We start from the raw sequence: 144,179 nt of genomic DNA, 5'->3' as shown, positions 1-144,179 counted from the left end.
ATCCTGAAAGCTTAGATTATCATAGTATTTTCTATTTTTTTTTTTTTTTAATTTTTGACAGGGAGGGTGGACAGTGAGAGAGAGAGATAGAGAGAAAGGTCTTCCTTTTCCATTGGTTCACCCCCCCAATGGCCGCTGTGGCCAGCGCACCGCGCTGATCCAAAGCCAGGAGCCAGGTGCTTCTCCTGGTCTCCCATGCGGGTGCAGGGCCCAAGGACGTGGGCCATCCTCCACTGCACTCCCGGGCCACAGCAGAGAGCTGGCCTGGAAGAGGAGCAACTGGGACAGAATCTGGCACCCTGACCGGGACTAGAACCCAGTGTGCCGTTACCGCAGGTGGAGGATTCGCCTATTGAGCCGAGGCGCCGGCTCCACAGTATTTTCTAAATCTCAACTGATTGCCATGTTGGATTGGGACTTCTGCTTGAGAGTCATCAACTTGGAATCAGTGCCATTACATTAATTTCTCTTCCTTCCTCACTCTCCATTTTAACCAAAACATTCATCCCTCTCTCTCTTTTCCTAATTCAAACAGCGTGATATCTTCCCACTGTTCCCTCTGAACTATTCTGAATCTGAGATGCTTCCTCTTCTTTGCCATTGGTCACATTGCCCTCTCTGCCTAGGTATTGTTAGCAAGATTAAAAATTCCAGTTTAGGAAATAGCTCGACAGTCATGTCAAAATGACTTCTAGATTGTTCAGATTCCACACTAATTTGGTACTGCAGGCAGACTGGGCAGTTCTTCTCTCAGTTGCTGTGTGAACCTAAACTAGTTTGTGTCTGGGTTTGTGAAATGTAATATCATAATAATGCTTCTGGAACTATACCCCAATCAACTCAGATATCACTGATACAAGAAAACTCATGCAATTATTTCTCCAGAACTTCATGCTTAATATATCATGGACATTCAATAAGTGCTTATAATGTGATTATCTATCTATCTACTTATTTATCTTCCTACCTATTTTTCTTGGTCAAATAAGAACTCCTGGTTTTGTCTTATATTTGACACAATAATAAATATGTGGCAAGGATTAGCAAGTGTTTATTTGATGACCACAGGAATATATTAATATATTGCAAATTTCCTCTCTCAAAGTCTTTTGTGAGAAGGGGTCATATTATATATCGTTTCCCAATGATTTGGTTGTATTTTGTGATAAAATTTATTAAATCTAATAAGATTTTACTTCATAGTAGTAACGAAGATTTTTGTATAATTTTAGTGTGGATACTGTGAGAATTTCTATACGTTTCCAAAGTCTAGACAAGGAGAGCTCATTTTAGATGAAATAGGATTATCACCGAATACTGCAGCACATCCAATGTCTTCCCAAATGCTGATAATATACAATATGCAGTATGATGAATATACTTTAATGTTATCAATATAGTACAATGTTATTATTATTAGAATGCCATGTGAAGGACTTGGTATAAGGTGGAAAGAATTGATAGACTACTTCTGTACCTCATACCACCTTTTGCTATTCTGGGAATTCAGGGCTAAAAATATTTGAGGAGGTCGGCAGATGGGATTATTTCAGTTCAATTTAACATTTGACTCATATTCTCTCCTTGTGGCTATAATTGCACTTTTGTATGGTTTGGTTTTGTAATGCTCCATGTGGCAGCCACCTCACTAGAACTGTGAATTCCTCATCTGCAATTCTGTGTTTTGTTCCCAGTTCTATGTGAAGCACATGGCACAATTTCTAATTCAGAGTAAGGCTTATGAGGGACTGAGTTTTTTAAGTGGTTGATTGAATATATTTTTTTGATCAATGCATAAATCACTGTTAAAATAAGAACTTCCAAACATGCAAGTGTGAGTATGACACATTTCCTTTGCTCAGTCCAACATGGGAGAGGATGAGAAGGGGATGAGTAGATCTGTACTATACAAAGAAAAATCTAATGAACGTTAAAGGGAATACATCAGTAGTACAAGAGGGATTATGACCATATTTGAAGCTCTCTTTAATTATCTTATTGATACTGATAGGCAAAGTCCTAAAATTAATGCAGAATGGGCTTCTGTTAAGTGATTCTGGCATCCTGGACCTAAATTTTTGATTTATTGTCGATTCCAAAACTATTTTGACATGTTAACTCTGTAAGGTGAATATAATACAGCAAAATGTAATGGTGTTCTGGGGGCTGGCACTATGACACAGTAGGTTAATCTTCTGCCAGTGGTCCCAGCATCCCATATGGGCATCAGTTCGAGTCCCAGCTGCCCCACTTCCAATCCAGCTCTCTGCTAAGGCCTGGGAAAACAGCAGAAGATGGCCCAAGTGCTTGGGCCCCTGTACCCACATGGGAGACCCGGAAGAAGCTCCTGGATCCTGGCTTTGGATTGGCACACCTCTTGCTGTTATGGCGATTTGGGGACTGAACCAGCAGAAGGAAGACCTTTCTCTCTGTCTCTCCCTCTCACTGTCTGTAACTCTACCTCTCAAATAAATAAATAAAATCTTTTTTAAAAAAGTAATAATGTTAAATGGAAAACGAAACTCTGAAAATCAAATGGTTATATTAATCTTAAGTACAATGCAAATATGCAGTGAGTTGGTTACTACTCATATAGTTGGTGCTATATTGATGGTTTCTACATTTAGAAAATGATTTTCTCTCTATTCTGTGAACATTGGGATTTACCAAATGTATTATTATTTTAATAATAAATTATTTGCTTAATTTATGTCCTGCATAAAGTTAAGGCAGTTAATTTGGCTATTTTTGTTCTATAAAGACTCTAAAAAAAGTAAGAGTACAGAAAAACCTGGAGAATATTCACAGGAATGAGCAGACTAAAATCTCTGTTAACATTAATACCAATTAAAGAACTAACAATGCATTAATTTATTTACTAACAAAATTTATGCAGTCAATATTTGTTATCTACTATGTATCAGGGACTGAATTAGACTCCAGGGATCCAATGGAGCAGGGTAAAAAGAAACAAAACCTCCTTGCATGATTGTAAAGCTTATGCAGACATGAAGAGACAATCAAATGATTTCAACAGTAAGTGTGTAATTATAACCACAGTAAGTTCTGGGAAGCAGAAGCCTGACATGCTCTGATGATGTAAGTAATGAGAATTATCTCACTTGGTTAAGGTGGTCAAGTAAGCTTCCCTATGGATGGGAAATTTGAGGTGAGAGTCTATTCATATATAAAATACTAGTACATATACATTCTTTGTAGCTTGATGATGGATCTGAAAGTCAGTATAATATTTAAGAAGGTTGGTATTATTTAAATTGGTATTATTAAGTTGGTATTTAAGAAGGTTGGTATTATTTAATATTTAAGTTGGTAGTAACAATCAAAATGTAAATTTTGAATACTTTTTGGTCTAGTGATATAAACTTTATCTTTATGTTTCCTCAAAACTCCTAATACTGAAACCCTGAGCTACAATGTGATGATATTTGGAGATGAATGGAACCTTTGTTTGGAAACACTGTGATATAATTAGTGCCCTTATTAAGGGCACAAAAGTGAGGCTGTTCCCAGTTTTCCTATAGCAGTCATGTGAAGGCAGCTAGAGATCACACAGCTAGCACAGGGACAACAGAGAGTCTTGGCATAGTTCCAAGTTATGGAGATGACATTGCCACCCTTGTGGGAATGGAGCATGCAACCTGGAGCCATATAGCATCATTCCCGATCTTTAAGCTTTCTTGGAATTTGCTTTGTTAGGTTTTGGACTTGCTTGAGATTCCTCACCAATTTTCTTTCTTCTTAGTCCTTTTAGGAGTGGAAATGTCTATACTATGCTTGGTTCACCACTGTATTTTGAAAATACTTAGCTTACTTGGTTCACCAAATTCACAGAAGGAAGTAATTTTTCTTGGGTTAAGTTACATCCAAAGTCTCCTCTGTATTTGATTTACACGATATTTAGATAGGAAAGACTTGATGCTGGAACAAGTTACAACTTTCTGTAGTTTTGAGATAAAATAGTGTACTTTTTATATGATAAGCATTTGGGGGTCCAGATGTGGAGTGTTAAGGACTTCATGTTTGTGTTCTTCTAAAATTCGTATTCTAATTATAAATCTAATCCCCAAGTGACAGTATTTGTAAATGGGGCTTTTGGGAGGCTATTAAGTCATGAGATTTGAGTTCTCATGATGGTATTAATAGCCTTATATGAGCCTCTCCTTCACCCATGTGAGGTCACAATGAGAAAGCAATGGTTTGCAGAAGAAACAGGGCCCTTGACAGGCACCTTAATGGCTGGTAGCTTGAACTTTGGCTTCTTGGACTCTAGATCTGTTATAAACATTTGGTATGTAAGTCATCTGTTCTCTGATACCTTGTTATAACAGCATCAACTGAGCAAGACACCCAGGAAAGTAATTTCTAGATAGTTGGCTAAAAGAACATTGCACAAAAATAACAGCAAATATGTACAAAGGTATTGTCTTTGCAGCAATACTTAAAATATCACATACTTTTAAACAACATTATCTCATATACAGTAATAAAATTGATAAATTATGGTCTAGCCAAATTGTTAGTCATAAAAATAATGATATTTTCTCCTTTGGTACCATATTTAGTTTAATTTACTCGCTTTTTCTTTAGAATTTTAGGTTTTATGTTAATAAGTGAAATGGGAATACAATATTTCTTCCTAATAATGTCTTTCCTGTTTTTTACATATCATGGTTTTGCTGACTTTATAGTGAATTTGGGGAATTATTCCCTATTTTAAATAGTATAAACAAATTTCATAAGATTGTAAATTATTAAAATGCACATAAAATTCAACAGACCTTGGGTTTTATTTGTAGCAATACTTTTATCTAGTACTCCCATATTATTTTTTAATGTAGCTTCATAAATTATGTCTTTCTAAGAAATTATTCACTCTTAATTTTTCCCCACTTGAATGAACACAAGATTAAACATGAGATTAGGCTGAAAAAGGAAATTCAAATAAATTCATAAATAAGAATTTATAGTGAATGATTTTGGCGTGCTGTGATATATATCAGCTGTATTCATGGCTCCTAGACTCCTCTGTGTCATGACCATGTTGCCCCAAATTTGGCTATTTAACATTTCTGCTTTTATGTCTCAGGACTGTCTCTGACGCTGCAGAAAGTAGATCTTGAATATGAATATGGTGTCCTAGAATTCAAAGACTATAGTTGTTCCTGGAATCAACTCTAAAAAAAGGGAGAATAAAGGCCTTTGATGGAACAATAACTCTGAGTTGCCTGAGACTCAGGTCCTCTGAAGGTTCCAGTCACCCAAGGCAAGGACCAGCGCTTTTATACATGCGTTCTACCATTTCTTCATTTCCTGTCTCCCTCTCCCTGTTCTTTCTTCTTAAATGCTGATGTTACTTGTCCAGTGTCTGTATGCGAGGTAATTTTTGCTATTTTGTGTTGGGCTCTGCATTCAGAAGATATTAAAAGAAAAGGAAGACCAAAGTAAATTACAGATAATTTTTAGAGTGTCTTCTGAATTGCAGATTGGAATGAATCCAATTTATAGCCCCTGAGATTTAGAAGTAGCCAGCCAAGAAACAATTAGTGTAAGGAAAACATATTTTTGATTTATCATTTAATAGACAAAACAATGTATATGATATGCTACTTATTGAAAAAGAACAAATCAAAACTGTATGTAAAGTGTGTATCACATCTTAGAAATAAAACTGCAGATAATGGTAACAATGGTGGCCCATGGAGAAATCTTTGGAAATTTGAATTTGTGAATAGTGGGAAGTGATATTAATTTTGTAATTTTAATACTGCTTATGTTTGTATTTACATCTTATAACTCTTATTTTTTTTAAATGCACACCTACAGAGTGGATATGAAGAAGTTGAGGAAAAAGATATTGAGAAAGCATTTATTGGGTCAATATTTCTATGTGGGGTTTGGAAATACAGCTAGATATTCTTTGGATTTTATTTTAACTTTGGTTTTTAATGTACAGTAGCTTCTTTAATTCAGAATACAACAGATCGTATCATGCACGTGTAAGAGCTGACAATAGGGAAACCCCTCTAGCCAGCAAACTCTAGTGCCATCTGTTATTGACTGGCACAGTGACTGACTTTTCTTTCGTGTCATAGTTTTAACTGACATTTTGTAAAAGGTCTTAGATAAAGAAATTTCTGTGTTTAGCTGGTTACCTAAAATATTCATGTGGTCTATGTTTAGCACTCAGTGAATTAGTCTACCAAATAAAAACATCTGTCAAATGTGCTATTTGTTTTCAAATGATGGGATCATTTGACTGCTTGACTGAGTTTGTCACACTTTATTGGTCCTTTTATTGATTTCACACATTTACTCTCTTCATTTTAAGGTCTGTGATTACATATAGAGTTAAGGTATATGCTACCAGTGAAGTCTGACCACCTAATTTAGGCCCACTCATTTTTGTTCTGCCATTATGTAATTGTGTCTTATAGAGTCTATTTGAAATAATGGGTAATTTGAGCTGAACAGGCCTAGTTTGTAGTTCTGCTTCTACCATTAAAGAGTTACAATATCTTGTCACTCATTTTACTGATTTCTAGAAATTTCAACATTAGGTAGATATTCTTTGCATTTTTAATGTCTCCAGACTGTACCTTCCTCCCTTTAAATCCTTCTGTAAATGGCATAAGGGAAAAAAATTCTTTCTTTTCTATGTTTCACTTAATAGATGTAAGTTTTAGTCTTTGAGTAAAAGTAATTTAAAAAGTAGAATATTTGGAAATTACTGAATAGTAGAATTATAATAAATAAGGTAGTAGAATACCAAGACAACGCCAAACCCATTCAGTCTGCATGAGTTTTAAACTAAAAAAAAAATGTTAGCAATATGATAGTACTTGTTTTTTCTATTATGTACACCATGAATAAATGGATAAAATTATGAAAGTCTCCATAATGAATACTGTCAAAATTCATGAACAGGATCAGGTGTTTGGCATGGAAGTTAAGACACTGCTTGCCATGCCTGCATCCCATATTAGAGTGTTTGAGGTTGATTCTCAGCTCTGCTGCCCATTCCATCTTCCTGCTAATGTGTACCTTGAAAGGCAGCAGGTGATGACTCAAGTACATGAGACTCTACCATTCACATGTAAGACAGGATGGAATTTTTAACCCCTGTCTTGGACTGACCCAGTTCACAGTGTTTTGGACATTTGGTAAATGAACTAAGGGGTGGGACATATTTATTTGTCTGTCTATCTGTGTTTCTGCCTTTCAAATATATATACTCAATATGTGTAAAAATCACAAATGATTAGTAATATCAAATGGACAAAAGCCACAATGACTCACATACTGATTTAACAACTATAATCAGTTACTGAAATCTGCAAATTGAATCATATTGATTAATTTTGCAGCATGATCTCAAGGAAATAAAATATAGCTCATAATAATCAAGTCTACATATTAGAAAAGTAAGTTTAAAAATTTCCAAGTTATTGTATATTTTTAAAAACTGTGTATTTTTCTTCACAAATATTCTAAAATGAAATCCAAGCAATTGTAAATGGTTGCATTCTTTGCTGTTATTTTTGCTTACCACTGAAATGCAGTCATTCCTAAAATGAAACCAAACTCTATTATCAAGAGGCACAAATGCAATTTATAAACTAATTATGTATCCAAATGCAGATCTCTGTTTTACAAGGTGTGCAATAATTGAATGAACTCAGTTATAGTCATTCAGGGTTAGCCAGTAATCCAGTAAACATACTAAATCACTAACAAACTGGATATCATTGATAAGATAGATTACTAACCATTAACTCAAGTCATAAAAAAGAAACAAAGCTTCTTAATAAATGCCAACATTTTAAGTTCAAAGGCATACTTTTACTTTATATAGAAGCTTGTCCTGGGTAAAAGATAATAATCAATCTTTTGATTGAATTGCTTGCCATTAAATGTGCTAAACATGCTGCAAACTTCCCTTGTTTAGAGTGAGAAAGTCCATCTCTTTTTTATTTTATTTAAGATATACAGATTTAATGTATTTCATATACACAGATTAAGGAAGAGAATGATACTTTCCACCTTCCCTCTCTTCCATGCTCCCAGTCTTCTATTTCTACTCTTTTTACAAAGAACTATTTTCAGTTAACTTTATACAGATAAGATTAACCCTAAACCAAGTAAAGAGTTCAATACACAGCATGAAGGAAAAAGCACTGTTCCTCAACAGCTGAGACAAGGACTGTAAACAATCATTAGATCTCAATATGTCTATTTCACTCCTCTACATTACCTTTTGGACACTCTACTAGTTATCACAAATCAGGTAAATACCACCTCTTGATAGCCATATCTTCTGTAGCAATTTTTCAAATTAATTCTTCCTGCTATTACTCCTCCAGTCCATGGAACATCTACCTAACACTCTTTCAGGGGAAAAACACCACAAAAACCCACTTAAATTTGCTCACAACCTATGTTCACTGCAGAATAATCCAGGATTTATGAGTTCCCACAAGTTACTTGAAGAATTCGAACTGACTACTATGCCTACAGCATTCCTTAAAGAGAAAAGGAAGATTTTATGGATGGAAACAACTCTTGACTTCACTAAAAATGATTTTGGGTCACCTGCTCAGACAAACATTTGCTACAATGGTGACTGACTTTAGTGAATAAAGTCAAGATAGGCCTGACCTTTTAAGAGGTTGGTTCCATTTGTGGGCAGCCACATAGCTTTGGATGAAACCTATTATCAAATGTATATTTCAGGGACTGGTGCCGCGGCTCACTAGGCTAATCCTCCACCTGCGGCGCCAGCACCCCGGGTTCTAGTCCTGGTTGGGGCGCCAGATTCTGTCCCAGTTGCTCCTCTTCCAGGCCAGCTCTCTGCTGTGGCCCGGGAGTGCAGTGGAGGATGGCCCAGTTGCTTGGGCCCTGTGCCCGCATGGGAGACCAGGAGAAGCACCTGGCTCCTGGCTTTGGATCAGCGCGGTGCGCTGGCCACAAAGTGCTGGCCGTAGCGGCCACTTAGGGGGTGAACCAACGAAAAAAGGAAGACCTTTCTCTCTGTCTCTCTCTCTCACTGTCCACTCTGCCTGTAAAAAAAAAAAAAGTATATTTCATCCTCACTTCTGATGTCCATGCCTAGTCAAGAATGAGAACTGCTGCATATTGGTGTCCCCCAGAGAGCCACAACAAACTGAACTATTAGAACAGTTGAGTGGAAAGAATCCATATTATCCCAACTCTTTGTTTGGTTTGGTTTTAAATTTCCTGTATTTGAAAGGCAGAGATGGAGGGAAGCAGATAGAGATCTTCCAAATCTCTGCTATAGTCAGGCCCAAGCTAGGTCAAAGCCTGGGGACTGGAAATTAATCTAGGTCTGGTACGTAGATGGGAGGGACCTAAATGAGCCACCATGTGCTGCCTAGTGGGGTGTGCATTAGCAGGAAGCTGGATAGGAAGCAGGAGATGGAATTCAAACCTGGCACTCTGATGTGAAATGTGGATGTTCCAAACAATGTCTTAACTGCTGTGCTGAATACGCATCCTTTCTAACTCTTTTAATATTGATTATTTCAGTGTGCATTGCTCTAAGATAAGAGAACAATCAATTCAGATGAGGTTTTCAATCTGTATTTCTCTATGCCAAAATTAATTCCATTGCCAAAAACCCTATAGTTCCCAGGAATTATCCTGTGCTCACATATGGTTCTATCTTAAGTTTTGAAAAGGGCAGAATGAAAAATAGGCATTTCATAACTTAAGATGTTTGTCAATGAACACTTCTTAAACAGATGAATAAGTAAATGATATTTCAATAAAATAGGTTATTATTATTATTTTTATTAGGTAAAATAGCCACAATAAAACCATGTGATTGGGCCAGCAATGTAGTACAGCAGATTTGATGATCACAAATCTTTTATTCCATATTGGAGTGCTAATTAGAATCCCTGCTCCTCTTCTTCTGATGTATCTCTATGATAATGCCCCAGGGAAGGTAACAAAGAATGGTGAAAGTACCTGGGCTCCTGCCAGATAAAGTTCTGGGCTCCTGGTTTTATCTTGGCCTATATCCATGTATTGTGGACATTTGGGGAGTGAACCAGCATACGGAATATCTCTCCCTCTCTCTCCACCTGTCATTGCCTCTCCCTCTTTCTTTCAAACAAATAAATATATCTTTAAGAAGTGATTAAACTTGCTGGAGAAATCAAGGCAACAGATTTATTGATATAATTATTCTATTTAAAGTATTTTATTCATTTATTTGAGAGGTTGAGTTACAGAGTGAGAGAGAGAGAGAGTGTTGGAGAGAGAGGTCTTCCATATGCTGGTTCACATCCCAAATGGTAGCAAAGGCTGGAGCTGAGCTAGGAGCATCTTCTGGTTCTCCCACATAGGTACAGAGACCCAAGCACTTGGGCCATTTTCCACCACTTTCCCAGGCCAAAAACATAGAGCTGGATTGGAAGAAGAGCCACCAGGACACAAACCCATGCCCATATGGGATGCTGGTGCCTCAGGCAAAGGCTTAGCTTACTATGTCACAGCACTGGCCCATATTCATGGATATTGAAATCTTTTCACACTATCATGTTTATGTAACTCAGAGTAAATAAAAACATATAAGCTTTTAGCAAAGTCATGGCTTATTTTCTGGGTCTTTATTTACCTATGCCCTAATATGTACATAGAGAATAAGTGGTAAACTTGATTCTAAGCTATAACTAATTTTGGTAAATAAATGATGTAACAATCCCAGTAACTATAAGAGTAAATGTTTTGCAGATCAATTATATAAATGTGTGTATGCACACACACACTCAAACGCACACACACCCTACTTTTCATTACTTGGTTCCTCAGTGCACTGATTTTCTAATTTATTTAAAATTGGAGAAGGTGTCCTGGGGCACAAAGTTACAGAAATAAGCATTCACAAAAAGGAGGAATTTTAAAATAGCATGTAATCTCAGAAATTTGACCTTTCACTTTTGCATTTAATGGTATATAGTTTAAGTAATTTTGAACAATATTTTCTTTTTTTTTTAAATGTTGTTGTTGTTGTTTTTTGTTTTTTGTTTTTTATTTTTTTTTATTTTTGACAGGCAGAGTGGACAGTAGAGGGAGACAGAGAGAAAGGTCTTCCTTTTGCCGTTGGTTCACCCTCCAATGGCCGCTGCAGTAGGCGCACTGCGGCCGGCGCACCACGCTGTTCCGATGGCAGGAGCCAGGTGCTACTCCTGGTCTCCCGTGGGGTGCAGGGCCCAAGGACTTGGGCCATCCTCCACTGCACTCCCTGGCCACAGCATAGAGCTGGCCTGGAAGAGGGGCAACCGGGACAGGATCGGTGCCCCTACCGGGACTAGAACCCGGTATGCTGGTGCCGCAAGGCGGAGGATTAGCCTGTTAAGCCACGGCTCCGGCTTTTGAACAATATTTTCATTCTATATTTCGCTGTGAAAACAAATCCCTTGTAATACAAATTTTGGTTAAGAAAATAGTGTGTGCTATTGTCAAGTTTTTCAAAAATCAAAATTAAGTTTGAGAAAAAAAGGAGTATTAAGAGGCTCAAGAGCCCAGAATTAAAATACCTGAAGGAACCAATCAGGTGAACCAAGTTGCTAAGCTGGGACGAGTATTGGACCAGAGGTAGCAATGGGGATTTTGTTGAATGGGGAAATACAGGTTTATGCTAGAGACTTGCTGGTATTCAAGGATCAGTGGGGCTCATTCTCTTTGAGTTTTCTTGAAATTAACTGGGAATCAGACTTTTATATGAAGTTTCTCAGTTTTAAAAATTGCTTTGTTTATTGAATCAAAGAACATGCAGATTGATCTTCAGGTTAATTTAGTCCCCAAGGACACCACTTAGAAACTTTTGAGCAACTGAGGAGGGGAAGGACCCAGATTACAGTCTCTGAGTTGATAAAAGAAAGAAATCAGGCTACTGGGAACTCCAGTGAGCTTCAGAGGGAACGGAAACCACCATGCTAATTGGCTTCAAAGACCACAGAAAGGGTTTTTTCACAAGCACTAGCAATGTCTGACTCATTTTTTTTTCTTTTTTTGTTTGTTTTTTGTTTTTTGCTATAGTGTAGTGAGTTACATTGCTTGATTCCTCCCAGAAAGAGGACAGGTTATTAAAATAAAGGGCTATCCCCAGTCCTTGAAAACTGAAATACCTTTGTATGTAAGCCCTTTCACACACACACACACACACATACACAGAGTCATGTATGTAGATAGAGATATTTAATGATTTTACTGTTAACAACATGTTCTCTCAGTTTATTTCTCATTAGATTCTCATTATCAGACTTTTATTTGACTCTCATTTTTCCAGGTGTACAGATCATAAGTTATCACTGAAATGTTAATCTTTGCTTCAGTTTCTGTGTAGAAACAAATATGAAAAGAGTATAAATAACAGCAAAGCTACTATGTTCTTAAATAAATTTTCTGGGTACTTCTGTCTTTGAGTGTTGTATATAATTGACCAATTGAAGTTCTTTATTGTTTTATGGTTTGTTATTGTCTAATTAACTCTCAGCATTTCTGAAAATAATGGTACGTGGGGCAGATATTATGGTAGAATTATCTGAATGGAAATTTACTTAATGGCAAACATTTAGTTAGTAATTAATATGGAAGCTAAATTTTCCCAAAGCACCATGAAATACATCTGTGCATGTATTTGACCATACTCTCTCCTCCTGGCAGAGTCATTAGGTAGATTTTTGAGTGATTTTCCCTAGAGACAATTGATTGAGGAGAATCATTTCTGATTGTTTTAGAGCATCCATTAGAAACGCATTATTTGTTTATTTGTTTACTTTCTTATTTTCCTCTTGGGGAGTTGGATTGATAGGCTCATAGTTGATATCCTACAAGATTGTATACTGTTGAATGGGAGCAAAGCCACATAGAAGAAAAGAATTCAGGGGCCAGTATTGTGGTATAGCAGGTTAAACTGCTGTTTTTAACTTTGGTTTCCTATATTGTGGTGATGGTTCAAGTCTCATCTGATCTGTTTTCTATCCAGCTCCCTGCTAATGCTCTTGGGAAGGCAGAAGGGGATGGCTCAATTCTTTGGACCCCTGCCTCCCATGTGGAAGACCAAGATAGAACTCCCAGTTCCTGGCTTTGGTATGGCCCTGTCTTGGCTCTCGAGGGCATTTGGGGAGTGAGCCAGCAGATAAAAGATCTTCCCTTCTCTCTGCCTCTCCCTCTCTCTCTGCAGCTCTGACTTTCAAATAAATAGATGAACCACTATATACATTTTTAAAAAGAAATTAAAAGAAAAATAATTCAGATATGAAGCAGGGAAAAAAGTGCCCTAAGGGGGAAGGAGGTGGGCAAAAGTAATTATCCGTGTAAAAAGTAAGCACCTTTGATAAAGGAATAGAGGGTGGTGCACCGACAAGAGTGAAGATGACATCTATTGATAACATGTGACTGACAGCCATGCGATAGTTCTTAGGGAGATCAACGTGCCCCAATTCAGTGAAATTCCATTTATTTGCATTCTTTCTTATCTTCACAGGAGAAATAGCAGAGAATTCTTACATGAGCTTCCTCAGAAAGAACTTCACTTCAGAGAACTGAGTGTAATTTTAATAGAAGCCGTCAACAATTCTGCTATCTTCAGAAGGTCCTCAGAGTTGTGCCTCATTGGGTTTCTTTGTGTTCTCTTTTTAGGAGAACTGTAATTCCTTCTTTTGATGCCCCTCTGCCACCTGGAAAAATGTAGAGTTCAAAAGGGGAAAGATAAAGATGGCCTTTGTTGAGACATTGTTTTCTTGCTCCACAAATGCCTTTTCCTTTCCATTAGTAAAATCACTTTGATTATCTTTTAGGACTCTATTCCATTTATTTCCTCTTGTCTTCCAGGTATATCCCTATGTCTGCTTCTGTTTTTAAAAGCTATGTTCTCTAGCTCTACTGTTGTAAGGATAAAATTCAGTTGTATTGAAAATAAATATACTTTTACTATAGTCTAGCTTTCTAACCTAAAAATGCTGCATGCATAAATGCATATGCAAACACCCACATAGATTCATTCAATACCTTATTATCTCCCATATGTTCTTTATTACCCTAGATCATGTAATAAACTTTGCTCTCTCCTTTAAGGTTTCCCTAAGAAATGACCTGATTTTGGAAGTTTAAGCGATGTAAATATCAGCCCCTACTTTTTTCTAATTGAATAGTCCATTAGTCAGCATTATGACACTATAATGAAATACCTAAACAAACTAATTTTACAAAGAGCAGAAGTTTATTTTGGTGCTCACAGTCAATGATTGGAAAGGCCTCATTGGTTTGGGCTTTGGGGATGGTCTTCTTGTTGGTAGATTCCCAAGGTGGCACAGAGTATCACACAGCAAGAGAGAGGGAGCATGGGATTCTGTAGGTCCTTTATGTCTCTTTTTTTATTTGACAGATAAAGTTAGACAGTGAGAGAGAGAGACAGAGAGAAAGGTTTTCCTTCCATTGGTTCACCCCCCAAATGGCCTCTATTGCCAGTGCTGCGCCGATCCGAAGCCAGGAGCCAGGTGCTTCTTCCTGGTCTCCCAGGCAGGTGCAGGGGCCCAAGCACCTGGGCCATCCTCCATTGCTCTCCTGGGCCACAGCAGAGAGCTGAACTGGAAGAGAACTAGAACCCGGTGCTCATATGGGATGCTGGTGCCTCAGGCGGATGATTAACCAAGTGAGCCATGGCCCTGGCCCTATGTCTCTTCTTATAATGCCACCAGGAGTCAGTCATGAAGATGTCATCCTAATGACCATATCTAAACCTAGTCATTTTCCAAAGCACCACCCCTAAAACCCATAGTTAGACTAAGTGTTCACTTCTAAAAACATTAACATTTTAATTGTGGAATAAACTTTTGCAAGAATTTGGGAGGACATTCCAAAGCTAACAGTATCAGCTATAGGCATCTATGTTGTGTATTGTTAAGAGACAATAAGTTTACTTTATTGAGGTATATCAGACATATCAATGCAGGTACAATTCAGGTTACACCAGTTGTTTTAACTTCTGTAGTTTTTGCTTGTGACACACAATACTTCTGTAATTAGAATATCTTTAATAATTGCTGGTGCCATGGCTCAACAGGCTAATCCTCCACCTAGCAGCGCCGGCACACCGGGTTCTAGTCCCGGTCGGGGTGCTGGATTCTGTCCCGGTTGCCCTTCTTCCAGGCCAGCTCTCTGCTGTGGCCCAGGAGTGCAGTGGAGGATGGCCCAAGTGCTTGGGCCCTGCATCCGCATGGGAGACCAGGAGAAGCACCTGGCTCCTGCCTTCGGATTAGCATGGTGCGCCGGCCGCGGCAGCCATTGGAGGGTGAATCAATGGCAAAGGAAGACCTTTCTCTCTCTCTCTCTCTCTCTCTCTCTCTCTCTCTCACTATCCACTCTGCCTGTCAAAAAAAAAAAAAAAAGAATATCTTTAATAAGAGTTCTATTGCCCATTTTACTTACATTGTTTTAAAATCTACCTCAGAATGGATTACAGCAATTCGCAAAATAGGAAAGTAGGAACATTCACTAATATGCTCTAATCGCAGTGGAATTTACCTAATTTCCCCTGAGAAGCAGGCCTTTTTAACCTAACTTACTTGAGACACTGTTCCATAGTAATAGACTTGGTGAATGACCCCATGAACAAAGGGCCCCTCTCGTTAATACCCTCATTGCAGTGACTGAGTAATAAACTATTGTCAGAACAAAAACTGTCTTTAATGATTGATCTCAAGCATATGTTTTTGTGTTTCCCGTAACTTTGGCAGAAATTCTTTGTTGTCAGTTGTAGATTAGGAGCAAAGCAACACAGACCTCCGAAGAGGATACACTATGTGAAATCTGCAATTAGGAACAAGCGCAGCTGACAAAACCAAGAGTCATGAACACATGCAGAGAGCATGTCATGGAGAAGCTGCCACTGGAAGAGTTAGGAAGCAAACACTTAGCTGACATTGCAGTACCAGTGAATGTACATGGATTTTTTCCCTTAGCTATCCATCCTTTATTGTAACTATCAAATTAGCAAGTGTGTTAGAGAGAGTGGTATGCTCCTGGGAAGGGGCAATGATTTCTTCTCCTCTCACTCATATTCCTGGTTGACAGTTCCCTAGGGGGACAGCAGAAGTAAATTTAGACCTGCCCTGATGGAGGCGAGTCAGCTCATTAGCAGCTGCCATCACAGCACTTTACCTTCGGCTCACAGATGGAGACAAGAGCTCTTTGAAGGCGATTCTGAGGCAGCTTCGCATGGAGCAGCATAAGCAGGGATTCTGTAAAGTGTCGTTTCCCTGGAAACCAAGTGCAACAAATATCCTGTTGTCATCAGTTCAGGATGCGTATAGTTCACACATAAATGCTGGGTTTGTGGAGAAATGTGCGCAGTGGATGCCTGTGTTATAGATACATGTAAGCGCAAGGTTGTAAGGACTGCCAATCAGCCCCTTTATGGAGTCATGAACTCTTTATAAAGAGCAGTGTGTTAAAAGGTCTGACATAAATTATTCCTATATGATGTATGTATAACACAGAGATCCTATGTGAAGCACAGTATTCCCTTATGCAATTTAGAAGGAAGTATCAATTTTAATTGAATTAGATCATGTTTTCACATAGAGGCCTATCTTGTTAATTTAAATCTTCAGATTCTTACTTGTGGGAATGCCAGTACTGGAATTTTATCTCATTAATATTTCAAGAAAAAACCATTCTGCTTTCATCATAATCATTAGATTCAAGGTACAAGTGAAAATGGAGGCATTATTTTTCACATAACCTTTTATTTAGGTGCAATGGATCTTCCATATCTGTGGGCCTGCATCAGATGATTCAACCAACTGTATACTGACAATACGTGGGGAAAATTGCATCTGTACTGAACTAACACAGATTATTTTTTCTAGCTACCATCCCCTATACAGCATAAAAATTATTTACATACTGTTTACGCTGCATAAAGCATTATGCTAAGGATTTTGACATCCAAGAATTTTGGTGCCTGAGACAATCCTGAAATCAATTCCCGATAGATACTGAAGGATGACTGCATTTGTGGGATAAATCCTGTGTACCAAATCTTAAGAGATTCTGGGCTTTAAATTATATATGAGTTTAACATCCTGTCTATCTAAAAGTAGACTTGAATGAGCAGAAAATAGACTTAACACACTAAATAGTCTACAACTCTGAGTTCAAATTCTATTAGATAAAATTCTAGGGTAATTTCTCAGAAAGAAATTCTAACAAATATTATTCAAATAGAAAATGTTATAAAAGAATAAGTTATCTCTCCCTTTTTGATTCTATCAGTTAGTATTAGAAGACACTTGTCTTGTTTGTGTGATCCCTTTGACTCTTAGACCTATCAGAGCCATCAATTGTGAGCTGAAATTGATCACTTGGACTAGTGAGATGGCATTGGTACATGCCACCTTGATGGGATTGTACTGGAATCACCTGGCACATTTCTAACTCCATCATTTGGGGCAAGTCTGATTGAGCATGTCCCAAATTATACATATCCTCCCTCTCTTTTTCCACTCTTAAATTTAACAGGGATCACTTTTCAGTTAAAATTTAAACACCTAAGGATAATTGTGTGTTAATTACAGAGTTCAACCACTAGTACTAGAACAACAAAAACAACAACGACAAATACTAAAAAGGATAAAGTATTACATTGTACATCTAGAGTCAGGACAAGAGCTGATCAGGTCACTGTTTCTTATAGTGTCCATTTCACTTCAACAGGTTTCCCCTTTGGTGCTCAGTTGTCGCCCATCAGGGAAAACAAATGATATTTGTCTCTTTGGGACTGGCTTATTTCACTCAGCATGATGTTTTCCAGATTCCTCCATCTTGTTGCAAATGACTGGGTTTCATTGTTTCTTACTGCTGTATAGTATTCTATGGAGTACATGTCCCATAATTTCTTTATCCAGTCTACTGTTGATGGGCATTTGGGTTGGTTCCAGGTCTTAGCTATTGTGAATTGAGCTGCAATAAACATTGAGGTGCAGACGGCTTTTTTCTTTGCCAAATTAATTTCCTTTGGGTAAATTCCAAGGAGAGGGATGGCTGGGTTGTATGGTAGGGTTATGTTCAGGTTTCTGAGGAATCTCCAGACTGACTTCCATAGTGGCTTAACCAGTTTGCATTCCCACCAACAGTGGGTTAGTGTCCCTTTTTCCCCACACCCTCTCCAGCATCTATTGTTGGTAGATTTCTGGATGTGAGCCATTCTAACTGGGGTGAGGTGAAACCTCATTGTGGTTTTGATTTGCATTTCTCTGATTGCTAGTGATCTTGAACATTTTCTCATGTGTCTGTTGGCCATTTGGATTTCCTCTTTCGAAAAATGTCTATTGATGTCCTTGGCCCATCTCTTAAGTGGGTTGTTTGTTTTGTTGTTGTGGAGTTTCTTGATTTCTTTGTAGATTCTGGTTATCAACCATTTATCTGTAGTATAGTTTGCAAATATTTTTTCCCATTCTGTTGGTTGCCTCTTCACTTTCCTGACTGTTTCTTTTGAAGTACAGAAACTTCTCAATTTGATGCAATCCCAAATGTTAATTTTGGTTTTGACTGCCTGTGCTCCTGGGGTCTTTTGCAAGAAGTCTTTGCCTGTACCTATATCTTGCAGGGTTTCTCCAATGCTCTCTAATAAAAGATCCAACATGGGAAGTGAGATACACAGCAGTCTCATAGAATGGCAGATGTCCTAAACAACACTCTGGCCTCAGAATCAGCCCTTAAGGCATTCGGAACTGGCTGAAGAGCCCATGAGAGTATTGTAGGCATGGAAAGCCAAGATACCATGGAAAAGAAAAAAAAAAGAAGAAGACCTAAATGAGTGATCTCTGTGAGTGAGATCCCAGTGGAAAGAACGGGGCCATCAAAGAAGGAGGTACCTTTCTCCGAAGGGAGGAGAGAACTTCCACTTTGACTATGACCCTATTGGAATAAGATCAAAGTCAGCGAACTCTAAAGGCTTCCATAGCCCTGGCAACTCATGACTAGAGCCTAGGGAGATTACTGACGCCATGAACAGGAGTGTCAAATTGTTAAGTCAGCAACAGAAGTCACTGTGTACGTACATCCCATGTGAGATCTGTCCTTAATGTGTTGTCTAATGTGCAGTGATGCTATAACTAGTACTGAAACAGTATTTTTACACTTTGTGTATATCAAGATAATTGGAAATGAAAAAAAAAAAAACTGGTGTTAAATTGGAAATGTAACCCATAAGCTGTACTTTGGAAATTTATGTTCATTAAATAAAAGTTTAATAAAATAAAATAAAAAAGCAAAAAAAAAAAAAGAATAAGTTATCTTTCCATGATATAGATTAATGACTTTTTTTAAACAATAGCACCTTAAATGGATCTTTTTAAATTTTTTTCATTTTTATTTTCATTTTACATATTTTAGCAGATTCAATATGATTTGTAGATACAAGTATAAGAACATAGTCATATTCCCCTCATACCTCCCTTCTACCTTTCTTTCCTTTTTTTTAACTTTTATTTAATGAATATAAATTTCCAAAGTACAGCTTATGGATTACAGTGTCTTCCCCCCCCCATAACTTCCCTCCCACCCACAACCCTCCCCTTTCACGCTCCCTCTCCCCTTCCATTCACATCAAGATTCATTTTCAATTCTCTTTATATACAGAAGATCAGTTTAGTATATATATTAAGTACAGATTTCAACAGTTTGCACCCACATAGCAACACAAAGTGAAAAATACTGTTGGAGTACTAGTTATAGCATTAAATCACAATGTACAGCACATTGAGGACAGAGATCCTATATGATATTTTTTAAAAATTAATTAATTTTCTATCCTCATTGTGAAATCTCATCCTGGTTTTGATTTGCTTTACTCTGATGACTAGTGATCCTGAGGATTTTTTCATGTGTCTGTTGGTCATTTAAATTTCCTCTTTTGAAAAATGCCTGTTCAGGTCTTTTGCCCACTTTTCCAAGGGATGTTTGTTTTGTTGTTTAGGTTCTTGAACTCTGAATAGATTCTGGATATTAGTCCTTTATCAGTTGCCTGGTTTGAAAATATTTTTTCCCATTCTGTTGGTTGCCTCTTGACTTTGTAAAGAGTTTCCTTTGCAGTGAAGAAGTGTCTTAACTTGATGTAAACCCATTTGTCAATTTTTGCTTTTATTGCCTTTGTTTCTGGGGCCTTTTCCAAGAAGTCTTTACCTATTTCAATGTCTTGAGACTTTCCCCAATAGTAATTCCAATAATTTGATGGTATCATGTCTCAGATTTAGATCTTTGATCCACTTTGTGTTGATTTTCTGTATAAAATGTAAGGGAAATTCAGTTTTCTCTGCACCATTTGTTGAGAGATTTTCCTTTCTCCATGGATTGGTTTAAGCTGCTTTGTCAAAATTTAGCTTTTTGTAGATGCATGGATTGATTTCTTGAAATTCTATTCTGCTCCATTGGTCTACATGTCTGTTTTTGTGCCAGGACAAGGCTGTTTTTGTTATAACTGCCCTGTAGTATGTCTTGAAATCTGGTATTGTAATGCCATGGGCTTTATATTTGTTATTTTAGATTGCTGTAGCTATTTGAGGTCTATTCTCATTCTAAATATATTTTAGCATCATTTTTTTCCTAAATACAAGAAGAATGTCATTGGTATTTTGATTGGATTCATGCTGAATCTTTAATTTTTTTTTCACTAGTATGGATATTTTGATGATTTAATTCTATCAGTCCATGAACATGGAAGATATTTTCAATTTTATTGTGTCTTTATCTATTTCTTTTTTAATGTTCTGTAATTTTCATCACAGAGAATTTTCACTTCCCAGGTTAAGTTTATTCTAAAGTTTTTTAAAAGATTTATTTTATTTATTTGTAAGACAGAGTTACAGAGAGAGGTAGAGACACAGAGAGAGGTCTTCCATCTGCTGGTTCACTCCCCAGATGACTGCAACAGCCAGAGCTGCGCCGATCCAAAGCCAGGAGCCAGGCTCTTCTTCCCAGTCTCCCACATGGGTGCAGGGGCCCAAGGACTTGGACCATCTTCCACTGCTATCCCAGGTCATAGCAGAGAGATGAAGAGGAGCAGCCAGGACTCGAACTGGTGCCCATATGGGATGCTGGCACTTCAGGCCAGGGCCTCAACTGGCTGCACCACAGCACTGGCCCCTATCCTAAGGTATTTTTTTGTAGCTATTGTGAATGGGACTGATCTTATAAATTCTTTCTCAGCCATGGCAACTTAAATGGATCTTGTAGGGTTTCACAGTATAAATATTGAGCTAGAAACTGGCTTAGTAGGGCAGGTTGGCTTTCAAATGCTTATATGTTTTTAACCACGAATTCAATGTTGCTAATATTTTAGTATTTATGGAAAATATCAATGACATCATAGGTAAGCATTTTGCTCTTTTCCATATTTTCTACATGAGCCTTCCCTCATTTTGAGAGGCATAGTCATTATTAAAATAGTCCTATAATTATCAGGTCCTGGTAGGTATTATCCTGAAGTTTCACCTACAGAAACGGATGTATAGTGAACCTCCATCATTTGTCTTATACACATGGTGAATTATTAATAGAGCTAGGTCTTCAAAGTTTCCTTCTTATCATTTAATCACCACTTTATGATAGGGTACAATTCAGGTCTACCTAATTAATCTGTACTCATAAAGTTTGATTCATTAATAGACACATGTTATTTAGCTGCAGTTTGATCTACTTGGGCTTGAAATATGCTTTTGCACAGTCTGGACTGTAAGAGGAGTGAAACCCCTTTTCAATTTCCTCCTTATTAAATTTCTCCTTGACTCTGGCCTTAGTGATCACGGCAGTCTGTCCATGGATTGTGTAAACCAGCTCAAATCTTCATTTTTCAGGCATCAGTTATAGAGTTCTAAACGTATTACAAAACATGTTGAAATTGAATGCTTTTTACTCCACTCTGTGTTACCATGGGATTTTATCAAAGAGTATGACCTCTAATCATATTAATATTTAACTAAGCAATAAACATGCTTTGCTATGAAGCTCAAAGCCAATAGAATTCTCTGTGGTGATGGCTCTTCTATTAAATTGACAGGATTTCTTTGGCTTTATCTCATTATTGTAAAATTGGGGTAAACATCTCAGTGTTAAAATTCCTGAAAATGCCCTAAAGGGATTCTTTTTAATTCACATACCTAAATAAACATAAAATCTTAAATTGAACTTTAATTTATTTGCCCAAAGCTTTGTTTCAGAAAAATTATCCTAAAAATCCTCAAACCTATTAGACTAGGGTTTTAAAGCAAGAGAGAAGGAAAAATAGTCCATTGATAAATTTAAATAATTGTATTATAAAAATTGAGAAAAAATTTTGAAAATGTGAGAAGAAATCAATGATGATTTTCATATAAAAGTAGGAGAAAGAATCTCAATGTAAAGGGAATTAGAATTGCTGAGATTATACTTAGATATGAATCTTACACGGGAATGTGGAGCATGGACAAGGTTATATAATAATCATGTTGCACAAGCCTCCTGGATACACAAAATGAAATGTACCAGATAACCACCCACCCCTTAAAATCATGATGAGGTACCACTGGCTGAATTTAGATCAATAGTTTGTGGGTATTGATATTGAAAACCATCTCTGATTTTTATTTTTAAAAATCATTCATTAATATTCTCTAGGTTCCTCTACCCATATGCAGTAACCTTGAAATTCACCTGTTCCAGATGGTGTAACTGCAAGACAGAAGAATCCTGGGCCCCTATTGCTTAGAAATGTGTTGTAGTCTAATATAAATACCTTTGGAATAGAGCTAATATCCCTAAGTTTCTTAAAATTAATTTATAGATAGACTCCAGCAGTTACTGTAAAATCAGCTAAAACATAGATTTTAGTTTTTATGTTTTTGAAGATGATCTAAAAGATATATTAATCATAATAGTTCAGCTTCTACCATTGATCAGCCTTCTTATTTTCTTCTTTGAATTTGTACTTCCATGTTAGAAAATGTTAATTTATGACTAAAGAAAGATGGTTCAAAATCAAGTTAGTTTTGTTTATGGGTGTGTGTGTGTGTGTGTATTTTACCAAAGAAGGTAAAAGGAAATGAGGGCTCCTGTCACTCCAGGACTCCATGTGGCAATTGTGGCTTAGTTTGGAAAGGAGGGGCCTTGAGCAGGTATTCAGGAAGTAACTCTGGTCCTCAGAATTGACCTTTGCATTGCTAATCCTCCACTTGATCACTCTGGGTAAAGAACAGTGGAGCCTCACTGGGCTGCCTCCTGTTGAACATGATAAGTATTTCTAGCACTTGTATTGCTTACAAGCCTTTCTTTTCTTTGATATCTAGAGAAATACGACTTGTAATATTTTTCAGTATCTGTCCTTAGAATGATAACATACTCTCAATGTTCTTTTGAGAGAGTCATTTTGATGAAAACATTGCTCTGGATTATCAGATTCCTCTCTGAACTCGTTTTTTTCCTGGAACTGTCTGTCTGGAACTGACAATACAGTGACTACTCATTTTAAAGAAATTCCCCAATAATATGGAAATTGTTTATAATGGTGATTTATTTTAGCAATGATTTTTCCATCTCAAATTATTAATTCACAAAATGGGTGAATATGAGTATAATTAGGTCTTTGTTATCCCTTGATGAAATTATACCCGTAACACCCCCTTGACAGAGTCACGAGAAGGTTTCTCAAGTTCATAAGGAATTTAAGCAAGGGGCTCAGAATGTATGGTCTAGAAAATATAAATGTTGTTGTAGACTTATTAAGTACTAGTTCCAAACAAATGCTATAAAATACAAGAGTAATTGCCAACATTTGTGTCCCTAACTCAATTTCCTACAGAAAGAATAGCTAAAAAAACTATTAAATATCCATTGCCTGTTGTTTAAGAACAAAAATAGCACCTTTTTTTTTTTTTTTTTCCCAGACACTTCTTATCAAGCAATTGAATGCAACAGGCTGATGTACAGTGGGAGTGAGGGTTAGGCTGGTATTGACATTTTGCTTCCTAACTTAAATGATTAAACCTTCACTAAATTAGATCAAGGAATTTAATTTCTTTTCAAGCCTTTATGAATTTTCTCTAATACAGAAATGATCTGAGACAGAACACTCAAGAAAATTAAACAGAGACAACACCATCTGAAAAGTCTACACTGCTCCCTGTGGGGGGCACTCATGGACCATCAGACACACACAGCTGAATGTTTTAGGGCAGGTCTCTCCACATAATTTTCAACACAAATTCTGATTTGTTTGCTATATGTTCACAGTGCATTCATGAAGCAAGGTTTGAATAGTAGAGCAAAGACTAAAATGGAGGTGGCACTCTTTCTGAAGGTCTTGAAAGCACATTTATATACTTAAAAATAAAGCACAGTTTATTTACTAGGTAAATTCAATATACATAATTTTAAAAATCTCTATCTGACATGGGCGGAATTAAATCCATGAGAGGGAAATCAGTTGTAAAACTGTCACATTTGAGTATGGATCATTTTGCATGTGACAGAGAAGACAAAAGGGCTGAGGACAATGTAGTACCTTTCAGAGCAGCCAAAGACAGGCTGTCCCTGGAGCCAGCAAGGTCAGCAAGCTGCCAGGTCTCTCCATGTAAGGCCAGGGCAGAAAGATCATCCCTTGTCCATGTGAGGGGAATGAGTGGGACTCACAGGTCAGCGTGATAACTGCCAGCTCACTGTCTGGACTTTCTTAGGATCTAAAGAGTGGAGGTGACAAGGGATGGCTTCTGGGGAGATTTAAGGTCTTTCCTCAAAAGAAAAATAAGTCTCCATTAACCTTAAAGTTAAATACTGTTTGATGTGTGAATGATGTTTTAAGCTGTTTAAATAATGTGCAATCTAAATAAAAATTCAAGTGCATGCCAGTAGTAACAATTTTAATATATTCAACAAGTTGAGAGCCTCCAAATACCATCCTTTTCCAAGAAAACCTGCCCACATGTCAATCCCACATTAAAGCACTCACCATGCTTAGGCATAATGCGATCATCAAAGGGAAGAAATGTGTTTTCTTTAGGGAAGAAAAGGAACAGAAATAGGACAGACTATGCATCTTGCCCTTCTAATCCGTGACTGTAATGATAAAGGAAGGAGGATTCCAAGATAGTTGATTAGGGAATGACATACTACACTAGGCTAGATATAAATACCCCCCCCCCAAAAAAAAAAAAGTGTAGGAAGTGCACGCTCAGGGGAGAATTGGAGAGAAAACCACACTGGAAATCCTACAGGAGGAGGAGGAATCCTGGGGACCTGTGTGGTGGTTGTAGATTCCCAGCATGAACACAGACACAATGAATGACTGTAGCAGCCTCAGAGCTGGAGCGGGCGGCAGCTTGGAGATGGAGGTCAGAACCCATCAAGAAGCAAATGGTCCTTCAGATAGAACTCTGCATGGTGACTGCATTCTATCACAACAACCTGGATGGCTGTCACTGCCACTCTCATCCTTCCACACCCAAAGGGCCCCGAAGATGATGACTCCCTATCAGCAGGGAGTAGCCAGAACAGTATCGACACTGTTGCTTGCCAATCAAATAAAAATTTCTGCCTCTATGAAAAAGAGATAAAGGAAAACACATCACTGGGATGTAGCAAATAAGCATACAGACAAATGATAAGTGTACAAATTTATGGAGGATTTCATCTGTGAGAGTCAAGAGAGGATTTATGTATCTGGTGGAGAGAGAGTCATGAAAGAAGAAACAGTTCATTTAGGAAAGTATACTTTATTTTATATGAGAAATTAGTGAAACTTACATGATCACTGAAATGCTATAAACCTGATAAAAAAAGGAAAGCGAAAACTGAAAATCATCAAATGCCTTGAATATTCCCTACAAATGCTTGAAAAACCTGAGAAGTCAGTAAGGTTCTCTTTGATTAGACTTATGGATGTCATTGTAAATTGCTGGGTACTATAATGGGAAAATATCAATAAGATGATTTTTAAACATTTATTTATTTATTTGAAAATAAGAATTACGGAGAGAGAGAGAGAGAGAGAGAGAGAGAGAGAGAGAGAGAGAGAGAAATTTTCCACCTGCTGTTTCACTCAATTGGCTGCAACAGCCAGCACTGGGCCAGAATGAAGCCAGGAGCCAGGAACTTCTTCCAGGTTTCCCACATGGGTGGCAGGGGCCCAAGACTTGGACCATCTTCTGTTGCTTTCCCAGGCACATAGGCAGCGAACTGGATAGAAAGTTGAGGAGCTGGAGCTTGAACTGGTGCCCATATGGGATACTAGTATGGCAGGTGGTGGCTTTACCCACTATGCCACAACAAGAAAATGATTTTTAAAATATCTGTTTACAAAGTCAGTGTCAAATGGAACTGATTAAAGTAAAGTACATGGACCCTTGCAGGTATTTGATATACTTTCATATCCCAAACATACATAATATATAATCTACATATAAATGCATATAAATAAAATAACTTAAATTGTTACTTATTTCATAAAATATTGTTATGAAATATAATGGGAATTGTGGAGTAATGAATGGGAAAGACAACATCACTCTCAGGAGTGAAACTGAAGACTAATAAATAAGATTTTAAGGTCAAGTGGTAAGTAATGGATTATCACTTTTATAATAGTTTTGGTGAGAGAAGTGCATTACAATTTTTGGCTGCTTGCACTGAATTAGTGGAAAAATACCCCAAAATATGTTTTGTTATACATTTTATTAACGATATGAGAATGTAAAATGGGATAATGTGTTAAGCTTTAATTTTTAAACATTATTTTAAAAGTAAAGGTAGATTTGAACAGCCCTTGTCTTGACTGTTGAGGAACATTTTTTTTCATAAAATTTGTTGAACTTTTTACTTAGTATTGAGTTAATCTTCTGTATATAAAGTTAATTGAAAATAGATTTCAGTGAAAAATAAGACTGGGAATAGGAGAGGGAGGAGGAAGAGGGGTGTGAGTGTGGGTGAGAGGGCAGGTACGGTGGAAAGAATCACTATGGTCTTCTGTATTTATGAAATGCATGAAATTTGTATTCCTTAAATAAAAGGTTTGTTTGACAAAAAAGAAAGCAGAAAGCCTCATAAGAAAGTCATAAAAATAAGAAGTGAGAATTTTCTATGAAAACATTTAAATTATTTTAAAATAAAGTTACTGTGTTACAATTTTAAAAAAAAAAAGTAAAGGTAAAAAAAGCCTTAGCAAGTCAATGTTATGCTTAAAGGATATGATGTGGCACCTTAGTCTTTGATATAAAATGTGAGAAATGCTTGCCAGATTCTACTTAGAGGAATGTCGTACGGAAGTAGGAAGTGGAATAAAAAACGAATGGTTGTATTACTTTGCTTCCTTACAGTTCCAAACATGAGATCAAATATAAAGAGACAGATTTCTTCAGAGCATGAGAACCCTGTAAATCATGACATAGATCTCTGTACTAGCTATTGGTAAACTATGCCCAGTTCTCCTGATGAAAGTAATGGCTATGTCTCCCTAAAGCACTGTGAGAAAAATGAGAGAGACATTTCTAATATCAAACTTTGTCAGAGAGAGGAAGGTGCTTGCACCACTGTTGCCATTTGCTGCTTTCTCCAAAGTGTGGTCAAGACACACATTTTCAAAATATGCCAGGAACTCTTATTTTTTTTTTTTTTTTACTTACTTGACAGGTAGAGTTAGAGAGAGAGAGAGAAAGGTCTTCCTTCTGTTGGTTCACCCTCCAAATAGCCGCTACAGCTAGCGCACTGCACCGATCCGAAGCCAGGAGCCAGGTGCTTCCTCCTGGTCTCCCACGTGGATGCAGGCACACAATCACTTGGGCCATCCTCCAGTGCCCTCCCAGGCCACAGCAGAGAGCTGGACTGGAAGAGGAGCAACCGGGACTAGAACCTGGCGCCCATATGGGATTCCAGTACTGCAGGCGGAGGATTAACCAAGTGAGCCACGGCGCCAGCCCCTAGGAACTCTTAATTATTTTAATACTGAAAATTTTCAGAGAAAATAATTTTCAGTTTTCTCCATAAACTTGAATGTTTATTTCAGTCAGAAACTTCTAAATTTTATTTTATTTAGTGACACTTGCATTTTAGTTGATGGACTTTTTTACTTGAATGTTAATTAAATTTATTGTCATCAGTGACTGATTTATATCAGTACTCTTTGTACCCAAGGTCCCTGAGTCATATTAGGCCACCTTGAAACATTCAGATAATGATAACAGCCAAGAATTTTACTTTTCTTGTGATATAAAAATTCAGATTATTCTATAATATCATCTTGGGCACATAACCAAATCTGCAATGAAGTGGCCCTTGCTGTTTTTCAAAAAATATGCCTTTCCATAGTTTCTGGATTAGAAGCTTGTCAGAAAATCTTCCATTTAAAAAATATGGTTTAAGTATTTTAGAGATGAATTTAGTCTTTGATTTGAGCAGTTTCATATATAGTCTGTCATTGATTTAAAAATATTATTACAACATTTAAACACTTTTGCATTTTCACAAGATAATATACAATTATAATTGAATGGTTTACAGGCCAACGCAAAGGTTTGAAACCTTGTGCTTAAAAATTGAAAGAATAAAAGAAGAAGAAGCATTGCATATTTATTTGAAGCAATGAAGATAAAATTTCCAGTACAAGCTTATTTTCATATCTTAGCATAATTGCAGTGTTATGTGTTTTACATGGATTAATCAAATGTTATATAACTTGTTATTCTTTAAGCATGTTGTATTCTCAAGTTATTGCATATATATTTTAAGAGTCGACAAATATTCTAAATAGCACTCTAACCTCAGAATCAGCCCTTAAGGCGTTAGGATCTGGCTGAAAAGCCCTTAACAGCATTTCAAGAATGAAAATCCAAAACACTGTGGCAAACATGTTCTACATGAAGGATCTCTGTGAGTGAGACACCAATGGAAAGAGGGGCCATCAAAGAAGGTTGTATTTTTCTCTGAAGAGAGGAGAGAACTTCCACTTTGTTTATGGCCCTGTCTATATACTGATGGAGTTCGTGGACTCAAAAGGCTTCCATAGCCTTCACAGCTCACGTCAAAAGCCTCAGGTGATCACTGATGACATATATGAGTGTCAGTTGTTAAATCAACAGTAGAAATCACTGTGCATTTGTTCCCCATGTAGGACCTCTGTCCTTAATGAGTTATACTATGAGAATTAACTGTAAAACTTGTTCTCAAACAATACTTTATAATTTGTATATGTGTGTGGGTGCAAATTGTTGAAATCTTTACTTAGTATAGAGTTGGCCTTCTGTAAATAAAGTTAAAAAATCGAATGTGAAGAATGTGATGGGAGAGGAAATAGGAGGTGGGATGGGATTGGAGGTGGGAGGGTGGGTATGAGGCAAGACCCACTATATTCCTAAAGTTGTACCTATGAAATTTGTATTCATTAAATAAAAGCTTTCTTTAAAAAAAGAGTACTTAATTTGATGCATGTATAATGCAGAAAATATTTTTCAACAATTGTAGTGTTTCTAGTGGCAAGTAACAAATTGTCAACTTAAGTATATTTCAAAAGTTAGGTAGACTTATTAGCCTAGGTACATGCAAAGTCTTGTCTTTTCTTTCTTTGGTTTTGTCTGTTCTCTACAAAGACTGGACTCCATCTTGGTGGGAAATGTGCATCCATGATTCCAGATCACAAGTTTGTGTACCAGAACATTTAATAGAATTTTCCCCATAATTTTTAAAAATTTATTTATTATTTATTTATTTATGTTTTATGTTTTTATTTATTTGAAAGACAGACACAGAAAGAAAAGGAGAGAGAGAGAAAGAGAGAGAGAGAAAAAGAGAGAGAGACAGAGAGATCCTCCTTTTGTTGGCTTATTGAATCCTATACTTGTCAATATCTATGTCTCTGATCATGAATACAGCTCATTACCTTAGGTCTCATTCCTATTCTTTATATGAAAAAGAACCAGTTGCTTTAAAAAAAATAATGGTTTCAGAAGGGAAAATTTCAACATGCATGAAAAAACTCAATATAATTGAAGTGAAGGCGGGATGGATTTGAAAGAAGCAGCCAAAAACCGCTAAGCCAATGGGACCTACACCGTTTTTAATGTGTGTATCCAGAAACTCTTTTCAAAGAAAATAAAAGACTGTTGATGATGACATGGTGTCTGCTTTTCCCAGTTTCTCAATTGGTTGACTATTCCCATTCTTCTTGCTTTTTTATAATGAGATATTTTGAGAATTGTTTAGATTTATCAAGAAGTTGCAATGATATTACAGGCTGTCCATATTCCACACACTTGGTTTCCTCCTATTGTTTATATGTTGCATTATTATAGGTAACTTTGTCATAACTATTTGACCATTATTGATACATTATTGTTAATTGGCTCCAGGCTACCACATTTACACGTAGCCCTCATGTCACTTTAAGTTCCTTTGGTTCTGACAATTTCTGAAGCTTTCCTTTTTAATTTGTTTGTTTTATATGGGGGGGGGCAGTTGTTGGGTGATTTGAGGAGTAGGATATTTTAGAATACCCAATTGTAACTTGCAGGTTTTTATATTAGACTGTTTTGGAAGATCACAGAGACAAAGTGTCATTTTCATCACATTATATCAAGGGTACACACTGTAAACATAACATCACTTGCAATGATAAATTTATGCCTGTCAGCTTTCTCCATGTGAAGTTACTTTTTCTACCCCTCCTTTTTCACACAGTACTCTGGAAGGAAGTCACTTGGTGTGACACACCCTGAAGGAGTAGACAATTAATCTCCCATCTTCTAGAAGGTGTATCTGCATGAATGATTTGGAATTCTTCAGAGAACATTTGTGTGTTTTCCTCCAGTTACTTTTTTATTTAACCACTTATCGGAATTCATAAACATGCATTATATATGTTGGGTTATAATCCAGTACTACTGAATTTATTATTTTTAAGACTTATTAAGGCTGTTACTACAATGTAAATATAAAATGTCATCTCATAAACTTTAAAAAAGGCAGAAGAGAGAAGTATAGGAGGGAGAGATAAGGTAATACATTATGTTATTATACTTGTACCTACAAATCATATTGAATCTGTTAAAATTAATTAAAATTAAAATAAGTTTAAGAATAATAAAATAAAATATAAAATATTTTATTTATTATCTGTTTGAAGGGCAGAGAAACGGAGAGAGAGAAAGAGAGACAGAGGTAGAGAGATCGTCCATCAACTGGTTCACTTTCCTAATGGCTGCAACAGCCAAGGCTGGGTCAGGTCAAAGCTGGGAGTCAGGAATTCCATCTGGGTATCCCATGTGGGTGTATAGGCCCAAGGACTTGGGCAATCCTCTGCTGCTTTTCCAGGCACATTATCAGGGAGCTGGGTTAGAAGTGTAGCAGCCAGAACCTGTCCAGACATCCATATTTATGGCCAGAATTTCAGATGGTGGCTGAACTGATTGAATCAGAATATTGGCCCTTACTGAATTTATTGTGATGTGGCCACTCGTTTAGTTGGCTTCTCTTTCACATTGACATACTTTCTGCTCCACTTTTTAAAAAAAATTTGTTCATTTATAAAGGAGATATTTCATGTATATCATATATACAGTTTTAAAATCATAATAATACTTCCCACTCTACTCTCCCTTCCTCCCTCCTCCCACTGTTTTCTGTAATTTCTATCCTCACAGAAGTATTGGTCATTACTCTAGCAGGGATGCGGATCTTTTCTCTGCTAAGGGTCATTTGGATATTTGTAATATTATTTGCAGGGTTTATAAATTAGCCTGCTATATATTTATTGAAATTTGAGTCCCACCTGCAGCTGCCTTAGAGTGAGACCAAATGTTTCTATGGACTTTATATAGCACACAGGACAGACTTTCTTCACTTCTTTTTTATTTTTTTTATTTTTATTTTTGACAGGCAGAGTGGACAGTGAGAGAGAGACAGAGAGAAAGGTCTTCCTTTTTGCCATTGGTTCACCCTCCAATGGCCGCCGCGGTAGGCGCGCTGCGGCCGGCGCACCGCGCTGTTCCTATGGCAGGAGCCAGGTGCTTATCCTGGTCTCCCATGGGGTGCAGGGCTCAAGAACTTGGGCCATCCTCCACTGCACTTCCTGGCCACAGCAGAGAGCTGGCCTGGAAGAGGGGCAACCGGGACAGGATCGGTGCCCCCACCGGGACTAGAACCCGGTGTGCAGGCGCCGCTAGGTGGAGGATTAGCCTACTGAGCCGCGGCGCCAGCGACTTTCTTCACTTCTGATGTTGTCTTCCAAATGTGGTACCAGACAAAGAATGTCACTGATATCTATGAACTTTTTAGAATTATAGGCCCTATGCTTGACCTATCTACTGAATCAGAATTTCTGGGTTCTCTATGCACAAATCTGTATTTCAATAAGCTATGATGGCTGTTCTTATGCATGGAAAAGAGAACAAGAGCTCAGAAGCTTCATGAGAAGAGGAGAATATATTTACTGCATTCTATTGCAGAGAATTGAAGAACAAAACAAGTAAACAATTCAATAAAAGACATTTGGCAAAAACACTACATTTTGGTTGAAATGTATGATTTCTAGTCTGAATCCACTTATGTGATCTGGATACTTCTTTTAGAAAAACTGTCTCAGCTTTAAATTAATTACCTGTTAATGTTTTTATAATAAAATCATTTTAAAAGTTTCATGTGTATACTAAATTCATACAAGTTTAAATATAATTCCAAATCTTCTGAGTATCCTCCTTGGATATCATTTTTTTAAAATCATGAGTCTAATTTCTCTTTTATGTAATTCTTTGTGAAGACAAATGACAATGAATCTTAAACCTCATTGAATAAATCAAATGCACAGACAGCTACTCTGAAATACTAAGCTTTATTAAACCAGAGCTTTATTAAACCAGAGCTTCTTACTGCCTTTGTGTGTGTGTGTGTGTGTCTTGGTCTCTCATCAAAGACAAAGCAAATTAATATCACAAGAAAAATGGTGAGCTGCTACTGAGTATTGGGATAAGTATTGAAGAAGAAGCTTTTAGTAAAAGATTTCTGTTCTGAGTCAGATAAAATTCATATTATTAAATTATTTTGTAATATATATTTGAATCGATTTGGTACTTTGGAATTAGTAAGTATTTTCTATACATAAAAATTTTGCTGGTGTCTGTATAAGCTCCTTTCAGATTTTAATAATTAATATATAGAAATGTCAGAGATAATTTATAGTGACATTTACTTTATTATTTTTTCTTGTCTTAAGACAGACTCAAGTCTGTTATCTGACCTACCTGCAAAGGTCACAGTTAATTTACCACATAACCAAAATAAAATTTTAAAATGTATGATAAATTGTGATTTTTAAAAACCATTGAATTTATACTTGTACCTTCTATTATTATATTTTTTTCTCATATTTAGCATGTTAAGTAATGAAGTGAAATGTAACAACTTCAAGAGATTCATATTTTTCTGAAGAAAAAAACTAGGGTCATTAGGTTAAAGGTTTTATGTTTCCAATATATGTTTTGACTATCTTTCATGTACACATGTTTAAACGAATAGAATGATAAATATGTTTAAAAAATGTATCTTTGCTTTGAGCTTTATCTACAAGATCTGTAAATCTATGTCATCAACCAAAGATCCTAACACTGATCAAATCAGTCTCCTTCCTCCTGAATCATGCCTCCCAACCTCAAAGTTTTCTATATAGAGACAGAGCTGTCACTGCCAAGGACTTTACTGCTTCTACTTATATACTGGATGATATTTGACTGCCAAAGTAATACATCAGTCATTACAAGATGACTCACACCATCCGCTTCTTGGCAAGGATATACATATTGCTAACAATAACATTTCTCTGGAAAGCTTTAAGCATTAATGCACTCATATTTTTATTGAACCAAAACTTCTTATGAAATGAATATTGTCAAGTTTTCCCACAGGTTTATAATAGATGCTGTACAACTTTTTTAAACTAAAGCTAAACAGTACGTTTAATCCTTTAATACTGTCCTTATGATTTATTTTTAAACATTTTGAATTATTGAAGAATTATATCCTCAAGATAGTCAGATTTTATTTAGATATTTTTTCATGTCTATTTGTTATTCAAAAAATGTTAATTTTATTAATTTAAGAATTCAGATTAGCTTTCTCTTACCATAACCAAATATGCAAAGCTATGTTATTTGCAAAAAAAAAAAAAAAGTACGTTATATAGGCCATAGATCTGAAAACAGAAAGTCCTAACAATATGGCACTGGCTTCACAAAGTTCCCCCTGGTTTTGTCAGTTCATAGAAAATGGCATCATGCTGGGAGTATATGGGACAGGGAAAGATCACATGGGGAGACAGAAATACAAAGAGTGTGGAGGGATTCAGCTTGTATTTTCATGAGAACTCACTGTAAAAGAACTAACTAGGATCCCATGAGAGCCACTTAATCCCTTAATACCTTTCATGGGCTTCCATGGGTGATGTCACTAGTGATCCAATCATCTTGCACTATGTCCTACCTCATAACAGTCCAACAGGATTTGGTACTGCGATGCATGCGTTAAGCCACTGCTCATCCTGGCATCACTTACCTGAGTGTCAGTTCCAGTCTCAGCTACTCTGCTTCTGATGCAAATTTTTGCTAACAGAACGAGGAGTGTACATTTGTGTCCCTAATACCCACTTGAGAGACCTGGATGGATTCCTGGCTCCTGGCCTTGGCTTGACCTAGCCAAGCCATTCCTGCCATTTGGCCAGTGATCTAAGTGACTCAAAGAGCTCTCTCTCTCTCTCTCTCTCTCTCTCTCTCTATCTCTCTGAGTGTGTGTGTGTGTGTGTATGCTTCTCCTCTCTCTTAGTCTCTCTACCTTTCAAATAAATAAGTAGTTATTTCAAATGATAAATATCCCACAACCTCTTAACATTGTCACACTGGAGAATAAGCTTCCAACATAAAATTTCTGGGAACAAATGCAAACCATATCAGTCCACCTGGGGCTCCCAAGATTCATACCTCATGAATCAGAAAGCATTCATTCCATCCTCAATAATTGCAAAGTCATAAATTGTTCAGAATCACTTAAAAGTCCAGGTCCAGAGGTTAGTGTTTGGGCATAACATGTTAAGCTACTGATTGAGAATGCTGCATCACATATCAGACCATCTGGTTTGAACCCTGACTATTCTGCTTCCAATCTAGTTTCCTGCAAATGTGTGCCATGGGAAACCACAGTTATGACCCAAATACTCGGGTTCCTGTCACACACACATGGGAGAACCACATTGAGTTTTGAGTTTCAGGCTTCTGGCTTCAGCCTGGTCCAGCTCTGTCTGCTGTGGGCATTTGGGGAATGAACCAACTGACAGAAGATCTTTATTTCTGTCATTTTGCCTTTCAAATAAATAAATTTTTAGAAATCATCAGAAAATGTCCCAAGTTTAAACTCTTATGTTTCAACAGTAAGCCTTTAAAAAATAATAATAAAAAAAAAACAAGGATGTATTTCCAAGATGCAATAGCAGGCAGAAATAGGGTAAAAATCCCAATTTCAAAACAGAGAAATAGAGAAGTAGAAAGGGAGAACTTGCCCAAAGCAAGACTGAAGCACAGCAAGGTAGGCATTCAATTTCATTTGTTTGTTTTAAATTTTTAACAGACACATAAATTATGTATATTTATTGAGTACCATTTAATGTTTATAGTATATATATGAATATATATAGAATAGTATATATATGAATATATATATGTGCATATATATATATATATATAAACACCTAATCAGGATAAATATATCTATCTTTTCAAATGTTTAAAATTTCTTATGGTGAAAATATTTAAAATCTCACCTTCTAGCTTTTTGTTGCATTGTTGTTTTCATAGAGAAATATATAGTATATAACATTACAGTCATCCTAACGTACATTAGAACAACAGAATTTCTGCTCCTAACTATAACTTAGTATCCATTAATCAAATTTTCCCCATTTGTCTTTGTCTTCTTTTCTCCCCATTGTTTGGAAATCACCATTATACTTGCAACTTCTATGAGATCACTTCTTTTTGTAAACTCCACATGGAAGTGAAGTTAGACGATACCTCTTTTTCAGTGCTTGGCTTATTTAATTTAATATAATCACCCTCAGCTTCATCCATGTTATACAAATGCCAAGATTTCACCAATTTTTATGACTGAACAATATCCGATTGTGTATATACACTGTGTTTTCTTTACCCACACAAAGATATATTGGCTATTGTGAATAGTGTTAACATAAATATGAGAATACGGATATCTCTTTCAACTCACTTGGATATGTAGTGGGATTGGTGGATCACATAATAATTCTATTGTTAATTTTCTGAGGAACTTCTATAATGTTTTCCACAGTGGCTATAAGAATGTTTATTGAAAGTATAGTGTGCGTTTCTCCACATCCTCACCAATACTTATCATCTTTTGTCCTTTTGATAAAAGCCAATCTAATTTGAGTGAGGTGTTATATTGTTGTGGCTTTGATTTGCATTTCTCTGCTGATTAGTGATATTCAGCATGTTTTAAAGTAAATATTTGTAACTGGTATGTCTTACTTTGAGAAATGTCTATTTTAGATATAGTGCCCACTTGTAATTGTATTATTTAGATTTTTGCTGTTGAATAATTGAGTTCCTTATATAATTCTGGTTCATAACTTTTGTTAGATATATAACCTGCAAATATTTCATTCCATTCAGTACCAGAAAAGAGAGAAGAGATTCAGGGATAAATAAATCACATGGAGACTAGAAATATTTAAAAATTCAATGAAATAAATAGCTTATTCATTGAAGAGACAAACAAAATTAACAAGCTCTAAGACTTGCTCAGAAAGTAAGAGTGAAGTACATAAAATCAGGGAAGAAAATGCAAGCATTGTGACTGACACTCAGAAATAAAAAAAAATGCTAGCAATTACTATGAACAATTATATGGCAACAATGATAACCTAGAAGAAGCAGACAAATATGTTATTGAGATTTCTTTATGAATAAATGTTATATATAAGCAGCCTTATACTGAACAGAGAGATTTGAATCACTAATCAAAATTCTCCCATCAAAGGAAAGCCCAGGGTCGTATGGCTTCATGCTGAATTCTACCAAATATTTAAAGAAAAATTAATTTCATTTCTTCTTAGTTATTTAAAAAATAGAAGAGTAGGAAATTATTCCAAAGTCATTCTTTTAGGCCAGCATTATCGTGTTACAAAAAGTAGAAAAGGACATGACAATCAAAGCCAACAAAACACAGTAAAAATATTACTCAACTTGAACAAAAATAATTCTTCCTAGAGATGCAAAGAAGATTCATTATACACAAATCAATAAATGTGATACATCGCATTAATAGAATGGAGGAGAACAATCACATTATTATCAGTAGATGCACAGAAGACATTTGATAAAATCCAACACAGTTTAATGATAAAACCACGAGCAAATTATGTAGAGAAGAAAAGAGCTTCAACATAATCAAGTCTGTGTATCATACTGAACCATTAACATCCTACACCTCATATTGAATGGGGAAACCCTGAAGGCTTGCTTTCTTATGACTAGAACAAGAGAAGGATGCCCACTTTCCTAACTTTTATTCAACATAGTAGTGGAAGCTGTAACCATAATAGTTAGACAAATAAAAGAAATAAAGGATATCCAGATTGAACAAAAGAAAGTCAAGGGGCCTGTGCTGTGGCACAGTAGGTTAATCCTCCACGTGCAGCACCTGCATCCCATATGGGTACCGGGTCTAGTCATGGCTGTTTCTCTTCCAATCCAGCTCTCTGCCAGGGCCTGGAAAAGCAGTAGATGATGGCCCAAGTGCTTGGGACCCTGCATTCACATGGGAGACCTGGAAGAAGCTCCTGTCTCCTGGCTCCTGGCTTTGGATTGGCACAGTTCCAGCCATTGCAGCCATTTGGGGAGTGAACCAGCAGAAGGAAGACCTTTCCATCTGTCTTTCCCTCTCACTGTCTGTAACTATACCTCTCAAATAAATAAAATCTTTTTAAAAAAGGAAGCCAAATTATCATTGAAGATGATATAGAGGAAATCCCCCAAATTCTTCCAAATGAATGAACATATAGCAAAGTTTCAGGATACAAAAACATCATTGAAATTCAGTAACATGGCTGTGTAAAAATAACAAATATCTGAAAGAGAAATTGAGAAAGCAATCTTATTTAGGCAAAACAATACAGTATCCAGGAATAAAATCAACCAATGAAAGCTGTAACTCACTGATGAAGGAAATTTGAAATCACAATGAAATGAAAGGCAGAAAATCTCCCAGTAAAAGTACAATAGAATTTCAAAGTAAACAATAAGAATATTTACAAAAAAAAATGGCAGGGTCCAGTTGTCACTTTCAATAGAAATCTTGATTATAAATAGCCTAAATTCTCCAATTAAATGATAGAGACTGGATTAATGGATTAAAACACAAACCTACTTCACCAACAATGATACAGACTGAAAGTGAAAGGATGGAAAGTGGTATAACATACTCATGGAAAGCAAAAATGTAGCAGATGTTGCCATCCTAATATCAGACAAAATAGACTTTAACAAAATAGACTCTTTACAAAATAGACTTTAACATAAAAACTTTTAAAAGAGACAAAGAATGGCACTATGTAATGATTGAGGGACCAATTTAACAGGAAGATGATACTATAATATATGTATATGTACCCAATGACAAGAAACCTGGGTATTTAAAACAAATATTAATTGATCTAAAGAGAGACATAGACTCCTATATAATTGTAATAAGGAGACTTTAACACCCCAGTTTAATCCATAGAAAGATCAACTAGATAGAAAATAAACAAAAAACCAACAGGGCCAATTGACACTATGTAGCACAAAGACCTAACTGATATCTACGTAAGTTTTCATCCTGCAGTTGCAGAATACACTTCTTCTTATCAGTGCATGGAACATTTGCTAGGACATAAAACAAACATAGAAAATTTTAAACAGTAAAATCATACCATTAATCTTTTCTGGAAAATATGGGATAAAGCTGGAAATTAGCAACTCAAAAATTAATGAACATATGTAAACATATGGAGGCTCCTAAATGAATAATTCGTTCTAGAAAAAATCAAAAGGAAAATCAAAAAAATTTTGGAAATAAATGAAGATGACAAAATAACATGTCAAAATTTATGTGATATAGCAAATGCAGGCTTAAGACAGAATTTTATAGCAAATGATGTCTACATAAATTTATTAGAAAGTCATCAAATAAAAGAACTATCAGTGCATTTCAATGTCCTAGGAAAACAAGATACCAAACCCAAAATTAGTAGAAAGAAGGAAATAATTTAAATTAGAGAAGAAATAGCCATAATTGAAATAAAAATACAAAATGTCAGTGAATGCAGAGCTGATTTTTTGAAACAAATCAGCAAAATTGATACACTAGTGGCCAAGCAGCCAAAAGAAAAAACAAAAGAGGAAGGTGATCCAAATCACTAAAATCAGAGATAAAAAAGGAACTGTAACAACATATACAACAGATATAAAAAGAATCACCATGAATTACTAAAGAGAGTAATACAACAACAAATTGGTATCTGGAGGTATCTGGACATATACAGTGTGCCAAAGTTGAATCATAAACACACAGAAAACCTAAACAGACCAATAACCAGGAAGGAGATTGAATCAGGAATAGTTATCTAAATAGTTATACCAACAGAAAAACCCAGGATAAGATGGCTTCACTACTGAGTTCTACCAGACATCTAAAGAACTAATTCCAATTCTTCTCAATCTATTCAACACAATTGAAAGAGATAGAATCCACCCAAACTCCTTCAATGAAGCCAACATCACCTTAGTTCCTAAACCAGAAAAAGATAAAATAGATAGAAAGAACCATACACTAATATCCCCAATGAACACAAATGCACAAAAAATGTCTCTCAACAAAATACTATCTAGTGAAATGAATCCAACAATCCAACAACACATCAGAAATATCATTCACCCAGACTAAATGGGATTAATCCCTGTTTTGCAGGGATGGTTCAACATTCACAAATCAATGTGATACATCACATTAACTAACTGAAGAATAAAAACTATATGATTATCTCAATAGAAGAAGAGAAAACATTTTATACAATACAGCATCTTTTAATGAAGAAAACCTTAAGCAAATTGCTTATAGAAGAAACACGCCTCAAGACAATCAAGGCAGTTTATGACAAAGCCATATCAAACATCTTATTGAATGGGGAAAAGTTGGAAGCATTTCCACTAAGATCTGGGACCAGACAAGTATGCCCATTTTCACTATTGCCAGTCAGTATAATTCTAGAAGTTTTAGCCAGAGCCATTAGGCAAGAAAAAAGAAATCAAAGGGATAGAAATTGGAAAGGAGAGAGCCAAAGCCAAATTATTCCAATTTGCAAATGACATGATTCTGTACAAAGGGAAACCAAAAGACTCCACTAAGAGACTACTAGAACTCATCAGAGTTTGGTGAAGTGGCAGGAAATAAAATAAAGACACAAAAATCAATACCTTTTGTATACACAGACAATGCCATGGCTGAAAAAAGAACATCTAAGATCAGTCCCATTCACAATAGCTACAAAAATTAAATACCTTGGAATAAATTTAACAAAAGATGTGAAAGATCTCTATGATGAAAATTAAAAATAATTAAGGAGGGCCAGCGCAGTGGCTCAACAGGCTAATCCTCCGCCTTGCGGTACCGGCACACCGGGTTCTAGTCCCGGTCAGGGCACCGATACTGTCCCGGTTGCCCCTCTTCCAGGCCAGCTCTCTGCTGTGGCCAGGGAGTGCAGTGGAGGATGGCCCAAGTGCTTGGGCTCTGCACCCCATGGGAGACCAGGATAAGCACCTGGCTCCTGCCATCAGAACAGCGCGGTGCACCGGCCGCAGTGCGCTACCGCGGCGGCCATTGGAGGGTGAACCAACGGCAAAAGGAAGACCTTTCTCTCTGTCTCTCTCTCACTGTCCACTCTGCCTGTCAAAAATAAAAAAAAATAATAAAAAAAAATAATTAAGGAAAGACATAGGAGAAGTCACATGAAAAAGGAAAAATCTTCCATGTTTATGGATTGAATGAATTAATACTAAGATGTCTATACTACACAAAGCAATTTACAGATTCAATGTGATCTCAATCAATTTTCCAACAGCATTTTTCTCAGATCTAGGAATAATGATGCCAAAATTCATATGGAAACACAAGAGACCCCAAATAGCTGAGCAATCTTATCTCACAAAAACATAGTTGGAGGTATCACAAAACTAGATTTCAAGATATACTATAGGACAATTATAATCAAAACATCCTGGTACTTGCACAGAAATAGACATATAGACCAATGGAATATAATAGAAACTCTGGAAATCAACCTACACATCTACAACCAGCTAATCTTTGACAAAGGAGCTAAAATCAATTCCTGGAGCAAGAACAGTCTCTTCAACAAATGGTGCTGAGAAAATTGGATCCATATGCAGAAGCATGAAACAAGACCTGTACCTTATACCTTATAAAAAATCAACTCAAAATGGATGAATTATCTAAATATATGACTTGATATCTTCAAATTACTACAGAACTTTGGAGAAATTCTTCAAGACACTGGAATAGGCCAAGAGTTCTTATAAAAGATCCCAGAAGCACAGGTAATCAAAGCCAAAATAGACAAATGGGAATACATCAAGCTTAGAATCTCGCGCACTGCAAAAGAAACAGTCGACAAAGTAGAGAGGCAACTGACAGAATGGGAGAAAATATTTGCTAACTATGAAACTGACAAAGAATTAGAATATAGACTCTATAAAGAGCTCAAAAAACTGAGCATCAACAAACAATCCAGTTAGGATATGGACAAAGTACTTGAACAGGCATTTTTCAAAAGAGAAATTTCAAATGGGCAATAAACAACATTTAAAAACGTTCAAGACTTCTAGTCACCCAGGAAATGCAAATCAAAATCACAATGAGGTTTCACCTCACTCCAGTTAAAATGGCTGTCATACAGAAATCAACAAAAAATAAATGCTGGTGAAGATGTGTGGGAAAAAGTACCTCTAATCAACTTTTGCTAAGAATGTGAACTAGTACAGCCATTGTGGTGGACAGTATGGAGATACTTCAGAAAGGTGAAAATAGATAGATCTACATGACCCAGCCATTCCCAGGTTGGAATTTCCAAATGAAATGAAATCAGTATATGAAAGAGCTATCTGTACCCCCATGTTTATTGCAGCTCAATTCACAATAGCTAAGATAAACATTCAACCCAGATGTCCAACAACTGATGACTAGATAAAGAAATCATGGTATTTATGCATTGTGGAGTACTACTCAGTTGTAGAAAAAATGAAATCCTGCCTTTTGCAACAAAATGGATGTAGCTGGAAACCATTATAGTTAGTGAAACAAGCCAGTCCCCAAAAAACAAATACCATATATGTTCCCTGATTTGTGGTAACTTATAGAGTACCAAAAAATGTAATGTACAAGAATGAAGTTGGCATTTTGAGATTCGATGGTTGTTTATAGCCCTTGTTTCTACTGTTGAGGAGCAGTGTTTTTTTTTTTTTTTCTTGATACTATTTAACTCTTTACTTAGTGCAAGGTTAATCTTTTGAGTATAAAGTAAACTGAAAGTAGATTATTGTAAAAATTAACAGAGTGAGTAAGAGAGGAAGGAGGAAGGAGGATGGGAGACTCAGATGCAGGGACGGTAGAGTGGGAAGTATCACACTGTTCCTCAATCTGTAAATACAAAATACATGAAATTTGTATATCTCAAATAAAATTACATAAAATAAATCTTGTGTCAATTGATTGGAAGAATCGATATTGCTGAAATGTCTATATATCTCAAAGAGATTTATATATTTAATGTAATTCCTATGAAAAGTACAATGCTATTTTTTCAAAGAAATGGGAAAAATAGTACTAAAATTTTTACAGAATTGCAAAAAAACCTCAAATACTCTAGTAAATCTTTAGAATATGAATTTAGCATGACACATTATGCAGACCTTAAAATATATTATAAAGTCACAGTAAATAAAGCAGTGTGGTAGTGGCATTAAAACAGAACAATCAAACAGAATAGAGACACCAGAAATAAACTCAACTGATCTCCAATAATTGTTAATTCATATAAATAACTTTATTTTCAATAAATGGTACTGGATATACACATGCAGAAGAGCAAATTTAGATCCCCATCATCGTATACAAAATCTGCTCAAAATGGATAAAGACCTACATATTAAACATGAAATTTTGAAACTATTAGAAGTAAACACAGGAGGTACGCTTCATGATCCTACTAAATTTTTTGATCAGAATCAGAGAACAAAAGCAATAAACAAGCACAAAGGATTTCACCAAACTAAAGAGTTCTGCACAGCAAATGAAATGATCAATGAAGTGAAGAGGTAAAATCTTCTGAACTCTGCCCATTAATCATTTCCAAAGCCACTTATACATTTTTTTTGACAGGCAGAGTTAGACAGTGAGAGAGAGAGAGACAGAGAGAAAGGTCTTCCTTCCGTTGGTTTACCCCCCAAATGGCTGCTACAGCTGGCGCACTGCGCCGATGTGAAGCCAGGAGCCAGGCGCTTCCTCCTGGTCTCCCATGCAGGTGCAGAGCCCAAGCACTTGGGCCATCCTCCACTGCCTTCCTGGGCTACAGCAGAGAGTTGGACGGGAAGAGGAGCAACCCGGACAGAATCTGGCGCCCCGACAGAGACTAGAACCTGGGGTGCCGGCGTCGCAGGCGGAGGATTAGCCTAGTCAGCTGTGGCACCAGTTGCCACTTATACATTTTTAGGTTTAGTCCTGGCAACTCCACTCTTGGTAGTAGTTTTCCCCCTATTTTATTCCATTTTCAGTTGATACAGTGAAATGCTTGGGACTTGGTACTTTACTTTTTTTTTTTTTTTTGACAGGCAGAGTGGACAGTGAGAGAGAGACAGAGAGAAAGGTCTTCCTTTTGCCGTTGGTTCACCCTCCAATGGCCGCCGCTGCGGCCGGCGCACCGCGCTGTTCTGATGGCAAGAGCCAGGTGCTTATCCTGGTCTCCCATGGGGTGCAGAGCCCAAGCACTTGGGCCATCCTCCACTGCACTCCCTGGCCACAGCAGAGAGCTGGCCTGGAAGAGGGGCAACCGGGACAGGATCGGTGCCCCGACCGGGACTAGAACCCGGTGTGCCAGCGCCGCAAGGCGGAGGATTAGCCTGTTGAGCCACGGTGCCGGCCAAGGACTTGGTACTTTACAATAAAATGTTTATTCAGTTAAGCATTTGGGAGGCTTCCAGTCCATGACTGGGTGACTCCCATATGTTCAGTGTCTTCTGAGAGTCTAATGGTAGGTGACATCATGACATGAGGCTGTAGAAGAAGGAGGGATCACAAAGTGAGATAGGAAGCCAGAGAGTCTGAGGAGTGGCTAGACGTGCTCTTTTATAATTTCTCTTATGTAAGAAATAACTGGGATTCCACAAGGACTATCTAAGTCCCTCCAAAAGGTAGCACTCTCAATGCCCTAATACCTTCCTACTATATCCTATCCCTTAAAAGTCCCACTACTTCTTAACATTGGAATGAAGACCATGCTTCCAACACATGAATGCTTGGGACCTACTTAAACCATATACAAACCAAAGCAATATATAACATGAAATGTGAAAATAAATAAAAAGAAAACTTTATAGTAAAATTGACTGAAATTGAAAGACTTAAACATTGAAATAATTTTCAAAGAAACATCTGTCTTTTCTATTTAGCAAAAGTTTACAGTCAATGTAATGTCAAAAGCAGAGGTTGGTATATAGCATTTTCCCACATTTCACAGGAAGATTTGATCTGTCTACTTTTTGCATCTTTGGAGTATGAGTCATTTTAATCTGCACAATAGTAGTTATTTTTAAATTAATGATTTTACAAATAATCAAAATTTCTAAATATACTGACTATATTATGTGCATAGCAGAGTGCCTGGATCTGGGCTCCACTTGTGTTTCAGCTTCCAGCTAATGCATATCTTGGGAAGCAACAGATAATGCCTCAAGTACCTGGGTCCCTGCCACTTGTGTGAGAGACCTGGTCAGAGTTCCTGGCTCCTGGCTTCTGCCAAGGCCAGTCATGGCTGTTGTGGGCATTTGGGCAGTGAATTAGAGACTCGAAGATCTCTTTCTCTCTGTCTCTCTTTCTTTCTTTCACTCTCTCTCTCTCCCTTGCTGCCTTTCAAATAAATAAAAATAAATATGTTTTACACGTCTTTTTGAAAATATATGGAAGCATTTATTTTGAGAACTTTTAAACAGTTAATTTTAGCACTATTTTTGTGTATGCATGATAATGTCCAATTGTGTTTTTAACTCACAGCTTCTGATCTTTAATTAGACCTCATACCTCTTCTTGTACTTAGAAGACCTTAGAAAATACAAAGATGACCAAGCTGTGTTTGCACACAAGGATGCAACTCCTTCTGCTTGAATAATTAGCTTTACTATTTCCTTTAATTTGAATCTCCTGTTGATCATTTATTTAATCTTCCACTCATCAAATTTAACTCTTTGATTTTTATTTTGAACATTTTTTTACTAGGCACATAACTCTAGGGTTCAATTTTTTTTAATTTAAGCACTTCAAAGATATTTTTAATGACCATCTTTCAGATTTGTTTTGCTTTTAATTTCCATTTTAAAATCTTTTTTCTATCTTCTTTTCTGTAATTATATGTTATTATTTATTATTATTTTATTATTTATTTATGATAGATTTGATTGTAACTTACAATTTAAATTTGCAATTAATATGTATTTTTGTTCTGAAAACATTTGCAATTTGCAGTAGTTATATGTCATTTACTGCTGAAATTTTTTTGAGGGCCAGCGCCGTGGTTCAACAGGCTAATCCTCCGCCTTGCAGTGCCGGCACACCGGGTTCTAGTCCCAGTTGGGGGGGCCGGATTCTATCCTGGTTGCCCCTCTTCTAGGCCAGCTCCCTGCTATGGCCCGGGAAGGCAGTGGAGGATGGCCCAAGTCCTTGGGCCCTGCACCCGCATGGGAGACCAGGAGAAGCACCTGGCTCCTGGCTTTGGATCAGCGTGATGCGCCAGCCACAGTGGCCATTGGAGGGTGAACCAACGGCAAAAAGGAAGACCTTTCTCTCTTTCTCTCTCTCACTATCCACTCTGCCTGTCAAAATAAAAAATTAAAAAAAAAATTTTTTTGAAGTTATTTACTTTGATTGTAATCATTTGTTAAAACTGTGGCTTTGTGTCTTCCATCAGTTTTGAGGGTCTTTGCCATTTTCCCTTCGGTACTGCTTCCATTCCATTCAATCATTTCTCTCTTTTTATGACCTTGATTACTCACATGTTAGAATCCTTCACTGTTTTCCATGTAGCACACATGATATTTTTCCCTCTATTTCTTTTATCTTGAGCTTTTCATTCACTCTATTTTATGCTTATAATTCTTTTTACCTCTATCAAATCTGCTAAAACTATCCATGAATTTTTGAAGTTCATTCATTGATTTTTCAAAGTATAATTTCCATTATATTCTCTTCAAAGTTTATTTTTCTGTCAGAATTCACAATGTTCATAATACTTTCTTGCACATATGCATATATTTATTTTAATACCTACGAAAGTAGCTTCAGTCTATGAATATCCTGTTTGTGTAGCCAGCTTTCTTTTTTAATCGGATTTCAGTTAATTATCTTCTCTTCATTTCATTATTTTAAAATTGGGTGTCTGATATTTTGTATGAAAAAAACCAAATAGTTTTATACATTATATGATAATATTTCTGCCACAAAATACTGTTTTTACATCTGCCATGTAGGTTGACAGTATTTCACCAGATATTTGCAAATATTTTAATTGCTGTGTTTATCATTATCATACTATACCTTGTTCCTAAACTGATGCACAATTCAAAGTAATGTTACTTATCAGTGAACTTCTCCTGTAATACAATCGTTGCTTAAATTTTAAACTGTCTAACATTAGAAGATTTCCAATATGGCGGCTAAGCTTGTTTAGTCATCCAAAGATTTGGCTTTTGTTCTAATATGGAGAACTAAGAACATTATTCTGACATCTCTTGATTTCTCTTCTCTCTGGGAACATTATTCTCTTCTTCCTCAACTTATGTAACTTTCATAATTCTCCAATGCTTTAAAGCAGGTACTAAAAACACATCTTTTTTTTTTTTTTCTTTTTCTGTTATCTTCTATAGTTCCCAGAAAGGGAACTTTTTAAACAGAATTTCTACACAGTCTCTTTGTACAATTACCTATAAACATGAAACATCTCTAAATAATATAGAAAATAGCACTATTCGTACAAATAGAGATAACAAATGGAGAGGGCAGTAGTGTACTGCAATAGGTTGATTGTCATTAGGATGAATTCTATTTATACTATCCATTAGCAATTTAAAATTAGACATTCAAAACAATTACTGGATTTATGTACAGTATTAGGGAGGAATTTACTTAATAAATCTCTTTGCTGGTCACTGATCTAAGCACAATAACATTATTGATTTTATTACTACCCACACAAAATTCATTTCATTAAGGTGTTAAGTATTGATTTTGCATAAACAGTTTTCAAGGCGATACATTCAATAAATTATCTACTAATACAGCATAATATGGTTTTTATATTTTACTTAATGCTATTCATGGACTATTTTCATACACACTATATTTTTAACTTTATATATTATGAGGATTATACTCCCATATAAATTTTTAAATGTTTCCTCTGATTAATATGTCTACTTCATCCTAACAAGTACTATATTATTACACAATTGTCTCATCCATGTCCCTTGCTAATTTTGTATGTATTCCCAAAGACATGTTCCTTGTCACCTCAATAAATACTTGACACGAATTTTTTTTTTTTAGCAATTCATAGTTCCATTCATTTTAACATGACTTCTCCTCCATTATACACTATACAAATTGTTTTAGAGATAAGAACTATTGAATATCATGTAAGAAATATCTGACCATACAGTGTCCAGCCCCATCCTACAGGGCTTAGGTTATGGAAAATGGCCCATTTGACTTTCGGGAAGGGAATTCTCCTGATGAGCCTAACCACACAAGCCCTTTACAGAGTTTTCTTTGCCTTGATGAGAAGGGAAAGGGAGAGGGTAGAAGTGGGACAAGAACTCAGTCCCCGGGAGGGTCGCAGTGCTCTCAGAAGCCCAAGGCAGGGAACTAAGAGCCTCCCCTCTGAGGCAGCCCCACCCAACATCTGGATGAGACCAGGAGCCTCCGTCCTCCGTCGAGGGAGATGGATTCTGCAGCAGCATGAGGGACCTTGGATGGGAACCCTCCCCTGGCTGAGTATCCCGCAGGAGGACGCAGATGGTCGTCACCTCAATTTCAGCTTTATGAGACTTCAGACAGAGGACCCAGTTGAAAGGCGCCAGGATCCTGACCCAGGGAAACCATGGGATAATTAGTTTATCAGCAAATGCTTGTGTTACTGCCGAAGTTCTACCACCATGGTAGAAAACTAATGCCGTTTGACTGTCCCCCCAGTAGTCAATTCTAAAGAAGAAGTTTGCAGTGGGGCTATTAAGGCCAGGCAAGTGGAATTCAAGCAAAAAGCATTCAGTGAGACAAAGTAGGCTTTTTGCTACTTAAATTTACTCTATACGTATATTAAATAACATTAAAACAGTCTCAGTGTCTCAATTTAAATAGTAAGGTAAAAGACAGATGCTTAGCTGGGGACAGGTGCACACAGGTCAAATCAGCATAAGGTAGATAGGGCTGTGGTGCTACTGCAGAGCAGATAAAAGAATATAGTTGGGAGCTCGCTCTGCAGTTGGGTGACTGGTCCTCCTGGTTTGGCCTCAGTGGGCAGATCTGAAGACCCACAGCTCCCTTGGCACAAGAAGAGCTTTAGGCAGGTTTCAAAAAAAAAAATATCTGACCATAGATTGAGGTTGCAGAGAAAAAAATATCCAACTACAATAATTGATTACAGCCTTTTTTTCCAGGAATTGTACCAAGCTTTTGAAATTACACTGATAAAAATAAATGATTCTTATAAGCTGGGAGCTTGCTGTCTGGAAGATGCAAATGAATGTAAACAAATATCTCATATAGTATAAAATACTATAAAAGATGATAGTAGAAGAATTCATATTAAAAAAGAGTTCTATGTCATATGGCATCTTTACTTCAAATGGAAAATTCTAAGAATTTTGATTACATTAATCTGAGAAATTGTTGTTCACAGAAAGCAGTGAGATTAGCAGGGCACATCTGCTGAGATCAGATACTATAGAACCACATACGTCAATGTAGCACTTTAATATAAATATATATATTTGTTTCATAGTAAATGTTTAAATAGCATTTACATGCTTATAACAACCAAATGTGGACATCAAACATTAATGTCTGTATGATGTATCTGTAAGAAGATACTAGGCAAGGGAGAAAGTCAATGCCACTTCATGAGCAATTTATTCATGGTGGGATATTGGGAGAGTGCATGAGAACATGCTATTTCTGTTAAAATATCTGCATGTATTTGAAAGATTATTAACAATAGAATTTATGTGAAAAATAATCATAATAATGACCGTGTGTGGAATCTCAATATTGATTCATTCAAAATATGAATTAATATAGAAATAATGTGATGGCACAGACATTATTTTCCTAGCATTTTAGAAAAAATTGAAAACAGAGCGTGGCGCCGCAGCTCACTAGGCTAATCCTCTGCCTGCGACGCCGGCACCCCAGGTTCTAGTCTCTGTCGGGGCACCGGATTCTGTCTGTGTTGCTCCTCTTCCCGCCCAGCTCTCTGCTGTGGCCCAGGAAGGCAGTGGAGGATGGCCCAAGTGCTTGGGCCCTGCACCCACATGGGAGACCAGGAGAAGCATCTGGCTCCTGGCTTTGGATCAGTGCAGCACACCAGCTGTAACAGCCACTTGGGGGGTGAACCAACGGAAGGAAGACCTTTCTCTCTCTCTCTCTCTCTCTCTCTCTCTCACTGTCCACTCTGCATGTCAAAAAAAAAAAAAAAACATTGAAAACAGAGAAATCTGTGTTTAAGGAGGTTTACTATTGTGAAGAATAAAGTCAATTGAAAGTTTAGATTTGTCTCTCTGAGTTAGGAACAAATATAGTAAGATACTGTGAAGAGAGGAAGGAATTATTTTTGAACATTTTAATTTTGAGTTTTTTCACCTGTGTGAGGTCTGAAGACCATTGAATGTTTTTGTCTGAAGGTCTTGAAAATGATTCAACATAGACAATTGTTCTGAAATATTGTACTAATGGTAGGTATAATATTGTGTGTTTGTGATGCTTTTGGTAGTTATGTATAAAGAAAAATGAATCACATAAGTATAGAACTTTTAATAATATGAACAGTTAAGGGCTAGCACCATGGCACAGTGGGTTAAGAGCTGATTTCAGCACTTACATTCCATGTCTGAGTGCTGGTTCAAGCCTTGGCTATTGCACTTCCAATCCAGCTTCCTATTGATTAACCTGGGAAAACAATGGAATATGGCTCAAGACCTTGGGATTCTGTCACCACGTGGGAAACCCAGATGGACTTCTTGGCTCCTGGTTTCAGCCTGACCAAGCCTGGACTGTTGCAGTCATCCAGGGAGTGAATTGCGGGTGGAATATACTCTCTCTCTTTCTCTCCTTCTGTCTGTCTCTCTACATTTTAAGTAAATAAATAAGTAGTTCTAAACTCATGAACATTTAATGTGCAGTTGGAGAAGAATGAGCAAAGGAGAATGGAATTGTTTAAAAGGTAGGAGGAAAATCAAAATCTGCTATGAAATGGAAACAAAAGAAAAGTGTTTCTAATAATTGGAAAAATAATGTTTAAATTGGAAATTGCATACAAAATTAATCAATTTTTAAAAAATATCATGTAGGATCTCTGTCCTTAATGTGCTGTACATTGTGATTTAATGCTATAACTAGTACTCCAACAGTATTTTTCACTTTGTGTTGCTATGTGGGGGCAAACTGTTGAAATCGTTACTTAATATATACTAAACTGATCTTCTGTATATAAAGAGAATTGAAAATGAATCTTGATGTGAATGGAAGGGGAGAGGGAGTGGGAAAGGGGAGGGTTGCAGGTGGGAGGGAAGTTGGGGGAGGAAAGCCATTGTAATCCATAAGCTGTACTTTGGAAATTTATATTCATTAAATAAAAGTTTTAAAAAATTTGGAAAAAAATAATGTCAGATACACAAGAAAATTAAACAATATATCAAATGTGGTTATAAAGTTGAAAATTTTTAAAGTTTTATATGTTTATTTGAAAAGCAAAGTTACAGACAGAGAAGAACTGGAGAAAGAAAGAGAGAGAGAGAGAGAGAAAGAGTCCATCCATTGGTCCACCCTAATGCCTGCAAGAACCAGGGCCGGTCTAGTCCAAATACAGGATCCTGAAGCTCCATCTACTCTCACACATGGGCAGCAAGGAATCAAATACTTGAACTATCATCTGTGACTTCCCAAGGTGTATATTTACAGAAAACTGGATGGAGGGGAAACAGTGACTCAAATGCAGGAATTTTGTTGTAAGATACACATGTCCCAAGAGGCCTCTTAACTGCTGCACCACAGCTTTCTCCATCATAAAGTTGAATTTTATTAGATTTTGCCTCTTTCAGTCAAAATAAATATCTGTCAATTCTAAAGAATTTCTAGAATGTTCATACAGTCCCATCTCTCTTGAATTACAAGAATATTCTACAAAGTTGCCATAAGTTGTTACTATTTTATTTGGATATTGCCATCCAGAATTTAATAGGTGACATTAAAATCAGTGAGACAAAGTGTACTTCTAGATATCATTTTATCTATTTAAAGAAATTTCTAAAAATGTTCACACAGAATAAATTTAGTCAGTCAAGATTTCCAAAGCAAACAAAAATAATGAAGGAATCAAGTTGAATTGTTGGTAACAAATTTCACTTAACCTGAATCCATATGCTTTTTTTGCACATTTTTAAAGATTCCCTTTTGTAGCCATAGATCTTATTAATTACCAATGAATATTTGAGATTAGTTAAACGCATGTTTTGCAATGTCTCAAATATATTTTCATTTCATTTGAAAAGGACACACACAGAGAGAGAGAGGAGAGAGAGGAAAGAGAAAGGAGAGAGAGTGAGAGAGAGAGAGAGAGAGATGGAAAAAGATCTTCCAACTGCTGCTTTCCTCCTTCGAATTCCTGTAACAGTCAGGAACTGTGCAAGCCAAAGTCAGTTGCTCAGACCTTGCATCTTCCAAGTGGGTGGTAGGGACTCAAGCATTCATGTCATTCCACACTGCCTCCCAAAGTGGTCATTAACAAGAAGTTGGATTACAAACACAGAGCTGGGACTTGAACGAGGCACTCCGATATGAGACACATTTGTGTGTAACTTAACTGCCTGCCCCTTGGACGTTTTTCATACTGAGTTGCAGACATTCACCAGTCTGATAGCCTGGAGACTAATAACATCAACTCTGCTAGAAGAAAAACCAGGATAGTGACATATAAAATGTTCAGAAGAAAGACAGGAACTCATGGGACAGTCATTTTAGAAGTAGTTTGAGTTTATGTGAAAATGATTTTGTTATCATCTCACAACCCTTTCAAAATGCAAACACAGACACACACACATACACTAATACACACACTGATGTCTTGCAAAATCTTTACTTTTATATAGAGGCTAATATTTTCTGTGAATTTTTCTAATGTTTTCAGGCCACATGGAGTTGCTCATACTCTTTTTCTCTAGAGGGAATTGGTTATCTGCAGCATATGACAGTTTGTGTGTTGGACTACGTTCTGTGGATTAACACATCTACATATTCTCATTACTAGAGGGTACATTCATCTACTAAAAAAATGTATGATTTAGGTAATTGCTGTATCTTTTGAATGCTGTCCATGAGCTACTCCACATATAGAAGTCAACAGCAGATGGATTATACACTGTAACTGAAAAGTGAAATATCAGATCACCCTCTAGTATTTAATCTGACCTAAACACAAGGACAATTGGCTGAACCATTTTTCACTCCCAATCAAACACAAGATTCAATATGTCCTGAACTTTCCTGAATTAAGTGAATTCTATTTCTTTTTTCTATTTTTGATTTTTCACTGACTTCCTTCTATTATCACTGTGTTCCCTTAGATTGTAAGTTATAAAATCTACTGCTCTTGTTCTTTTTGTCTTCAATATGTTTCTTCTCTAATTCTCTCATCTGGAATTTTAGATCAAAGAAGAAAGAAAAAAAGAAAAAGAAATAAAAAGCTGTATCTTTTATTGTCAAAAAATTTGGATAGCCAAATTTTACTGCCTTTACACTGAAAAGAATTTTCCCATTTACCTGCAGCACAATGATGATTTCTGTACTATGCTAAAACATTACATACTGCCAATAGCTCAATTATATATACTTTTATCGTTCATTACCCAGACCATCTCACTCCCTGAGAAATCTAGAAATTTAGTTATGCCTCATTGATTCACAGTAGATATGCCAGTCTGGATGGAGGGTTTTTAAAAAGAAAAAAAAATACAGAATTAAAACAACTGCACTCATTTACATTTTTACCATACTGTGATCTTGTCTGTTACTTTCCCGCACCAAAGATTCTTTTAGCTCATCAAATTCCATGGCATTTTAAAAAGAACTTTCTAAAGCCAAGTTCAAAATCTGATCTCTGTATTAAACAATTAGCTATCCTTTAAGCCAACCTTTTTATAGTCTGCAGTGAGGTCAGCAGACAGAAGCTATAAATCCACAGAACGTTCTTGCACATTTAATAACCCTATTTTCAACTGGGCACCCTTGTCCCTGAGAGGAGTACATGGGTGTATCAGAACATAATGATTATTAATAGAGAGTATCATCACATAGTTTCAACAGCAAAAGTTTCTCTGGAGTATTTGATGCGTGTAAGGACAAACATTGCTATTAATGCCACTATGATTATTATGGCAGAAATTATACTCTACTGCAATTTGGAAGAGAAATTAACCTTCACTCATCTTTTGCAAAACTGCAACTAACATGGCTGATTAAAAAATATATATATATATTTTATTCTGAAAGGCAGAGTTACAGAGAAAGAGGGAGGGACAGAGAGAGAGGTCTTCCATCTAGCAGTTCACCCCCACCAAGGGCCTCAACAGCCAGGGATGTGTCAAGTTGAAAACAGGAGTTAGGAACTTCTGGGTCTTCCACATGGGTGCAGGGGTCCAAGCCCTTTGACCATTCTCTGCTGCTTTAGCAGAGAGACGGACTGGAAGTGGAGCAGCCAGGACATGAACTGATGCCCATATGGAATGCTAGTGCTGCAAACTCTAGCTTTAACCCACTGTGCCACAGTGCCACTCTCAATATAGCTACTTTTAATGGACGTTAAGTGCAATTCAATAAAATTTAGATCACAGATAATCTATGGTATTGGATTTATGATCCAACAGTTGACATCTGGGGCATGAATTATGTACCTCTAAATATGTTGTAGGAATTATTGATCATTTCCTACCACTTGGAGGTATCTAAACGTTTAATGAAGACTTTATCACTTATTACCCAACCATAAGTTGTCACCAAAGTTATTGGGAGTCCAGGAGAAAGCATGCACAATATTTCTAAATTCAATTATCATGTAAATAGTTTTAATTTAATAAAAGCTAAAAACAATTTTTGGAAGTTCTATGTATCCTTAATATAACTTTTCAATGGACTATTTTGTTTTTCTTTACTTTACCCAAATTAACACTAAAAATAACCCTCTAAAGTAGTTGTTTAGTTGTCAGAAACAAAATGGAGTTGTTTTAGTCAACCCTAACAAAAATACATAAATCCAAAAGGTTATGAAGGAAGGTTCTCACACATGGCTGCCTGATACTATCAGGCAGAACATTGAATGAAGGCTACTGTGAACTTCAAACAATACTGTACAAGGACATTTGCCCAGCAACTCTTTGTTCAAACTCAGACTGGAGGGTAACACTCTCGTTATTAATCACCATAGCCAACGAATATTATTAAAGAATATTTTATATTATAATCCTTCTAAATTTTCACTTAAAATTGTTATAATTTTATTGATTTTCCCCTTTAATAGTTTCTTCTTGCCTCAATCCCTTTGAATACACTCAAAGTTTGCTATGACATGTGTGTTCTTATCACAATATTTGGTCATTCCCAAATAAATCTCATTATTGTTTGATAATTCTCTTTTAATAGTTATTTAGATTGACATAATTTTGAATTTATTTTTTCAAATTGAGCAATATAGCAATGTAGAAATCTAACAAAATTTTCAATAGCGTTCAAATCTTCAGTTCAAGGAATCTGTCATTCTATTAAAATTGGTTTCATATTTACTAACTAAAACATAATAAAGAAATATGATATAACTTTTATTATTATAGAAATTAAACAATTGATCAAAATAACTACAAAAATGAATTGCATTCTAATTCCTTCAGTTTATGCTGTGAACCTAAATACTATATTATGTCCTCCATTTCACCAAGTGGAAAATTTGTTCTTTTCAATACTTAAATCAACCAGTATTGTTCAATAACAGAATTTTAGTACCCAAGTATTGGTGAGACATTGCAACAGTTTTTAATCTTATACAATATGTTTCTTCCTTTCTTTTTTTTAAAGTTTTTATTTAATGAATATAAATTTCCAAAGTACAGCTTATGGATTACAATGGCTTCTCCCCCTATAACTTCCCTCCCACCCGCAACCCTCCCCTTTCCCGCTCTCTCTCCCCTTCCATTCACAACAAGATTCATTTTCAATTATCTTTATATACAGAAAATCAGTTTAGTACATAGTAAGTAAAGATTTCAACAGTTTACCCTCACATAGCAACACAAAGTGAAAAATACGGTGGGAGTACTAGTTATAGCATTAAATCACAGTGTACAGCACATTAAGGCCAGAGATCCTACATGATTTTTTTTAAAAAAATGATTAATTTTCTATGTAATTTCCAATTTAACACCAAGTTTTTTTTTTTCATTTTCAATTATCTTTATATATAGGAGATTGATTCAGTATATACTAAGTAAAGATTTCATCAGTTTGCACCCACACAGAAACACAAAGTATAAAAATACTGTTTCATTACTAGTTATAGCATTACTTCACATTGGACAACCCATTAAGGACAGATCCCATATGGGACGTAAGTACACAGTGACTCTTGATGTTGATTTAACAATTTAACACTCTCGTTTATGGCATCAGTAATCTCCCTAGGCTCTAGTCATGAGTTGCCAAGGCTATGGAAGCCATTAGGGTTTGCCGACTTTGATCTTATTCTGACAGGGTCATAGTCAAAGTGGAAGTTCTCTCCTCCCTTCAGAGAAAGGTACCTTCTACTTTGATGGTCCCGTTCTTTCCACTGGGATCTCATTCGCTGAGATCTTTCATTTAGGTCTTCTTCTTCTTTTTTTTTTTTCCAGAGTGTCTTGGCTTTCCATGCCTACAATACTCTCATGGGCTCTTCAGCCATATCCCAATGCCTTAACGGCTGATTCTGAGGCCAGAGTGCCATTTAGGACATCTGCCATTCTATGAGTCTGCTGTGTCTCCCACTTCCCATGTTAGATCGTTCTCTCCCTTTTTGATTTTATCAGTTAGTATTAGCAGACACTAATCTTGTTTCTGTGAACCCTTTGACTCTTAGACCTATCAGTGTGATCAATTGTGAACTGAAATTGATCACTTGGACTAGTGAGATGGCATTGGTACATGCCACCTTGATGGGATTGTATTGGAATCCCCTGGCACATTTCTAACTCCATCATTTGGGGCAAGTCCTATTGAGCATGTTCCCAATTGTACATTTCCTCCCTCTCTTTTTCTCGTTCCTATATTTAACAGGGATCACTTTTCAGTTAAAATTTCAACACCTAAGAATAATTGTGTGTTAATTACAGAGTTCAACCACTAGTACTAGAACAAAAAAATACTAAAATGGATAAAGTATTACATTGTTTATATTGATGGACGTGTTTCTGTGTTTTTGTGTATAACACATCTTTAAGCATCTTTTGTAGGGCTGGATGAGTGGTGACAAATTCTTTCAATTTCTGTTTGCTATGAAAGGTCTTTATTTCACCTTCATTCACAAATCAGAGCTTTGGAGGATATAATATTCTGGGCTGGCAGTTTTTCTCTCTGAGTACCTGGGGTATATCTAGCCATTCCCTCCTAGCTTGTACAGTTTCTGATAAGAAGTCAGCTGTGAGTCTATTGGGAGATCCTCGGAGAGTAATCTGACGTTTCTCTCTTGCACATTTTAAGATCTTTTCTTTATGTTTCACTGTGGTGAGTTTAATTACAATGTGTCGTGAGGCTCTCTTTTGGTCATGTTTATTAGGGGTTCTATGAGCTTCCTGTACTAGGATGTCTCTGTCCTTCTCCAAACCTGGGAAATTTTCTGCCAGTATCTCACTAAAAAGGCCTTCTATTCCTTTCTCCCTCTCCATGCCTTCAGGAACTCCTAGAACCCGAATGTTGGGTTTTTTAATAGTATCCTGTAGATTCCTGACAGTATTTTTTAGATTTCTGATTTCTTCTTCTTTTCTTTGATTTGACTGTTTCCTTTTCTGGTCTCTGTCTTCTAAGTCCGATATTCTCTCTTCTGCTTCGCCCATTCTGTTTTTAAGGCTCTCTAATATGTTTGTCATTTGATCTATTGAATTCTTCATTTCATTATGGTTTTTCGTCACTATCACAGTTTCTTGTTCTACTAGTTGTTTCATTTCATTTTGTTTCCTCCTTAATATTTCATTTTTGCGCAAGAGATTTTCTATCTTGTCCATTATGGATTTCTGTAGTTTAAGAATTTGTTTTTGAGAACTTCTTAATATTCTTATTAATTTTTTGAGATCCACTTCTTGCATTTCTTCTATCTCATCATCTTCATAATCTTGAATTGGGGTGTCTCTTTCATTTGGGGGCATCATAGTGTCTTCCTTGTTCTTTTTACCTTGGTTTCTACATTTGTTTGGCATCTTGGAGGTGTTCTTTGTTTCCTTCTTTATGCTGTTTCTTCTCGTTATACTATGACTCTAGATGAAGTGGACTGTCTGCTTTTGATGGATCCTTAGAGGCTATGATGGGTGTGGCCAGAGAGCTCTGTTTGGTTCTTCAGGGTTAACGGTGTGCCCAAGGTGACTCACCCAGATTGTTCTCTGGCTTGCTTGCTCGCTCTCTTTTTTTTTTAAAGACTCAGTTGGGAAGTAATTCCACACAGCTTACTGGGTTGCCTATGTTACCGAGTTTGTTTTACATATGTAAAATGGTGCCTGCTCTTTGTCTTGCTTGGCTTTGTAAGATGAGTGGAGAGAGAGGTTAGCAACCCTGCCAGTTCCCCCTATTTATTCACTTTTTTTTTCTCTCCTCCAATCAGCCTGGTGCACTTTCCCCAGTGGGACCTCAGGCCTTGTTCTGTCTTTCCCTGCCAATGTCTCGGGTTACTGAGGGGTCCCTGCCTCACCTCTCTCTCCAGCACTGGTGCTAAAATCCTGTGGCTGGGCTTCTGTGGCTGGGCTCCCTCTGTTCCCTGCTCTCACAGCTCTGCTGGCGGCCTTGCTCTCCCCATAGGTCTTCTGTGTCACATCCACTAGATCCGGAAGAGTTTCCTCTGCAGTTTTTTTTTCTGAGTCTCTTCCTGAGGCTACAGTAACTCCACTTTTGTTAAACTATCTTTTCCCCGGACTGTTGGTGCACGCCCTCACTCTTCTGCCATCTTGGCTCCCTCCATGAAACTGTTGAGTCTTAGATGCTGTTTAAATTGCTATTCATTGGCCATTGCCATGGCTCACTAGGCTAATCCTCTGCCTGTGGCATCTGTATCCCGGGTTCTAGTTCTGGTTGGGGTGCCAGAATCTGTCCCAGTTGCTCCTCTTCCAGTCCAGCTCTCTACAGTGGCCCGGGAAGGTATTGGAGGATGGCCCAGTGCTTGGGCCCCTGCACCCACATGGGAGACCAGGAGGAAGCACCTGGCTCCTGTCTTCGGATTGGCACAGTGCTGGCTGTAACATCCATTTGGGGGGTGAACCAATGGAAGGAAGACCTTTCTCTCTGTCTCTCTCTCTCAGTATCTAACTCTGCCTGTCAAAAAAAGTTGCTACTCATCTTCATCAAAGTTTTTTTTAATAATTATGAAAATTTAAATGGGTGCTGCTACATTTTTCTTGGTTTATTTAAATCTATTGGAAACATTTAGCATTTATTTAGTGTAATTTAAATTGAAATCTATTGCAATTGAATTTAAAAGCCAATTTTATATGCATTAAAATTGAACATACTCTATATAATATCATGGAAATATGAAACATTAGTATGAAAAAGTTAAAAATAAGCAAAAAATTTCTAGAAGAAAATTAGTACTTTATGCAATTTGGGGCCCAACAAATCATGAAAGTTCACTAATCAGAAGACAGAAATAAGATAAAATGGAATACTTTTAGAATTGCCAGTGTCAGGTCTGGCTAAGCCTTCCCTTCCAGTGCCAGCATCCCATGTGGCTGCTGGTTTGAGTCTGCGCCACTGCATCTGCGTGTGAGACCCACAAGAGGCTCCTGGCTACTGGTTTCTGATGGGTCTAGCTCCGGCCATTGCAGCCATTTAGGGAGTGAACCAGCACATGGAAGACCTTTCTCACTGTCTCTCCCTCTCTGCCTGTAATACTACTCTCAAGCAAATAAATAAAATTGCCAGTATCAAAATAGCTCTATCCATCAGGATCATAATACAAGATCCAGAAAGATCTCAGTAGCAGGCTAGTTACTTTTTTCAATACCACAGAGTACAGGTCTTATTGGTAACATTCATGATTAAAAACATTAATTTGCAAGTCCTGTTTCTACACACACACACACACACACATATATATATATATGTATACATATATACTTGATATTATTTAGATGTACAATATTCGGCACTTTAAGAAAATTACTACACTTAGAAAACACACACACATTTTCTTTTTTTAGTTAATAGTATTGACTTTTATTAATATAAAGAAAACAGATTTCATGAATTTCATAGATGCAATTCTAAGATGATAACCATGTTTTCTTCTCTCCCTCTTCATTCAATCTCCCCTCCTTCCTTCCTTTCTTCTTCTCTTTATTTTTTTGTTTTTTTTTTCAACTTTTATTTAATAAATATAAATTTCCAAAGTACAGCTTATGGATTGCAATGGCTTTCCCCCCCATAACTTCCCACCCACCCGCAACCCTCCCATCTCCCTCTCCCTCTCCCATTCCATTCACATCAAGATTCATTTTCAATTCTCTTTATATACAGGAGATCAATTTAGTATATATTAAGTAAAGATTTCATCAGTTTGCACCCACACAGAAACATGAAGTGTAAAATACTGTTTCACTACTAGTTATAACATTAATCCACATTGAACAACACATTAAGGACAGAGATCCTACATGAAGAGTAAGTGCACAGTGACTCCTGTTGTTGACTTAACAAATTGACACTCTTGTTTATGGCGTCAGTAATCACCCTAGGCTCTTGTCATGAGCTGCCAAGGCTATGGAAGCCTCTTGAGTTTGCCATCTCTGATCTTATTTAGACAAGGCCATAGTCCAAGTGGAAGTTCTCTCCTCCCTTCAGAGAAAGATACTGCCTTCTTTGATGGCCTGTTCTTTCTTCTGGGATCTCACTCACAGAGATCTTTCATTTAGGTTATTTACTTATTTATTTTTTTTGCCACAGACACACATTTTCTTAAGGGAAATTGAAAAAAAATAGCAAGGATTACTGTTTTGATATCATAAGACCTTTAATCTCCAGCAAGTGTATACTGAGGGAGAAATTGCATCCACTTGCCTTCCACATTTCACTTTCAAATGCTCACTTTAGCAAGGCTTGTTAATACCGTCACACATTTTCATTTTCTTAACCTTTGAGCTGAAATCATAGCAGCCACCTAATTTCCCACACTGATTGCTGTCTGCTTTCAAAGAACAGCCATTTGTAATCTTCTGATATGGTTTGAGTAAGCATCATCTTAAAGCATTTTTTTCATATTAACCTTTCTGCTTACTCTACAATTTGTTTACAACAAAAACAAAATCAGTCAACAATTCTGTAATTTTCATTAGTAAAGCTGCTCTTCTCTCCAGTTCATAAACAAAGCCTTGGGTGGAGTGTTCTTTAAATTCTGATTGTGTGTGTGTGTGCTTTCCCATGCAATGTTAAAAACAGAGTGTATGGTCATTTTTTATTTCTCAAAAAAATTAACAACCAGAGAGTTGGCATATCTGTGGAGTATGGTGTGATTTTTTTGCATGTATACATGTTTAGTATCCAATCAGGGCAAATATATTTATCCTTTAAACCATTTAACATTTCTTTAGAGTGAAAACATCCAGAATCCTATCTTCTAGGCTTTTATTAAATAGAGAAATATATAGTATGTTAACATAATCTGTAGTTAACCTACTCTGTAACAGAATCCCAGAACTTACCCTTACCTAACTATAACCCAGTACTGATAACTCAATCTTTCCCTTTTCCTTCCTTTCAACTTCCCTTCTCAGACTCTGATAAGCATCATTATAATTTTAACATCTATGGAATTAACTATGAGCGAGATCATATGATATTTTTCTTTCTGTGCTTGGCTTATTTCACTTACTGCAAACAATAAGATTTCATTCTTTCTTATGGTGGATGAATTCCATTGTGTGTATGCACCACATTTTTTTTCTATCCAGTCATCAATAGATGGACACTTAGGTTGTTTCCATTTCTTTGCTGTTGTGAATAGTGCTGAAATAAATATGTTAAAAAGTCTCTTTGAAAGATGGATTTCATTGCCCTTATATATATACCTAGTAGTGAGATTATTGGATTATATGGTTGTTTTGTTTGTAATATTATCGAGAACCTCCATACTGTTGCCCACAAAGCCTGTACTAGTTTACATTTCTACCAACAGTGTGCTCATCCTCATCAACACATGTCTTTTTACTTTTTAATTAGAGCCAATAATAATGAAGGAGATATTTCCTTGTGGCTTTGATTTGTGTCCCTCTTTTGATTAATGTTAATTATTTTTCATACAAATGTTCATCATTTGTATGTCTTCCTTTCAGAAGTGTTTCTGTAGAGTGATTAATGATTATTTAATCTTTTTGCTATTGAGTTTGTTTCCTTATATATTCTGGATATTAACCTTATTTGTTCCCTTGTCAAATATGGACCTTGTAAAGATTCTCCCCATCCCCATTCTGTGGGTTGTGTCTGCTCTGTTGATTCTTCCTTTGCTGTGTAAAAGCTCTTTACTTTGGAGAAATTCTCTTTGTCTATTTTTTTGCATTTATTTCGCTGCTTTTGGGACCTGATTCAGAAAATCCTTGTTTATTATGATATCCTGAAGTGTTTTCCCTATTTTTTTCTTCTCATAATTTCAAAGTTTCATGTTTCATATTTAGGTCTTTAAATCATTTTAAGATAAATTTTGTAATTGATAAGGCTCTATTTTCATTCTTCTACATTTATAAATCCAAATTCCCTAACCATAAAGACTATTTCTTTTCAACACATGCCCTTAGCACTTTTGTTAATGGTTAGTTGGTTTTAGGTGCATAGGTTTATTCTAGGGTCTGTATTCTGTTCCGTTGGTCAGTGGATCTGTTTTTACCCAATACCACCATGTTGTAATTGCCGTAGCTTTAAAATGTGTTTTAAAGAATTATATCATGTGTTCTGCTTTGCTTTTTTCACTCAAGATATTTTTGGCTATCTGAGGATCTTTGATAGTTCCTAAGAAAGTTTATTATTATTTTCTCCAATTCTATGGAAATTACCTTTGGGATTTTGATAGGAATTGAATTGAATATGTAAACTACTTTGAAAGTTTTGCGTATTTTAACAGTAATGATTCTTTTTTTAATTTTTTTTCATTTTTTTTTATTTTTGACAGGCAGAGTGGACAGTGAGAGAGAGACAGAGAGAAAGGTCTTCCTTTTGCCGTTGGTTCACCCTCCAATGGCCGCCGCGGTAGCGCGCTGCGGCCGGCGCACCGCGCTGTTCTGATGGCAAGAGCCAGGTGCTTATCCTGGTCTCCCATGGGGTGCAGAGCCCAAACACTTGGGCCATCCTCCACTGCACTCCCTGGCCACAGCAGAGAGCTGGCCTGGAAGGGGGCAACCGGGACAGGATCGGTGCCCCGATCGGGACTAGAACCCGGTGTGCCGGCGCCACAAGGCGGAGGATTAGCCTGTTGAGCCACGGCGCAGGCCTCAGTAATGATTCTTGCAATCCATGATCACAAGATGCCTTCTCATTTCTTTGTATCCTTATCAAGAAAACCTTTTTCTAAAATACTTACTTCTTTGAAAGGCAGAGTGACAGAATGAGAGAGAAGGAGAAGCAAAAATGGAGGTCTTCCAAACACTGATTGACTCTCCATTTGGACCCGGCCATGCTCAAGTCAGGAGCCAGAAATTCCATCCTGGTCTCCTACATAAGTGGCAGGGAACAAGAATTTGGGCCATATTCTTCTGTCTTCCTAGGCACATTAGCACACAGCTGGGTTAGAAACAAAGCAGCCAGGACTTAGACTGGCACGCTGATACAGGATGCTGTCATTGCAAGCAGTGACTTAAGCTGCTATGCATCAATGCCTATCCTTCCTCTTGCTCTTCAATTTATTTTTGCAATGAATTATATTTTTCATCAGAGATATCATGCACCTCTTGGTTAAATTTATTCCAAGGTATTTTATCTATAGACTTTTTGTAGTTACTGGAAATAGGATCTTTTTAAATTTCTTTTTCAGATTATTCAATTGTTCATTATTGGTACACGACAAAACTACTGATTTTTTGTTTATTTTATTTATTTGAAAGACAGAGTTACAGTGAGAGGTTTTGTGACCTGCCATATGCGCTATCCTATAAAATGTGTTATATCCTATTCTATGTGTTGTTGAGAAGAATGTATATTCTGTAGCAACTAATGGAAAGTTATGAAAATGGCTTTTAGGCATGAATGACTCAGCCTCTTCTGTTTCGTTGTTGATTTTCTGTCTAGATTATCTCTCTCTTTCTGAAAGTGGCCCAGGAGTCCCCCCCCACCACCATCTAGAGATAAGTCTCAGAGAACCTGAGGAAAGTCAAGCTCTGGCTTGTGTGAGGGACTTCCATGAATGGAGACTTAACTTTGATCCAATTAGCCAGTCAAAGCCATAACTTCTCAATGCCTCAACTAGTCTCGGGAACTTCCTCTTTTATAGCCTATGATAAATCCTACAAAATCAACATTCAATAGCATCCTCCTTCAGGGATACCTCCCAACTGTTAGGAGTTTTCTCTGCTTTTTTTTTTTTTTTTTTTTTAATAGATCTCCTTCACTTTGCTCACTCTTCCTTGTCCATGCTCTTCATTTTTCATGGGCACAACACAAAGAACCCAGCAAAGAAAAGGAATTGTAATCTAAAAGAGCTGTAACACTTAAAAAAATCTGGCAGAAAGAAAAATTTGCAACATTTCTTGGGAATGAGACAAAAACCTGACCATTTACACCCACAGACTCCAAGGGTCATTGGAAGTGTGAGTGAAGATGGACTGCCTCTGCTTCTTTTTTGGAGATATTTGTTCTCCACGGGAGTCCACTCTAAATTAAAAACATGGGGACTCTGTCAGCCAGTTAAAAGCAATTAGCATGGTTGCTGGCCATAAAGCCTCAGGAGGAAGGCTTGCTGGGGCAGACTTGATTAATGACCCTCTGCCTTTTGGCACTGGGAGTGGTGATATTGTTCTTCCTCGGCTCTCATTTGAAGAAATTCATCGAATGCATCAGACTATAGTAAAGTTTTGGAGTATTTGAAAATATCTGGCCAGGTAGGCTCCTTGCTGCTGCCTGAAATCTCATTTATCCAATCCAGACTCCCACTGCCCCTTAGTGTATTGGACTAAAATCTGCACTCCTCACTCTCTTTCTTTCCTTTCGGTTTGCTACACTCTTCTCACTCAATCTCAAATGTCACGAAAGAAAGGAGCAGTATCTTCTGGCCACAATTGGCCTGACAAGTTTCCCACCTGAGCTAGCAAGAGTTGGGCATGGGCCTGCGCCATGGCTCACTAGGCTAATCCTCCGCTTGTGGCACTGGCGCCCTGGGTTCTAGTCCTGGTTGGGGCTCTGGATTCAGTCCCGGTTGCTCCTCTTCCAGTCCAGCTCTCTGCTGTGGCCCGGGAAGGCAGTGGAGGATGGCCCAGGCCCTTGTGCCCTGCACCCGCATAGGAGACCAGGAGGAGGCATCTGGCTCCTGGCTTCAGATCGGCGCAATGTGCCGGCTGCAACGTGCCGGCCGTGGCAGCCACTTGGAGGGTAAATCAACAGAAAAAGAAGACCTTTCTCTCTGTCTCTCTCTCTCTCACTCACTGTCTAACTCTGCCTGTGGGAAGGAAAAAGAGTTGGGCATGGATCTATTAACTCTTTTTTATCTGATAGTTTTTTTTTCCATCTTTCTCTGTAATTTACAGAGATGGCTTCTTTCTTGTATTCATAACACGAATATTATGTGAATCTCTACCTCTTTGCTCTATAATGTATTTACCTGCTCTATGTAATGGGCAGTTACATGTTGATGTCATGGGCTAGTCCTTTTAATCAATGTTTCTATGTACTATTGTAACTGACCTAGGTAATGAAAATTTTATACATCTTGGGGACAAGTTTCATATGTTTTCTGTTCTCTTCATTAAGTTTTGATTGCTTAGGAAAACTGAGTTTTAAAGGGGTCAGGATTATCTGCCCATATTTATTTGAATGACTGCTATAACTTTGATAAGATCTGGCCAACAGATTTGGTTAAAATACTCAGGTTCAATGGATTATAACGTGACGCCAAACATATGTTGTGTTTATATGAAGGTCTGATGTTTTATGCCCTGGGGTCAATGAGACATTGTTCCAGAGTGGATTAATTCTCCAGGCTTTATTTCTGATAGCGTGTTCTGCATGTTATATTAGTAGCATGATGATACGTAGTAGAAGGAATGAGTGTTCTCTACCCCATTCTCAGCATGTGATGAGGGCCCAGCTGGTGCTGAGATGGAGCTAGCTGACCATCCCCCATAAGCTCCTATCCTTGATTGTAACCATCATCTGCATAGCATGTCCTGAACTAAGGGTTAAGCCCCACTCTCAAGGAGATATTACCCTTTTGTGTAGGAGCTGGGGCAATACATCCATGGGGTGTCTCTGCACCTGATCAGGGTGCCATATCACGGACAAGGATATATCAAGCAGACATGAGATATGAGTGCATACATGTCATTCTGGCTATGTGATTATGGCTGCCTGAAGAAAACAAAATGAGGGAAAATGGTGCTAATGTCATGCCCAAATTAGCAAACTTGGTGAACAGGCCAGATCTTTTAAAGTGAGTATTGGCAAACCACAGGCGAGCAAACATTAAATAGCCAGGCATTGCCAGGTCAAAATATGGATAAAAAAATAGGAGTTGCAGATAGACTGAGGGTCAAAGTTAGGCACAGGTAAGGGCAACTACTCCTATTGGCTTAACCATTCTCTTTTTTTAAGATTTATTTATTTATACAGAGAGAAGGAGAGGCAGAGAGAGAGAGAGAGAGAGAGAGAGAGAGTCTTCCATCTGCTGGTTCACTCCCCAATTGGCTGGAGCTGTGCAGATCTGAAGCCAGGAGCCAGGAACTTCTTGGTCTCCCATGTGGGTACAGGGGCCCAAGGACTTGGGCCATCTTCTACTGCTTTCCCAGGCCATAGCAGAGAGCTGGATTGGAAGTGGAGCAGCTGTGTCTCAAAACCGCGCCCATATAGGATGCTGGCACTGCAGCAGTGGCTTTACCCGCTAGACCACAGCATAGGCCTCAGGCTTAACCTTCTTGATCGAGTGTCAGGTTTCACATTCACCTATGATTCACAGAATCAAATGTCATAAGGACACATGGGAAGGTATAGAGGCACAGATAAGAGCATCTACTCCTGTTCTTTGACCCACTCTGCTGTGCACTTAAGGACCACATGCTCCTATGCCCAGGAACTTCAGGTATACTTCAAGTGGACAGGCAGAAATTTAAGAATGCCTTTGTTGCTTGTTCTATTTTTTTAGATGAGTATTAAGCCATCTTGGCGTATTTGGACTGTATCATTGAGCACTGAGATTCCTTTGACTCCCAAAACTTGAAGAATGCCAGTTATTTTCCTACACCATGGCATGACTATGATACAAGCTAGAGAATGGAAAGACGTGGTCCCCAGAGAGAACTATTAACTATAACACTGTCCTCTAACTAGACCTCTTCTTTTGCAGAGCAGAGCAATGTCCTGAGATCCCTTATGTTTAAGCATTTTGTGCCATGTAATACAAGCCAGAAATTGTCAACTCTGTGAGGTAGACTTGGTGGCTTTAACAGCAGTTATATTCAAGAATACAGCTGCCTGTCTCCCTGTGCCTGCTGAGGACCTGCCACACAGTCCACACAGATCACACCAGCTACTACTCCCCCCACCACTACCCCCACAATCCAGTACTACCTGTTAATAAGCGGAAATCCTGAATGTTAACTTCTGCTTTATCTCTCCAGGTTCCTGAAGGATTCGGTGGCACTACTCATGTCCAGTTCCCCCTTTACCTGCTGGGTCTTAGACAGATAAAGGGAGATTTGGAAACATTTTTAGATGACTCAGATATATTGAGGCATTTGAGTGTCCCAGTCTTATATTCTGACCTAGAAAAACATAGCGTTGCTGCTAAATACGACCCTAAGAGGGAATGAAAAACAAGCTGCTCAACAAGCTGTAGAAACATTCGTGGATGGATTTCATATGACATTTTTATCCTCTCCTGATCGTGGAGGCCAGGTTCACATATATCCTACAGGAAAGCAGGCTGTTTCTCAGGAAGAAGTTAACCATAGATGGACACCAGATGGCCCTGTAGATGAATAGAAATGGACATATTTCATTGTTTATATCCTGGAGGGAATTAGGAGGACCAGGAATAAGCATTTCAGCTACTCCAAACTATCCATGATAGACCAACATCGTGAAGACAACCTCTCTGCCCTCATAGAGAGGTTGAGAGAGATATCATTTTACTATTCCCCAATTCAATAGAAGAATAGGAAATCTTGAAGGATAGGTACCTTACTCAGTCAGCCTCAGATATTAGAAAAATGCTTTAAAACCAGGGTATTGGGACTGAGAGTACATTAGAAATCTGCTGAAGGTTATCACTTTGGTCTTTTATAGTTGGGCTCAGGAGGAGACTCAACAATGGGAGAGAATGGATAAAAACATGTCAAAGGAGTGGTAGCACCTTTATGGCCACTTAAACATGAGGTTACCTGTAGGCCTCTGAAGAGCTATGGCTGATGTCAGGCAAGATATTTCAAGAAGGGATGTACACATTCCTGATGTCAGACAAAGCTTGCATGGCCCTTTCCTACTTGAATATGGTTGGATGAGCCCAGAGATCAAGGCTTCTGGAGACTGGCCCCCTTTCTTGGATGACCCAACAAGACTTAAGGGGCCTAGAGTTTCACTTACAGGCTTCTACCACCCAGACCCCTGATTTCAATTCCTTCCCATTCCCATGAAAGGGAAGGAATTGAATTCCTCCAAGATACTGGAGCTACCTTTTCTGTCCTTCTCTCAAATCATGGACTCCCCTCTTTTCTTAGTATGACCATGAGAATCATCTCAGGAAGCCCTTAGTTATTGCACCCAGCCCCTAAGATGTAACTGGGATAGCTTATTTTTCACACATGCCTTTCTTATCATACAAGAGATCCCAATACCATTTCTAGGGAGAGATCTCTTAGCCTGAACAAAAACCACTGTCCTCCTGGCTCCAACTAAAAGGGCTAAAAGTCATCATAGACATCTTAAATCACAGGGACATTTAGACCCATGTCACAGTCCCTATAACATTCTAATCCTAGGAGTCCTCAAACCAAATGGAGAAATGAGGTTAGTACAGGCGCCCTAACTCATTAGTGACGTGATGATCCACATTCACCCAGTGGTCCCTAACCCTTATACTTTATTGTCCCAAATTCCAAAAGGCACTAAATGGTTTACAGTTTTAGACTCAAAAGATACTTTTTTTATATACTGTTATTCCACAACAACCAATATTTGTTTTCAAAATACTTCTACTCTGTTCACCCAGTTAACTTGGACTGTGTTGTCACCAGGATTACAACACAACCTCATCTGTTTGGACAAGACTTGTCCAAAGAAATGTCAGAGTTTTCCCATCTGTATGCAGGATGGGATGACACCATCCTTTTCAATTGAACTGAGGAATGTTCCCACGAGGGCAAGAAGATGCTTCTCAAATTTTTTTGTAAAGAGAGACCATAAAGTCTTGTAACATAAAGCACAATTCTGCTTGCCTCGATAGTATCTAGGCTTAGCCTTATGTAAAGGAACTTGGCACTGGGAGAAGATGGAATCAAACCCATAGCCACTTTTTTTTTTCATTTCCTAAAACACTTAAATAGATTAGGAGCTTTCTCTTAAGAGAAAAAAATTGTCAACACAGAATACTGTACCCTGCAAAACTCTCATTATGAGTTAAAGTGAAATAAAGACCTTCCATAACAACAGAAATTTAAAGAATTAAAGAATTTGCCACCAATCATCCAGCCTTACAAAAGATGCTTTAGGAAGTACAACCCATTAAGGACAGAGATCCTACATGGGGAGTAAGTGCACAGTGACACCCATTGTTGATTTAACAATTGACACTCTTATTTATGACGTCAGTAATCACTCGAGGCTCTTGTCATGAGTTGCCAAGGCTATGGAAGTCTCTTGAGTTCACCAACTCTGATCTTATTTAGACAAGGCCATAGTCCAAGTGGAAGTTCTCTCTTCCCTTCAGAGAAAGGTACCTCCTTTTTTGATGGCCTGTTCTTTCCACTGGGATCTCACTCACAGAGTAGGCAAATAATATTGCATTTTGTTATTATATCTTATGTTGTCATCAGTTTTATCAGCCCTTTTTATCCACTAACTTGTTGAAATCTCACAATGACCCCATGAGAGTGAAGATGAGGAGAGTGAAGCTTTAAAAGTTCATTTGCCTGTCAGTGATGACAAATGGAAGGACAGGATCTGATGCCAAGTCTACTTGTCTCAAAGCCTTCATTTTGAAGTCTATGGATGTGAAAACTTCCACAGATGGTTCAGATATTTCTAGGTAGGTGTTTTGTGCTATCCTAGTCATCACTGCTCCTATTGTTTCTGTCTTCAAGATCAGCCACTTTCCTTATTTTCCACCATCATCTTTATTCAAGATGCCATACCTTGACACCTAGACATTTGTCTCTCTTCTCCAGTTCACCCTGCATATTCCACCAGCCATCTCTGGTTACATCACCACTTTATAGAGAATAAAATGTGTGGCCTTTGAAGAAAAAAGATTAGAGACTCCCTGAAAGTCACAGGATTCTGTTAATTCTGGATTTCTGGATACAGGAAAATAGAACATCTTTTGTGTCAGCTGTAAAAACAATAAACAAATGCCAGGGAACCATATTTTGACATGGAGCCCAGAAGTCAAACAAGTCTATTCAATCTATATGAAACAGAGAGAAAAAGGATGAATTTAGGGGTGTTGAATCAGCTTAAGGTATCAGCTCAGAAGCCTGCAGGATTTTTTAGCAAAAAAATTTGAGACGGTGGCAAAAGGGTGGCCAGCCTGCCTCTGGTACCTGATAGCTACCACCCCACTAATACCCGAAGCCACCAAATTGACCCTGGGACAAGTCTAATAGTGTATACTCTGCAGAGTGTGGCAGAGTTGCTAACTTCAAAAGGAAGCCTTTGGCTAACAATCACCTTTAAAAATGCCAGGCATTACAGCTGGAGGGCCCTGCAATCCAGCTTGAGATTTTGCTTCTCTCTTACTTTTGCTGCTTTTCTCCTGTGAATAAATCCAGAAGAATGTGGAGGATCCAGAACTTGAATGTAACGGTAGTTCCACAGACCTATGGAGCCAGAGAGGGCATCAAGGATACACCTTTAGAGGACATGGACTGAGTTCTCTTTACAGATGGGAATTGGGGATTCTTTTGTTGAACAGGAGCCTGCCACATTAGATATGACATTGTCACATTAAATGAGACAATCAAAAGCTTTCATTTCCTTTTGACCTGAGTGCTCAATAGATAGAACTGGTAGCCCTGAGAGCAGCACTGGAGTTGAGCGGGAAAGAAGGGTAAATGTTGATACATTTTCTCAATATGCCTCCTTGTTCTCCATGCTCTTTTAGCTATTTGTAAACAAAGACACGACCTTACTTCAAATGGGTTTCCTATCAAATACCACCAGGAAAGAGACCAATTGTTGTCTTTTGTGTTCCTCCCGCAGGAAGTGGCAGTTGTATTCTGTAAGGCACACCAAAAGGAGAGAGATGCAATTATGAGAGAAACTGATTGACAGTTTTGGCAGCCAGATCAATAGCTAAGGGGACTCCCTCTATCCATAAGAGATCAGGCCCCTCTATGAAGGGACACAATGGATATTTTCTAGAGATTGTAGTATCCAGTGGCATGAATGACTTCAGTATGAAGAAGGAAGAATTCATTTTCCTTTCTCTTGCCAGTGAAAGGCACTTAAAACTCTCCATCAAGCTTTCAATCTGTAGAGGGGTAAGACTTTTCAATGGGCCCAGAGGCAGTTTACAGTAAAGACCTCCCCAGGACTATGAAACAGATTGTGGGGGCCTGTGAGATTTTTCCTAGGAGTAAACTCTTAAAGAATTTCCCTTTCCAGACCACAAAGAAAAGGAAACTCTCCAGAGGAGGGCTGAAAACTAGACTTTATCGACCTGGGTAAAACAAGAAATGTTTATACATGTTCACTAATTAGATGGAATTCTTCCCCTGTAGAAATGTGAAGGCTACCAAAAGAATAATGGTGTGATCTCTGAAATAGTTCCTTTGTTTGGACTTTGTTCTGAGTCCACAAAATTAGAATGGCCCCTCCTTCAAGAAGACTATCACTCCTGTTGTTGGAGAATCTAAGACAGTAGGTTTACATTATCATCTCTATTCTGCCTGGGGTTGATTCTCCCAGTCATCAGGGATGATAGAAAAAATTGACATCCTCAAGAAACACCTCAAAAAGCTATCTCAGGAAATTTATCTACCCTGGATCACTCCTTCTAATAGTCTTAGTATATATCTGAAATATACCCTCAGGTTATGTTTGAGCTCTTTTTTTTTTTTTTTTTTTTTTTTTGACAGGCAGAGTGGACAGTGAGAGAAAGAGAGACAGAGAGAAAGGTCTTCCTTTTTGCCGTTGGTTCACCCTCCAATGGCCGCTGCGGCCGGTGCATTGTGCTGATCCGATGGCAGGAGCCAGGTGCTTATCCTGGTCTCCCATGGGGTGCAGTGCCCAAGGACTTGGGCCATCCTCCACTGTCTTCCTGGGCCATAGCAGAGAGCTGGACTGGAAGAGGGGCAACTGGGATAGAATCCGGCGCCCCAACCGGGACTAGAACCCGGTGTGCCGGTGCCGCAAGGTGGAGGATTAGCCTGTTAAGCCATGGCGCCGGCCTGTTTGAGCTCTTTTGAAATGCTATATAGTCATCCTTTTGTTACTAATGACCTTTTAATGAAAAATGAGACACCATATGTGATCAGCAATTTTCAAATTCTAACAGGCCATTGTAGATCTCCCAAAGGCAAAATCCAGGGTATTAGGAAACCCTAAGTATACCCCAGAAGAAAGATTCAATATTAGTTAAGGCCCTTCCAACACACTTTCTCTCTTTAGAGGAGGGTTAGGAGGAGCCCTATACTGTGATTCTTTCTACTCCCACTGTCGTAAAATTGTGTGGATTAGAGCCTTGGATCTACCATTCATGAGTGAAAGCCTGGGTTTCACATTCAATTTCAGATTCGATCCTGGAGGACAGCTTTGACACCTCGAAGGAAGGTGAATATTATCATTCCAGAAGAACTCAAACTCCCTTTTAAAAAAGATAAGTCTATTATGCACACTCCTTCCCAATCTATCATACCTCAATCCTATCATCCAGCTGCAGTTTTTTGGGGAAAAGCCTTGCTACTTGAGGTACCAGTTCTTTTCATCTTACTGTTCACCAGCTTACCTCCACTAATGATTCGGTGCCATGGTTTTAATCCTGTTGAATGAATACAACATAGTGAGGGCTTAGAAACATTCCTTTATTTCAGGGAACATGCCCATGTCACCTTCCCCATAAAAGACCCAGATAGCGATACTCTATTTACAAAGGCCTCTTTTGGTTTGTCGATACCCCCACATTGGAGGGATCTACCTTATACCTCACACTTCTGGTTCAACAGGGGTGGGAGGCTATGATAAAGACCCCTGAGTCTCAGAAAATTATGGTCTTACAAAATCATCAGGCGTTAGAAATTCTAACAGTCCAACAAGGTGTAACAATTGTGTTATTAAATGAAACATGTTGCATTTGGATTAATACCTCTCACCATGTGGAAGAAAATCTATAGGTTCTAAAAGACAATGTCAGGCTCATAAATAACATAATAGAACAGGTAGTATCATAGCCTAGCTGGCTACATTTCCTCTTATCCTCTTTAGGACTCTATATCATATGGTGATAGATTGCTTTCTTTTGTAGCTTCTCTTTGTATTTTTGTGATACTGCTTATGTTTGGGCCCTATGTACTCAACCTTCTTTTAAACTTGTCTCTTCTTGTCTAGAGTCTAGCAAACTCCTGAGGGTCCTACAGACAGAACCCTGAATTCAGGAGTTCTACTGAGGTTCCCTGGACAAACCTCTGGAGGAGCCCTGACTATTGTCTCTAATGTTATCCCTCTCTACTTCAAAGTAGACACAGCAGTTGTCATCCCCTTTCTCTAATGTTAGGGTTACCTGTTCAAAGGGGTGATTGATATAGATAGGCTGCTCACCTGGTAGATAAGGACCAGAGGCCCCTGCCCACCAACTGGAGGTGAGTCTTAGAGGACCTGAGGAGAGCAAATGAAGGATTTCTGTGAACAGAGACCTAACTTCCACCTAAATAAGCAATCAAAGCCATAACTTCTCAATGCTTCTCTTAGACCCATCATGAGAACTTTCCCCTTTACATCCTGTTTAAAAGCCCTAGATAATCAATCCTCAAAAGCTTCCTCCTTCAGAGATCCACTGTGACTGTTGGGAGATTTCTCAGTATTTTTTTCCATAAACCTCCTTCACATTGCTCATTCTTCCTTGTCAGTATTCCTCACTTTTTATAGATGTGAAACAAAGAAACTGGCAGAGAAAAAGAATCATAATCTAAAAGAGCTATAACATTTCAGAAATTTGGCAGAAAGAAAAAGCTGAAACATTTCCTGGTGACAAGACACAAACTCAAGCAATTATAACCACAGGCTCCTGCAACAGTGATTGGGCTTAATTTGTGGCTGTCCTAGAAATTCTAAGCAGTCTGTTTATTTTTTCTGGGCTTATAGATACTTATGTGATTTTTACCACTGACTCAGTCTCACAATACTTCTCAAATTCAAGTTTGTCCCAAATGTTCAGTTAATGTGTTTTTCAATATGACAGGAGAAGTGCCTCCAAAGGGGTAGTCCATCACAACAAGTCTCTTCCTGGGCCTGTGGTAGGATACGACTCCTTGTCTTGTGCCTAAAAATGCCACAATGCTAGTTTATACCCAGAACCGTTAGCCCCAACACCATTGCATCCAGAGGATAGAACCAAAACTCACCCTGCTATGGTCTATCTGCTACTTTGTTGGCTTACTCTCTGATGTCACACCTCTCAGCCACTAGTGATTTCAGCTGAGGCATAAGACGGATAAATGGTACTATAGAAGTCTACTGGGCACTGAAGCAGGTCCAGAGACCGTGTGTAGGCATTGGCATGGAGACAGGGACAATTTGGAGCTGTTAAATGCTGGCTGTTATTGGCCTATTATGACTGTCCACAGGGACTTGTCTTAGGACAGAAACCTCTGTGATGTGCCCAGTGTGAAGCTTTTCTAGCCTGGCACTCTGTCCCAAATCGCAGTTCTATGACCCTTGCTCTCTGCCAAAGTTGGTGAAGAGTGATAAAGACACCCTTCTGCGCACCCAAACTGTCCCCAGCCTGGTCACATCTGGGTCCCACAGTCATAGTTTTCTACAAATTTCTGGAGATTTTCAACAACTTTTCTGGGGCTGGCAGTTACACACTTAAAAATGAGTCTGACCCTGCAATGGGCAGGTCTTTGCCTGAAGCTGGGTAAGTCAAAAGCTCGCTTGGTCTGTGAGCACCAACTGGGAGTTTGTGCTTTTAGGCTTATCAGGCACTGGATCTCAGTTTTGTAGGCTGGTTTCTGAGCTCTGCGGCTCAATCCTAAGATCCTTCATCTGGCCTTTCTGTGAGTCTGAATTTTAATTTCTGCCAATGGTGTGTTGGGGTGGGGGGGCAGTTGGAAGAGGCTACGTGGCTATGGAAGCTACAGCTGTTCAATCCACAGGTGTAGGCCTGGGGCCCAAAGCAGGAGACTTAGTCCAACTGAATTTTTCCCAGTGGTTTTGGCTCTGGGATTCAGTTTGTTCCATCTCCCCAGCTTTGTCATGTCTCTCCATGCCACACTCCTTGGAACTGGGAGACAAATGACATGGACAACTCTTTGCTTCTTTCTTTCTTCAGTTGGACTTTTATGATGATCATAGCAACATGAGGCACTATTTTCTCCCACCTGGCTCTGAAGAGCTCATCAAGTTGAGCTGGTGTGTGAGCAGCTCTTCCCATTTTGTCTATGTTGGGAGGTAGTCAGCAGAGACTAATTCTCTGTCAACATCTCTGCTCTGGTTCTCCTAATTTATTATTATCATATATGATTCTTTCACAAGATACTGGGAATCTGAAACAGATATAGGTCTATCGTTTGGTATAAACTCCTGAGAACCAATTGGATTCTTCAGCCAAGCTGGCTCCAGCACTCAAATTTTATGTGTGTGACTACTTTGAAAGCCAGAAGGATATATTGTGAATACTTTCCTACTTGAGGAAAAAAACAGGAATGCTATTCATCAGCTTCAGCAAGTATAGATTAAAACCATCCTATTTTATTTAATAATTGTGTAAAGGTAGGTAAACATTGAATACCTTTCTAGAAATTATTGCTATCTTATTTTCCTTTTTATTCTTTATTCTTAGAATAAGAAGTTAGCAGATTAATATTGCTTTACCACAAAAATATCCATGTTTATTGTCCTGAAACTATGTACACAGCTTCAATTCATTTCATAAAACATCTGTGTATGCATGATATACAAAGAATTTACAGTTAGCTCTAATCCATCCAATACAAACCACATGAAATTATTCTCTCCCTTACTGTGTAACCTACCATTAATTTTATTAATGAGCTCAATCTTCAAATAACACAAAGTCCTTTGATAATGACAAAGGTCAAATCCTCTGTGAGCTGGGCATTTAAACATATTTTTGAAAGGTCAAACTAATTTAAAACACTTGGTTATTCCCCTTCAGCTTTGATCCATAGCTCCTCACATTGTTGTTTGAGTACCTAATACACACACCAATAAAAATACATAAACAAAACAGGTATGGTCACTTTAGGGAGTCAATACTGAAAAGATTTTTAACTGATCAAGTAATAAAGTTAACTGTATAAGATTTGAGTAAATGCTGAAATGCAAATTTTGTCAGCTGCTATTAGAACATCTTCTTTTGTATGACAGTTTTATCATCAAATAATATTCTGAGATTTAACACTATGTATATATAGTGTCATGTATAGTGTTATATATCAAACAAGATGACATGTTTCCTATCTACCAAATGCACTGAGATGGCATGAAGATTACCTAGTGAAAACAAACAGTAAGTTAATAGTATTTCAAGAGCTCTGACAAATTTTACCATATGAACAGAAAATATTAGATCACATGCAATATAAGAAATAGACTATGGGTAATCCTCCTTGACAAAGATTTATTATAAACTTCCCTTTAAATAAGATTTTTAAGAATTTTTTATTGTATGAAAGAGTTAGAGAAATAGGGAAAGAGAGATCTTCTGTCTGTTGGTTATTTCCCAAATGGCCTCAACAGCAAGGATGGGCCAGGCCAAGCCAGGAGCCAGGAGGTTCTTGCAGATAGCTTTTGTGGATGCAGGGACCCCAGCACTTGGACCATATACTGCTGCTTTTCCCAGGCCATTAGCACAGAGCTGGATCAGAAGTGGAGCAGCCGGAGCATGAAGCAGCACCAACATGGGATGCCCGCATTGCAGGCAGTGAGTTGGTCCTGAGTAAGAGATTTTTTAGTCTTTATTTTTTAGAGATACTTTACAGTTTATTTCCTCCCTAAACTTTCCTTTTAACCAAATTCGTACTCCTAGTCCTCTCTTTCTTTCTAAGTACTGTAGTTTCATTACATAATTTGAAGTAGTGGAAAAAAAGTCCTCTCAAAATTATTCACTTTTGTTTCTACCTCCATCATGTGGGTTACATTTTCAGTCCTTAAAAATGTGATGAATGGCATATAGTGTCATTTAAAACCATGCATCACCCAGAAAATCTATAGGTAGGAATCTGAAAGCTAAGAGACTTTTTTATAGTGATAATACACCCAGGATTTCATCAGACTTTTACAAGAGTTAATAGGATGAAAGATGGCACAGCTTCACAAAAGAGAGGTAATGCTTCATTCCCAGGAGTAGTTATATAACACCAATCACAGCAGCACTTTGTCTTCCACAAAAGACCAAATGAGTTCTCTTTGGGAGTTGCTTAATCCATAGACCAGGACAATAAGGTGTCCCTGTGCATTATTCAGAGGAGAGAACAGAGGGAAGTCAGGGCTGGGCAAAGAGAATATGTACATATGTCGGAGACAGACTTGCTACTAGACTCCCTTGACACAACATTAGTACTTACAGGCTTTTAACATGGCCTTAGTCCCTGTTCAATTAATCCTAGTGAGATTTAAAGACTCCTGTGACCCAGGACACATTTAGGGACTTATCCCACTAGTCACCTACCACCATTCACATTTATAGTTAGAAGCAGAAATTATGTGTTGTGAAATTAACTAGGGCTTTTCACACAGAAGAATCTGACTTCTATAGCTTTATTTTATTCATTTTGCTACATTTATGTGATTCGGTTATAGGAAAATGGCCTTAGATCTATATCAATATGTTAGCATATTGAACGTTTGACCCAATGTCTTATCCAATTCTTGCCTAAAGTATACAAACATTGTTGAACAAACTGGAATGTTCAATAAAACATCAGCAATCATGAACTGTTAGGCTCCTCTATATTAACATTCTCTAAAAGGAAGCAGAATCAAGCGATGTCTTCAGAATTAATTGGATCTATTGTGAGAAATTGATTCATCAGTTACAGAGGCTGACAAGATTCAAGAGTTGCTGTTGGCAAGATGGAAAACCCCAGAGAGTGGATCTTGTAGTTCCAGTGCAGGTTAGAAGACCTGAGAACCAAGAGAACTAATTGTGTTGTTTCAATCAGAAGCTAGATAACCTCAAAACTGAGGAAGTCCTGATATTTCAGTTCAAGGACTGCCTTTCAAGCAAATACATCTTAAAATAAACAGCACAGGGGTTGGTGCTGTGGCTCAATGCATTAAATCCCCAGCCTGAAGCACTAGCATCCCATATGGGCGTTGGTGCAAGTCCTGGCTGTTCCATTTCTGATCCAGCTCTCTGCTATGGCTTGGGAAAGCAGTAGGAGATGACATAAGTAGTTAGGCTCCTGCACCTGTGTGAGAGACCTGGAAAAATTTTCTGGTTCCTAGCTTTGGATCAGCTCAGCTCTGGCCGTTGCAGTCATTTGGGAGTGAACCAATGAATGGAAGACCTTTTTCTCTCTCTCTGACTCCACATCTCTCTGTAACTCTTTCAAATAACTAAAATAAATCTTAAAAAAAAATAAACAGCACAAATGAAGTTATTAAATAAGATATCTATATTTTAAATAGTTGAAGAAAGTGTAAAGACTCATGTCCGTTTTTTAGACATCCATCAGTAATTCTCTGTTGTTACACAGGTGTTACCGAAGTTTAACTCAGTTACTTCCCAAATGAACAAAAATTGACTTAGTACTATCAACTACATACATGTTTTAATGACACACTAGTGAGACATCTTAGAACTTTCACTTGTTTGTCAGCTAGCTTTCTATTTTGTTGTGATTTTATCTAAGTCTTCTATACAATATTTTATAAAATAATAAAAATGCACTGTCCAACAAATATATCTTGCCCATGTGTTTGGAAGGACTACATTACATTGGTCGGCCCATGGGTAGATAATGATAACTTCATCAAGAATAATAAGTATTTCTGGGACAACAGCATGATACACTTCCTAGATGCGCACCATGGCTAAGCTGCCATGGCTAAGACTGGTTTGTACTGAAGCCAGAAGCCCAGAACTCAATCTCAATTTCCCAGGTGGATGTCAGGGACCTAATTACTGAAGCTATCACATGCTGCTTCCCAGGACTTACATTGGCAAAAGCTGAATAAAAGCACTGCAAATGTGATGTAGGTGTCTCAAGTGCTATCTTAACTGCTGTGCCCAATGCTCAACCACAAAATATTTTTGAATGTTCTTTGCAGCTAATATAGAAATTAAACAATGCTTTGCATCCTTACATTGATTTTCAGGGATAATTTCACCTCAGTTACAGGATTTGGAGTATACTTCTTTATGATTATTCAGAAAATATTAAAATCTTAAAATAAGAGCATTTGAAACACACATAATGCAAAATTTCAAAGGTACAAATTATTGCTCTAAAGTACTAGAGGTACTTTAGATTATTCTATCTTGGTACCTGATCATCATACGTGCTCATATGCACCATCAACTTCCTTCATGCTCCCAGATGGCCACTGCAGTATCTAACAGGTCTATTTTTCAATTCAATAAGTAGGGGATAGATAAAAGGAGACATCCTCATCTGGGTAGGCTTTCAAGACACCTTTCTAGAAGTCAACTGTAATTATTTCTCTTTACATTTTGTTATCTGAACATATATTTTATGATCATATTAAGTTACCATTGTAGGTGGGTGGTATGATTTTAGCTTGGCTTCCTTGAATAATTCTATATACACACTTTATATGGAAAGGAGATGAAGGTGGATGTTGGGTGCGCAGCTAGCAAGCTCTGAAGAAGTCTCTATGGTTATTTGACCACATTTAATTTTCAGATTCTTACTATGTGCATGTTAATGGAAAAATGTCAGAAACAACTATTCTTAAATTGACAAATGTATATATATGACAAGTGTGCAAATGCAGTGCTGGGGACAATCTTGGTTCATATTTCCTCATGTAGTCCTCACATAACACTTTTTACATACTTGCCTTTAGTATCATAATTGAATTGTTTATTTATGTAACACACACACACATATATATCTATCTATAGGTAGATATATATATATATATATATATATATATATATATATATGTATATCCAAACACTTTGATATTAGTCAATGGAGGAAACAAATTCTATTTCAAGTCTATATGTGAGTTAACCATTCTATAGGAGTATTTAGTCAGTTATTACAATATTAAAAATAACTACAAAATCTCATTGGTATATAAAAATAAACATTTCCCCCTGAAAAATCTGTGAATTGGCTAGGGTAGCTCTCTGACCTTAGTTGGATTGATTTCATCATATACTTGTTGACTGACTCACTTTAAGCTCAAGAAGTTGGTTCTGCTTCAAGTGTATGGCAGTAAAAAAAGAGACCAGGTCTAATGCTATAAGCCATCAGTTGTGCCTTACCTATTAACATCCACTGGACAAACCAAATCATAGGGTCCCAAATTCAGAGTCACAACAACATATTCGTTTGTGAAAGGTATTGTACAATTGTCTGAAGCAGAGCAAGAATGCAGGGAAAGGTGAAGAACTGAGTCTGATAATTCAACCTACCACAGTAGGTTGAACCAAATTTAGTTCCTGACACATTGAATGGACAGAAAATGAGTAAAGAAAGCAATGCATTTTAAACCACTGCCTTATATAGGCTTTTTGACCCTTTGAAAGTGATCTTCTGTATATAAAGAGAATTGAAAATGAGTCTTGATGTGATTGGAAGGGGAGAGGGAGCGGGAAAGGGGAGGGTTGCGGGTGGGAGGGAAGTTATGGGAGGGGGGAAGCCATTGTAACCCATAAGCTGTACTTTGGAAATTTATATTCATTAAATAAAAGTTTAATAAATGGAAAAAAAAGAAAGTGTCTTCCATGCATAGTTTCACATTTTTTCTTGAAAAATGATCATTGAAAGGTGGATATTTGATCTGGTGGTTAAGATGTCAGTGTCCCATACCAGAGCATCCAGGTTAAACACCTGGCCCTGCTTCTGATTCCAGCTTCCTGTCAAAGCAGATTTTTGGAGGAAGAAGATGATGACTCACATTGGTAGAAACCTGTTAACCATATGGGAGACAGGGATTTGGCTCCTAGCTGCTGGGTTCAGTTTGGGCCATCTCCAATGATTAGAAGCATATGAGAAGTAAATCGGTGGATAAGAACTCTCTCTCTCTCTCTTTCTCTTTCTTTCCCCTCAACTACTTTCTCCAAGCCTCTTGATTAAAAAACGACAGCTGAATTTTCACAGATACTGGTTTTTACTACTTCATTATTAAGAACTTCACAATTTCTCAACTGAAACTCTCCACTATATATCATACAATTGGATTGCCATTACATCAAGTGTTCCATTGTGCCAGAAATAAGTAAAAATATAAGTGAAAACTAAAGAATGCGGAATATGAGGTTATTGTGAGGATTAAGTAAATTTAGGTGTGTGATATTTTCAAAACAATTTCATGGGCCGGCGCCATGGCTTAACAGGCTAATCCTCTGCCTTGCGGCACCAGCACACCGGGTTCTAGTCCAGTTGGGGCTATGGATTTTATCCCGGTTGCCCCTCTTCCAGGCCAGCTCTCTGCTATGGCCTGGGAAGGCAGTGGAGGATGGCCCAAGTCCTTGGACCAGGAGAGGCACCTGGCTCCTGGCTTCGGATCAGCGAGATGCGCTGGCCGCAGCGGCCATTGGAGGGTGAACCAATGGCAAAAAGGAAGACCTTTCTCTCTGTCTCTCTCTCTCTCACTCTCCACTCTGCCTATCAAAAAAAATAAAATAAAAATTAAAAAAACAAAACAATTTCATGAAAATATAACAGTTAAAATGTATATTATTAACAAGTGTTTAACATTAATTGCTTGCAAAATGATGTTATTACATAATTACATAATAAACTAATACTGAATAAAAATGAACATTGGATTTTTTTAAAGATTTATTTTTAGTTTTTTGAAAGAGTTACAGAGAGCGGTAGAAACAGAGAGAGGTCATCTATCCTCTGATTCACTCCCCAAATATCTGCAACAACTGGAGCTGTGCCTATCCGAAGCCAGGAGCCAGTAACTTCTTCTGGTCTCCCATGTGGGTGCAGGGACCCAAGGACTTGGACCATCTTCTACTGCTTTCTCAAGCCACAGCAGAGAGATGGATTAGAAGAGGAGCAGCCAGGACTAGAACCAGTGCCCATATGGGATGCCAGCGCTTCAGGCCAGGGCTTTAACCCATTGCACCACAGCACTGGTTCCTGGATATTGGATTTTAACAAGTCAGTGGTGAGAATCTGCACCATATGCTTTGTGATTTGGGGAAGAAATTCAGCTTCTATGATTGTCAGATGCCTCATTTTTGCATTATACATACATAATTGAAAATAAGATATACATCTTAAATACTTAGCAATATAGTTAGCATATATTAGACTTTAAATAAACAGTATCTTCTTTCTTTCTTTTTCTCTGTTCATTTCAGTCAAACTGAAAAAAAAGTTAGCCGATGAAAATCACACAGGGTCACTCTACCAAACAGAATTAAATATCAAAGTGTTATTGTGTGTACAAAGTTGTTAACTGAGTTACGTCCAGGCTAAACCTACAGGATATCACACAGGCAACAATTGCAGGACACCATCACCTGATGATCATGACAATAGGAGGATTTTGATTCTACTGAAATTTACAAACTCGGAGGAGGTGACTACAATAATGAACCAGAGATCTGAGGATAGGATACTGGCAATGTATGATGAGGCCTTTCTGAAAGTGTTGGAACAAACCACAAACACAACGCAAATGCAGCTACAGGAAAACCTGTTACAGCTGAGATGAGAAAAACATTGCTGGTATAAAACTCACCAGAGCCACTGGCTGGAAAGGAATCCATAATAAACAAACAGGAAGTTACAAGTCACTTCCTCCTCCAGGCTTGCAGTTTCTCAGTACCTCTACAGAGCAAAAATAAGAAAAAATAGTTTCACATGGGTCACTTGTGCCCTTCCACCATCCTATATATTCTTTCTCCTCCTTTTTCTTCTTGCCTTCTTCTTTCCTTCCTTCCTCCCTGGACTAATATCAATATTACAGACTTGAAAAGACACATTAACACAAAAATGGGCTATCATCTTCTGTGAAATTAATAAATTTAGAAAATTATAGATGAGGTTCAGGGAATCTGCAAAATATTTTTTAGAAGTGTATACTGTTAGCATATTTACATGTTTTTTACGTATATCTTTAAATTCTCCTAATTACAAGGTTGAGTCCAGAATTTTTGGGATTCCTAATTTTAGGTTATGTTTTTCTGTATTTCATCACCTTAGAGATCCCAATCCACTTGCATAATTATGAATAAATAATTAAGTCACTGCGATCTGAAACCGGCAGACCTCAAAGTAATATAAGAATTTTGATAGATTGAGAATGGGTAGAACACTATGAACGTTACGAATTTTATAAGCAAATTTGTGGTAAGGCAAGAAATGTTTCATAAACGCTATGAAATAAAGTTAATTAACTTAATAATTATAAAATAATTATAATATTAAGAAATATAATTTTTAAGGAAATGAATGTTTTAATTTTCTTACATACACACTAAGAATTTTAAAGAGAAAACATGAAAACATATAATTTATTATATTCCATAATATAGTTTTGAAGTTAATTAAACTGTATTCAGCAATTAAAAAAATTGATATCCATCTAAGATGCTGAATTGTTCATTAACTCGTGTGCTGATGGGAATTTTAAAATCCCACTTTACTATATAGTGTAGAAAGATTAATAACAATTCACATATTTCCTAGTAAAGAGGTATGATTTTGGAATTGCAAAGATAAAAACATAACTGCATAGTGCAATCACAATTACTTTGCTTTCTAGGTACATTCTAAAGCTTCAGAAAATATGCATATTAGACAATTTTACTGTTTTACTAGATCACCAAAAATATATGCACAAATATAAAAAATGATTAAAACAGTGATGTTAGACAATTTTCCAATTTACAATTTGTAACTACTATAGATAGACGTCTTTACATGAGAGAGAAAATACTAAAAGCCACATATTTTATCATATATTTGTTAGTCACCATGGAATCATGAACTTTGCTAGATTACTTTTTGTCATCTGGTATTAGAAGAGATTCAGATAAGCTAGGTTCAAAATAGAGAACACAAGTTAACCTACAAAAATAGAAGGGCATGGGAAGGTAGGTGTGGCATTTACTTCTGGTACAGACTATTTTAAAATAAGAGATAACGAGAAATTCTCCAAACTGTTAGACAAAATATGCTTATTATGATGTAGGAGTATACTCCATTTGTGAACAGCTGTAAATGTCCTGGCTGGAAATTCATGGGCTTGGAGGAAGAATATTGGCAATTAGATACAAAAGGTCAGATAAGAGATCTACAAGTGTACACTGGGATTATTCCAGTAGTATATAGATATTTGTGATTCATGACCTTTTGTGGTGATGGAAAAACTGAAACTCACAAGGAAATAAAGGCTCATTCCAATGTTTTCTCAGTAGGTCCACAGGCAGGACAGTCACAGTGACAGGAATGAAAATTACTAATAGGTTCTACAACACATGTTAAATCTTTCAAGGCTGATTTAACTGGTGACAGGATTGAATAATCTTTTAGCACCTGAAAATGTCTATGGTATAGCATATCAAAATTTTACCTTCTCTTAAAGAGTGCAAATAGTTGCTTTGTGTATAGATGGTTATAAAACACAACTGTTTCACTATGGAGACAATAGAAATGAACTTCTATTGAAGTGAATAATTATGTGTATTTGAATTTCCTAACCCAATGCTTCTGCATATCATCTCTGAGCTCAGAGTGCCCAATTTTCTCACACAAGACCCTTCACTATGTAGCCTTGGATCAAGGGACTCTTGATGGCAAAGCAAGCAGCAATGAACACATGATTAGAACATTTACAGGTCTTACAACATTGTAATTTAGGAGCTAACAGACTAATAAAAATTTGGAATTCTCTTTTAAAGGTAGAACTGAAAGAAATTATTTTGTGAAGATTTGGGGTAGTCATTTACAAAGAAATATGTGCAAAAAATCAATAGACATTATGTGGCCCTATGTCTCCAATATCTAGAATAAAATCTCTTAGAACCTAAATTAAATAAATAAATAAACCATCCCTCTCCCTCATCACTCTTAGTGAGTTACTTGGGTAATTTTTGTGTTCGATTTTTTCTCTGGACACACACTTGGATTTGAGGCCTTGGTTCTTGAAAAATGCCAGGCTTCTACAGGAGAACATTAGGATTTCTAAATAACATATAATAGTTGTTTGCTGTGCCCTTATCATCCGTCCTTTTCATGCTGATAGAGTTTTATATAAGAGTTAGTGTTTTACACTGTCACACCTGGAAATTTGATATTGATTATATAGGAAAGTGCAGGTGCTACTATGTAATGTGAATTCAAAGGAGAGTTCTGTAAATTAAGGGACTCTCTTGGCTGCCTCATGAAGTCTCCATGTCCTGGAGTAATAGTTAAGAGGAAATTAAAGCAACCAAGGTCTACCAGGACAAAACTACCTAGGATTCAGTCCTTTCATTTGTGACCTATGTTGAAAACTTATACTAACATACCAGGCAAGCATTCTAGACAATCAAAAGTCCTAACCAAATATGAAGGCAATCTAAAAGAAATGGTAGAAAGAGTCAATGAATACTAATTATCTCCCTAAAATTAATTGTATCAGTTTGAACTCTAATTTAATTAACTCTTCTTTGACATTTCTATCCTCCTGTTCTCTTAGGGATCATGCACATACTTTGCCTTGAAGAAACAGTAATGGAAAGAGCAGATTTAATTTTGGCCATGAGATCTTAATGATAAAACATGTAAACTTTATGTAACATAGTCAGTGCTCCATTCAAGTACCCTTAGCCCACCCAGGATGATGGATACAACTTTGATGGAATCTCCCTATGTGCCAATGGCTCTCTATCTGTATCTTTCCCCCTCTCTGCTTGCTTTTGTTACATAAGCAAGACTGATCTGCTTCAGGATAGTGTGGAAGTGCCAAGGACTAATGATGTCAATATCAATCATCCAACAATGAAGATGAATGTTAGTAACTACTCCGACTCACTCATCCCTCAGAGGCACAATCCTGACATGTTTCAAATATAGTTTCTTGCTGGCCTTGAACCGTAGTTATCTGCAGAGGTTATGGGCTCATTAAGGTACACTTTATTAATTAATCTGCTTCCACCTGTATCACCTTGTGTCTCTCACATCTTGCATTTGAACTACCTTACAAATAAACTCAAAGCAAATAAAAATCACTTGTTTTAGGAACTACTTTTGGGTGAACAAAAATCAGGACACCATCATCATCATACTTACCATTGGAATATTTTCTACTAAAGTATAATTTTGAGGAAATTGGTGTGGTCGAGTAAACCATGTTTCTATATCAAAATAGGCCTGTAATTTACAGACACTGGTACTTAATGAAGAATGAAAAAAATTGCATATTTGACTGCAGATTGATTAGCGCAGCCAGATTCATGACAGGGGTCAACTCATTAAAGTCGTGAACAGACATGAACCAGAATCTTGATAAGAAAAGTGTTCATTTTCAATGAACCCAGAAATGGCAGCTTGCCAGACAATGACTCCCTTTAAGGGCACTGAAAAGACTTTGAGGTCACACAGACAACTCCACTTCAAGAAGACATGTTCTTTGAGTTATATTTTCAATGGATTTGTTACATTTACATTGTGTATGAAGATAGCTGTCTGGAGTGAAAGTAACAGTCAGGTTGTTACAAATAGAAAGAAAAACTGGTTCCCAGGGAGACCAAGGCCACAAATGACATTCTTTGAATTTAACTCCTAGTGTGGCCACTTGTATTACTTGAACCTTACCTATAGGCTCAGATCTGCCCATAGTTTAGGATCAAACATACTTGTAGTCTGGACAAATTTAGAAAACCTAATTCAGTTGTACAGGGTGGTCAGTACAAATGTGCACCTGCTGTAAGTCTTTGGTTCTTTTGTCCCAGAATAGCTTAATTCTGCCTCATTGCTGTGAGTCATCCCCAACAGTTGCACTGAGGCTGCTCTCCTAGTTACTAATGACTACCAAGGTAAAACCCTATGTTCTCTTCTTAGTTCTCATTCATTCATGGATGTCCTCACAGTATCTGTCCACTTTAGTTTTTGAATCTTGCTTCTTTCTATGTGTCACTAATCTGAATTGTACTGTATCAGTAAATATTGATTTATCTGTTCCTTTTATTTTATATACTCTCTTATATTGGAAATGATAAACAATAATATATATATATGTGTGTGTGTATATATATATATAATATATATATTATAATATATATTATAATATATTATTATATATAATATATATAATATATATATAATATATATATATATATAATGCTACTTCCAGAAGTTTACATAAGAATTTAAAAATAAGTTTATTTTGGCACAGATTTTGAAATCTATACATGTTTTTCCAAAATACACACTTTAATGAACATTTTGAAGATTCCTTTATATGCATGATTAAACATTTTATTTCCACTTCCACAAACTTTTGAAGTACTTTTGTGCATGCAATAGTTCTTTAAACATGGATAAAAGAAATGAATCAGTTATAAAGAAACAAAAGCATTGAGCATAAAAATCAAGTGTAATTATACTTACTGCAATTCAGCTCATGACTCAAGCATATACAGCAGGTCCATGACTATATTCGGCTGTAATTTCACCCATCCTGCTATCTCACCAAACCACTATCAGATGCACACCACTGTGTCTTAACAAATGTGAATCTCTCTCAACAATTAACACCAAGTTATAGACCTGTTTTTCCCCATGGCCCACAAAACAGGTCCAAATTCATAACTTATTTCATTTGAAATTCAGTTCGTTATACAATAAACTTGTCATTCTCTTTATGCTCTTACTCAAGCTTCACAACTAGTTTACCACATATTTGACACCAATATTAATCAAAACATTATTCTGAACCAAGGTGATACCATGGTAAACAGAATTTGCAACCTTCAAGGATGCTTCATGAGTTCAATGATCAGAGTCACTACAGACTTAGCCTTATTACCATCAAAAGCCTAGCCTGGGATGAGCATCCACATCTTCATAAACCCTCCAGCCAGAGAAAAACAGACCTTGACCAACCCGTAGTTAGACACCAGAAAATCTTATTCAGACCTTAATTGTCAGAGATGAACAGGCCCTGCACTTGGATGTCTTGACAACTCATCTAGCAGAATCTGCACAAAATACCACATTAGGGCGTTGACTAATAACAGAAGGTGCACTTGTAATTTAGCAAAAATTAAAACTTAAAGATCAGTATTTGCAAAATATCAGTAAGTTCACCCAAGCATGATGTTATTATTGTTTCTGTACAGCAGAAACTGGAGGGCACTGAAAGGATCTGCAGTGCAAATGACACAGAGAGTGGGACCTGGGCAAAGACATCACTTATAACCTGTAGGAAGAGGCCCATCAGAAGTCTCCATGTGATACAGAAGCAACTGATAATGTTGGTGAAGTCCTCTTAAAGGTTACACCAAGCAAAAATGCTCAATACCCCAAGCTTCTTACTGGCATGTCTCTGGGGAAAACCTGTTTGTGTCTCAGAACACATTTCCAGGGATCCCTCAGGCATTCTGAGCAACAAATTTGATCCTATGATGAGAGTTGTTATGAGGAGTTTATATTGAAAAGAAGGTCACACACTTGAAGACAGTATGCTATGGTTATTTAGGAGATGCGAGTGTCCATTGGAAGGTTCCAAGAAGCTTGTGTTTTGTAGTAGGTGGGAACCAACTCTGATCTGGAAACAAACATCTGCACTGATTGTAGGATCCTTATGACCCACAATTCGCTCAACACTGGGCTCCGTTACTTGGCTACCAGGCATACCGGCAGCTGTCAGCATTTCTGGGATATACAACTCTTCTTCCTTCCCATCATGTCTTCTTCTGCAATATGAAGCCTTTATTTAGCATTGGCCTGTTGTCTCTGTTAATCTTAATATTTGAGTAGATTCCTGGTGTTGGGAGGTAGATACTGTTGTAAAGACAGCCCTGATAATCCCCTGATCCACAAAAAAGGAGATGCAAAGTCACAGATGAGGTTAGAGTTTTCCAGAGGGATCTCTTTCCTAATCTTTGTCCAGAGCCTGGGTTCTTAGTACCTCTGTATAGCTCCTCACAAGTTGCACCTAAACTTGAATGTCCTTAGGACCCTGTGTAGAGCGCTAAGTCTAGAAAAGCTATGTCTCATCTAGGATAATCTTCATGGGTAGTGTCCATGGATATGTGTAGTTGCACACGTCCCACACTTGAAAGGAATAAGCACCTTGAATGGCTGTTTTGAAATTCTTAATAAATTCCTCTTTAAAACTGAATTAGTGACATTGGTATAATAGAGCATGCATTTTGAGCTCTCAGACTTTTCAATACCCTATAACCTCCTGCCTAAATATAACAAATTTTCAGCTATTCACTCATTTTTTGGTGCCCAGTTCCATCCGGCCTCTCCTGCTTACCTAAGAGCCACTGTAGTGTATACCCAGAGCAGTGAAAGGTTTGTGTTGAGAGGAAGACCAGTATTTTACTACTGGTAAATGACTTGAGGCACTGGAAACTTCTGGGTCCTACGACAGCTGTAAATACTGTAATCTGGCAATGCCATAACAAACTTGATAGGCATATTAGCAAAAACTCTCATCTACTCCTTTATTTGTGGATTGGCTCTACATTTGTCAGGGCTCTGCGTTTTCATTTTTTACTGAGCCACAAATTACATAACTTTTCCTGGTCTTATATACAATGCCATCACCAGTCCCTCTTCTTGTGGCCTAGGCAAAGCCTGTTCCCTAGACATCTTCCAATAGAGATATTGATTAATATATCTTGAATACTTATTAACTGTGAAGTTCTGTGTTGAAGGTTTATTTTATTTTATTTATTTATTTGGTTAAAATCTCATTTCAGGGCTGGTGTTGTGGCACAGCCAGTTTAGGCCATCTCTTTGACGTAGTCATCCCATATTAGGTTCTGGTTCTTGTTCCAACTTCTCCATTTTCAATACGGTTTCCTGCTAATGTGCCTGAGATGGCAATGGAATATTGCCCAAATATTTGGGGTACTGCCACCTATATAAGTGACCAGAATGGAGTTCCTGGATCTTGGCTTTGACATGGCAGAGCCCTGGTTTTCATGGTGATTTGGAAGTAAACCAATGGATGGAGATCTCTCTTTCTCAAATAAATACTTTTTTACAAAAAACAAACAAACAAACAAAAAAAAAACAAACTCATTTCACCCTTACAGCCACCTTGTAATGTAAATCCTCCTGTTATTATATATATATATATATATATATATATATATGGTAAAATTGAAGAATAGCCATTCTAGAAAATTTCACAGAGATCACAGAGTCATGAGGATTCAAACTCAACATGTTTTATTAGGGAACCCGTAAATTTTGCCTTATGGTAGAAGTGGAGTGGGCCAATATCAAAACAGCAAAAAATCTCAGGTTATAATGTGAAATAGTACTGAAAACTTTACAGGGCAACCATTATTGTGGCTAATGAAGTTAGCCTGTGGGCTGTGCATGAATCCTAGGCAAATTCAGGACAGAAAAAAAGAATACTTAATCAGCCTTGGAACTATTATAAAGATCATTCAGCCTTATCAGGGCATCTGGCTCGAGGAGGCAGAGTGAGATTTCGAAACCAAAAATAAATTTTAAAAAGCCATGCAATTTAATCAAACCCATTGGTGGTCCTGCCAACGGTGGAAACCCTGGATCCCTTCTGCCTGCACCTGCCTCTGACCTGGGAGACTAAGGCATCTCCTGTCCCTGGTTTCACTTATGCAGCAGGAGCAGAGGAAGCAATTTGTCCTAACACAGAATCCCTCATCACAGAGGGATTCAATGAACTTGATTTTTTAGTTTCTGCTCTTTCTACTGATCCTTTGATGGTTCTTGTTTTAGAGTAAGTGAGCTAGCCTTCTGGTAGCCTTTAATAAGGCATGGCTGTCTTAAGTTGTGATGGCCACAGTGGCTCTGAACCCACAAACACAGGCTGATTTAGTAGGGCCGTGTTCAAGGAGGGCAAGTCTCTGTCCAGCAGCCCTGGCAGACTGGTACCTCAGAATGTGGAAACAGCATTCACCTGAAACTTCAACCTTCATCCAACAATACCAGCTCCCCTCCTACTCATACATACTTGTTCTCGATTCACAGGCTCCACGTGTGGGAAGCTTGGAGAAAATTCTGGAGATTTGATTTTAGCAAAACCTAATTAGACTAGGTCTGTCATGCAAGAAAGCTGTATCTGCGGACTCTTAGGCTGCAACAAAGAATATCAGCTTTGTACAGGCCTATCCACCTCATTCCATTTGGTCAGGACAACTGGGGCTGGGGTCTTATTGCTTTTCTTTTAAATGTTTTTGTTCTTTATTTATTTATATTCAAAAGGTAGAGAGGTAGGGGTATTTTTTATTAGGAAAAGGTCCTTGTTTCATCATGTTCTATTTGCTGGTTCAGTTCCCAAATGCCAGCGACAGTGGGGAAAAGCTGAGAACCAGGATCTCCATTCTGGTCTCCCACATGGGTGGCAGGGACCCAAGTACTTGAGCCACAGTCTGATACTGCCTAAGATGTGCATTAATAGGAAGCTGAATCAGAGGTGGAGTGGCAGCAACTCAAATCAGGCACTCCAGTATGAGATATGGGAGTCCCACGCAGCAGCTTAATGTGTTATGTCACAATGCCTGGCCCTGGGCATTACTTCTAACTGTATAGCTCCTAAACATTCTCTTTTTGGTGAGATATTTTCCCTCCTTTGCCGCTATGCTCAGATCATCAGAACTATATTGATGATGTTAGCAGTTAACAATAAATCTCCCAAGCTTGTGTTTCACAACCAACTTGCTCACATATGAATGTCCTTGGCAATCTATATTGTGACACACACATCAGTTATTTTTATAGAAGCTCCTAAGCACAAAACAAAAGCCAAATTTGCCATAAAATGCTTGAGCTTAAGGAGAATGTAAAGTCCTGGGTGGGTTCTCCATAGCACGGCCCATGAACATGAAATACTCAGAAATTCAATGCTGGGTGCACAGGTTGCCAAGATTCTCTGGCTCAGAGCAAAATTAAAGTGTGAATTCAGCTCAGAAAAATTTTGTGGTTCACAGATTTGTACGTTACCCTCAGGGAGTCAAGATGCTATTGTTGATATTGCTGTAGCAATGTGTTTATATGAGGTTGTTTTCCTGTCTTTGAAGTTCTTTAAAAGACTATTAGCACAAACTAAAAGTGGAAGAAGATAGCTCGGCACAGTGTCCACAAGAGAGGCAGCATGGTGCTCTTGGAAAATGGCAAGGAAATCACTGTACTCAAGGTATAAGGAATCTCTGACAATGGGGCTATCTTAGCTGGAGGACAGGGGGTCATTTTAATTTCCTCAGTTTACCTCCTTCATTTATCCAAGAAGCAGCAATTTTAGACATCAAAGTTAGGTGTCACTTCAGCTGAGAAGATATTCCTAAAGTGAAAGAATCAATAAAAACATAGTAATGAGGTGGGCATTATAGCACAGCAGCTTAAGCCTCTGCTTGGGAACCTGAGTTTCATACTGGAGGGCCTGGGATTGAGTCCTGGAGCTGCCTCTGCCTCTGCTTTCCATCCTGCAGATCAATGTGTCTCAGGGAGGCGGCTGGTGATGGTCCAAGTACTCAGTTCCTGCCACCCATGCAGGAGACCTGGGTGGAGTTCCTGTCTCCTGGCTTTGGCATGCCCAGTCCTACTGTTGCAGTCATTTGGGGAGCAAGTTAGCAGATGGAAGATTTCCCTCTATCACTTGTTTTGCCTTTTAAATAAAAACAAACAAACAAAAAGCCCCAAAACACAGTGCCGGTTTAAAGCACCAGGTATTAGTGGAAAGTCCATAAGGTGCAAAGAAACAGAATTGGGATATGGTTTGCAGAAAAGGTTTTGGCTGTAGGCAGGGAGCCAATGCAATACATAGGAGAGGTGTATTGAAGCTTAGCAATTTTTTAAAAGTTAAGTCTACTAGTCAAAAATCTTACTAGCAGAGTAAGGCTTTTCCTGAACCCATTGTGTTATTAATTAAGTGCTAGTTCAGGCCTAGTCCCAGTGGGCCTGTCAGTTTCCTGGACTCTTGCTAGAGTTGGAAGCAGTTACAGCTTCAGGTAAAAGTGTGAAATCTGAAAGTTGGAACTGAGATTTGAGTTCTGATATTACTCTTTGACTAATAACACCAATGTTTTCTACACTACAGACCAGAAAACTTATTTGAATATGTGGGGGTATATATATATATATATATATATATATATATATACATACATACATAAATCAACATACATTTCACGTCTGCAATGTCTCTTGGGTTCTTTCCATTACTTTTTATTCAAACTATTATCTGTCCCATTACAAAGAATTTATTGTATTATTACTTATGGCATTTTTATATTAAAATATTGGAAAGAAACAACTATATTAAAATTGTGATTTCATTAAAATAATGAAAAATAAAAGGGGAATGAATACATTTAAAATTCAGTTACATTATAATACAAACTCTATTTATAGTTACTAATATTTCCCCCAAAATATCCATTCATCCATCAACTAAAGCAAATTATTCTTTGTCCTCTCAGTTTCCCTGCTTATTTGTTGCCTTTGCTAGTGCTATTTACATAATCAGAAATTCTCTCTGTGATGCTCGTTCATTGCGTGATGCCTGTTACTCAATAAGCACGACTAATCTAATATAGTTGTCTCAATGAGACAAAAACTCCATATATTGTCCTTTTTTTCTTCAGCTCTCCAGAACACCCTGCATCCCTGTTAGTGTGCTGAAGACATGCCGAGCCCATGAGATACTTTGTGGATACTCCACCTGGAGCTCTGGTAGCGATGGATACCTTATTTCACTTTCAGAGAAAGGGACAACAGATAATCCTCAGATGTCATTCACCCTTAAGGATTGCTTCATCTGAAAGGTGCTTTGCCCTACAGCATACCCCATTCTCTGATTCCTGCCTGCATCAGTAACATATTAACATGGGAGTGTGGACACCCAGTCTTCTCACTACAAATGCAGATGGCTTTGAAGTGTCTTCTGCTAACAGCTCCTTGGAGAAGAGCTGCTGGGGCTTTGTTGAAATTGTATCCCAACACAGTCATTTTACCAACCTAATCCAGCTCCCTGCCTTTTTCTTTCACAGGTGTTAACCAGAAGTATTTTCCAGATAAATCCTGTGTGTTTATATCATAATGTGCTTGTTGAGAATTCCCAACTGTATTGTTATTCATTAACTCTGTAACATTTGGAATTGTTATAAGGCATTCACTGCTTTATTTACAAAATATGGTTATAAGTGTGGATGAAGAACAAAAATGAAACAAATTACTGTTGCTGCTTTCAAGGGTCTAGGATGAGGGATTAAATATACTAATAAAGGCACTGATTGACTAACACATACACAGATAAGTGGCACAGGGATTCTGATAGAGAAACCTCATTTATATGTTTCCTATCACCAAGAAGGGATTCTCAGGCTCTTAAGGCATGAGAACGTTTTCATAGAGTTTTTGATACCCTGCTGTATACAGTGACTTGAAGAAAACTTGCATTCAGTATGTAATTGTTGAATTGATCATTTGTTGGATTGCTCTGGGAAGAAAAAATCCACAGTTTCATTTATGAAATGCATGAAGTTTGTATACCATAAATAAAAGGTTTCTGGGGAAAAAATCACTTAGAAATAAAAAATAAAGGTCAAGAGAAGAAAAAATCACCAATAAATGAATAAAATAGGGAAAAAAAAGAAAAAATAGAAAAGGAAGAAATATTCAACAGAAGCTGCTTCAGACATTGGCTTAGCATAACTACAAATTAATTTGAATATCCAGGGACTCATTTTCTACATTGGTTTATTTATTATTGAAAAAAAGAATTCTAGTCAAATAACCATGAAGCAGAAATGCTAGTATGAACACTGCAAAAAATGTGCTGAGGCTCACAGTGACAGGAGCAACATTCATAATGTCAAAGATGCCAAGATTGATTGGTTAGCTTCCTGGACAGATAAGTACTGCCCTCCATTTACAGTCAGGCAGAAGCTATTATATTCTGTATTTTTCCAATTCTAATTTTCTTCATCTCTAACATAACCTTTCTGCAAGGCTAATGCACAAGACCATTATTTATCTATTTTTTACAACAAGCTGTTTAACAAAATTTGAGATGGTTATATGGATCACTAAGAGCTTAGTCTAAAGGAAAGAGGGTTATGTGTCTTTGCAGCATTATCTTATTTGACCTAACTATTTTTTCTTTATAAGAAGCAAGTAGAAGTATAGTTCAATAGTCTGAGTAGGTAAATAATTTAACTTAATTGTTAAAGGTATTTCTGAATAATCATTTTTGTAGTTAGATTATATAAATGTAAGATATCCAAAGTAATTCTAAGATTAATCTATAAAGAACTCTGTTTCAATAAAAGCATTTATTAAATTCATTATTTTCCAAAATAACAGCCTTTATTAATGAGACAAAGAAGATACAGACATGTTTATTTCAAGAAAATGAATATATGCATTTAAAACTAAACAAAATAATTATGACTATATATTTTCTGGAAACTATATTCAATGGTGAATTTAAAAAGAGATATCACATAATTCATTAATATTTGTATTTTATCCCCTCTTACCACTTCTTAAATGGCTGAAGATGAATCAGGATTTGTTTCTATTCCCTGCTGTCTGTTCAATTACTTCCTGAATTCTTAATTAAAGAATAGTTGATTAATGACACATAAGCAATTTATATTTCAAAAATGTCAAAACACATCATTACAAAAAAGATGGTTTTATAAGTTTAATTATGGATGCTTACTTTTTACTTTAGCCTTGGAATCTATCCTGTTAAAATAGTTTCTGCTTCTTTAGAAAATACATCATAATTATCTGAAGGCACCATCCCCAACTGAGTCTTAAAAGTATGAATAATAAACACATGCACATTGTGGTTATTATATATCTACTTACTCTTCTGTTTGCAGTGAATCTTGGCTATCCTGAAAATACTACATCCTTCAGAGCCAGATCAAAAAGATGTTGTTGTTTGCTTGGTTGTTTCTTCACATATTTTTAATATCATAGATATTAAAGGGTCCTTGTATTACACATTCAGATCTTTCTCCTCTGCTGCTGCTTTGATTTTTAGGTTACCTGACTACACTCGATGATATCGCTCTTTGCTTCAGTCACTTTCTTACAATCTGGTCACCATCTTTGCCCTGCCAACAGACATGGCCTATGGATTCCCTGAATATTCATGTGCCTTGGATATCTACTCATTTTTGGGCCAAATGATAGTATTAGTTTTTCCTTTGATGAAGCTCCATCCAACACCCTGCAGAGGTCCCCATTTTCTACTTCCTCTAGGTGCAGTGAGATGACATCTTGCCTTTGATTTGCATTTCCCTCATGATTAATGTGAAGTACTTTTTTGCATAACTGTCTGCCACTTATATGTCTTCCTTTGAGAAATATATCTATACATACATATGTAATAGATAGATAAATATAAAATTGAGTTCATAATATATTCTGGTTATTAGCCCCATGGATTACCTTTAAATACCATAACTTAGTTGTCTAACTGATTTTATATTCATTCTTTTTATGTATTTCTTGAGAAAAATATCTAGCATTTCCCTTATTTCTACATAGTTTGATGTGGCTAGAGAAGTACACTCAATAAGGCAGTCTGGACTCACTTTACTTTATGATCATTTATGTCAGGTGGACCATGGCAGGTCATAGATACAGTCCTGTATTTCCTTGGTCCTTATTTCTGGTTTCTTATGCAGATATTTCATCATTTAGCCTATATTCTTCAGACCACCAGGGCTACTCAAAGTTATCGCATATGATGATTTTGCAAACTTTTATATGGAGGAAAGAAAAATAGCAGGATGACTACTTCCAAAAGGTGCTAATAGCATGTCTATCCAATGAGCTGAATCTGTACATTATATTGTTCCATTCTCTTGTTTCTCTAGCTAAAATATCTTGGCTACAATGTACAACATCAACACTCATCTTCACATGGGCTTTCTCTTTTTTTTTAAGAACATCATACTAACAACTATCTCTTCTTCTATTCTCAAGGCACGATAGCCAATGGAATTTAGGAAATGCTTTCAATGTTCACAGTCTGGATTAGACAAGTGGGTAGTAATCCAGGAAGAAAATAACCAATTAATGAGCATTAGTTTCACTGGTCCAACCAGTTCTCCTGCTACACGAATTCAGCAGAATTAGCTTAATCTTAGACTGGTGAACAATTTGTACTACTTTGCAATTTCCCTGTTAGGTGCTTGGAGCATATTTAAATTGATGATAGAGTGCATGATATAGAGAATTAAGGCCAACATAGAAGAGATTTGAATATTAACCAAAGAGACTGAAGCCAGAGGCGTGGCTATCATTGCCTTATTCATCAAAAGGATAAAATTGTATTTTGTTTCTCTCATAAAGACTCCAGCTGTTGTGACTATAAGTAAAATATCAATACTTTTTCTCTAAAAGTATACTTTCTTCTAATACAGAACACAATTACTGCTTTTGGTGACAACCGTCAGCCCAATCCCAGGTCATTTACGGTTATTCATCTTTGGAGAATCTATTGTTTCTTAATTTTCATAGGTCCCACCATTCTCTCAATTAAATTGCTGTTATATCAGCAACAACTACAAGGATTACTGGCTATTAGGGAGAGACACTAGAATTATATGAGTTAATGACCTTTTTTTTTGTTTTTTTTGACAGCCAAAGCTGATAGTTTGTTTGATTCCAAGCCTAAAGTTAACATCCTTACTAGGAAATTTAAAACTCAGAATTATTGGAAATAATTATTCTGGGGAGATAGATAATTGCATCAAGATGTTTATATCCTACCTGCTTTGGGCTGTCTGCCCTATTCCAATGTAGAGAGTAAGGTTGAGAAGAATGAAACAAATAAGCAAAGACAAGCCAAATAATCAACCTCCTGTTTCCCCACAAGACCTACATTTGAAGCTTTATTCCTGAGGCCCTAAATATAATTTCATAAAACATAACTATTAATAAATTTTCTTTTTCTTCTTAACTTTTAGTTAGGTTTCTTTCAACCAAAATATATCTAATTAAGGGAAAATTTATGGTGTATCAATAAAGCATACGGTGTACTAAGCTGTAGATATAGACAGTGGCATAAAATTGTGTCTAAGTAAAAGAATTTGATCAAATTTGTCATTATATTGTCTATGGATAAGAAATATTGGAATATTTAAATCAGAGAAATGGGTACTTTCTGTTTCTGTGGCAGTGAATAAGCAATGCCTGTTAAAGTTCTTATCCTGGGCTCAGTATAGAAGACAGGGAAAGGAAATTTATGTAACATCTAAATTAGAAAACAATGCATACCTGTGCCTAGCCACAGCATCTCACAGTCAGATGATGATCCTTTGAAAAAACCTGAAATTGGCTGATGCTGTGGCATAGGAAGTAAAGCTGCCACCTACAGTGCTGGCACCCAATATGGGCGTCAGTTCTAGTCCCAGTTTCCCAGCTTCCAATCCAGCTCTCTGCTATGGCCTGGGAAAGCAGTGGAAGATGGCCCAAGTCCTTCGGCCCCTGAACCCACTGGAAGAAGCTCCTGACTCCTAGCTTCAGATGGGCTCAGCCCCAGCCATTATGGCCATCTGAGGAGTCAATGAGAGGATGGAAGACCTTTCTCCTTTCTCTCTTTCTTTGCCTCTGCCTCTTTGTAAATTGCCTTTCAAATAAATAAATAAATCTTTAAAAAACACCTGAAAATTTTTACCATTTCAAAGATAATAAATGAATTTGACAGGTAGAGTTAGACAGTGAGAGAGAGAGACAGAGAGAAATGTCTTCCCTCCGTTGGTTCACCCCCCAAATAGCCGCTACTGCCGGAGCTACGCCGATGCGAAGCCAGGAGCCAGGAGCTTCTTCCAGGTCTCCCAAATGGGTGCAGGTGCACAAGCAATTGAGCCATCCGCCACTGCCTTCCTGGGCCACAGCAGAGAGCTGGATTGGAAGAGGAGAAACCGGGACCAGAACCTGGTGCCCATATGGGATGCCGGCACCGCAGGCGAAGGATTAACCAAGTGAGCCACGGCGCCGGCCCCTGATTTTTTTGTATTTTGTTTTTGTTTTTTTTTTTGTTTGTTTGTTTTGTTTTTTTAACTTTTATTTAATGAATATAAATTTCCAGTATACAGCTTATGGATTACAATGGCTTCCCCTTCCCATAATTTCCTTCCCATCCGCAACCCTCCCCTCTCCCGCTCCCTCTCCCTTTCCATTCACATCAAGATTCATTTTCAATTCTATTTATATACAGAAGATCAATTTAGTATAAATACTTCAACAGTTTGCACCCACATAGAAACACAAAGTGAAACATACTGTTTGAGTACTAGTTATAGCATTAAATCAAAATGTACAGTACATTAAGGACAGAGATCCCACATCAGGAGCAAGTGCACAGTGGCTCCTGTTGTTGACCCAACAAATTGACACTCTAGTTTATGGCGCCAGTAACCATCCTAGGCTGTCGTCATGAGTTGCCAAGGCTATGGAAGCCTTCCAAGTTCGCTGACTCTGATCATATTTAGACAAGGTCATAAAAGACAGGTTGAGGATAGTAACCAATGATCCTAAGAGTGGCCTTAACCAGGTTTGAACAATTATACAGCATTAAGTGGGGAAGAGGACCATCAGTACACACAGGTTGGGAGTAGAGCCATTGGTGGTAGAGTAGAGGTTATGATTACAAAGGAATGAGGCCCAAGTGGACTAGACAGGGTCTAGAACAAAGGACAGAGTCATTATTAGAGGAGCTAAGAAAGGTGCTGTCTAAGCTACAAGTAATTTTTCTGATTGAGAGGCAAATAGAACCTGATAGAAGGGGCTTGATAATAATCTGTTGGGCTTTAGGCCTTGTAAGTTAAGAGGCCCAGACCTATCTATCTCTTCACATGGGGTATATCCTAACAGGCCAGTCCATTGCAGTGGCTTTCAATGTGGTAAGCCTGGGCTTCAGCAGAAGTCAGCTTGTGAAGAGCCCTGGCAGCTCTGCCAAGAGTTGGATCACTGGAAATGGACCTGCCCTGGAATCGAAGGATGCCCAGGTCAGAGCCACAGATCTTATTGGCTCCAAGCTGAAAAGCCCTTCACTCAGCCCAACTTCCAAAGTGACCACTGCAGTTGAGGGGACAGCCAAGTAGGGTCAGCAACATTGCAGGCAGAACTGTAAATTTCTTGTTAGAGATGCCCCCTGCCTTTACCTGGCCAGCTCTCCTCCCAGGCCAGCCAAGTAATGAAAGTCAACAGAGTGCCTTCCCCTAGGAGGTTCACACCTCCCTTAGGATTTTTTTGTATTTTCAAAAATGAATCTCTCAAGCTCTGGAGCAGGTAGCCACATCATGCAAAGATCAGTCTTCCTTGTGTGGATCTAGAGCCCAGAGGTGAATTGAAGTTTGCAAATCATACTTTGGAAGTTCCTGCCCCTTCCCCTGAAAACGAGGTTGATATATATTTTGTTAATAACACCATTGTGAGAAAAGTCTCTGAGAGGAGAGAAACCAAACTTGCAAGGCAGGAAAGGAAATTATAGCAGAGAAGAAAGAGAAACATGACTATTGTGTGGTGGACTAGTTGCTCATAAATAATACACATGTAGTCAACATACTATAACTATTAATTTAACCACTGATTATTATATAGTTATAAAACAACACGAAAGTTTAGGAAATTGGATTGGAGGTAGTTTAAATTTTATTTTATTTACTTGTTTTTAAAGATTTATTTTATTTTTTTATTTGAAATTCAGAGTTATAGAGAGAGAGGGAGAGACACGAGGGAGGGGAGAGAGAGAGAGAGAGTGAACTTCCATCTGCTGGTTCACTCCTCAGATGGGCACAACAGGTGGGGCTGGGCCAAGCCAAAGCCAGGAGCCAGAAGCTTTTTCTAGTCTCCTACGTGGGTAGTAGGGGCCCACACAATTGGGAAATCCTCCACTGCTTTTTCCAGGCTATTAGCAGGGAGCTGGCTTGGAAGTGGAGGAGCCAGGACAGAAACTGGCACCCATATGGGATGCCAACATTGCAGGCAGCTGTTTTACCCACTACAACACAATGCTTTTTTAAAAATATTTTACCTTGAACACACACACATACACAAGAATGTTTTCTCTTTCTCAATATAAACATATCAATAATGTGCTTCCATTTTTTTTTTTGTTTTCTGGAGGTAACATTTTTGTTTATCTGTTTGGTTAAATTTGTATTTCATTATTATGAAGTCACCTTCAAACATTCAAATGCAAATATAAAATTAATAGGTTTTTTATTCCGAAATTCAGACAGACCATAAATCTTTAAGGTGCTGTTCATTCTATTTGGACTTCTTTTTCTTGATGACTCTATACTTGGAGTTTTTCATTATCCTGTTCCAGACTGACCTGACTCAACTATGGGTTGACCATGCTGCTGTTATTCTGTGACTTCTTTTTTCTCTCCAGTTTGAAATTTGTTTTGCATTTCTACTGTATTGGGTTACCATTGTTTGCTTATCATACATTTGTCTTTCTTCATATTCTCCCTTCCTTTGGTGGGATGTAGCCTCCAGAAGCTTCCTGAGAAAGCATGTTTAGGAGGTAAATATTTTCAGGACTTGTATTAGCTGATTTATTTGAAAATCAACAACTCACTGAGATTCCATAAGTTTTGATATGTTGACTTCTATATTTTTCTTAAATGGTAAAATATGCTTATTTTAAAAGTAGAATGATTGATTCTACTTTTCAAAGCTCATTTAACATGAAATGCCTCAGACATTGCTGGGCACCCACAACCACATCTGAAGTCACTGAAATATATGGGAAGCTGCAAGTGACCTCAGCTGCTTAAGAGGTGGTAGGCTCTCAAAGGCAAACTAATCAATGAATCCATACTCACCAATCATCTATGTATTCTTTTCACAATGATCATTGCAAATAATCACATGTTTAGCTTATGGAAATATACCGTCTGGTTGGTTCAGGTTCGATCTTTCACTGCAGTGTGTAATGTGACCTGGTCAGTTTTGCCACTATACTAGCCAGGCTTAGAGCAGCTTCTGTTCCTGTAATTCCCACCCTTCTTTTTTCCTCTTTCTTTTAAAGATTTATTTATTTATCTGAAAGAGTTACACAGAGAAAGAAGGAGAGGCAGAGAGAGGTCTTCCTTCTGCTGGTTTACTCCTCAAAGAGCTGCAACAGTCAGAGCTGGGCTGATCCGTAGCCAAGAGTTAGGAGCTTCCTGTTGGTCTCCCATGCAAGTGCAGGGTCCCAAGCATTTGGGTCATTTTCTACTGTTTTCCCAGGCCATAGCAGAGAACTGGATTGGAAGTGGAGCAGCCAGAACTTGAATGGGCACCCATATGAGATGTCGGCACTGTAAGTGGCTGCCTTACCAGTTATACCACAGTGCTGGCTCCTCTTTTCTATATCTTGAGCCTTCTTTTTTTTTTTTCTTTTTTTATTTTTGACAGGCAGAGTGGACAGTGAGAGAGAGACAGAGAGAAAGGTCTTCCTTTTGCCGTTGGTTCACCCTCCAATGGCCGCCGCGGTAGCGCGCTGTGGCCGGCGCACCGCACTGATCCGATGGCAGGAGCCAGGTGCTTCTCCTGGTCTCCCATGGGGTGCAGGGCCCAAGCACTTGAACATCCTCCACTGCACTCCCTGGCCACAGCAGAGAGCTGGCCTGGAAGAGGGGCAACCGGGACAGGATCGGTGCCCCGACCGGGACTAGAACCCGGTGTGCCGGCGCCGCAAGGCGGAGGATTAGCCTGTTGAGCCACGGCGCCGGCTATATCTTGAGCCTTCTAATCAGTCCATCACTCCAGACCAGAATCAGTAGGGCTTTGGTTTTTTAATCCATAAGGAGAGAAAATGAATGCTTAATTGAAAACTTGATCAAATAAGAGGCCACATTTCTCTTAAGGGAGGAGAAAACTTCTACTTTGCTTATGTCCTTGTCTAAATACTAGCAGAGATTGTGAATTCAAAATGCTCCATAGCCTTGGCAGCTCATGTCAAGGGCCTCAGTCATCACTGACATACAAAAGAGTGTTAATTGTTAAATAAACAGCAGGAGTCACTATGCACTTACTTCTCATGCAGGACCTCTGTCCTCAATGAGTTATGAGAATTAACTTGTTTTCCAACAATTGTGTGTGTGTGTGTGTGTGCAAATTATTTAATCGTTACCTAGTATAGAGTTAGTCTTCTGTGTATGAAGTTAATTGAAAATGAATCTAAATGGAGAATGGGATTACAAATGGGACGGGGAGGAGGAGGTGGTGCGGGAGTTTGGATGGGAGGGCGGGTATGGTGGGAAGAATCACTATATTCCTAAAATAGTTCTTATGAAACTTGTACTCAATAAATAAAAGGTTTCTTTGGAGAAAAAAAAAGCAGAAAGAAAAACAAAAGAAAACAACAAACAAATAAGAGTCAAAATTAATCAGTCAAGTGTTCAGCAAGTCAGAGACCATGATTTGTGTTCTGATCGTTCCCTTGGCTGCAGGATGTTGCAACTTGGAAGTCAATTCATTAACTTAGCAAGAGTCTGACACATATGAAAAGCAGTGATTATTTTAACATGCATACCAAACTATTATCATGGCTTCCAATCAATGAACTGCATCTCATTTTATTGGCAAAATATAGGTCAGCCTATTTCTCCGGAATGATAAATGAATGCAATTCTATACTTGAAAGAATATGGAGGAAAGATTTTCTGGGAAATTTGCAGCACAGTTAATTTTTTAAATGGTTGGTTCATGGTAATTTTCAAAATTATGAAAAGGTCCTGGAAAAAATGTAGTTTCAGTAGAAAAGGATGTCCTCATTAAAACTTTCAACAGGAAATCACACACAGACCCTATCCATATGCCTAATCTTATTTTAGACTTAAATAGAAATGAAAACTATATTTTTAACTCAAGTCAATTTGTTTAAAGGTTGTGTTTTGAAAACCTGTGGAACTTCGCATTAAATGTGTTTTTGTCTGGAATAACTGTAATCATTAAAAAGTCTTATATTTTAGAATTTGCCTATTTAAAAAAAATTACACCACATGTGGATAGATACACAATGGTTTTATCCCAAAAGACACAATGATACATGTGGGTATTTTTTTTTCCCCTTATAATCTATGGTTTCTCTACTAGCTGTTTCTGTTGAGATTAGTTCATATAAAATTTTGGTTCTTAATATTTATGCTTGTATTTATGGATATGATTAAAATATCTTGCTTGAGAAGAGCAAGAATTTCTCAAGACACTTTTGGCCATCATGTTTGGTCTCTATTTCTGTCATTACATAGTAATTGTTAAAGAGACCATATATATGTTCAGATTTTGGATGAAACAAATTAATTTCTTTAAAAAGGAAGTGAAAATAAAAATATTTTTAAAATTCTTAAAAATTTCTAAAACAGATTGTGATTTGTTTGGTGTTTAGTTTTAAAACTATCAAAATGTAAATGACGTCAATATATTATTATATTTTAAATTAAAGTTATTTTTTAAGTATTCCAAGTCACAAGAGATTGTTAATAAACAATTTGAAAACTTGGAATAAGATATTTAGCTTAACTGAGTCTTTTATGTGTTGATTTGGTAACTACAATTTTTAGGTGCAGATGGTGAAATAGACTCTAATGGTGGTTAACTGCTTAAACTGTCTCTGGAGTTTTAAGTTCCAATTGCACCTATAAAAATGGGCAATTAGTCCTTTCTATTTTATTGCTATTAAGGGAAAGATAGCTATTTCAGTTAACTGCCAACTAGACACTACTCTTGATTAAAATCTTCTATCAGTAACTTATTCTCCTTTTCGAATTGCAAGTCTAGAGTTAAAATTAAGTGAGAAATATCACCCTTTAAACTATTATGGTCTATTAGTTATCTCAATGCAATGAAGTCTATTGGTGCAATTAGTCAAGGGATAGGAATATTACTCCTTATAAAATTGTATATGGTAGGGACAAGGTTAATGCTAATTTAATATGCATTAATGATATGATTGAGAGCATTCATAGATGAAAGAACTGATCTTAGCTAAATGACATATTCTGATTTGCTTTAAAGTTTGAAAATAAGTTCATGTTCAAAGCATGTATTTCTTCCCAAATGTAATACTGTTTGCAAGTTGAAAATGGGTAATTATAAAAGTTTCTCATTCAGACATGCATTATTTTGACAGTAACTTCTCAGTCATATCAAATATAATTTTCTGATGTAAGAAAATAATTTCATTCTTCCATAACTACACATGTGGCTACAATATAAAAATAATACACATTTTAATCAAAAGCACAAACTAGTAATCTAGCTGACAATATAATTCTCAAGGAAATGAAAAAAAAAAAACAACTAATGTCAAGTATTGGCTTAATTATTTTGAAAAGTATCTTTAGTGCCCTATAGGCAACTTAGAATAATTCATGAAGAATTTGGGCTATTTCTGCATAACCTTACCATTTTAAAAATGTGAAACAGAAAATCCTAAGGGGAAGACATGTAAATTGAAATGATCAACATGCCACATAAACTAGCAATAGCATTAGCACTTGTTTGTGAATTAATTATATTAATAGTTACAATCAGGATAATGTGGGCTTTTGCATTAATATAATGAGAGTTTACTTGCAATGTTTTTGTCCGTCTTTCAATTCCACCAACTGTGAAAGAAAAGAAAATGTCAACACTGAGGACAAAGCAGGATTTGCATAGGGATGGAAACAGCTACATCATGACAGAGCTTGAATTAGCTCATGGGATGAATAATGTCAGGAGTTTTTGTACTTGAAAATTTATTTTTAAATCCATATATAACAGGAAAGATTGATTAAGGCAGCTGCATTCTTAATTCAAATAAGATCAACTGTTTGGCAGAGGAGGCAGAGCAAAGAAAAATTGCTGCAATGACTTAAGTGAAGTGAGAAAATCAAATACAAAGAAACACAATGAAATCATCATGCAAAATACACATTAAATGTAACTTAATTCACTTCAGAAAGTTTGCTTAATGTGCTTCTCAGTTTGTATAGCATATTTTATTTCCAAAACATAACAGTTTTCTTGGGTCCAGCATTGAGGCATAGTGGGTTAAATTGCAAAGCCTGAATCCCATGTGGGCACAATTGGAGCCTCTACTGCTCCACTGCTCCAATTCTGATGCAGATTCCTGCTAATGCACCTGGGAAAGCAGTGGAAGATGGCACAAGAACTCAGGCACCTGCACCCCTGTGAGAGACCCAGCTGACGCTCCTATCTCCTGGCTAAACCTGGCCCAGCCCTGGTCTTTGTAGCCATGTGGGGAGTGCAGCAGATGGAAGATCTCTCTCTCCCTATCTCTATGCATGTGTGTCTCTTTCTCTGTAACTCTTTCAAATAAAAATTTCCTAAAAAAACACAAGTGTACCGCAAAAAGATTGTGGGAAGAAAAAACGTAAAAGTTAAGTTTTTTTTAGCGCAAAATACTTTTAATTCTGCCGAAGTTTTTTCATAATTTGAATTTTCCATGAAGCTTTTGAAGACTTCTCAGATTTCAGAATTTTTTGGAAGCAAAATAAAATTATCTTTTCATTTCACTTACTACAGCTTTGTAAAGTATGCTTCAAGAAGATATAAAAAATTAGAGATTTTTTTCCATATCCTATTCAAGTAATCATTATTATTTCAATCTGTTGGTCAGTGTATGCTACACCATCACTAAGGTTATTTGATTTTACTTTACCTTTTTTTCTCTATGTCTTTTTCCCTGTTGAATGTTATTCCTGACTGAGCACACACAGCTCAAATGGTCTGATATCTTCATTAATTATTAATAAAAGTCATCTCGTAGAATTGGCCTTGATTTTTATCTGTCTATTGACAGACACCTCCCCCATTACTTCTACCTATTCACCAGTGTTCCCCGGAGATTGTATCATTGACCCTGCCTGTTGTTGAATATCTTACCTTCTTTAACCACTCCTCTTCTTTGTTAGTTTCATCACTTCTCTGTTAGGGGATTCAAAAGTTTGATACATGGATTTGCTTCATTAAATTCAATTGTACTAACAATATTCACTAATTCAGTTGGTCTACTTTTTAGGTAGTTGTAGGTGACAATAATCTAGTGATGGACAAAGCACATGTAGTACTTACTTGTTAGGATTTTAGAGTTTAGTGAAACTGTATAGATTATGCTTATATAAATACATATGAAATTTCAGTTTCAATGTGATAAAGGTAATAATCTGGGTTTTTTGATAGAGACCAAGAAAGAATTTAATGAGATAAATAATTCCCTATGATTCAGAGTAATTGAAGAGTTGGCTGTACTTATATTATTGTGATTATAATGAAACTTAGCTTAATCAAGGACACTTTATTGAGGTACAATCCAATAAATGATTAAATATGTTATATATGTATTTTCTAATTTGTACCTTACATATATTATCTCAAGAATTTCTATAGGGGCCAGTGCTTTGGCATAATGAGTAAAGCAACCACCTGCAGTGCCAGCATCTCATATGGGTGCTAGTTCAAGTCCCGGCTGCTCCACTTCTTATCCAGCTCTCTGCGATGGCCTGGGAAAGCAATAGAAGATGGCCCAAGTCCTTGGGCCCCTGCATCCCTGTGAGAGACCTGGAGGAAGATCCTGGCTCTTGGCTTCAGATCGGAGTGAGGAGTGAATCAGAAGATGGAAGACCTCTTTCTCTCTCTTTCTTTCTCTCTGTCTCACCTTCTCGCTCTGTGTAACTCTGTTAGATAAATAAATAAATCTCTTAAAAACAAAAAAAGATTTCCTACAAACGTTCTTGAGACAGGTGATCACATTGACTTCATTTTTTTTTCATTTATTAAACTTTTATTTAATGAATATAAATTTCCAAAGTACAGTTTATGGGCCACAATGGCTCCCCCCCTCCCATAATTTCCCTCCCACCCGCAACCCTCCCCCTTCCCGCTCCCTCTCCCCTTCCATTCACTTCAGGATTCATTTTCAATTCTCTTTATATACAGAAGATCAGTTTAGTATATATTAGGTAAAGATTTCAACAGTTTGCCCCCATATAGCAACACAAAGTGAAAAAAATACTGTTGGAGTACTATCATAGCACTAAATAACAGTGTACAGCACAATAAAGACAGAGATCCCACATAATATTTTTTTTAAAAATTAATTGATTTTCTATGCCATTTCCAATTTAACACCAGTTTTTTTTTTTTCATTTCCAATTATCTTTATATACAGAAGATTGATTCAGTATATAATTAGTAAAGATCTCATCAGTTTGGACCCACACAGAAACACAAAGTGTAAAAATACTGTTTCAGTACTAGTTATAACATCACTTCACATTAGACAACACATTGACTTCATTTTAATAGATGAAGAATATATAACACAAAGATGAACTCACTCAAGGCCACACTAGCAGTGAAATGTTGAAATGGAACGAGAGTGTTGAAGTTCTAGTTTCACTTACAAACTATTTAACACATCGCTACACCAACTATCAAGGTGCTGAGACCCAACATACCCCAACTTGAGTTGTGAAAAATAATGACTCTTGCAGGTGTACCACAAATAGAAGGAGAATTATGCAGTGAATATCACTGGGGATATAGTTGAAATGTAATGACAATGTAGGTAGAATAGTTCAAAATGAAGGTGAAGGCATATTCACAGGTAGACCTTGTAGAGCCTAAAGACCATGGGGGACCAGGAAAACATTCTTAGGCAACTGATTTGCTCCCATTCAAGCCTTCGCTGTTTCTTTTGCTTTGCTTTCTTGTTTTTTTCATTTTAGATATTATGCAGAAAATTAATGCAGCAAGCAAGAAAGATTATTAGATGAGGGAGAATTGTTGCATTACAGAGAAAATGATGATAGTGATCTGTACTACTGTTATAATGGCAGAGGTGTAGAAAGTTGAGAAGAGAGATACCTTGGAAAGGGTAACGTACATGACAGAGTATATGGCAGATACTCCCTTTAATATATTTAGAGATCTTAAAAAATCAAAATTTAAAAATTTAGGGGGCTGGTGCTGTGGCGCAGAGGGGTAAAGCCACGGCCTGTGGCACTGGCATCCCATGTGAGTGCCAGTTCGAGTCCCAGCTGCTCCACTTCTTATCCAGCTCTCTGCCTGGGAAAGCAGTGGAAGATGGGCCCAGGTGCTTGGGTACCTGGACCCGCATCTGAGACTTGGGGGAAGCTCCTGGCTCCTGGCTTCAGATTGGCTCAGCTCTAGCTGTTTTGGTCATTTGGGGAGTAAACCAGATGATGGATGACTTTTCCTTCTCTCTCTCTCTCTCTCTCTCTCTCTCTCTGGCTCTACCTTGGTCTGTAACTGTCTTTCAAATAAAATAAATCTTTAAAAAAATTTAGGAACACTAAGTGCTCTATTTTTTTTTATTTGACAGCTAGAGTTAGACAGTGAGAGAGACAGAGAGAAAGGTCTTCCTTCCATTGGTTCATCCTCCAAATGGCTGCTACGGCCTGTGCCACACCGATCTGAAGCCAGGAGCCAGGTGCTTCCTCCTGGTCTCCCATGCAGGTGCAGGGGCCCAAGCACTTGGGTCATCCTCCACTGCCCTCCTAGACCACAGCAGAGAGCTGGACTGGAAGAGGAGCAACTGGGACTAGAACCTGGCGCCCATATGGGATGCCAGCGCTGCAGGCAGAGGATTAACCAAGTGAGCCATGGTGCCGGCCCCTGGGAGCTGTTCTTTTAATAGCAATTCTCAGGTGTTTTGTATGGCAGACCAAGATAACTAAGACATGTTAAAGTAAAAAATACAGCCATTACCTTTAGATAAAAACAAATGGTCACATACCCATCTCATAAAAACTATTTTTGGTAGTTATAGATCTGAAATTATATGTCATCTAAATAAAATTAATGTTCCAGGGGCTGTGGCATAGCAGGTTGAGCTACCACCTGCAGTGCCAGCATTTCATATGGTTTGAGTCCTGACTGCTCCACTTCCTTTCCAGCTCTCTGCTATGGCCTAGGAAAACAGTGGAGGATGGCTTAAGCCTTTGGACCTCTGCACCCACGTGGGAGATCCAGAGGAAACTCCTGGCTCTTGGCTTTGGATCTGTGCAGCTCTGGCCATTGAGACCATCTGGGCAAGGAACCAGAGGATGGAAGACTTCTCTCTCTTTGCCTCTCCTCTTCTCTCTGTATAACTTTGACTTTCAAGTAAAATAAATAAATCTTAAAATAAATAAATAAATAAGAAGATAGATAGATAGATAGATAGATAGATAAATACTCCAACATGGAGGAATAAACCAACATAGCTTGGGATATTGTAGGCATGAATTGAAAGTTTGTGGTCACAAATATCAAGCTTTTAACTATTATAATAGGCTTGATCTATTTGAGGGAACATAACTTTTGAAATTTAAGAAAATTTCTTCTTTCCAGAAGCTACAACCTTTGCATAAAAATATTAATAAGTAGTATAAAGGTATATCACAATCTTACTAAGTACTGAAATGGATAAGCATCTTTCCAAACAGTAAAAAATTAGAATTAGTTAAATTGATGAGAACCATACAGATACACATACCTACAGTGTTAGATTGAAATCATCAAAGAGATCAATTTATAGAAAAACAGCTTTAGTCCTTTAAAATATGCCATATTAAGGATGCGATGCTGTATTTTTAATTTTTTTTTATTTAATGCAGTGCTTGACATTCTCAAGAAAAGTTGAGATTATATTGTTTTCACAATTTCAAAATAAAGGCAGATTTCTGTGCTTTGATAAGTAATCTAGGAGAAGTTAAGACTGGCAACTCATGAGAAAATCAGAAGTCTCTAACTATGTTGGATGTTTGGTCTAGCAGTTAAGGTCTTGATTGAGGCACCCACATCCTTACATCAGAGTGCCAGGCTTTGCTTTCCAGCTCCACTCAAAATTTCAGCTTCCTATGCTTGTCGACAATGGAATGAAGTGATGAAGGCTGCATTGGTTGGGTTCCTGCCACGCACATGAGAGATTTATTTTGAGTTTCCAGTTCCCAGATATGACCTTTCTCAGTCCTGGTCATTACAGGAATTTGGGAATGAAGCAATGGATGGAAGCTCTGTCTGTCCCATATCTGGAATAAAGAAATTTATTAAAAAAATAAAAATTAAATAAAATCACAAACCAAGACAGAGCCAAATACAATCCCACAAGAGACATATGTCTAAAAAAGATCTTCAATTTGAATCAGTCTTTTTCTCAGAAAATAGTATTTCAGCACAGAGAAATGTGGTATGAAAATTCCAAAATATGGTGTTAAGCCTTTGAGGCGACATTAACCAAATTAGTCTTGAAGCTAATGCAATCAACTGCAAATTATAATGATTCACCCTCTACTTTCTTTGGATTTTAGAATATGAAGGAAAAATAATATTTGTTCTTCTATGGGAGATCTGCATATATATTTAAGGCTTTGTTTTATTGATTTTAGATTTTAATTTAAAGAAATATGTAATTGACATTAAAGTGATTTCTTTTACTCTAAAATTGTTCATTCTAATATTTCTCTTACATATATGAAACATCAAAATACAGTGTAAAATGTCACTATGAAGTCTATGTATAAAGCTATAAACATACGTAATCAAATATGATTCTAAGCTCAGTGGATGTAGTTTTCACTGGTAAAGACACAATGATGCAAACTTTATGTTAATAACAACTTTTAGGCCGGCGCCGTGGCTTAACAGGCTAATCCTCTGCCTTGCGGCGCCGGCACACCGGGTTCTAGTCCCAGTTAGGGCGCCGGATTCTATCCCAGTTGCCCCTCTTCCAGGCCAGCTCTCTGCTATGGCCCGGGAGTGCAGTGGAGGATGGCCCAAGTGCTTGGGCCCTGCACCCGCATGGGAGACCAGGAAAAGCACCTGGCTCCTGGCTTCGGATCAGCGAGATGCGCTGGCCGCGGCGGCCATTGGAGGGTGAACCAACGGCAAAAAGGAAGACCTTTCTCTCTGTCTCTCTCTCTCTCACTATCCACTCTGCCTGTCCAAAAAAAAAAAAAAAAAAAAAGTTCCTATAAATTCTATCAACATTCTACTGATGTGTATGTGAAGTTTTCTGTTCATTGCTATAAACATATATGTACGTGTAGTTTGAAAATTAAATTTTATTCTTGATTTGTGAGCAGTATAAAATGAGAGGTTGTTTCTAATTGATGAGCAAATCCCTTTCTCATAAGGCCATCAGAAAACATAATCCTAATACTGCCTAATACAAACTCTCCAAACCCCATTTTTCCTCTTCCCTTGGAAGAACAATGCCAGAGCAGGTGCTACATTATGATCATCAGAAAGCCATTTTGTTTAACATGAATAATGTCATTCAGAGGGTGAGCCATCTGTTTGCTGAGTGTTTGTCAGACCTATCCCCACAGCAGCATAAAAGCAATGCATGTGGGTGCTATAATCATGGATCTTCCAACATCTTTTATGTCCTGCAAAAATGAAGTGAAATTATTTCAAGAACTAACTTACATTAGAAATCTAGACACTTAAATACTGTGTTTTTGTTGCTTTGTGGGTTCCAAATATGTAAATCAAATACTAGACTTGAATTATGCATACTATTTATTACTTTAAAAAAGACACTGAACAAATTAATTGTAGTTCAAAACCATACATCACTGAAACATTTGCAATCTGTTGTTCCTATATTTCTTAGACTTCAGATCTCATCTTAAAGTGTGATTTTTCCCAGAACACTTATATATGTCTTTTATATTGCTTATCAGAAAACATGTTAAGAATTTCCTTTCTGAATAGAGTAAGCAAGAATTATTCACAAAATAGTATCCACAAAAAAACATAAGGGAACTTTAACAAGATTTTCTTTGATGTTTCTTACTATATTGCTATTCAAATGATAATAATAGAATTGTTTGTAGTTATTGTAATACTCTACTATTTTATCACTATTATGCCATGATGATGCCTCCAGGAATAACTCTGTGAAATTCCTAGAAATAATAACACAAATGGTATTTGGAAAAACAAGTATTTGTGAAACTTTATTAAAAGTAGAAATATGTACATATGTATATATGTATACATATATATTATCTGTATACCTGTATCTATCTCTATATAACTGCCATTAATATACCTATATATTCAATACCTGTCTTTCTATGTAAAGTGATACTCTTCAGGCAATTTACTTTAGCCACAATCATTACAAACTGCTGAGGGAAAAGAAAACAAATCTTCCTCCTTCAACATATTATTGTCATTATGTTTAGGAAATGAATGATAATAATACTAAATCTATTTTGAAGTCAAACTTCATATCAAACAATGTTTGGCAATGTAGTTTAGAATATGATGGAAAATGTAGAAAATATTTTGAGCAATTTGATTCTATCAGATGCATGGATTTTTTTTTAAAAAAATTGTGAAACAATATTACATAGAAACCTACTTATAAAGCAGTAAGTTTATATAGATAAAATTCAGTAACTCTTGGATAGACAAGTGCAACAATGTACAGGATTTTCTGATACTAAGGTCTACCAGACCCTAACTTCAAGAAATAAAACAGAAGTATTTAAAATCACTTAATATCTCCTAGTCTGGATTCTGTAGAGAGAATGAAGTTCATGAAGTTCAAATGCTTTCTTAGGACATTTGGAATCTTGACAAGATGGCCATCATTGAATATGTATGAATTAGAGTTTATAGATGTTGTTTATACCCCAGGTATGGGAAATGTAGAAATGCATCAGGAAAACTGTACATAGAAGACATGATCTTAACTTTGAAACTCTTAAGTGACAGCAAGTAAGGGAGACAAATTCATTCTACAGACATTTTAAAATATATTCATGCATAAGCAACTATGAATTTGTACCCAAATCCAATCCACAATACCTAGTTGAGGAAATTTATTTGATTTGGTTGGCTTAGAGATGATGATAGAAAGCACAACCTTGCATGATAAAATTTACTTAGGGTCCAAGCTTCAAGGAGGAGTGGTGCTGGGCTTTTATTCCTCAGTGGGCACTAAATGAAAGCACAAAATATGGGAAGAAGAACAAAAGTAGATATGAACTATAAGTTTGAAGGTCATAGAAAACACAGAAGAAAACAATCACAACGTAATTTGTTTTTTTTTTTTTTCTTCTGAAGTTAACTCAGATAGCTGGAACTCAGGAGATTTAAATTATATATGACTGAGACTAAATTCTTGCTACATCCAATGGCTTATTCACCTAGGAGATGATAATGCTGCTTATAAACAGAGCCACTGTTATTTCAAAATTACAGAATATGTATTTTTAAAAAAAGGGTTAAGAAGTGACAAAGTCAATCAATCTTAGATTTTAAGTAATGACCTCCCTGATTTACTTATAAACTTTTAGAATTAATGGATATGTACAGATCCTTTTTTTAAGATTTATGGATTTATTTCAAAGTCAGAGTTACAGAGAGAAAAGGAAAGAGAGAGAGAGAGAATGCTTGCACTCCATAGAGAAAAAGAGAGAGATCTACCATCTGCTGGTGAAATGAAGTATGACATTGGTTCATGGGTCAGATAGAATATGGTGCAGACTTTATTAGATGACAGAAAATGAACAATATCATGTGAGTCATTTGCTAAAACATTTGTGACGTCTTGGAAGGCAAATAATATATTTGATGAACTTCATGCCAAGAAATCGAAAAAGCAGAATAATATTGAGTCAGACAGAGAACTGTACAGTGTAATGTACAAGACTGGGTTACCCCAGAGTCATTATGAGCATACAGTTTTTGCAAAAAAGAAACTCAGTTGTTTTTCTTTTTTAAAGATCCTTTTATTTACTTGAAAGGCAGAATAGCTGAGAGAAAGAGGGAGGGAGGAGAGAGAGAGAGAGAGAGAGAGAGAGAGAGAGAGAGATTTTATCTGTTAATTCATTTCCAAAATGGAACAACAGTCAGGGCTGGGTCAGGCTGAAGCCAGGAGCTAGGAGCGTGTTCTGGGTCTCCCAAATGGCTGCAGGGGCAAAGCACTTGAACCATCTTCCACTGTTTTCCCAGGCTGATTGGCAGGGAGCTGGACCAGAAGTGGAGCAGCCATTGGCTTAACCAGTTATGCCACAATGCTGGCCCTACAAAATTGTCTTCAGACAAATTCTTTTTTTGTTTGTTTGTTTGTTTTTTAATTAAACTTTTATTTAATGAATATAAATTTTGAAAGTACAGCTTATGGATTAAAATGGCTTCCCCCCGCCAATAACTTCCCTCCCACCCGCAACCCTCCCCTTTCCTGCTCCCTCTCCCCTTCCATTCACATCAAGATTCATTTTCAATTCTCTTTATATACAGAAGATCAGTTTAGTATATATTAGGTAAAGATTTCAACAGTTTGTCCCCATATAGCAACACAAAGTGAAAAAATACTGTTGGAGTACTAAGTATAGCATTAAATAACAGTGTACAGCACTTTAAAGACAGAGATCCTGATGATTCTTTTTATTTCTGTGGTGTCTGTTGTTACTTTTCCATTTTCATCTCTGATTTTATTGATTTGAGTCTTTTCTATTCTTTTTTTTTAGTTAGTTGGGCCAATGGGGTGTCAATTTTGTTTATTTTTTCAAAAAACCAGCTCCTCGTTTGGCTGATTTTTTGTAATTTTTTTTTGGATTCAATCCTGTTGATTTCTTCTTTGATTTTAATTATTTCTCTTCTCCTACTGGATTTGGGTTTGGTTTGCTGCAGACTTTCTAGATCCTCGAGATGACTTGAAAGCTCATCTATTTGGTGCCTTTCCAATTTCTTGATGTAGGCACCTATTGATATAAACTTTCCTCTCAACACTGCTTTTGCCGTATCCCATAAGTTTTGGTAAGTTGTGCTTTTATCCTCATTTACTTCCATAAAATTTTTGATTTCTATTTTAATTTCTTCTATGACCCATTGTTCATTCAGGAGCATGTTGTTCAGTCTCCATGTGTTTGCATACTTTCTAGGTATTCCTGAGTTGCTAATTTCCACCTTCATTCTGCTGTGGTTTGAGAAGCTGCATGGTATGATTCTAATTCTTTGGAATTTGCTGAGATTTGCTTTATGGCCTAGTATGTGGTCAATCCTAGAGAAGGTACCATGTACTGCTGAGAAGAATGTAAATTCTTTATGTGTAGGATGAAAAGTTCTGTAGATATCTGTTAGATCCATTTGGGCTATAGTGTCATTTAAATCTACTGCCTCCTTGTTGATCTTCTGTCCTGTTGATCTGTCTATCTCTGAGAGTGGAGTATTGAAGTCCCACAGAACTATTGTATTGGGGTCTAAGTCTCCCTTTAAGTCCCTTAACAAGTCTTTTAAATAAACTGGTGCCCTGTAATTAGGTACATATACATTGATAATCGTTATATCTTCCTGTTGAATGGATCCCTTGATCATTAAATAGTGCCCCTCTTTGTCTCTCCTAACAGTTTTTGTGGTAAAGTTTATGTTGTCCGATATTAAGATGGCTATGCCCGCTCTTTTTTCATTTCTGTTGGCATGGTATATCTTTTTCCAGCCTTTCACTTTCAGTCTGTATGCTTCTGTGTTGGAAAGATGTGTTTCTTGTAGGCAGCAAATGGATGGGTTTTGTTCCGTAACCCAATCAGCCAATCGGTGTCTTACCTAGACAGTTCAGGCCATTAACATTCAATGTGACTACTGATAAGTAGTAACTTTGCCCTGCCATTTGCCAAAGATATTTTCTAATATATGCTTTGAGATTCCTGTGATCTTTTGCTGTGAGGTTTCCTTCCTTTGCCTTCTTTCATATTGGTGATCGTGTTTCTGTGTTTCTGTATGTAATACATCTTTAAGCATCTTTTGCAGGGCTGGACGAGTGGTGACAAATTCTTTCAATTTCTGTTTGCCGTGAAAGGTCTTTATTTCACCTTCATTCACAAATTAGAGCTTTGAAGGATATAATATTCTGGGCTGGCAGTTTTTCTCTCTGAGTACCTGGGCTATATCTCGCCATTCCCTTCTAGCTTGTAGGGTTTCTGATAAGAAGTCAGCTGTGAGTCTATTGGGAGATCCTCTGAGAGTAATCTGACGTTTCTCTCTTGCACATTTTAAGATCTTTTCTTTATGTTTCACTGTGGTGAGTATGATTACGACATGTCTTGGTGAGGACCTCTTTTGGTCATGTTTATTAGGGGTTCTATGAGCTTCCTGTACTAGGATGTCTCTGTCCTTCTCCAAACCTGGGAAATTTTCTGCTAGTATCTCACTAAAAAGGCCTTCTAATCCTTTCTCCCTCTCCATGCCTTCAGGAACTCCTAGAACCTGATTGTTGGGTTTTTTAATAGTATCCTGTAGATTCCTTACAGTATTTTTTAGATTTCTAATTTCTTCTTCTTTTCTTTGGTTTGACTGTTTCCTTTCCTCTTCTCTGTCTTCTAAGTCTGATATTCTCTCTTCTGCGTCGCCCATTCTGTTTTTAAGGCTCTCTAATGTGTTTGTCATTTGATCTATTGAGTTCTTCATTTCATTATGGTTTCTTGTCACTATCAGAGTTTCATGTTCTCCTAGTGATTTCATTTCATTTATATTCCTCCTTAATGTTTCATTTTCCCGAGAGAGATTTTCTATCTTGTCCATTAAGGATTTATGTAGTTCAAGAATTTGTTTTTGAGAACTTCTTAATGTTCTTATCAATTTTTTGAGATCCTCTTCTTGCATTTCCTCTATCTCTTCATCTTCATAATCTTGAGTTGGGGTGTCTTTTTCATTTGGGGTCTCATAGTGTCTTCCTTGCTCTTGTTACCTCAGTTTCTACATTTGTTGTTTGGCATGTTGGAGATAATTTATGTTTTTTTTTTGTTTGTTTGTTTTTTTTTTTTTTTTTTTTTTGCCGTGGTGTTTTTTTCTCGTTATACTATTCCTCTAAGTGGGCTGTCTGCTTTGATGGATCCTTAGAGGCTGTGATGGGTGCGGCCAGAGAGCTCTGCTTGATTCTTCAGGTTTAAGGCTGTGCAAAAATTGACTCACCCAGATTGTTCTCTCCCTTGCTCCTTGCTCAATCTCTCTTTTTTTTTTTTGTTTGACTAAGTTGGGAAGTAATTCCGCACAGCTTAGTGGAATTGAGGGTAGTTGAAATCTGGCCTCTGTGAGTATTCATTTGATCTACCCCTGGGACCACACAAAGAGTTTATGCAGCCCTCAATGTGTTCTCAAGTTTCGCCACAGTCTCAAGGTTACTGAGTTTGTTTACTCGGTGAGTTCACTCACCCCCCCTTGGATTTTCACAGTCTCAGATCGTTAGTTTCACCTGTTTTCACTAGATTCTAACCTCCTGTTATTTCTCCTGACCAGAGTCAAGTTTTTCTGCCTGGCTACTCACAGTTGCTGCTTTACATATGTAAAATGGTGCCTGCTCTTTGTTTTGCTAGGCTTTTTAAGGTGAGTGGAGAGAGAGGCTAGTGTCCATGCTGGTTCCCCTGATTTATTCATTTTTTTTCTCTCCTCCAGTCATCCTGGTGATCCTTTACCAGTGGGGCCTCAGGCCTCTGCCTTTCCCCGCCAATGTCTCGGGTTTCTGAGTTTTTTGTCTTACCTCCCGTTCCCGTGCTGGTGAGATTTTGCGGCTTGGCTCCTGCTGCTGGACTTCCATGTGGTGGGCTCCCTGTAGGTCCTCTGTGTCACATCCACTAGATCCAGAAGCGTTTCCTCTGCAGTGTTTTTCTTGAGTCTTTTCCTGAGGCTACAGTAATTCCACTTTTATTAAACTATGTTTTCCCAGATTATCCATGCACGTCCTCACTATCTGCCATCTTGGCTCCGCCCCTTCAGACAAATTCTATGAATGGCCTAATAAATATAGCTCTAGCATAACTAAGTTGGCCAACATAAATGTAATACAATAGAATAGGTTATGTTGAAGTGAAATGGTTACTATGAGAAACAATGCCTTGATCAGCCTTTCTGACTGTCGAGGAACTACTTACTATTTTATTCCTTTTAGTATTTTTTTGTTCTACTTAATACTATTGGTTGAACTCTGTAATCAACACACATTTATTCCTAGGTGTTGAAATTTAACTGAAAAGTGATCCCTGTTAAATATAAGATTTCTAAAAAGAGAGGGAAGAGTTGTACAGTTCGGCACATGCTCACTGGGACTTACCCCTAATGGTAGAGCTAGAAACGTGCCAGGGGATTTCAATTCAATCCCATCAAGGTGGCATGTACCAATGCCATCTTACTAGTCAAAGTGATCAGTTTCAGTTCATAATTGACCAAAAAATGGGATTAAATGTCAAAGGAATTACATAAATAAGCCCCGTGTCTGCAAATAATACTTGATATAACTAAAAAGGAGAGAATGATCCTACATGGGAAGCAGGATACACAGCAGATGCATAAAATGGCAGATGCCCTAAACAGCACTCTGGCCTCAGCCCTTAAGGCATTCAGTTCTGGCTAAAAAGCCCATGAGAGTTTCTCAGGCATGGAAAGCCAAGACACTGTGGCAAAAAAAAAAAAAAAAAAAAAAAAAAAAAAAAAACCTAAATGAAAGATCTCTGTGAGTGAGATCCCAGCAGAAAGAACAGGCCATCAAAGAAGGCAGGAGAGAACTTCCACTTTGAATATGGCCTTGTCTAAACAAGATCGGAGTTGGTGAACCCAAGAGGCTTCCATAGCCTTGGTAGCTCATGACAGGAGACCCAGGTGATTATTGACGTCATAAATCAGAGTGTCAATTGTTAAATCAACAATGGGAGTCACTGTGTACTTGGTCCCCATGTAGGACCTCTGTCCTTAATGTGTTGTATTATGCGAATTAATGGTAAAACTACTACTTAAACAGTACTCTATACTTTGTGTGTCTTTGTTGTTGCAGTCTGTTGAAATCTTTACATAGTATATCTAAGTTGATCTTCTGTATATAAAGATCATTGAAAATGAATCGTGATGAAGAATGGGATGGGAGAGGGAGAGGGAGATGGGATGGTTGTAGGTGAGAAGGAGGTTATGGGGGGAAATGTCACTATAATTCAAAAGCTGTACTTTGGAAATTTATATTTATTAAATAAAAGTTAAAAAATTAATTATCCTGAAGAAATAAAGCAAGCTAAAAGTCAAAAAAGAAAAGAAAAAGAAGAAAAACTTGCATGAGAATATGGAGACTGAAGTATAAGAAGAGTCACAGGTTGTGATGGTGAGAATATGGTCCTTGGTATCATATTGTACCACCTGCTGGAGTACCCTGTGGGTATCTGGTAGCAGTTGGGTCCTGAGTTCCTTTAGCATCTACCAGATCTTTTTGTCTTCTCAAAAACATAGGCAAAATATGTACAGCTTCATGACAAAAGATGCTACATTGTTCTGCAGGTTACCTGCATCTGAGAACTTCAATAGATCAGTTGCAAGTCTAGTTTGTGCTTGTGAATTCCAACTTGTGCTGACAAGTTAATTTTTTTCTTTCTTTCCCAGTATAACTTTCCCAACATTTTGTTCACCACTAGAATTTCATAGAACTCTTTTGTTAACGTATCCATTTATTTATTTGAATGGCAGAGTTACTGAAAGAGAGAGAGAGAGAGAAAGAGAGAATCTTCCATCTGCAGTTCACACCCCAAGTGGCTGAGATGGCAGAAGCTAGGCCAGGCTGAATTCAGGAGCCTAGAACTCCATACAGATCCCCCATGAGGATGGCGAAGACCCAAGCACTAGGCCCTCCTCTACTGCTTTCCCAGATGGATTAGCAGAGAGCCGGAATGGGTGTGGAACAGCCAGTTCTTGAACCTACATTTATAAGGCATGAAGTGCCTCTGGCAGCAGCTTAACCTGCTGCACCAGAGTGCTGGGCCACCATGGGATTCTTTGCTAGTTTCGGGAATTGTTAGGGTCTTATCCATATAATGAATCTGTTATTCGATGCCACTCATTTTGGTTCTGTCTCCCTGATTAATCCCAAACTGTTAAGCCTGTTAAAGTTTCTCTAGTTACCTAGTTATTACAACCATATAATAATTATAAAAGGCTTTGCATTCATCATCTCCAGGCTTTCTAATGGGTAATTTGAAAAAAAAAAAAAAGCTTCTTTCTAAAATAGTTAGAGAGCCATAGAGCTTGCCTCTAAAACAGTGCTGTGACCATGTTGTTTATCTACGCAGTGGTACTCATTGAGAAAACGGAATTCACTGTATTGGCAATACTTTGCTGATATACAGAATTTCTGTCTGGAAGAAGTCATTTTGTACATTTTTATTGCCAACTTGCAATCTTTTTTTTGAAGTATTACAAAGAGAAGTGGCTTTTTGGCAACACTGTGCACCCATTTTAGAGGCCAGATAATGACAAGAGAATATGACCCAGAGGATATTACTTTGCATGCTGCAGTGCATTTACACACAGTAATGAAGGCTTTAATATCAGCAGGAGAGAAGAAAGTGACAACGCACGTTAACGCTGAACTCCTGCATTCTCTCTCAATGGAGCATGAAATAAGGCATGTCATCATGTCAGCATACGCTAGGAAAGATTTGCTTAGCGCCTCGTCCTTGCTGTACGGCTGGTCGACTTCCTGGTGAATCAGATTCTCCAGCAATGTGACTCTCATACACCTCCTCATCTCTTTCCCTATTCAATTGTTTGCATTTCCACATCTACGATGATATGAAACCGCTACTTTGTCAGGCACATGTACAAGCCTTTTAAGTTTCTCATATGGCAGTGAAGTTTCTTGAAAGGAAGATTTTTACAGTCCTACATTATATCATTTCGTATGAGGGAAAAGACATTAACCAGAAGTAAAACTGTGTCTTCTGCAACACTGTCCTGCTCATCTTCCCACACCATATAAGTAATGGCATTTTAATCTGAAATTCCACCTCAGATTATAACATTATTAACTAAACAGGGCTAAAAGTGATTGTTTCCAAAGTACCTGATACCTAACTCTAAAAAAATCAGTATGTTACCATATCAGCTTAAGATATTTAACCTTTTCAGGCATCCATATAAAACGTGTTTACTAAAGAAAAAAAGTCCAAGTCTGTATTGTATCAAAGATGTACTCCAGGATTTACATTTTATGACAATTTATTTTTCCCGGCTTTATCTCAGTCCTCACATAATTAACTAGCTCCTAAAAAATCTAGTGCTATATTTGATAAAAGAGAATGTACCATTATTTTTAGATTTTACAAATGCTGTATTTTAGTAAGTTAGAAACAATTCTAAGAAAATTAATGCAGAAATGAGGCTCTATTAAATATCAATAATTATCATAAAATACAACATTTAATATTAAGGTAATAAAGGATTATAATTCTCTACATACTAAACAAGTTGCATTTTTATTCCTATCCTACTGGTCTTTAGAGAACATTTTTATTTTATTTATTTTTAAAATTTGTTTATTTGAAAACAGCAATGATGAGAGAGAGTGGAGAGTAAGAGAGAAATTTTCTGTCCAGTGGTTCACTCTCCAAATGGCCACAACAGCCAGGTTTAAACCAGACTGAAGCCAAGAGCCTAGTCTCTTACAAAGGTGGCAGGGCCCCAAGGACATGGGGCATCAGAATTCTATTGCCTTCCCAAGCACATTAGCACTAACCTGGATGGGAGATTAATCAGGACTCTAATCCACACTCTGGATATGTTATGGCAGCATTGCAAACAGAAGCTTAATCCACTGTGCTAATACTAGCTTCTAGAAAATATTTTAAATATATATTCTAGAATTATGACTTGATGCTAATCACAACCAATTTGGAATGTAATCCTATTATATTGGTGGATAAAGGAAAGAAAGAATCCAAATGGGGTCTCCGAGTGTGAAATACATACAGAATCCTCAGGAAATAATGAGATAGTTGCTTATATACATGCAGTAGGCTTCGGTATTCCAAAATTTACTTCACTAAATATTGAAGCCAAATAATATTTAATAAGGTGTATTGCCAGGAAGCAAACTGCTTCACATAAACTAATGAAAATTCCTTGTGTATTGATCTCAGAAGTTTACAATGAGCAACTGAAGTTCTAAGAGAGTCTATACTGTAGAAATGTGCGCGATTTACTTAATATAGACCTAATTTGGAGTCATATTATTGTTGATATAGTGAAATTCTATTTCATACTAAAACAGTTAAGATACTTCATGCCAATAGATTCCCCTGTAGGTACAAATTTTATGCATGTAGTAAGTCAAATAAGGAAATATTGAATTCGTATTTCTGAAACTTTCTTATGTAAGACATGTTTTCTGATTTCTTTCAAAGTTCCGCACTTGAACTGTACTTTCTTTTTCCAAGTTTTAAATAAGTGAAATGTTCCATATTGTTCTCCCATTTGAGCAGTATTATTTATACCGATTTTCTGAAAGCACATCAAATACAAATACATGATATAATTGGGGTTTCACTAAAATTAAATATTAATGGCAATTAAAAAGAAAACTTCTCTAAAGGACCACCAACACAAATCAAAACCTACAAATATTCCATTTAAAGCCTGAATACCAAATATGAGATGGTGGTAGATAGATAGACATTGATTTGAGATGGTGCTTAGAATTTTTTTAAGGATTTATTTATTTGAAAGAGTTACACATAGAGAGGAGGGGGAGAGAGAGAGAGAGAGAGAGAGAGAGAGAGAGAGAGAGAGAGAGAATCTTCCATTTGCTGGTTCACTCCACAAATGGCCGCAATGCTGGAGCTGTGCTGATCCGAAGCCAGGAGCCAGGAGAGTCTTCAGGTCTCCTACATGGGTGCAGGGGCCCAAGTGCTTGGGTCAGATTCCACTGTTTTCCCAGGCCACAACAAAGAGCAGGATTGGAAGTGGAGCAGCTAGGACTTGAACCTGTGCCACTATGAAGAAGTGGCCAGAATTCAGTTTTATTTACCTATGACCCTAAAGGGAGGCAACCTCTGACAGGTAATGGACATTCCTAAATTTTGTATATCAATTTGTACATCAAAATAAATTAGAAACTTGTTTTATGGCTCTTTCTGTGTCTGTATATCTTCCTGTTGGAAATTGTTTAAAAAATGTAATATAGTAACCAAGCCATTTGCCTTTTCATTGAGAAGTATCAAATCCTCATAATATTTTCCATGTTTCCTTTATCTTGCCCACTGTCACTTTACCATTGTGATTTTGGGTTCTAAAAGAAAATCCTAATAGGAGTTTCATTCTGAGGTAATTCATAAAATTGTATTGTTCTATAAAACTCAAACATATCAGATATCTTGTCATGTGTGAATCAAATGTCACTAAATAATTTCAAAGCAAAAAGCAATCAGAAGGCTGGAAAAATATATATAACTGGAGTCTGGACATTGGAGGAGACTCAAAGTCCTACTCTCCTGTTGGACATACTCCTCTGGTTCAGAAAAAAAACAAGGGCAGTAATATTTGCAGAACTTCTCCCAGAGCGGGTCATCCATCCAGAGCAGCCAGGAATTTTGTACAGCTTCTGAAGCATTCCCCAGGAAGGGTCCACCTCACAGACCCTAGGATCTACGTATTCCATGTATTTATTTTTAAAAAATATTTATTTAATGATTTGAAAGTCAGAATTATACAGAGAGAGGAGTGGCAGAGAGAGAGAGAGGTCTTCAATCTGCTGGTTCACTCTCTAATTGGCAACAATGGCTGGAGTTGCGCTGATCCAAAGCCAGGAGCCAGGAGCCAGGAGCTTCTTCCATGTCTCCCAAGCAGGTGCAGGGGGCCAAGGACTTGGGCCACCTTCTACTGCTTTCCCAGGCCATGGCAGAGAGCGGGATCAGAAGTGGAGCAGCTGAGACTTGAACCGGCACTTATATGGGATACTAGCACTGCAGGTGGCAGTTTTACCAGCTATGCCACACTATTGAACCTGTCCCCAGTTTTTAAAAGAACTCTTTGAAATTTTGGTTTCATATGCTCTGTCAACTTCTTAATGAGTGTCTTTTTAAATTTTTTTATTTATATAAGGTGAACAAATTTCAAGTATTTCATATATACAGATTTAGGAACATAGTGGTGTTTCCTAACCTACCTGCCCTCCCAACCATGTTGTCATCCTCCCTCCTCTTTCTTTTCTTATTCTCTGTTCAAATTTTTACAATGACATAATTTCAGTTTATTTCATAATGCATGTTCATTTCAATGAGAGCAATCTTTGGCCTTGTTTAATGAAATTCATTCCATCTGCCTAAACAAATGGATATTGCCATGATTATATGTTAATTCCTGTCATATCATTACCTACTGGATGTAGTTTTTTACAGATACTTAGGAGTTTCACAAATCACTTATTTTTTAGGAAGTTTTCTGTTCTCAGACAGTAAAAAAAATCCTCAATTCTATCATTGTGTCTAAATTCTGGTGAGGAACACCTAACACAAAGATCCTAATATTTACACTGGTGTATTATTTCAAAGACATTTTTATCTTTCACACTATTTTACTATATAAAGACTCAGGAATTTGTATCTATGAAGATACTTCAAAAAGTTTATGTAAAAATTTAGATTAAATCCAACAACATCTGAAAGACTGTTCAACTGGACTTGGTGGTATTATTCCCTGATATATGGTGATGGCTCAACATTTGCAAATAAATAAATGTGATACCTCACATTAACAAACTGAAGAATAAAATCGTCTAATTATCTCAATAGATGAGACAAAGCATTTGATAAAATATATCATTTCATGATAAAAGCTTAAGCAAATTGGGTGTAGAAGGAACATTCCTCAACACAATCAAGGTAATATAAGACAAACCCATAGCCAGAATCATATTGAATGGGGAAAATTTGAAACATTTCCACTAAGATTTGGAACCAGAAAAGGATGCACACTTCCATCATTGCTATTCAATATAATTCTGGAAACTTTAGTGAGAGCCATTAGGCAAGAAAGAGAAATTAAAGGAATACAAATTGAGAATGAAGAAATCAAATTACCCCTGCTTATAGGTGACATGATTCTGTATATCTGGAACCAAAATACTCCACTAAGAGATTATTACAACTCATAATAGAGTTTGGCAGAGTTTCAGGATATAACATCAGCACACAAACATCAATAGGTTTTATATACACAAATAATGCTATGGCTGAGAATTAGCTTGTAAGATCAGGACCATTCACAACAATTACTACAGATAAATTGAAATAAAATTAACCAAGGAAATGAAAGGTCTCTACAATTAAAATTATAAAATATTAAAGAGAGAAATAGAAAAAGATACAAAAAAATTTAAAAAATCTTTCATGTTCACAGGTTGGAAGAATTAATATCATCAAAATGTCCACACAAACCAAAGCAATTTACATATTCAATGTGATCCCAATACCGAAGACATTCTCAGTTCTAGAAACAATGATCCTAAAATTCATACAGAAACAAAAATGACCGAGATAGCTAAATCAGTCTAAAACATCAAAAAGAATGATGAACATATCACAATACAAGATTTCAAAACATATTACAGGGCAGTTATAATCAAACTAGGCTGATACTTGCACAAAAATAGTTATGTAGACCAATGTAACAAAATTGAAACCCCAGAAGTTAATCTACACATCTACAACCAATGGATCTTTGACAAACAAGCTAAAAATAAATCTGCAGAAAGTACAGCCTCCTCAAAAAGTGGTACTGGGAATATTGGATCCACCTATGCAGAAGTATAAACAAGACCCCTGCCTTACACTTTATACAAAATCAACTCTAAAGGCATCAAGGATCTAAATCTATGACCTGATACCTTCAAAATACTAGAGGAAAACATCAGGATACTCTACACAACACTGGCATAGGCAAAGGATTCTTGGAAAAGACCCCAGGAAGCACAGGCTATACAAAAATAGACAAATGGGATTACATCAACCTAACAACCTTGTTTACTGTGGAGAAAACACTCAACAAAGTGAAGAATTATAGTTAATTCCATTAACTGATGACTGGCTAAGGAAAATTTGGTATATATACATATATATATATGATTATATATATTTATGTGTTTATATATGTATATATATATATATATATATATATATATATATATATATATCTTAGAAAAGAATGAAACTCCATGTCTTCTGTAACAAAAAGTATGCCACATGAAACCATTCAACTTAGTGAAGTAAGCCAGTCTCCAAAAGACAAAAATCCTATATTTTCTCTGGTATATAGGTTAATATAGAACAGTTAATATAGAACACAAAAAATGTATAGAAATGAAATAGACATCTACAGATATGATTTTTGTTTTTAGTTGTTGTTTATACTCCTGTGGAACTGTGGTCCTTTTATTTTTCACTTGTTGAATATTATGGTTAGTGGTGAATTAAATCTGTGATTATTGAGTGGATTGAAGCTATGTGTTTGTAAACAAAAGAAAAAAACAGAATAGAGAAATGAGGGAGCAAGTCCTAGATCGCTTGCTGACAATAGCAATATTACATGAATACTTAGCAAACCGTTTCAACCATTAGATAACAACTTAAGAAAACATTTACCAGAAGGTCCAATGCCTTCTATAAATTTTAAGAATCATGTATTTGAAAACACCTCTTAAATATCTAACATGGTGTAGTTTGTTTAGCCAGTAAACTTAAGCACAACCATCTAAAATGTTTTTAGTTTCTTTCTACCAACAAGTCTAAAACATATGATACACAGATTCAGGTCCCACAAATTAAAATGTATCTTTGATTGATTTTAGCAGCTTAATTTTATGGACAATCTTATCTAAAAGCCATTTAAAATAAAACTCTTAATAAAATCTCCCCATGTGGACATACAATATGTACACACATATAATATAGCATAATAGACCAATATAGCAATTTTAATAATAGCTTTGATCTAGGACTTGCTCCCTCATTTCTCTATTCTAAGCCCAACTTGTTCTTTTATTTCTCTATTCTCTTCAAGGTAGGAAACTAATTCTATTATGAAGGAATCTGTAGGATGCACAATTTAATCTTTAGACCTTATAAAAGAGATGGCTAACATTTTTCTGTAATAGCATAGCCAAAATAAGAACTTAAATAATAATCTCATAGCTAGATTCACTTCGCCATCAGCGAAGTATACAGTAAGTAGAAAAAACCTCCCTTTCAGAACAAAGGGAAAGAAAGTTTTAAAGTGAGAATATAATTTTACTCATGGGCATTGTCTACCTTAGAAAAACTACTACAGAACATGCCTGTGGCTATAGACTTGTAGTTCAGGCCACCAAAGATTAGAGATGGGACACGGGCACTCCCTTGACTTGCATCCTCTGGTCTGCTTTAACACAAACCAGGAGGAAAAGAAAGCTCGGCATCAGAAGCAATGGGAGGCGGACCTATTAATGGGTGATCTGTACAGTGATCTGCCCTCAAGGAGACCCAACAGGCCAGTCCACTGCAGTGGCTTTCAATGTGGTAAGCCTGGGCTTCAGCAGAAGTCAGCTTATGAAGAGCCCTGGCAGCTCTGCCAAGAGTTGGATCACTGGAAATGGACCTGCCCTGGAGTCGAAGGATGCCCAGGTCAGAGCCACAGATCTTATTGGCTCTAAGCTGAAAAGCCCTTCACTCAGCCCAACTTCCAAAGTGACCACTGCAGCTGAGGGGATGGTCAAGTAGGGTCAGCAACATTGCAGGCAGAACTGTAAATCTCTTGTTAGAGATGCCACCTGCCTTTACCTGGCCAGCTCTCCTCCCAGGCCAGCCAAGTAATGAAAGTCAACAGAGTGCCTTCCCCTAGGAGGTTCACACCTCCCTTAGGATATACCCCATGTGAAGAGATAGATAGGTCTAGGCCTCTTAACTTACAAGGCCTAAAGCCCACCAGATTATTATCAAGCCCCTTCTATCAGGTTCTATTGGCCTCTCAGTCAGAAAACTTCATTGTAGCTTAGACAGCACCTTTCTTAGCTCCTCTAATAATGACTCTGTCCCTTGTTCTAGGCCCTGTCTAGCGCACTTGGGCCTCATTCCTTTGTAATCATAACCTCTACTCTACCACCAATGGCTCTACTCCCAACCTGTGTGTACTGATGGTCCTCTTCCCCACTTCATGCTGTATAATTGTTCAAACCTGGTAAATGCCACTCTTAGGATCATTGGTTACTATCCTCACTCTGTCTTTTATGACCTTGTCTAAATATGATCAGAGTCGGCAAACTTGGAAGGCTTCCATAGCCTTGGCAACTCATGACGACAGCCTAGGATGGTTACTGGCGCCATAAACTAGAGTGTCAATTTGTTGGGTCAACAACAGGAGCCACTGTGCACTTGCTCCTCATGTGGGATCTCTGTCCTTAATGTGCTGTCCATTGTGATTTAATGCTATAACTAGTACTCAAACAGTATGTTTCACTTTGTGTTTCTATGTGGGTGCAAACTGTTGAAATCTTTATACTAAACTGATCTTCTGTATATAAAGAGAATTGAAAATGAATCTTGATGCAAATGGAAGGGGAGAGGGAGCGGGAGAGGGGAGGGTTGCGGGTGGGAGGGAAGTTATGGGGGGGGGTGAAGCCATTGTAATCCATAAGATGTACACTGGAAATTTATATTCATTAAATAAAAGTTAAAAAAAAAGAAATAGCATTTAGATTATATGGGTTAAATAAACTACACCATGGAAATTAAAAAAAAAAAGAAAAAAACAAAGAAAGGAAGAAGGGGAATTGGAGAGAGAGAAAAGGGAGGGAAATATGGTTATCTTCTTAGAACTTTACATATGAAATACAGGAAATATATTCTTTATACTAATAAAAATTTTAAAAGTTGCAATTTTAAAACATTGTGTTTTTTTGTTCTAGGTAATACTATTGGTTGAACTCTGTAATTAACACACATTTATTCTTAGGTGTTTAAATTTAACTGAAAAGTGATCCCTGTTAAATATAAGAATGGGAATACATTTGATCAATTATTCTTGCCCCAAATGGTGGAGTTAGAAATGTGCCAGGGGATTCCAATACAATCCTATCAAGATTGCATGTACCAATGCCATCTCATTAGTCCAAGGGATCAATTTCAGTTCACAATTGACCACACTGTTAGGTCTAAGAGTCAAAGGGATCACACAAACAAGACTAGTTTCTGCTAACATTAACTGCTAGAATCAAAAAGGGAGAGAACGATCCAACATGGGAAGCGGGATACACAGGAGACTCATAGAATGGCAGATGTCCTAAACAGCACTCTGGCCTCAGAATCAGCCCTTCAGGCACTCGGATCCAGCTGAAGAGCCCATGAGAGTATTTTAGACATGGAAATCTAAGACACTCTGGAAAAAAATAAATAAAAACAACAACAACAACAACAAACAACCTAAATGAAAGGTCTCTGCGAGTGAGATCCCAGTAGAAAGAATGGGCCATCAAAGAAGGAGGTACCTTTCTCTGAAGGGAGGAGAGAACTACCACTTTGACTATGACTTTGTCTAAATAAGATCAGAGTCCACAAATTCAAAAGGCTTCCATAGCCTTGGCAACTCATGACAAGAGCCTAGGGAGATTACTGATGCCGTAAACAAGAGTGTCAAATTGTTAAGTCAACAACAGGAGTCACTGTGTACTTATGTCTCATGTGGGCTCTCTGTCCTTAATGTGTTGTCCAATGTGAATTAATGCTATAACTAGTACTGAAACAGTAGTTTACACTTTATGTTCTGTGTGGGTGCAAACTGTTGAAATCTTTACTTAATATATGCTAAATTGATCTTCTGTATATAAAGAGAATTGAAAATGAATCTTGATGTGAATGGAATGGGAGAGGGAGTGGGAGATAGGAGGGATGAGGGTGGGAGGGAAGTTATGGGAAGGAAAAAGCCATTGTAATCCATAAACTGTACTTTGGAAAATTATATTTACTAAATAAAAGTAAAAAAAAATAAAAAGAAAGTTTATTTGAGTGCAAAGCAATTTTGAAATCATGCAGTTTTTTTCATAATACATGTTTTCCATGAACTATTTGAAGATCCCTCATGCAATAAACTCCTAAATAAAAAAGATAAACTATGGTGTTGTAAATTCTTTTACTACCAGCAATCAAAAAGATAGAACATATTATTTTGGCCATCAAAGGACATATATCCTAATAACAAAATGGAGTGCACATAGTACCTTTATATAATATCACAAGGTGACAGTCCACCAAGAATATTAGCTTGTTTAATTAAACTCCTCCTCTATCTTGATCAGTTTGCATCCCACACAATCATGCCCCTCAAATGGGAATTCAAGAGCGTATAATTCATTTAGATACTGAATTCAGGAAACATAAATTGTTAGAGTGGAAATAATTGAGAAATGGATGGAAAGGTTGGCAATAAACGGTTTGTTGTTAAGCAAGTTACCACTGTAGGAACCGGAGGTTAGTCCTCACTGAGAAAACCTGAGAAACAGGAAAGAACACCGGAGTCTGGATTTTCTGATTCCCAAGGACAAAAATCAGCTTGTTGTTTATTCACAAACTTCCATTGGCCTTATTTCAGGGTTACCCCCTGGGTAGTGCTAATGGTCCAAATAACTTGCTCTAAAAATTTAAATTTTAACTGAAAAGTGATCCCTGTTAAATCTAAGAGTGGAAAAAGAGAGGGAGGAGATGAACAATTTGGAACATGCTCAATCGGACTGGCCGCAAATGGTGGAGTTAGAAAAGTGACAGGGGATTCCAACACAATCCCATCAAGATGGCATGTACCAATGCCATCGCACTCGTCCAAGTGATCAATTTCAGCTCACAATTGATAGCTCTGATAGGTCTAAGAGTCAAAGAGATCACACAAACAAGACAAGTATCTGCTAATACTAACTGATAGAATCAAAAAGGGAGAGAAAGATCCCACATGGGAAGTGGGATACACAGCAAACTCATAGGATGGCAGATGTCCTAAACAACACTCTGGCCTCAGAATCAGCCCTCAAGGCATTCAGATCTGGCTGAAGAGCCCATGAGAGTATAGCAGGCATGGAAAGCCAAGATATCATGGGAAAAAAAAAAAAGACCTAAATGAATGATCTCTGTGAGTGAGATCCCAGTGGAAAGAACGGGGCCATCAAAGAAGGAGGTACCCTTCTCCGAAGGGAGGAGAGAACTTCCACTTTGACTATGACCCTATCAGAATAAGATCAAAGTCAGCGAACTCTAAAGGCTTCCATAGCCCTGGCAACTCATGACTAGAGCCTAGGGAGATTACTGACGCCATGAACAGGAGTGTCAAATTGTTAAATCAGCAACAGGAGTCACTGTGTACTTACACCCCATGTGGGATCTGTCCCTAATGTGTCGTCTAAAGCCAAGTGATGCTATAACTAGTACTGAAACAGTATTTTTATACTTTGCGTTTCTGTGTGGGCACAAACTGATGAGGTCTTTACTAATTATATACTGAAGTGATCTTCTGTATATAAAGAGAATTGGAAATGAAAAAAAAAAAAAAAACAACCTGGTGTTAAAATGGAAATGGCATAGAAAATTAATTAATTTGAAAAAAAATTATGTAGGATCTCTGTCTTTAATGTGCTGTACATTGCTATTTAATGCTATAATTAGTAATCCAATGGTAGTTTTTTCACTTTATGTTGCTATATGGGCAAAATGTTGAAATCTTTACCTAATATATACTAAACTGATCTTCTGAATACAAAGAGAATTGAAAATGAATCTTTACATGAATGGAAGGGGAAAGGGAGCGGGAAAGGGGAGGGTTGCGGGCGGGAGGGAAGTTATGGGAGGGGGGAATCCATTGTAACCCATAAGCTATACTTTGGAAATTTATATTCATTAAATAAAAGTTTAATAAAAAAAAACTAGACATAGCAGGCTCTGGTGATTACAGGAATTTTTCTGAAATTGTTTAAAATAAGAATGTGATGTTCTGAAATGCTGAAGTGTCAACGGCTGCCAATATGGCTCCACGGCATTTTCTAAACCACCTGTTCCGAGGACTCCAGTGTATCAAGCATGCAAATGGTTTATTGCAGAATTTATGATGCTGTAGCTATGTTATGATGCTGTTAGTATGTGTTTTCTTCATGTCAAATTAGCACATAAAGACAGATAATGGATTTACAAATGAATAAAAAAATGGACAAACCTTCCCCCATATTAAAAAGAAAAACAGATTGAAAAGGATATTGCAGATCAAAAGTATTGTGTGCATGAGACAGGGAGATAAGCAAGCTGATTTGTTGATAGAACTTTAGTACCCTTGATGAATTTACTGCATTATACTATGAATTGCAGTAGCTCATTTGACCATATTGTACTTGCTTTAATCTGTTTCTTGTACTAGAAAAACTCCTGCAGGGGCCTTAACCAGGAAGAATTGCAAGAACAGTAAACTGCCTCTAGTTTCCAAATATAATACTAGGACAGATGCTGACCAATAATGAATTTGTCCAACACAAACATTACTGTAGACATCATGTGTCCATATTTCCTAGTTCTGTGAAAGCTTACCACTGTGGCAATCACAGTATTCACACTCCTAACATCATAGACGAATCTCGGGCTCCATTTAATCATCAACATACAACATTTTACGTCAGGTTTAAGATATTGCATATATAAGTAGTGGAATCTTTGGTATCAATTTATGTTTGCCTGGTTATTAAAGAGTTTAATGTGGTTTTATACATCAGAGAGTTTGTATTTACCTTTTTATAAAGTGCTTATCTAAGTTTATTGTTCATATTTTTAATTTGGTTGTTTATCTCATGTTTTATTGATGAACCATTTAAATTTACCTATACTTATTGAAAATAACCACTTACATTCACAAGATTATATTTTCACCTCTTTAACTTGACATTTTATGATTAGAACTTTTTATTTTAATACAGTTCAGTAAATTTTATCATTTACTTTATGGTCTGTATATTTGTGTCCCATTTAAAAATAGTTCCTCAACAAGTTTTATAAAGGTATATCCTATGGAGGCAGCCTTTAATGTCAGCCAAGAGGGTGTTCAGTACCATCTCTTAATCTTTGGTAAGAATAAGATTGCATTTGTTCTGCTCAGAGCAAAACCAAGAAGTCAGGTCAGGTTTAGGGTGAGGGCAGTGGGAGACACAGCTTTTGAACTGAAGTTTCTCTGTGTTAATATTTGTTAATTTGGAAGCCAGCACTGCGGTGTAGTAAGGAAAACCAGTGCCTGCAGTGCCAGCAAGCCATATGAGTGCCCGTTGGAGACCCGGCTGCTCTTTTTCTGATCCAGCTCTCTGCTATGGTCTGGGAAAGCAATGGATGATGGCTCAAGCCCTTGGGCTTCTGCACAAGCTGAGGGACCAGGAAGAAGCTCGTGGCTCTTGGGTTGGGATTGATACAGCTCCAGCCATTGAGGCCATTTGGGGAGTGAACCAACAGAAGGAACATATCTTAAACCTTTTAAAAATAAATTAAGATATTCTTTTACAAGATTGCTTAGAAACCTTAATGTTTCATCTTCACCTTAGGCCAGTTAGTTGTCTGCAACTGATTTGTGTAGAGTAAGATTGGGTGGAATCCCCAGAATTCATTGCAACTCAAATCCCCAGAACTCATTGCACCCCAAATCTGCTTCAACACTGACCTTCTTCCAGTTTCCTTAATGGCTGGCATTCAATTTTACTTTAATACTGTTTTTTTTCTTTATTTGTTTAAACCCTGGTATATAATCTTTTTTTTTCTTTTTTTTTTTAACTTTTATTTAATGAATATAAATTTCCAGTATACAGCTTATGGATTACAATGGCTTCCCCTTCCCATAATTTCCCTCCCACCCGCAACCCTCCCCTCTCCCGCTCCCTCTCCCCTTCCATTCACATTAAGATTCATTTTCAATTCTCTTTATATACAGAAGATAAATTTAGTATATATTAAGTAAAGATTTCAACAGTTTGCACCCACATAGAAACACAAAGTGAAACATACTGTTTGAGTACTAGTTATAGCATTAAATCAAAATGTACAGTACATTAAGGACAGAGATCCCACATCAGGAGCAAGCGCACAATGGTTCCTGTTGTTGACCCAACAAATTGACACTCTAGTTTATGGCACCAGTAACCACCCTAGGCTGTCGTCATGAGTTGCCAAGGCTATGGAAGCCTTCCAAGTTCCCTGACTCTGATCATATTTAGACAAGGTCATAAAAGACAGAGTGAGGATAGTAACCAATGATCCTAAGAGTGGCATTTACCAGGTCTGAACAATTATACAGCATGAAGTGGGGAAGAGGACCATCAGTACACACAGGTTGGGAGTAGAGCCATTGGTGGTAGAGTAGAGGTTATGATTACAAAGGAATGAGGCCCAAGTGCACTAGACAGGGTCTAGAACAAAGGACAGAGTCATTATTAGAGGAGCTAAGAAAGGTGCTGTCTAAGCTACAATGAAGTTTTCTGATTGAGAGGCAAATAGAACCTGATAGAAGGGGCTTGATAATAATCTGGTGGGCTTTAGGCCTTGTAAGTTAAGAGGCCCAGACCTATCTATGTCTTCACATGGGGTATATCCTAAGGGAGGTGTGAACCTCCTAGGGGAAGGCACTCTGTTGACTTTCATTACTTGGCTGGCCTGGGAGGAGAGCTGGCCAGGTAAAGGCAGGTGGCATCTCTAACAAGAAATTTACAGTTCTGCCTGCAATGTTGCTGACCCTACTTGACCATCCCCTGAGCTGCAGTGGTCACTTTGGAAGTTGGGCTGAGTGAAGGGCTTTTCAGCTTAGAGCCAATAAGATCTGTGGCTCTGACCTGGGCATCCTTCGACTCCAGGGCAGGTCCATTTCCAGTGATCCAACTCTTGGCAGAGCTGCCAGGGCTCTTCACAAGCTGACTTCTGCTGAAGCCCAGGCTTACCACATTGAAAGCCACTGCAGTGGACTGGCCTGTTGGGTCTCCTTGAGGGCAGATCACCGTACAGATCAGCCATTAATAGGCCTGCCACCCATTGCTTCTGATGCCTAGCTTTCTTTTCCTCCTGGTTATTGTTAAAGCAGACCAGAGGATGCAAGTCAAGGGAGTGCCCAAGTCCCATCTCTAATCTTCGGTGGCCTGAACTACAAGTCTATAGTCACAGGCATGTTCTGTAGTAGTTTTTCTAAGGTAGACAATGCCCATGAGGAAAATTATATTCTCACTTTAAAACTTTCTTTCCCTTTGGTCTGAAAGGGAGGTTTTTTTTTTTTTTCTTACTGTATACTTCGCTGATGGCGATGTGAATCTAGCTATGAGATTATTATTTAAGCTCTTATTTTGGCTATGCTATTACAGAAAAATGTTAGCCATCTCTTATAAGGTCTAAAGATTAAATTGTGTGTCCTACAGATTCCTTCATAATAGAATTAGTTTCCTACCTTGAAGAGAATAGAGAAATGAAAGAACAAGTTGGGCTTAGAATAGAGAAATGAGGGAGCAAGTCCTAGATCACTTGCTGACAATAGCAATATTACATGAATACTTAGCAAACCGTTTCAACCCTTAGATAAGAACTTAATAAAACATTTACCAGAAGGTCCAATGCCTTCTATAAATTTTAAGAATCATGTATTTGAAAACACCTCTTAAATATCTAAGATGGTATAGTTTGTTTAACCAGTAAACTTAAGCACAACCATATAAAATGTTTTTAGTTTCTTTCTACCAACAAGTTTATAACATATGATACACAGATTCAGGTCACACAAATAAAAATGTATCTTTGATTGATTTTAGCAGCTTAAATTTATGGACAATCTTATCTAAAAGCCATTTAAAATAAAACTCTTAATAAAATTTCCCCATGTGGACATACAATATGTATGCACATATAACATAGCATAATAGACCAATATCAAAATCCAAAATATCTGGTTGAACTAAGATTCCTTAAAATCATGACATAACATAGACCAAATTTGATCATTGTTACAAGGTGATTATTCAAGTCTTTGAAAATAAGCACATAGTTAAATAACCCATAGCTCTTAATAAAAATGCAGCTGTTTTTGAACAATTAGAATTTAACAGACATCAAGAGAACATAATAGATTACTTTAACACATTGCTCTAACAGTGCATCAGAGTTTAATTCTATGTCAAAGAGAAACTGAGCTTCCTGTGATCTTTTGCTGTGAGTTTTCCTTCCTTTACCTCCTTTCATATTGGTGACCATGTTTCTGTGTTTCTGTGTGTAACACATCTTTAAGCATCTTTTGCAGGGCAGGATGAGTGGCAACAAATTCTTTCAAATTCTGTTTGCTATGAAAAGTCTTAATTTCACCTCAATTCACAAATGAGAGCTTTGCAGGATATAATATTCTGGGCTGGCAGTTTTTCTCTCTTAGTACCTGGGCTATGTCTCGCCATTCCCTTCTAGCTTGTAGGGTTTCTGATGAGAAGTCTGCTGTGAGTCTAATTGGAGATCCTCTGAGAGTAATCTGACGATTCTCTCTTGCACCTTTTAGAATCTTTTCTTTATGTTTCACTGTGGTGAGTTTGATTATGACGTGTCGTGGTGAGGATCTCTTTTGGTCATGTTTATTAGGGGTTCTATAAGCTTCCTATACTAAGATGCCTCTTTCCTTCTCCAAACCTGGGAAATTTTCTGCTAGTATCTCACTGAAAATGCCTTCTAATCCTTTCTCCCTCTCCATGCCTTCAGGAACTCCTAGAACTCGAATGTTAGATTTTTTAATAGTATCCTGTAGATTCCTGACAATATTTTTTAGATTTCTAATTTCTTCTTCTTTTCTTTGGTTTGCCTGTTTCCTTTCCTGTTCTCTGTCTTCTAAGTCTGATATTCTCTTTTCTGCTTCGCCCATTCTGTTTTTAAGGCTCTCTAATGTGTTTGTCATTTGATCTATTGAATTCTTCATTTCATTATGATTTCTCGTCACAATCACCATTTCTTGTTCCACTAGTTGTTTCATTTCATTTTGATTCCTCCTTAATATTTCACTTTCACGAGAGAGATTTTCTATCTTGTCCTTTAAGGATTTCTGTAGTTCAAGAATTTGTTTTTGAGAACTTCTTAATGTTCTTATCAATTTTTTGAGATCCGCTTCTTGCATTTCTTCTATCTCATCATCTTCATAATCTTGAGTTGGGGTGTCTTTTTCATTTGGGGGCGTCATAGTGTCTTCCTTGTTCTTGTTACCTCGGTTTTTGCGTTTGTTGTATGGCATGTTGGAGATATTTGGTTTCTTCACTGTGGTGTTTTTTTTTTCTTGTTATACTATGACTCTAGATTAAGTGGACTGTCTGCTTTCAGTGGAGCCTTAGAGGCTTGAGATGGGTGTGGACTGAGAGCTGTGTTTGGTTCCTCAGGGTTGAGGGTGTGTCAAGATGACACTCCCAGGTTAGGTGTGGTAAATGTCTCTTTCTTTTGTTGATTCAAAAGGGAAGTAATTCTGCACAGCTGAATGTAATTGGAGGTAGTTAGCAGGCAAATGATATACCCACAGGAGCCAGAGATTGGAAGCTCTTTCCCAAGGACCACACAGGGAATCTCTGCTGCCCTCAGTGTGGGCTCCAATTCTCCTGCAGTCTCCCACTGGGTTGCCAAGTTAGATCCTAATCTCCAGTTATTTCACCCCTCCCCCCAGAGTCAGGTTTTTCTGCTAGGCTCAGGGCCGGTGCAGACCTGAGGTCGCCCTGCTTATGACGTATGTCCAAAATGGCGCCTGCTCTTTGTTTTGCTCGCCCTTGAGGGGTGAGCGGAGAGAGAGAAACTCATGTCCGTTTCGGTCACTTTTTTTTTTCCCTCTCTCTCTTCTAGTTAGCCTGGTGAACTTTTCCCCACGGAGTTTCAAGCCTCGTTCCCTCTAGCCTCCTCTTTCCGCTTGCCCGCTGGTGTCTCGGGCTATGGAGGTTCGGCTCACCTCGCGTTCCAGCGCTGGTGCGTTGAGTCTGCTGCTGGTGTCCCGAACTTGGGCTCCCACGCTCTCCACGCAGGTCCACTGTGAATCACTAGTTCCGGAAGAGTTTCCGCTGCTGTTTCTTCCCCTACTCTTCCTTGACCCTGCAGTATCTCCACTTTTATTAACCTGTGTCTTGCTGAAGAATATCAATGTGCTCCCTTCCTATTCCGCCATCTTAAGTAAAGCTCTAAACCCTGGTATATAATCTTATGCATTCTCTGAAGAAACAATTCAGGTTAAATTTATTGAAGCGTTGCCTGGGTTATATATCAGGATGTATAAAATAGCTACCTTTGTTATTCAAGATAAAAAACCCTTTCCTTTAAAATATTAGAAGTATTTTTCTATGCCTTTTAGAAACTGAGATATTAGAAAGTATATTCTATTTTGAATTTTGTTCCAGTTTGATTAACACGTTCATCTTCCCTTTCTGGAAATATACAAGTTTTTTAATACTCACATTTTGAAAGTTTACTATTATGAACTTTTTAAATTATGATTATTTTTGACAGGCAGAGTTAGACAGTGAGAGAGAGAGAGACAAAGAGAAAGGTCTTCCTTTTCCATTGGTTCATCCCCCAAATGGCTGCTACGGGAGGCGCGCTACGCCAATCCGAAGCCAGGAGCCAGGTGCTTCCTCCTGGTCTCCCATGCGGGTGCATGGCCCAAGGACCTGGGCCATCCTCCACTGCCTTCCTGGGCCACAGCAGAGAGCTGGACTGGAAGATGAGCAACCGGGACAGAATCCGGTGCCCAAACCGGGACTAGAACTCAGGGTGCTGGCGCTGCAGGCGGAGAATTAGCCTAGTGAACCGCAGCGCCAGTCCTTTTATGAACTTTATATTTTGTTTTGAAAAAAAAATATTCTGGGAAGCTTGGAATGACTAAAATATTTGCCTTTTAGTCCCCAAATTTGTCTTGTTTATTTTTTAAATTCTTATTTTCTATATTTTTTGTTAGTGTTTTCTAATTGAAAAATACAATGCCAGAGATTTTAATTGCTTTTGATTTTAATTGCTTTTGATTTTAGCAATGAAGAATTTGAAGTTTTTTTCTGAAAAAGGGAGAGGTCTTAAATTATTGTTGCAAAGTTTAGATAATAAAATAATATTTCAGATAGAACTTACAGCATAAGGAAAAGAAAAAAATTAACATGCATTCTTATTGTTCTTCAACTTTTCAGGTTTCTAAAAATTTTTTATCATTTTATCAAAATGATAAAATATTATGTGATTCAGATGTTTTCATATGTAATCACTTTAATAAAAATGTAAATTATCACCTAACAAGGGTATTCAAACTTATTTGATGGGTTGGTGATGTGGTTTAGTAGGTTGAGCCTCCACCTGCAGCACTGGCATACAATATGGGCACTGATTCTAGTCCTGGCTACTCCACTTCTGATCCAGCTTCCTGCTGGTGGCCTTGGAAAGCACTGGAGAATGGCCCAAGTTCTTGGGCCCCTGCTCCCATGTGAGAGACCTGAAGGAAGCTCTTGGTTCCTGACTTCGGATTGGCCCAGCTCTGGTGGTTGCTGCCATTTGGGGAGTAACAGCTGTCGGAAGGACTCTCTCTGTGTCAGTACCTCTCTCTATGACTCTGCTTCTCAAATAAATAAATAAATCTTTGAAAAATTACTTGATTAAGTAATTCAGAGGAATATAAACACATTTTAATAGCATTAGCCACCATCTGAGAAATGTGTAGACATTCATACCTAGTATTTTGACCAATATACAGTCAATATATTGCTAACATACAGCCAGTCTTACACAGTAAGTTCTCTATGGTTTAACTTCCATGATTCATCATTTTAACAGCAAATTAAGGAATGAAAATTTTTAGGCTTGGAAGCAAACTTTTATCCCTACACTGCTGAGAGATTTATTATTCATCAATAAATCCACTCATTGTGTGCCTTACAAAGCCTGTAATTTTGAGCTATTTACATATAAGCTGTCTTCAAACTCCATCTTGATATATCAAAAACTTCATCAATATTCTTATTCATGTAATTAATAATCTGAAATGAAGACAAATATTGCACCATCTCTCCTCCTTTATAGTGATAATTGATAAATTACATAATTTAAGTGATCTATATAACATCAGGATATTAGAAAGGCTTCATAATGCCAAATGTTTAAATCTGTCCTTTATCCTGCCAGAAGTACATAATTTTTCATTGTCATTGCAGGAAACCTTGAGAGATAATGAAACACCATCTCATCTCCTAATATCTATTGTATAACCTACTTCTTCGGGTTAATATATTTTTCAAATTATTTGTTCATTCAAGAATGTATACTTATGTTCACTATGTACTAGGCACTGTGCCAGCAATGGAAGATACAATGTATAATGCTGAGATAAAAGAAAATAATCTTTGTTTAATGCCTTCATATGGCATAGATTCAAATGAGATGACAGCCAAAAATTACATAATTGCCCAAATATAACAATTGTGATTCTAGTAAATAATATAAAGTAGTGTGTTGTGAACACATAAAATGGAGCTGACTGTTTTACACAGGGCCACAGATATACTACCATGGCCTGACAAGTAACAGGATATATTAGGGAATACTTTTAAGTAGGTGAGTGGTAATGTGCACAAATTACCCTGATCGTTCCTTATTCTATAGTTCCAGGCAAACACAGATGTTTTGTATGCTTTCAGGCCAAGATTTCATGGAGAAAATCAAGCCTGAATGCACAAATCAGATCACTTTAAGTCTGAGAACTAACCTCATCACTCCAACCATGTTACATATTTATAGGGTAACCCAAGAGTATTTAGAACACTACGTAGAAGATCTAAGTCAAAGGATCCCCAAAACAAGCAAAAGCAAATCAAACTCCAGTATCTGCACCACAGTACTAATTTCTTCATTCTAGGGCACACCTTTGATAGAAGATACATTGATATCTCCCAAAGGACTTAGTGTATTCCTACAGACTATTCCAGTCAATTTAGCTAGCTATTGGAAAACTAATAAAAAGAGGGAGGTAGAAGAGTCTCTTGCACCATACAAAATTATGTCTCCACTGATCTAGTTAGGAAATTTTTCATTTTAGGAACTTAGTTGAATCTGGATAAAAGGAATTGTATAAAAGTAGGTGAAAGGAAATGAAATGGGTAATGAAAGGAAGTGGATTTAGACAAAAATAAATTCTAGAAATTCAAGTGCAAAGAAAGAAGGCAGAATGACATCTGATGCATTGGCAAGAAGTCTTGAAGGTGGGAATTTAGACTCCAGGGATGGTATGGTACACAAAAATGGGAAATTCATAAGTCATGCGGGGCTTTTAAACCATTGTAAAATCTGATTGTTAAATATGTGGAACAGTGGGATATAATATGTCACGTGAGATGGATACAGGGTAAGAGGAGTGCAAAATTCTCACATTATACCTGGAAATTTTCACACTGAGTGCAGAAGAGAGGATAAACTTGAGGAGGTCTACAGTGAACATCCAGTGACTTACAGAATGTTCTATAGTCCAGCTAAAATAATGGTGGCCAGCCATGGATTTCAAAGATATTTAAAGGGAATATATTAAAATGAAAGGTATTTATAAAACAATTCTGGTTCAAATTTTCAATGGGCCATAATTGTTCATGCAAAAAAATAATAAGATAGAAAGGGGGTAAACATGGTTATTGAATTAGATTGCAATCTTAGTTGGAGACAATAATATTGCTCTTCTGTTTTTCTTTTGTAACTAGTTTGGAATATGTGCATGTGCTACTGAATAGACAGAGTTAAATGTCTAGATGATATTAAACAAATACTGGAGAATTCTTGCTGGAAAATAGGATTTATCATTATAAGCTAGTTAGTGTCTTCAGTTTTTAAGGGAAACATCCTTGGCACAACGTCAAATCTTTATATAGGTAAGGGAAAGTCAAAACTAAAGTATCAGTAGATAAATAAAGTTTTGCCCACAGCAAGATGATTTATAGAGTAAATGCAAAAAGACAATCAATGACTATGTAAGAATACTGGGTGTACATCAATACTGACTCAAATAAATAGGGATCACCTCAAGAAGCAAGTGTTGCTCTAATTCTCAGTGGCTAAATAATTGTGCATGATAATTACAAAATAATATGTTTGAAAATAAAAGGTCTTTCTCTTAGCTAATCAATGTTCCCCTATCGCAAATACACTAGGAATATTATTATAATAATTTTCTGTTCAGTCATTGTGGTGAATGAATTGGCTAATTTTCTACCCACATTGGTCTAGAATTTAAGTGGTAATCAGCTCTGTGGAAATACTTAATTAGAGCACTTTAAGATGACTTAATAAAAGTCTTTTCAGTTTTATTGTATAAATAGCACTTTGAAAACAGAAATTACTTAAATGATTAAATCTCAGGGAATTACAGTTTTGTGGTTAGAGCTCTGAATAATGACATTTTAGATATAAATGATGAAAAGGTGATAAAATAATCAATTTCAATACTAAAGAAGTTAGGAAAAAAAACTGTATAAGGGTTAATTTACTTCGATGCTTCATTAATTTGCTAGTG

This window comes from Lepus europaeus, chromosome 2 (assembly GCF_033115175.1).
Source record: "Lepus europaeus isolate LE1 chromosome 2, mLepTim1.pri, whole genome shotgun sequence".
In the NCBI taxonomy this organism is placed as follows: Eukaryota; Metazoa; Chordata; class Mammalia; order Lagomorpha; family Leporidae; genus Lepus; species Lepus europaeus.
This window is presented reverse-complemented; position numbering follows the sequence as displayed.